Genomic DNA, 138,819 nt, shown 5'->3' on the forward strand with positions numbered 1-138,819 from the left:
TTGCAACATTGTTCTGGAACCACTGAGAAGGTTTCACTCTGCAACAACGCGATGCGAGGACTATTTTCTCGTTGTGACTGTACCACACAGCTTTGCGAGGCTAACTTGATTTTACTGTCATATTGCTAGCTGTACGTGAGAGCATATTTATTTTTAGATGACAATATTTACAAATGTGTGTAGATATATTTTGTACAGGGTTAATGTTGAGTAGAACAGTTGTACTGTGTTGTAGCTCCTATGGACAAGAAAAGGTCAGGCCATTACGCAGCCCTAAGTGCAGACCATCTCATGTGTCTCATATTTCTGTATGTGCTTCTTGTGCCAAAGTTTCTGTACAGTTTTGCGACTTCCTGTCTTGCATACGCCGCGCTTGTCCTGTTACTTTGTCAAGCAACAAACGGGTCTTTGTTTATTGCACGATGCTGATTTGTGATAAATATGCCTTGTAAAGAGCATAGATCATAAACAGTAAGAATGCGGATAAATATCAATAATGAGCAGTAAATAACTTAAACTGATGTAATATGTTGTTAGCATAACTTTGGGTACTGAGAAGCATAAGCCTCAGCAGTTCACTTCCTAGTTAGAAACAGCAATAAAGGCAGTGTGGCAACATCATCAGTTGCTCAACTGTGACAAAGAACCAGCAATGGAAATTGCAACATCCGAAATTATTTTGACCGAAAAGCCACATTGAAAAGCTAGCCATGAAGCTAGAGCTTAACAATGGGTGCACCACCGCTTCTTGAAACAGGATTTGGATTTGCTGAGTGGGGTGTTGGAGCTTCATTCGGGGACACACAAACACCTGAATTCATTGACAACAGCCATGCATACACACACAAAATGTAGGGGGTCTGTAAAATATTGGAGAGCATTAGGAGTATGGGGGGGTTGTGAAAATCCCTGATTTTTGGGCAGTTGACTACTATGTGCAACAACAAATGTCTGGTTGGTTGTGGGCCACTTAGGGGTTAGACCACTGAAGTAGGTACAGTTATCCAACTTGATGACAATAACCACATTATAAATGGTTCAAACCCTCAACAAATATGCATAAAAAACAGTGTCCCGAGGCTAAACAAACAAATAAAAAGCATAACAAACAACCTAACAGAGTAATGTCTAGGGTCTGACTATCTTCTGAAAGCACTGTCGCATGATGATTGATAATGCTGATAATCGTGCAAAATATCACAGTTACAATAAGTTTCGGAGCACAGGTACTAACTTATAACTCTACCCACAACTAACAGGTCACTGGACTTCCTTTGTACACATCCAAGGCAGTGGTGGAAGTGGGATCTTCCTAAAGCTTGTTGAACATAGTTGTGGCTTATATGCAGGGTTTGTACAGAAAACTTAGCAAAAATTTTAAGCATTCCAAAGTGCAAAATTCGAGAACGGTAGAAAAGTTATTTGGACCTTCGTTCGAGTTTTGAACTACTATGTAACAGCTGACACAGCTTGCCATTGACATCAAATACATAGCAGCATAAAGTGTTCAGATTTCTTCACCATGTATTGAACTTGGAAAGCAAAAAGCAGACAAAGGCTGTGACACAGAATGTGTGCATATTTTCTCTCACCACAAGTAAAGCTCCTGGTGATTTCACTATACGAGAACATCATTTGAAAAACATACACAACACTTACAGAAGAACTGTAGGAAAAGTGTGAGAACCCTAACTGTTGCCCAAAGTGTCTCTGCTTCTGAACTACCTATGTCATGCTTCCTACAGGCTGCTCCAAGGATCGGAGACGAGAGGAATTATGTACATTTTCACGCATGTCTAGACATTCCCAACACTATGGTTTCCCACTGACATTTAACCAGCTATGGAAGAACCAAGCTATGGAAGAACCCCCCCCCCCCCAGTTCCTGCTCTGCTGGGATACGTGCTTCGAGCATCGTAGATGACTTTTCAACGTTGGTTCGCCCATTGTTGTGACATTGATAGTCTTCTGATATATCGCCTAGTAGAGATTACTTGTGTGTTGCCGGACCCAGCAGCAATATTGTTTATGTTCTAGCCAGGCAGTCTGCAACTTGCACTTTCCACCCAGCATTTCCTTAGACCTGAATTTGAAGCATGAGACAGTTGAGGTTAAAGCATGTGCAACCCTCCACATATACGTAACCGAAAGTGGCATATAGAGCACAACAAACCGAAGAGAGAGCATTCCTCCCTGTGAAGCCTTTCCAACTCAGCATCACTTGCAGCGTGTTGAGTTAAATTATCTAGCCCTGTCCACATTTCCAAGGAATGCAAGGGGAGAATCTCCATTGAAAGGTGTTTCAAGGGCCCTTGAAAAGCTTCAACAATCACAGATAACTGCGGATTTAAAGGGCCTGTATGAACCCAGCTTCTATGAAACTTTGTTGATACCCAACATTTTACTGACCATGCGTCTTGTGTTTGCCTGAAATGTGAAAAGCGTCTTTTTAATATTATTTTTCACCCAATGTTCCCAGGCTTTACAGCCCCCGAAATAGAACCTGCTTTTGCTCCAGATTTCAAGAAGAACGCGAGGGTCTTGCCATACACCATTAGCAGTGAAACAAACGCTGAAGGTACACCGAGTACACGTGGTTAAACCCAGGCATTTATTGTGCAAATCAGTACAGCTGACAGTTTTTCAAGAAACCTTTTAAATGTGTTACATGTTGTGGGGCAGACTGGAATGGCACCCTTTCATGTGTGTTCTATACATGCTACAAACCTGTGGAAGAGAAACAAAGTAACGTAAGGGATAAAACATATACAAGATACATAGTAAATTAACCATTCTAGGCACCTTTCAACGCTGAACGAAAAGAAAAACACTCATCAATTCAAGTAAGGCGATTTTTTTTTGTCTCTACTCCCAATAACTCCTGCGATTAAATAAATTATCAGGTACAGAGCTGACAACTAAAGCACCAGCACAATTTGCCACAAATAACGTGTAACCATGCATTCCTATAATGGCACACTCTGGACATATCGGACAATGCATATGACTGCAGTAATGGTTTCTGACCCAGCAAGAACTTGCTCAGCTGCTGGCCTACTTGCAACAATCACTACGAAGGCAGTCTAACACGGATTGAGCTGTCATTTAGAGCAACCAAGCGTAATGTCACACTTCCCACCAACGAGCCCCCAGCGTGAGCGTGAAGTCACCATCTTGCTGAACCTGTGGCCTCTAGATAGTTTCGCTCTCGCTTCCAAGATGGCACGACTGTATAAAAAAAACAAAAAAACATACGCACGTGCTGGCACATGGAAATGTAATACACTCGTAATTGCAATAATAATTTTGACTGTGCTATATCAAGCACAAAAATTAAGCCAAAGAATTGTGTGTAAATAAATTCACTCCAGAATCCACAAGGGGACCCAATGTCGTAGCAAATGATCACAGAAGTGGCCGATGCTTTGCGAGTTTGGAAAACGGTCTTGTGAAAAACGTAAGCAGTGTCATCGTGAAGACATGCATGGTGTTCAGGGCTATAAGTGCCACACATCTAGAATGGCATTATGTGAGACGACTTGAGCATTTTGGACGACATGATGCGCACAGTCTTCTGCTCCATTCTTTCTTGCGAGAACACCTTCAGGAACAGAGGTGCTGGACGTGGTGTCGCTGGGCAATAGCCAGACGTAACGAGTCCTCGCCCTCGCGTCGCTTTCCAGCTCTTGTTTTAAAACTCGCTCGTTTGAGAACATAGCTTTATTCCTGTTCATTGAATCCTCCGTGTGCTACTAACGCTCCGTTTGATTAAAGAATGTAACCATTAATTATACAGGATAGTGCCCAGTTCATCCATTAAATAAGAACTGCTTATGCTTTTTCCAAGTGGGAAATAAGGACGAAAGGTATCTCATATTAAGAGGTATGCAACACTTTACAGCCTCACATTTCGAGGGCAGTTCACTTCTTGAGAAGCTGGTGTCGAAGCACGATGAATGGCACCGCAAAACCACTGCCGAAGAACAGGATGAACTTCAGTGTCAAGGCGTACCGGTTTCCAGTTTTAAAAGGCACATTCTGGAATGGAAACATTTGCACTTTTGATATACCAGAGCCTTGCTGTGCTAACACACTATCATGCAGATTAGGCTTCCACGATATAGCGTCTACGACACAAAACGAAACGTGAGTTTATACCTGACAGAGTTCACCTCTTAATGTAATTATGGTCTTGATTGTTAATGAGTTTCCATTTTACATAATATTGAGGTATCTAAACTATCTAGCCTTGTTCGAATGGAGAACACAGAGGTCATCTTACAGCGCCGGGAACTCCACCCTCATCGTGATGTTCATGGCCTGACCTTCTAACAGCTGAAGTGGTGAACTGTCTAGCATACACTGCCAACCTTCCGAGGCGGGTTAGAGACATTATTCCCCCTTGAGAAGCACCAAAGGTCGGATAAAACAGAAAACGGATATATCTTCCCGTGCAGTAAGGCTTGCCTTACGAGAGCACTCTCATACGTATGCGTACGGTGTCGCCACAAACAGAAAGCAAGAAGCAAGAATATCCTAACATGATGAAAGAATGAAATCACTGAAAGGTGCGCTTATTGCGTTTATTACTTCTACAAATGTTAGAAAATACGAATTTCGCAGCAATCTTCAACTGTATTAATACTAGTTAGCACTATATTGTACATAGACTTTGAAAAATACTTTTGACCAACGTCTTTTAACCGTCGCAATTGCCAGAAACATCAGCCACACCCGGCAAAGATGGCCGGCAAAAGTGTGGCGCTCAATTTTGGAGGGTCCTCAGTTTGGACTCCTTATAAAGAATTAAATTACGCAGTTGAAGCTGTTTTGATAAACAAAGATGTTGAGGCAGTTCCCGACTTTGTGGCAGCACTCAGGCGTCACAAGCCAGATTTCTCGTCTCTTCTGGAGAATCCGTCGAAAAGTGCTCTGCATAGAGAGGTAGTTTCTAAAGCGTCCAAGGACGGTATTGCAGTTGCAGGCAGGACCGCTCCGCATGTTCTGCCTCAAGCTGTTGTCGATGAGGCATTGATAATCAGCGATATGTTTGATCTTAATGAACTGGTGTCCCTCGAACTACTGCTCGCAGGCGAGCAACAGCAACCCTTGTTTCCTGATCTGACAAGGGGGCTCGTTGCTGTTCTCCTGTACTACGATGGTCGTAGAGCCCTCGTCAACGCCCTGCGAACCTTGGTCCAAGTCACAGAAGGAAGAACATGGACACTGGGGTTGAACACAGATATCGTAGCTACAGTAACCAAGTACACAGATGGCCTCAAAGAAGAAGACGGCGTATTCATGAAAGTGTTGGACGCCCTCGGGCGTTTAGATATTGCCAAAGAGCTCGATGTTCTTCAGAAAAATAGAGCACTTGGAGCCCTTCGTTACAGAAAGCAAGTCGTCGACATGATACAGGAAACGCACCAATCACTGGCGGAAATAATATTCTGCTGGGCATGCCAAAGGCCGCTTTCCAAAGAAGAAGCATTGAGAATCTTCAAACATTTAGCATCTTCTGGAAACACAGAAGGCAGTGGCACGCTCGACAGTGTTACTCTGACACTGTTGATGGCATCGCTCTATGTCATGGATGTGAGCATTCTTCAGTCGTGCGAAGATACGTCACCTGAAATTGCAAAGCTTCCTCTGGTGTGCAGTCCTGACCTTCTTGTTGCTCTACACAAGCAGCTTTCATCAGAGACAGTAGCGTGGCGTTTGGATGGCATGAAATCTGTCCTCATGTTTGCTTGGGCTCTGGTTCTTCGTACGTTCCTGCAGTTTCCCCTCATAAGCTTTGATCACGAGTTTGCTGCGTGCCTAGAGGAAGATGATAAGATCATGGACGCTGCAATTGAAGCCAAGGCATTCCAGATGTTACAAAACTTGGTGGTCAGCTCAGAAATGTTTCACAAAGAAGAGTTTTTTCTGAAGAGAGTTCATGGGCTGATAACAGATTTTATCATCATGATGCCTTTGAAAGTGAAAGAGCTGCGCAACCAAGGTGATGAAGCAGCACGGATTATAAATACCTACATTAAAGATGGGCTGACGCCGCCAACGGGCTACCCTCAACACTTTGAGCAGTTCCTCGGACTGATATCTGAAGTCTACTCGAAAGATCCACTTAAGCTGCAGCTGGCACAAGATTACTGGTGCCCAACCGAAGTTACTGCAGATGTTAGCCACATTACCAAGCCACCTCAGAGGCAGATCGCTCTGTTCAAGTTTCTGCGCCTCTCTGGAGACCTGCTCACGCCCACGCAGTTTGTTCCATACGTATCTATTCTACACAGCCTGTCTCAATCTCCGAAATGTGCACACTATTGCTTCAACCTGCTCAAGAACAATGGACTGGGCACGCAGCTGAATTTAGTTTCATGGGACCACTTTTTTTCATCCCTTCACTCCTATTACGATAGCTTACGACAAGAAAGTTCGGTGGGTCTCGAAGCACAACATCTGTACCGTCCGGCTGCGAAGACCATCTCGCCCTTGGAGATTCGCGGATTAATTGCTGTGCTGCAGCTGATCGAAACAGTTGTCCGTCATGATGAAGTTGCTAGGATGACCCTGTGCGAACATCCTCAGCACAGCGCGATAACGCTTCTAGTCAGCTTGGCTGCATGTGGTGTTCCTCCTGAGCTGAAATCTGCATTCTTGAACACACTATCAGCATTTGCTGTGTCTCCAGACGTGGCCTTCAGGGTGTGGCAGGTCCTGGAAGCTGCACAGCTTTTGCCACTACGGCAGGGTGTTACAGCTACGTATGCACCGGGTCTGCACACTGAACTAGAGGAAGTTGAATCACGCAACGAAGAGTACCCTGTAACACGCTCCATGCTGAAACTGATTTCGGCACTCGTTGATCATCCCTTGCCCTCTGGATTCAGCGCTAACTTGCTTCGTTCGGGTTTGGATCCCTATCTGGACTTTGTGCGCGAGTCGGTCTTCCTGAAGTTCCATCTTCGAGGGTACGCGCATGAGAATGAAAAGTGGGAAGTAGCACGGCTCTGTCTCGAGATAGTCGAGAAGCTTCTTAGCAAATACGGACCGGTTGCGGATGAGTCATCTGACCTTCAACCTCTGGAAAATGTCAGTGGTACCCAAGGAGCATTCAACATATTGGCACACTTGCTGCAGAGTGGAAGCTTTCTACAGCTGATATTGCTCGTTCTGGATGAAGGCACAAAGGAGCTAGAAGCACAAACCGTGTTTCGTGGGAAACATAGCTTTGAAGAGGCAACTCTCTTGTGCTTGCGTATCCTCCAACAGACACTTATGCAGCAGGATTATTTTTTGCAGCAAGTCCGAAACAGCAATGCTGCTCTCATCGTCACTTCATTGGATCAATTGCTGATGGCTGCGAATCCAAGCACTGGAAGGCCAGATTATGTCCTCGTAATATCTCAATATATCGTTCATAACGGAGCCATTCCGAAGCATGCATTAGCTGCTTCTAGGATTCTGCTGCTCTTGAGCCAGAATGGGAAGATGACAGAGCACTTGGCCACTGTCTATACCTTTGACAGGAAAACCGGCTTGGACTTGATACAGGGCTTTGCAGAAACGCTAGATGTTGAGGGGGACGCGGACCCACGGTCAGGGAGCGAACGGGACTGGACTCCGAGAGAAGTGAGAACGGCTGCGTGTCAGAGCGTCCTCCGAATGTTGTTGAACTGCCTGGAACACACCTCACCCAATGTTGGTCACTTTCTTCTCGGGTTTGACATTAAACATCCGATTTCAAAGACCACACTTCAAGAGCCTGGAGTGTTAGGGTCTCCGAGAACGTGCCTGCATGCTATACTGTCGTTTCTAGATCAGAGCATCGAAAGCAAGGGCCGTTACGGTCCGCCGTCAGCCATAGAACTTGGCTACAAGTTGGTGTACGTCCTGTGTGCTACGCCCATGACATCGGAGCCAGTCATGCGATACCTCCGCACGACCAGGGACTTCTTCTACGATCACCTGCAGCGACAACCCAGGAGCCTCACTGGCGACGAAAACACTGACACAAAAATTCTTCTCCAGCAGTCGTGGGTGCTACGGTGCGTCGCGCTGGAGCTACGCTTCACGGCGGCCCAGAACCAGAGGTCCCACGTCCAGCGCCTCGTGACCGTCCTCTTGGAAGACAATCCCGAAGTGTTGAGCTGTCCAGTCGAGAATGCTGGGGAATTAGGAAGCGGAAGCTTTCATTCTAGCCTTCCGAGTAGGTCCAGTGCCGTGCAGACGTTCGTGGGACCGGTCAGACGGAAGTTATTGAAGCTCCTGGACGTGATGGACTTTTCTCACAGGACCCCGTCGAAACCGGCCTGGGAATTCTTTGACGCCGCAGAGCTCGAAAAAGCCCTTCGTGAATGCGAGTACCAAGAACCCGGGGGACCACTTCTGCTGGACATTCCGTCTCTTTACCGCCGGCTCTCCGAAGAAGCGGCTTCTGCAAAGGGCCCCACAGTTTTTGGGCAGAAGTCACTAGTTGCGCAGGAGATCAAAAGCGTAATGCAGAATGTTCTGGAACGCAACCAGGCTCGCCAAGCCATGTTTGCCAAGAAACAGGCTTTCCTCGCGTGGAGACAGGTCACAGAGGTCTTGGTGACGACGTGTCCGCTCGATATCCTAGGAGGCGAAACAAAGGTTCAGGTTTTGCTCGAGCTGGCTCAAGAACTCTTGAGAAGGATTCTAGAGGAACGGTCTCTCGCAGAGGTTGTTGCTCCAACCTCTGGTGTACTTTTAATGCTCATGGCTGCACTGCACCACTCACTTCTCCTACTTCTTCCTGATTCATGTTCTACAGGCACATCGAATCTTTTGAGGATGCTTTCCGTTGCCTCGTATTCATCCTCTCTGCTTGCCATCTTAAAGAGCCTTCTAGAGTGTCTAATTCGAACTGGTAGCGGATTGCAGAGAGTTAGGTCAAATTATTACACGTCCCTGCTCAACCTGCTCAGACTGGTGCGAAATCCAACGGATTCTCGGAGCGACGTGGAAGGGGAGAGAGTCCTCCTCGACTCTAGGTCTGACACCGAGCGCCTGCGACAGAACCACATGGAGATGGTGTCCAGCTACGGGGAACAGTTGATGGAAGTGGTGTGCCGTGACGTATGCAGTGGCCATGAAGTGACTCAAATGTTGGCACTAGCAACTTTGGATGTGATCTTGTCTCTAGATGTGCGTCAGCACTGGCTTTCTTATCTGTCAAGGTAAGCTTCTCATCTTTGTCAGAGTAAGGCATTTTTGTAAGTTAATTTGCGCGATTTGTGTTGCACACCTTTTGGAGAACAGGCGTGTCTTTCAGTAGTAGCCGATGGCTTGGAGGGTAAAATTAAAAGGTCAATTTCTGCATTTTGGCCAGAGTTTTCCTTTCAGGCTTTTTAAGTTGGATACGTTTGTAATGGTTGGTCTTCACTCGTAGAAAGGGCTACCTCCGTCATCTCATAGACAGCATCATGAACAATGATGAGGAAATCAAGAACTTCCTCGCCAGAGGCTCCGGAGATGAAGCAGTTCGAAGCTTGTATGTTTTGGAGTCAAAGATGGCGCTCTTTGCCAGACTGGCCTCATCCAGAAAAGGAGCTCAGGCATTACTGGAAAATAGCCTAGTGGCAAATCTGGCTCGATGTGAGGCTATCGACTTCCATCCCAGTCGCCTCCAAGGAATACCAATGCATACACAAGCCATGCAGTGGCTGAAGCCTTCCGTAGGAAAGTGAGTGTGCTTCGGACTTGCTTTGAACTGTTTTAGGAAAAGGTTTGCCTTGCAGTTATAATAACGAAAACAGATGTATTACGTCACCGAAGACCAGATAAAAAATAGTATTAAAAGGCTCTTCTTTTTAGTTTTGTGCAAAGCGACTAGATTAAACTGCCACAGTATGCTATATATTTGTAACCAATTTCAGTAATATTCAACACATTTTATGATGTATGTTATGTGTTCCTATGGCCCACTATATTTATAGCTCGCTTTTTATGACTCAAGACCAAGTACAAATATTGTACAGAGTAACACTGTCCCAAAATTGTAACCTTGATGTGATATCGCCTGCCAAATCAAGGTGTCATTGCACATGGGTTGCAATACTAGGAAACTTTGTAAATCAAGGTGGTTCTCAACTTACGGTATTGCAGCATAGATCTTGGTCCTCAAAAACAAAAATGTTCTTGTGTTTCCTTCCCCAGAAGCCACCCAATACTTATTTTGAGATGTTTCTAGCGCATTTCTTATAGACACTCATCAGGAAGTCCTGCTTCTATTTACCTTGTTCCCATTCTATATGCAGGAGCTATCAGCAAACATTTGTACCAACCCTCCAACTTCTCTTAGCCGTAACGGCAGCCCTGGGCCCAAAGCACCGTGAGGCCCACATACAGATATGCCTCTTCATTGCCGCTCACGCAGAAGTATTTTCCTCGATCCTTCTGCCGCGACACCTACAAGACCTCGACATAGCAGCCTCGGAGGAACTTGCCCTTGTCACCAGCCTTCTCTCACAGTTATCTATGTTAGACGATAACGAAAACGACCCGGTACTCTTTGAGCAACGGGGACGTCTCCGCCTGCTTCAGAACCAGATGTTGGGCCTCCTGCCGTGGCTCACAGTGACGAGGTCGGGCGTAGACCTGCGAGAAAAAATCCTCCTCCTGCGAATCGCATCCGGGGTTTTGACCTTCTATTGCAATCTCTGCACGATATCCTCTTCCGCCGACCGAAAAAGCTGCCGCATCCTTTTTTCTCCTACGATATCTTACGACGCGCTGTACCGTCCAGCCGACGCAGGCCAGGTGTCCTCTAGCCCGCCTAGCCTGAGAATTTTAGTGCAGATTGCTCTCGCGTACACAGCGGATGTCCAGAGGTGTGTGTCTGCTCACACGGCCCTGATGCGTCGGATTGAAAACCTTGCCGATTTAGGGACGTCCGAGCTGGCCGAATTGCTTCCACCAGACGTTGACCAGAAAACGCTTACGTCGATGCCTTCCAGTCAACTGCGAGATGCAGCAAGAAAGCACATATTATCCGAAGCTTCCCTACGTCAAGAGGAGCTGACGTTCCTGATGAACCTTATTGAGCAAGCCTTGTTTTTGCTCTGGAGGCACCTCGAGTACTTCTTGCTGCAGTGTGTCCCGCAGGGGGCAACAACAATCCGGCAGGGGTTTGCGGTTGAAGAGCGCGGATTTCATTCTGGAGCGGGTGCGCAAAGTCGCGAGCCTGAAGCAAGCAAAGGTGCTGTGGTCAGCAGAGAAGAGGTGGAGGCATTGAAATCCGACGTTAGGGGTGTCTTGAATGAATCGTTCTTCCGCGAAGTTCAAGCAAAGGAGCAGTACATTCCGGGACGTGCGACATCGGCGGCGGACCCCAAGTTCTTTGAGGCCCTTGTCAGGAGGTTGAAGAGGTTGGCGACTCTGAATACTGTTTGAGGAGGAGGGTGAGTTTCGTCACTTCCAGCGCCAATAACTGTAGTAGCCACGACTACTAACTGAGGTCTCACACTTTGGTGACGACCTGTTTGTGTGATAGTCCTGAGAATGCAAACATTGCTCAGTGGATCGCACTCTCAGACTTAGCTTCACAAGTGACACCACTTTAAAACTAACCTGAGTATTTTTTAGCCCACACTTTGCACAGCCATGATCATGTTGAACTAGGGTTGCCACCTTTCGGAGTGAAAAATACCAGCTGAGGGAGAGGAGGTGGAATAGAGGGAAAGGAGGAGAGGCTCGTGAGAAAGGGAAAGTGAGTGAGGAACGTTCTAGCTGGCTCGACACAACCACCAACAGCTTTGTACAACCACTGCTCTTGTCCCCACCGAACACAAGACGTAAAGAATAACAATGATAATAATAATAACAATGAATAATCATAATAATGAATAACTAAGAAAACCACTGGTGACTGCGGCGTTGGGTCTTTGCTCCAGATTTATTCAAGCTGTAGTGGAATGTTGAAAGGAAAACCCCGTAAAAGCCCTTATGAAACGTCTTGAGCCACAAATACCAGCAAAAGGCTGTTGGTATCACCTTCCTACCAGCAACCGGCATAGCGCGCAAATAACCGGCCGTGCCGGTATAATACCGGCCTGGTGGCAACCCTATGTTCAACGCCTGCAGTGCTCGCAGTTTATAATATATGAAGTGTTATAATATCATGCCTGTCTCCTATGGAAGGCAAACCAGGCGTGTTACATGTTTCCTATTGATGCCTTATTGGTTCTGTGCTATGTATAGATGGCAGTGACAGGAGTCTGAAGGTGCAGGTTATCGGGAAATTGTGCCGCATGATTAAGGCCCTCTGTTTTCTGCAGCGGCAACTTCAAAATTCCGCGGCACAGGCTTGTAAATTCCACGGTTTTCCGCGGTGAGCACTCAACGGCTGCTTGAAACAGGAAACGCTTTATTTTCTTGGATAATGTGGGAACAAAAAATAGTTTAAAAAATTACAGATTGAAAGCACTGTTGTGGCTCAGCATTACATACATGATATCTTGTGTTCTCCTCTGATGCGGTCGGTCGCCTGCAATCATTTTATACCTGCTGAAAGATCTTTCAACATCTACAGAGTTTATAGGAGTGTTATAGGAAGGAGTTTACAATACATGCCCTGGGGAAGTTACATCTTCAGGACACCCTTTTTTTGTTTCTGGGCTGTAGGCGTTATTTAGGAGTCGTAACATTTTGAAGGCAACCTCCCAGACATCAAATCAAAATCCCCCACTGCAACAGCTGAACTGCACACGGGAGGGACGCCGCCCCTTCCTCAGGCGAAGTATGCACAATAAACTTGGGCTAACATTATCTTAAGCTAAGCTATAATCCGTCTGTGTTTGTCCTGCAGCTTGGACAATTTCGTAAAGCAGGCTTCACCTCATGCAGGGAAGCGTCAGGTGAAGCCCACACTCGGGAGGTGTCGTTCGTATTCGGCGAATAGTCAAATATCCGGAAACCCGAATATTGGGTATTCGATTCGCTAATCGAATTGAACGAATCGAACACTTCGAGTGATTGATATTCGATTCAAATTCGATAACTCGAATATCCGCACACAAGGAAACGAGGAATTCCTTGAAATTCTGTGCCAAATGAAGGATTCCGTGATAACCCCGAATTCCGCGAAATTTCGCGGAATCGCGGAAACCCGAGCGCCTTACGCACGATACATATCATGGAATGTTATTGTCGCTTTTCCGTAAAACTACGAACAAATCCTTGTGGATTCTGCATTAGAAATGCCAAAGTTGAGTGTAGTAGACGTAAGACATGGCATTATGTACAGGATACGTGAAAAATGGTGCAACAGGAAAGTTCGTGATTGTATTACCATTGAAGCAGATTCTTGTGAATCACACCAACACAGAAGAATATTAATTGCCCCCGCAGACTCTGGTGGTGCATGCCAAAAACGTTGTACGGCAAAAGCAACTGACGCTTCAGGATTTCAGTATAACCTTCTATTTTTTTTTACGGATCCCGTTTTGTATATTTAGTGGTAACAGCAGCCCACATGACACTTCGACCTTAGTGGATCTGCATCCATACCAGTGGAAAAACTGGGCCAGGGTCTCCTACGAATGAAAACAGAGCTGAAATCATGTTTGAAAAAGCATCATTACAGCAATTTACACAATAGTATCACATCTGCACAGCAAAGTTTGTGCCCGTACCCTGGCACAAGTCAGGATGAGAAGGAAAGCCAAGCCCAAGGCTCTGTCCCTCTGTTTATCAAAGTCTTTGTGGTTCGCAATGAACACAAGTCTAGCGTTGTCTATCCCTGTTTGTTCTGAATGATGCATACCCTAAACGTGAAATTCAAGCATCATGGCCACGCAATAGCTGTCCACATGTTCACAATGTGTATCACAGCATTCATGTTACTCAGGAAAGCAGACTATGCCATCATTGCCATGTTTTCCAAGTAACATGTTGACACATGCATTGTTGCTGCAGTCTAGCGAGATTACATATAAGAGTACATATGTGAGAGCTCTCGATGTAGTGGACATACAAATTGTGCACCACAAAATGATTTTATGGAAATTAATTGAATTTCTGCTTAGGCTTTATAGATAATGTGTGGTTCGTTAGATCATTGGCTGATTCAGGGTCGTACTCTTCTCTTTTTCAGGCTGTGGAAACGTGGAAGCTATCATTACACAACACAATTTTCACTTGTTGATATTTGTACTGCATCCTAATTTTTGTATAAAGTGCTGTCAAAGCTATGAAGCTTGTGCTACTTTCGCAAGATCTCGTGTGCTGTAGTCTTGTCTCATCACTTTTGACATTACCTACGAGCTTACCAGAAGTGAGGCAGCCAGAGAGGAATGAAAAGAAAGCAAATCTGAACAAATCTGAGTTTATTTTGATGACTGACTAGATTAACCACATAAGTGCCATAAAAATAGCTGATAATGCAGCTGATAATGCAGCAGATAAATTGCACAACTCCTATTATAGCAATAAAAACACATAATCAGCTCTTGTATGTGGTATCAAAACGAATCGCAACATCTCACTTTTGCTAATGTGTGGTATGGAAAGTAGTCTGTATCACATTGGATGATTAAAGAAAAGTTCCCAACTTGTCTTTAGATGCACCCTAAAAAGTTGTATGCTTTATAATTTTAAGCTGTCTGCTTTGCTGCTATGTTAGAGTTGATGTAAGGTTCATGTTAATACTTGTTCCAAGAATAATGAACATGCTCCATTTTTAGTCAATGACACCATGTTTGCTACATTCGTGCAGCATTGAAAAAAAGATTGGAATTGTATGATGTCTACTGACTGTAGTGTAACATCTGTGCCCTGGTTATGAATTATGTCTTCATAATGTGGTTAAGTATTCACGCCACAAAATGTGCAGGAATGAAACTAAACATTTGTACAATACAGAGTTAGCATCCTTGTATGCCCTTGCCTTAACAACACATCACATAACTGTGATTTATTTTTCTGTGTGAATATAAGCACTTTCCCATTTTGTATTTCCCACAAAATACTTAAAAAGCATCCATCATTTGAAACTGGCAAAAAAATGTCCAAAAAAGCAGAGTGGGAACCTGCACAGGAAATGAGTGAAGCTTAAGGTGGTCATGTGATCATGATACAGTAACGTACACACACAGTCAGACATTGCATTCTGAGCAGAAAAACATGTCTTTCGTTGGTTATCTTTTCGATCGTTTTTCACGTAAATCATCCGAGTACCACAACAGTGCATGACATCAAAAACAGAACTGTTACATCTGTCCAAATATAAATATTATTCTGGCCTGTAGATGTAGATGTAAATGTAAATGAAGAATGATCAGACATGCCAAAAAACATGGCATGGAAAAAAATAAAATAAAATAAAACATGGCACAAAATGAATTGGTGAAGATTCCAAGACCTGGGTTCCTAATATCGGGACTGATTATTTAATTCTGGGACCGATCTCTTTCTGGGAAACTACAGGCAGCACTAAGGCATGACACATGTGAACTACGTGCTAGTGCATGTGCAAAACTTTGAAATCAGGGCCCCAATCTTGCACTAGCACATGGCGAGCGTTATCGTCATTTTTAAAGTTGGCGTGTCCAGACGTCTCACGGTGACACGTGAAAACCGTTTTGGTAAGTCGGGGCTTGTTTATCTCAGTGATCTCAGCAAATAAGCATTTTCTTTTCTTTGTTTACAGAGATTCTGAAGGAAGTGGGGGGGGGGGGGGCACTTCATGTTTACCCTGCCTTGGGCGCAAACATGCCTCGCGACGGCTCTGTGCAGCGTGCACTGTATTTCATCACAAACAAGACAGTTCCATGGGATGTGCGTAATTGATGTGTTTCCATTTTGTGAAAACTGGTGCTGAAATTTATAAAATGCCAGAAGCAGCTTTTAGGGAGGCCTGCTAAGTAGACCGTAGACATTTAGGCGGTATACCCATTTCAAAAGTGGGCGCCAGTCTTTTGAAGACAACATAGGGTAAAAGCGGGTGGTTATGATTATTCCCACTGTGCAATGGAGGGTTTGCTACCTGGGATTGTTTGTCTGAACTCTTGCGCTCCAACATGCAGTGTTGGGCACAAAAGAGAGTTTTGTGGAATGTGTTGGTGGGGGGTGTATAGTCCATTCCCGTATCATGTGGGAAGGCACACGTATGCAAGACCGGAACATGCCTCAATCACAAGATGTGACCACCAGAGGTGCTTTCAATGTGTCGCAGAAGTACTGGAATAAATGCATGCAAACGCAGGGGCACTGAGGGAGAAAAGACATTGGCCGGCAAGTCCACATTTGCTGACAAATCAGTCCCTGAATTGGATGATCAGTTCTCGTACCAGCTCTATCTATATCTACAGCTAACTCACTCACGTGAAAGATTCATACTCAAATCTACTTTTCTGCGTGACTAGATGCCAGTAGTATAGCCAGAAAAGCATTTTGGGAGGGGATCTGTGGGAACTTTAGATGGGGAGGAGAGATTTCACCTGTGTGTTCCCTTTCCAAAATGCACTACCAAAGGTACAAATCTGTGTTGGAGTTTGCCTCCCCTCCCCTCCCCTCCTGGCTATGCCACAGCTTGATGTACAGCAATAATCATTCTATGTGCACACACCACGTACAACTGCGCAACACGTAGGGCACAGGACTTCATGCAGACTTGGCACTTCCAATGCAGTATTTTCGTTTCACATTTTATCGGGACACAAGAAGATAGTGGTGATTTACGTTAATTACACTTTGTGCTACAAATAAATGCGTAGTTTTAGTTAGAACTGTTTGCAATATGCTCAGGAAAGACTAATATGCTACTTTCTGAAGGTAATGCAGAGATTTGGCATGCATTTGTGTCTGGCTTGTGAGTAAGCGTTCTCACAAACTGAGCAAAATCTGGTTGTCGTTTTAGCCACCAAATGCCATTTTTCATAAATTAACAAACGCTAAGACTTACGGAGCAGCAGCACATTTTTCTAGAAGGCCAGTGTTCGCTGCACATTCTTTACACACAAACACTGCCCTTCTTTTGTGCACAAAGTCCTAAGCCCCAGTAACCAATAGGTGCATCAGCTCATAGGGTGCGAAAGATGAGGATTGCACGTGTAGGTGACATAGTTTGCTGCATAAATGATGTCTTCAATTATAAGTTTCCCTGCCTTTACATACTTCAAATAAGCAATAAGCAGTGTTTGAAGCAGAATTTGGCTTAAGCAACTGCAAGGAAAATAACTACGTGTCCAGACACGTATTGCTTCAGGCAAGGTATTTACGGATCAGCAGGTAGAAGGTCCTGTTTGGAATGACGACGGTGTGCTCCAACGTTTCGTTGGTCATAGGACTGGTGTCTTTGCCACTTTCCAGCCACTGCATGATAGCTGTCCGTTCGTATGTGTACCCATCTGCATTGCACCAGAAGTGAGATTAGTGAACTCGCCTCATTTTGCTCGTATATTGTGCATGTGTAGAATTTCTTCAACGTGTACTGCATGAAAGGGTACTGACGCACAATTTCTCTATATTTGAATGTTGTACAACGCACACAGCCTTGATGGCTACATATAAACAGCAAACTTTTGTCATGAATGAAATAGAAACAGCATTAATATATTTGGTACCTTCTTTCGTTATGGGGATGGGTGTTATAAATATGGTGCTCATTTAGGTATGGATACAAACACCTTTTTTGGGGAATTTGTTTATATTTATTTAGCAGAGACAACTTGCAAACGATAATCTCAATGCCCCAAATACTCCCATAAATTCTTTTGTTTCGCAAAAGATCCACCTTAGCGGACTTGACAACTAAGCACTGCAGCACTGCAAATACAACCAATTGATTCGAACCACTAAATGTCGCGCAAAAAGTGCTCCTGGGAAAAGTGAGAATTTTTTAACTGCAAAATAGATGCATGATCATTACCTGCAGCCACTACAGGATCCTTCATGAGCTCTTGAGTAATTGGGCAATAGAATTCCTCAGGAAGTGTTCCATCATCATCTGGAAGGCTGTAGTGTTGCCATAAAGGATTCTTGAGAGTGTGGATCTCTCGCAGTAATCTGTTCCGTTGGCCCAGAGCCTCTGCCGAAGTAAAACAGCATTCTTCGGAATGTGGCATACAACAGAGGAATGTGTGAAGCAGGGGTAGGGGAAGCAACGTTTGTAAACTGCGACGCACGCGACATTGCTGTAGCTACTCCATACTGCAATAGAGAGGACAGCAGGAAGGAAGAGGGAACAAGGGGAGGGGGGTTAGTATGAGTCCTGGGCCAACTTCAGGGGATACCGTGCAGACATTTGTCTGGAAAGTCTGCCGGAAAACCAAGGGGAAAACCTCGTACATTTCTGCGCTCTGGTTTCTCTTGATGTACTACCCAACAAGGTTCAATTCTACACCTTCCTGGAAGTGTGAAGTACGACTGAAGAGTCGCAGCTGATTGGAACAACTATAAACTTTCTAACTTCAGTCGAGCCTGTTTAAGACAATACTGACTGGAATGCGAAATCGGATAGTTATATCGGAGTACCATTTTGCATGAACTTTTGTGAAATCGCCGGTGAGGATCAGGTCAATGAACAACGAAGTAGAATGGTACAAGTAGAACACAGAGCTGAACATGCATATTTGCCGAGAGCACAAAAAGTAGTTTATGTATCTAGCTCTAAATTGGCACAGCTTTTCCGAGGCTTTTTAACCGCCAATGCCACGTGAGGCTCCGTACCTCTTAAGATCGATGACTTTGTCCATTGCTTGTCATCCAGTGTTGTAGTCAACATCATCGTTCTCACTATCAGAACTCCATTGTCCATTAGAATGCACCTCGTCCATGGGTAATTCATGGACATGTGTTTGAGTGGCGACACACAACTGTGGTACACATACTGACATATTGGGAGGCACCATACTTGGCAACATGTTTTTGCGCCGGTATAAAAGCTGTCAAGCATGTGCAACTTCAAGTCAAGCCACGTGCTTTTCCTCATTCGCTTCCTAGAACTGCAGACGCCATCGTAGCACGTAGCAACCCAGAAAAAAATTGAGGGTGAGAGAATGATGTGGAGGGGGAGCAACCTTCTCTACTTCTTGCGAGTGCCTACGAAGTGGTGCGCCCTGCAACACGCGCATCTAATCCAGTAACTTCCCCCGTGTCGAGGAAAGAGAAGGAAGGGGCTGAGAGAGCGCGCCCTGTAATTCGGTCTGTGGCAGTAAAATGTTTGGACGTTGGCCGCCCAGTCTGGTCAGTTTTCGGAGGAACAACACAGCCCTCGTCGCCGGACAGCCACCTATCGTAGCCGATGGATTGTCTTCGGCAGACCTGCGGTATCCTACGATCGGCAATCATCCGTCTCGTCACCATGTCAGAGGCGCTACAGGCCACTAGGGCTGTGCGAATAGCAAAATTTGCATTGCAAATAGTTTACGAATATTTCGCTTGCACTGCGAATCGAATCTGAATAATTTCTTCAGACGGCGAATCGAATTCAGATAATCAGAAAAGGCCCAATTCGAATAATTTCAAATACCTCGTGGTGAAATTTTTTTGTGCTCATTAGATGATGTTGTGCTCCAAACTTGCGCGCCTTTTCACCCAGCATAACATATGGTGAGAGAAGGTTCCCTCTGTGTTGTGTATGGTAGACTGCATTAGTGGGATCAACTGCATTGAGAGTTAGTCAACATGTTCCATGCAGCCTGCTTCGTGTGCATCTCTTCATTTCTGTGTCTACATTGTGCATTTCCTGCACTTTTTTTTAGAAACTGCACGTACGTATTTCCGTCTGTTGCTGAACATAACTCCGAAAGATGGGAGTACATTTATTGGAACATGCAGTGCCCAGGGTACAGTGTTGACCATGAGCTCACGGAAGTTGTAGACTTTAGTGACATAATATTGTTAACAGTGTAACGCGGGGTTCACCTAACACCCGAGTGTAATTAGGTGAAGCCGACTTGCAGAATGTAGCCACGCACCAAAAAAAAACAAAGGCGGTGACGTGAAGTGGGCTCCACCTAACTCTTGTATGTAGTGAGGCGAAGCCCACTTGCAGAATGACGCTAGCGATACCTCGCGTTAGTACTGTTCGAAAAATATTCGCAAATTTCGAATACTGAAAATAGGTTGCGAATAGCATTCGAATAGCATCGGATATTCGTTTCATATTCGAAATTTCGAATATTTGCACAGCTCTACAGGCCACCAGTGATGCAGCAGTGGGTGACATAGTGAACATCATTCATGACTGGAAGAAGAGTCTAAGGAGCCCAAGGCCCTCGCCACCGCCATTCAGGAGATAATTGATGACGAGGCCTTTGAACAGGAGTTCCTGGAAGCCTCAGGGTATCAAGACTATATCATCATTGCAGTTTTCAAAGCTCGCTGCTTCGTTGTGCAGAACCCTCCTCCTCTCTTCGCCTCTCTCACTGACTGCGCTGGCATACTCGAAGACTGACGGAGTTGCCCTGTTGCTGTTTCTGAGGTATGAGGCAGGCCTGATGAAAGAGAGTCTGGAGGGAGTACCAGAGAGGATTCAGACACTCCAAAGGACTGCTTCAAGTGTCAGCAAGAAGGATACATGGCAAGAGATTGCACTACTGAATCCGTACAACACATGGGACCTGATGGCAATCCTGTGGGGACCTGATATAATCCTCCTGCCCTGTTGATGGGTGAGGATTCGCTCGCCTAGCATGAGCATCAACAAGTACGACACTGTTCCCGTCGAAGCCAGTGATCCAGAGCCCCGTGTGCTGGTCACACCTTTTGGAGAGATAAGGCTGTGCTACATGCTCAAGAGCGGCAGCCTGCGACGTGCAAGGCACACCATGTCAACTGCTTTTCAGAAGTCTGTCATCAGGATCGCACTTGCTGGCAGAGGCTTGATGATGTGCGCCCAGACAGGGTATGTGAAAACGTCTGCACTGGTCTGCACTGCCGAATGTAACGACATGGAAGCAGACAACCAGACCCGATGACGCTCAAACGTTTACTGACAACAATACGAAAACACACACAACAATAGGGCGTGCTAACGGCGCTATATGCCCTTCTTCGTCTTTCCTCAACACCCTCTATGGAAATTGAACCCTTTTTTGGGGGACGGCAAAAACCAGGGCGGGTGAAGGGAAATCCATGATATAATCCCGGCACTTGTGCATGGTTTTAATGCGCTGCATCCTCACTTTTATGCTCCTAGAGGCTACGGCCCTTGGAACTGCATCCTCCCTTTGTTTCAATGCGTACCCTAGGGTATGCGTCACCCAGTGCGGCAGCTCCTTGCATCACCCCCCCTCCCCCAACACACACACACAATAGCTCCCTTTCCATACCAGTCGATACACGATAAATAACAATATACCGTAATTTCACACGTATTAGCCACGGCCTATGCACAATTTTTTTTTTTTCGGGGGACCTCTGCGGCTTATCTGATGACTCTCTTTCCGGGGTATTTTCCCCATATGTCGGTTTTAATGAAAGCATCAACAGTGTCTCTGGAACAGCACCGCTCTGCCAATGCACGAACAATGCATAACAGGGGAGCGTCCACGTTTGAGTAGACTGACCTTCCTGCTTCCTGCAATGCGGCTTTAACGAAGGGGGTGACAGTGATTCATGTCGTCTGGAAAACCACTGACCCGTCGATACAGAAAAAAACATGCAACAAGGGCACAATACGATCTTGGTAGAACACTAGAACTGACCCCCTTTGTTGTACACCATGCTGACCCCGGAATATGGACCACGAGGTTTATGGCCTTCTCTACGGTCTCCTTTGTCGGAGGACCTGCAGGAAGGGTTGAACGTGATATCCATTTTAATTGACTGATTTTATATCTGCACCACTGGTTTACCGCACAAATCAGTTGCGTCGTATTGCCCGCGGCTTATCTGCCAGAAAATTTCCAAAATGTTCCTAAAAACCGGTCATGCGGCTTATCTGCGGTGCAGCTTGTACGCGTGAAATTACGGTAATAACACACACAGTAAAAAAAGAAAAGAAAAAGATCAGGTGCGTGCAGAGGGCTCCTCATGTTGACTTTTGCGTCACCCCTTGCTGCAGAGGAGCGACCATACTGGTGCAGCACGTCACCCTCTTCCGTCGCGTCACACTGTGCGGACCACAACCCCCGCAACCCCCCTAGTGACGCCACTGATATAAACCGGCAATTTGATAGTAAACTCAGAGCCATCGTTACATTGAAGTTCGTAATAACCAGGCTCGACTATACTGTAAATGGTTTTGTAAACATTTTATGTTGATCTCTTATCTTGGTTTCCGAAATTCTTTATTTGCATCACAAATGTTGCTGTGTGGAATGTGTCTGAAGCTATACACGGCCTCCTTACCTATCTTGAGCGCAGTATTGAGGCTGTCGTGCGTGAGGTGTAGAAGCTCTTGCCCGTCAATGCACTGTTCCTGGAAAGCTGGCTTGTACTGGCTAAGCCCCACTTTATCGAGCCAATCGCAGACGTCACCCACAGACCATTTTCCAACGGCAGCCAAGCCATGCGCGGTTGGTGCTTGATGCCTTGTACCAGAACTTGGCCTTGAGCTTTCTGCCGATGATGGGGTTTCGTCCTCTGTCGTCCCTGGCTCTCCAAGACTCCAAATTAGAACTGTCCGGTCATTAGATCCCGTTGCCAGAATATTTCCATCACTCGAGAAGGCACAGCAAGGGATATAATTCCCTTGCTGTGATTCCAATTTCTGAAGAAGCTGCCCAGTAATCTGAAATATTGTACAGCATGTACATTAGAAAAAAAAGTATGTACACATCTGGTAAGGTCAAGAGTATTTAGCCACATCTTACAGCCTGATGGCACGTAATAAACATGATTCAGGAAGTAGTGACAAGTAATGTCTGACAAAAATATCCCTCAGGACATGAACGAGGATTTGGCAGAGCATTGTTCCTTTGCCAGATCTGCGAGATCCTGCAATATCGTCTGAAACCCTTGTACAGCAACGGGCAAACTTTCTGTAAGCTGCTTTTTATAAATTCAACACCACTTGGGCATTTCTTACAGCGCAATCCCGTTGTTACGAACTTGCTCAATTCAAACATCCGGATAATTCGAACTGACGCTTGAATCCCGTCAAAGCCGTATGTATTTGAATGGGGGAAAAACGTCTCCATGTACACACAAACATATGCGACGGTTTATTCAAACAAAATTGGCTGGCGGTCTGCCTACCGGTGCGGCGCTGGTATGCGTGATACTTGTGCAGGAGGAAAGAGGGGCAAACGAACGAATCGCCATAATGGTGTGCGCAAATGCCATTTAAGTTGTCTGCAAAGCAAGTAAGCCACGCTGTTTTAAGGGGATCAACCCGCTTCCTGTTGACTACACAGCCAACAAAAAGCCGTGGATGACGTCCGACATTTTCCCGCATTGGGTCCGTGTGATTCGCTTTAGCGGGGTTGTGTTCCGCTGTTCGTGTCGTGGCTGAAGTAATGCATGCAAACGAGAAAGACAGATTGTTTTCAGCCCCCCCGAGAGGTTTTGATGCTTGCCCGTAAATAAATATGTTGGAATACGAATGAGCTTCTTACGTTTCCGGCATCGCATGACAGCGAATATGCGGCAAGGCCTAGCAAGCAATGATGCGTCTCCAATGCAGTTACAGTAATATGTGCTGCGAGAGCACCAGGCCCTCAATCAGAACGGCTCCCTTTAGTTCCAACTCCACTTTATTCGAACCAATCTTTGGTCCCCATGGAGTTCGAATTAACAGGGATTGCACTGTATTTACATGGGAATGGGCGCTGCATGAGGAAATCCTTAAATAAGGGATATTTTGAGAACAGAGAAACTTACTGCATCCCATATAATGAGTCTGTGGTCTCCAGCCCTGCAGAACAGAAAAAAACTAAATCGTAACAGCACAAACAACACTGTTGTTGCAATTCTGAAAGTGGCCCGAATTCCTATTATCGCAAAGCTTTTCAGAGTCGCATCCGGAGACATCAGGTATTGCACCAGAATAACATGCTCACAACCTGTCCGTAGCAGCAGCAGCAGCAGCAGCGTTGCTTCCCCAACTTTACTGAGATCATGTTCTACGTTGTGTCGCATTATACATGTTGCCATCTGCTCCATATAGGGTTTATTCACATGACAGGGTTTATATAGGGTTTATATACAGGGTTTATATAGGGTTATGTAGGACATATAGGGTTTATTCATATCCACAGGAGAGCGCCACTGTCGTTAGCAGATTTGCTTCACTTGACCAAATCTTCCACCAACTACAGAACTGAAAATGGCACTAACAAAGATAGTACGTGCCAAGATTGCAATAATGCTGACATGCCACTTCATTTGTCATATTCTCTGCTCCTGATGTTGCATTCCTTCGCCTCATTGGAGGCCTTCATGGCCATTCTCTACAGGAAGCTTGTGCCTCTGGCGCTTGCGCTATGGTAGCCGTCGCAGTGCGACACATGCTGCTAAGGACAGGGTTTATACGGGAAAATAAAAGTAGTACCAATATTTGAGCGTCCAATTTTGCGTTAATTACGTTAGCACGATAATTATATCGGTAAATACAGCGTTATACGTGACAAAGGCAGGACAGTGGTTAAACTTACGATGATGCTATAGTGGTCCCATCAGGTGAAAAGCGACAACACATAACGTTGCCGGAGTGGCCCTCGAGTGAGAAACAATGGGTGATGACACAGTGCGTCCCAACTTGCACCTTCCACACTTTCACAAGGTCGTCATTCCCGCAGGAGGCGAGGATGTAAGTGCTGTGTAGGGTCCCTTGTGCAGCTGCCACAAAAAAAAAGAAAAAAAGAAGCTCATTTTTGTAGATAGATTTTTTAGTGAACAGAACAGTGTTTATTTTTTAAAGATTTTTTAGTGAATAGAACATTGGCGCTATAACTAAATTTGATGCTTAGATTGACGATAGCTTTTTAGCAATGTCGAGAGCAGTGTATGTCCATCCGTAACAGTTGTGGAGAGAAGAACGAAGAAGGTATAGTTTGGTTTTGGTGCATGGGAAGCAAGTGGTAACAATGGCCTTATGCAGGTACCCATTTAAATGCCTATGGCGCAATGCACCCAGATGCAGCCAATTTCCGATTCTGTTTTCGTTATCTTTTCTTTTTAAATATTGATGTAGATAAAAATGGTGTTTTAAGAAGTCCTCAGAATGTATGTATATGGAGCCATATCGGAATGATTTGAGAACATAGCAGAACAAGGAAAGCGAGCTGGTGTGAACTAGATGAAAACAAGCCTTCAAGTCTGGTTTTTTAGTCTGAGTCGTGTCGCTCCTGTGCTTTGTCCGGTGTCTTCATCGTTCCTCAGTCTGAAGGACATGCTTCCATGCATATTAATTTGCGGAGTTTGGAACTTAAATGCAACCTATCCGTGGCACTCACAGCTTGCTTCGTACTGGGGGCTGAAATCACAGCCCATGACTCCCAAGTCATGAGCCTCTGCCCTTGTGAACAGACACTTTCCATGACCATATCTTGCATCCCAGAGCTTGAGGTCTCCACCTGTCCCACCTGAGACTAGAAATGAGCTGTCGGGGGAAAAGCAGCATGCGGCCACCATAGCTACGTGCCCTTCCAGGCTCCTAACACATTGAAAAGTAGAGGTTAGGTTTCCAAAATATGCACTCGCCATTAAGAAAGAAGTAGCGGATCACCTTATGATTGATCTTGTGCTGAGGTCCCAAAGAACAAGTGTCTCATCATCCCCTCCCGTTGCTAGAAGGGCACCAGATAGTGAAAAGCAGCAAGCTCGTAACGCTGCAGCACTCTGGTGTTGCAGTTGCGTTACTTGTTCCCCTCTCTGCGTTGGAAATGTGTAGTGTTTCAGTTTTTGAGCTCATATAGTAGATGATTCATTTCCACAGTTTCCTAAGCGGTACTTAGTTGGGCAAGGTAAGGATAAATCTCTGTGGGCACCTACATCCTGCTTAAGGAATTCACCATGGAAAACATTTTGGTCTTTACCATTCATGTTGAAATCTACAGTTGCTAAGGTCTCCTACAATTCTGCATGAACTATCCAGGGAGTATCATCACGTGCTAGTGGCAGAATTTCATGAGAATTGATGGTGTGGTAAATTATAGATTGCAACATTTAGGTTAGGTTGTTAACTTATAAGATATTTGTGTGACTATCAGACAACAGTGCAATGTTCCGCTTCATTCGTTACCTGAGTGTTCCAAAGGATGGCAGTTCCGTCTATCGAACAGGATGCGAGGATACTTCCAAGGGGCGAGAATCGCACAGCATTCACACCGTACCTGTGCCCCAAAAGTGGGGAAAACTCTTCTTCAGCAAAGCGACCTATGGCATCAGAGCGCCAGAGTCTAACAGTTTTGTCGTTGGAACATGTTGCTAAAGTATCTTCGAAAAAATCGCAACCGGTAACATCACCAGCGTGAATGTCTAACGATTGCTTGATTTTCCATTCCTGTAACATATTCGCAACCGGACACTGTGGGCCAGTAGAGGGTAGAGGCAAGGCAACTGAATGTTGTGTCGTTGTGTTAGCTCGGTATGTTGACTGCCGCAGCTAGGCAACACATTTTATCCAATCGGGTACGACTGGTCGACTGGTACCGACTGGTACCGTTAGTTGAGAGGGACGGGATGTTTCGGTACGCCGAAATGCTGTGCCGAAAAATAACGTGGAAAACCTAAACATAACCCTGTAATTTCTCTTTCTTGGCTTGGACTGACCCGGTTTCGGTAATATCTCTGTGCGGAAAATTGCTAGGCTAAATAACACTGTACAATCAGAAGACCCACAATTGCTGATTTCAGTTTGCAGCTGTCGAGAGCTGAGCAGTAGACAGTAGACGAGACCATTTCTTTCTACCGTACACGCGCTTCCCAAGAGTGGGCTGTGTATCTCAGGGCCATAAAAATGCAGAATACAAAATACTGAGATAAATAAACTTTATTGTAATGAAGCGTCTTTTATCGCCAGATGGCGGTAACTCGCTTCCGCACCGCCCGTTCCAAAGTTCCGAAAAGAAAAGCCACATCCATCCATCCTTCCAGCAGATTTCGATTTCGGTTTCCGATTGTGCTGTCTTTAGCCTGATTATTAGCTGGGTCTGCCGCCTGCGCAAGCGTATAAACGACCCTCTGTTTACAAAGATGTGAGGTCACGATAAGACTCGTTCGAGGTTATATTTTAGGTGGGCAAGAAGCGGGAAAAACGCGTCCGCTGATAGGTCGAAAAGGCTGATAAGGTTGATAGGTGCGCACCAGCATGCTTTGCGCGGCGGCGAAACGTAATCGGTGACGCAGGAGTGCAGGTCGTCTATATGAATAATGTGTTTCTGCAGCAGCAAAGCGGGATAGTTATGAGCAGGCAGGCCTACTTTTTCTCAAAGAAGGTAAAAAGGGAAAACAAAATCATCCTGCAAATAATACATTAAATAAAGCTGTGTAGATCAAGCGACATCCACCAAATTCTGTAAGTTCACAACTGGATTTCCACAAGTGCAGTTGTTAAGCTGAAGGTATATTATGGTCCTGTTGTTCTAATATTCTCATTTATCCAGTCCATGTGTTCCGTGACACGAGTATACACCCCAGGAAAGTCTGCGTCTCCGCAGTGGACTCCGAAAGCAGTAACACCTACAACAGTGAACCGACTTTTCTCATCAGGCACCACCATGGGGCCTCCAGAGTCGCCCTGTAAAATGTGAGCAAACGCAAGAATAAGTAACCATACTTGCCATTGTAAAATGTAAGCGTGTCTTCCTTTCGGAGACTACATACCTTGCACGAGTCCTTCCCTAAGGCTGAAGCGCAAAGGACGGTTTTATCTACACTGACTAATCCTTCTAAAGCTTCCTCGCATTTCGTTTGCGAAAGGATAGGCAGCATCACTTCCTGTAGAGTGCTACTCATCTTGCCTTCTGCAAGAACACATATGCACTTTACGTAAGGAACGGTTTGACCATGCAACATAGTGGGACATGCACGTGCTCGCATATATTTGAAGCGCATACGGAACATACGATTCCGCTTGCTTCCGATTGCTTGATTACGACAAGCTTGAAGTATTCCAACACTGTCGAATATTACACTTTCTTCTACCTTTGAAATGGCGATTTGCCGTAGCACCATGTCTTAAAGGAGCAATGAGGTGACATTTAACGTGGCTCGAATTCCTGTTTCATTCGTCAAGCTGTCCACCAGGATCCACCGTGCAAAATATTTTCACTATGCGGTGTATTGTAACTGCGCAATTAAATTTAAAAAAGCAGTCGGACAAAGCAGCCGCGGGCGGTCGGCACGATCCTCGCGTGACGTAAGGAAGTATTGATGCGTTTTCTTCTTTTGTTTCTTCTCAGCTCTACATTACGAGTCACGTGCCCGGGGACCCCGTTACGTCACGACGTTCCCTCGTTCTCCGATACGCTCTTTTCACGAGTGGAAGATTTTTTAGGGGTGTGCGGAACTGAGGCCTCGCGCGCGCTCTGTAGGTCACATGCACTCGTCGTTCTTTCGCAGGAACCCATTTCATTCGTTCAAAACCACGCCGCAGCGAGAGAGAGAGGGAGAAAAAAAATGGGTGGGTGGTATCAGAGACGCCACCGCTTTGATTTCCGTGAAACGAAAACGAAACCGCATCGCAATCGGCTTATCTGCCTGTATGACAGCCTCGGGGACACCAGCCGCTCCTCAGTTGGGCTCAGTTTGGGCAGATGGGTAGGGTATGACGGGTACCTGTACCCGCGACAACCCGCTTGCTGGTTCCGCAGCACTCGGATACGGCTGCGGCTCCTGCGCTTGCCTCAATCTGGCGAGTTCCCTCCGTTTCCGGGACCGTTCAGTCGAGGTGGTTGGTGATGGTCGAGGTCCCTCGGCCTCCTCTCTTTTCCTTTTGGCATCTTCCCGCTCTTTGTGGGGCATAGTTACCCGTCGAGGGGGCGCCATAGCCGAAGAAGTCGGAAATTTTCGAATTTTTTAAAGTTATATCGACTATAACTTTTGATGGGCACACATTTGGGTATTTTTATTTACGCGCGCATTTAGAGGCCCACGAGTTATACCGAACGCGACCACTCCCATCTTAATCGGTAAATGCACTGATGAGCTATGAGCGAACAAATGCCGCGTAAGCGTCTTTTTTTTTTATCTCAAATTGCGACGCGCGTCACGCGGCACTAGCGCCATTTGGCTGCTTACGTGATATACCCTTGAGTAATGGCTTTTTTTTTCTCTACGCAAAGATACCTAAACGAATTGCACATGCCACGCAGGGTCAGAGCTGCAAGCGTCACAAAGGCGACATGTTTTCGTAGCTTGGGGTTTTAGCACCTGTACCCCTACTTACCGAAAAGAAAGACGTTTCACGTCAAAAAAAGGGGGGTCACCGCAGTGCTCCTTTAAACACGTTCTCAGCGTTCCCGGCAGGATATCAAGAGGGTCTAGGTTCGAATCCTGGCACTATACAGTCATTTGATTCTCAGAGAAAGTTTGAAAACTAATTAGTGTATTATGGAAATGTTGCTACCATATACGTGTTGCGGAAATTTAGATGGAAGTTGAATTATTCGTGTGGACAAAGTGTGCACACAAAAGTGTCACACGACGGGAATTTTGAAGGTACTGTTCTGACTCATCATTACATTTCAGTTATCTTTTTTGAATCCGTGTTCGCGCCGCGAATAACTTGGAGCTACGATAACGGCGTACGGGCGTGGACAGCAGAGAGAAGTGGGAGACAGGGAGGCTAGTATGCATCCTGGCCTGACTTCAGGGGGAAGTGTGCCGGAAAACCCAAGGAAAATCCCAGACAGTACCGCCGATGATAGGATTCCAATCCACCACCACCCAGCAGCCTTCAGCACGACCTTAGAATAACCACCAAGGAGCGGATGCTTTTGTGCACCCGGCCATTTTTCTGGTCATTTTTTTTTTTCAGTTATCATTTGCGCATTGCTGAACCACTCGCAGTTATTGTGCTCGTTAAATACGGTGACACCCAATATTCGATGGAAAAATTTATCGAATGACTGTTACACGTCAATGTTAACAACACTATAGGACGAGCGTGGCCGATATTTCGAACAGTTCGAAATATCGGTGGCTCCCGTCCTGAGGCTCTTCCGTTGACACTTCCTCACTGGTCCGCTAGATTTTCTACCTTTCTACGTTACACGCGAATGTTACAGATGTCCCGTTGCTCCTGGACTCACTGTCGCTTTGTGCTCCCCATCCTGCGATGACTGCTGTCTTTCCAGAAAGTTCTGCCCACTGGTCTTCGTCTTTTGGAAGACACACGAGGTTTATTCCTCTGCCCAAGGGGGCGTCTTGAGCAAGTACGAGGAGGCCTAGGTCGTGTTTCATGAGGTTCTCGTCATAGCCCTCGTGTACCAGGACCTGGCTCACCTCCAAGTCCGCATGCTCCGATTCAGTGTTCGTTTCCAAGTCATGCTCACCGAGACGAACTTTCATGACTGTCGGGTCGCGACTGCAAGGCGAACAAAGAACGTTAGAAGCAATCATTAACAGTGCCTTATCTGTTGGCGTCCGAAAGTTTAGATGTCAAATAGGTACGTGGTGAAACCAGGAGAGACAAACACAAAATTCGCACAAATTCAAGCACAAGGGAGAGCAACATGTAGTAGGACGGAAGTGGAATGCATGTAAGTACATGATTACTGTCAGTCTGTCACGAATTTCTTTCGCAAGTTTACGAATGTCTCCACTCAACGCTTATGAGCAGAAGGTTTTGTAGATGCCGAATTCCAACTATACGCACTAGAGCTTGGAATAACGCAACGTAATCCAGGGGAGCAAAATAATATTAGCGACGTACGTGTGACAGCACTTCTCACACGGAATCCTACTTACTTACAATGTAGGAAAATATAACAAACACGAGCAACAGGCTCATTATTTTCAAACTTATGAGCAACATCGACAACCACATCGCGCAACCGACATCGATGTCCATCCTGGTTGCACTGGTTAGAGTTATATCCTCCTTCAACAAGAGCACGCCTCCGGTGATGGACATGAGAACGTACCTGTGATAATGCCCAGCTCACTCTAACTTTTGTGGTAATTACGGAAGAGGACAATAGTATGATCTACAATAAGAAGAGGCACTTGTAGTCTTACGTCTTCCTCTCCTCGTCCCGCAAGCAATGTGCCGCTGTGAGCACGTGCCGTGGTGTGATTAGCGCTCCACCGCAGGCTGGCTCTGGAGCATTGCCCTTTGAAAGCGGAAGATACAGCAGCGCCTGTTCATAATAAACAACGCTGTGGACAATCCTTTCGGCAAACAGGAAGATTGCTTTGGACCTAAACGTATTGTACAAGATGGAGCTCTTGAAAAGTTCGGTAGTCAGATTTGGCCGTAAGCAAACTGCACTGGACGGGAACGTATCCAGTGGCGTAGCTGGGGGTGGGGTAACACCCCCGAAATTATACATTTGGTAGTGCATTTTGGAGAGCGAAACGAGGGTGACATCTTCCTCCCCCATGTAAAGTCCCCATAGAACCCCTCCTGAAATATTTTTCTGGCTACGCCACAGCGATCTAACGTGGTATTTTGAAACAATTGGATCTTTGGGTTTTCACGAAAGCTATTTTGACGGAAAAGAAGCCACGGGCACATGTATTTCAAACAAAGAGAGAATATCGTTCAAGATATCGAGCAATCTTGGATATTCGTTGACAACACTTTCAATTGATTTGTACGCGGCACGGAAGGGTCGGCTCTTGATATTCCATTGATAACCTCGCGAAAGCCTAGATGATGCTTTTCGGACTTCTGTGATAGTTCCTTGCGATAACGTGTCGTATAAGTCCGTAGACATATCAACAGAGCCTTCCATAACACTGTTCCCGACAGCTGGTATTATAGCAAGAGCATTTACATATCGAACTGTGCATTGATATTATCAATCTTGCACACACCACCAAGCTTACACACGGCTCCTGTTTCTAAAATATTTTGTATGTTTCGGAAGTTGACGTTCGCTAGTTTAACTAATTATGTAAAGCAATCTACTTAGAGGTGTACCATGACCATGAAACGGGCTAGTTGCTATCGGTTACAAATTGCCATGATGAATCGCAACAAAAGACGAGAACTGAAGTCCATCTGTGATAGGGACTACTCTTACAGAAACATTTTTGATGTATCACTTGAACAGGGTTGATAAGGTAAGTGACCTTGCGGAAAATAAAGCAAAAACAGGTTGGCGTGTGGGGGCGTGCGTGCGTGTTCAAGTGGTACGTCAAAAATGTTTCTGCAAGAGCAGTCCTTGTGGCAGTAGTTGGTGAGTAGCGCATTGCCTTGTGTTGGTCTTTAGTCATCGTCTTTTGTTCCACTTCATCATGACAATTTGTTACCTGGAGGTGCAGTTATACTTGAGGTAAGACAGACATACCATCCATGGCCAAGCTCCGACTTCGCTTTCCACTCCTCCCACAATGCGGTATTTTGATGAACCCTTTTCTCCGCACTCTGCTGAAGCAAGACATAAGAGACTTGTGGAAGAAACAAGGCGACTCCACTTAAGTGTGTCTAGAGAATCTTAAGCCTACCTTGGCTTGCTTGAACCGCGATATTGAGGACATCAAATGTAACCAGTACGCACCACGCAAGGATTGCTGGTTTAGCGATACTCCCCGAAACACTCTGTTTACGCAAGAAGGTGGACGAATTAACACTAGTACACACTCACATTTCTACGCGTATACTGTCTTCAACATACTTGCTTGTCTCGCAGAGTTTGTTACGACTTTAACCAGATTTATAAGAGCAAAGTAATTAATAACAAACACAAGCACACACACACATGCACAGTTAATTCTCTGTCTATTGGCTGCAGCGCTACACCTCACGACTACTGACTGGCACTAACGAAAGCTAAATGTCAATAAGCGTGGACGTACGTATCATAGATTATTATAACTTTTAAACGAATTAACAATAAATTTACGCAATTAGCAGCATTCTTTTGTAAGCGCCAAAAGCATACTTCATTCCTCACAATATGGAGGCGATATTGATCGGAACACTTACATGTTCCATGACCTCTTTTCAGCTGTACATCTGCTACCAAGCAGAACCAAAATCACAGGTTCGCGCCGTTGCATTCAAGCATCGTGATCTCCAAACAAATCCGAGCTCCGTGGCCGATTTCTGTATTGGTCTGAACACGAAGGCCGAGTATTGCTGCCACTCTGGGAGGTTCCAGGATGTAAGCAGTAAGTCGTAGGCATATAAACAATTTACGAACCCGCCTTAATCAAGCACGAGTCCCTCTGCGGTCACGTTGAATGGCTTCGCATTATTAATCCGATTAATCAGCTCTGGCGCTTCCTGGAAATCTCGTCGCGTCTGTTGGATGCCGTGTCTTATTAATGAAAAACGCCATGTATAACGTTATTGTGCCGATTCGGCTGTATTGTACTCTTGCAGAATCTCGTAACCGTGTAGATATTCATTAGTGATTGTGACTGTTACGATCACGGGAAAATATTGCTTGATTGGCAGCATCTGTAAGATACACGTCATGTTCCACTCAGCGCTCGGATCGGGCGGTAACGGCGCCTGCATAACTTCGCGTGAAGGTGCTGAAGAAGGAGCTGTACCTCGCTACCTTTCTGGTGTAACTGGATCCTCAAGGGACGCACCTGCTTTCTCTACTATAGCTACTCCGCGTGAGCAGTAGTGACAGCCCATGTGGATAAAGGAGCACTGAGGTAGCCACCATAATTTCGTTTTGCCTACAGCGTGTTTTCCGCAATAAATTGCAATAAGCTCCTGCGAAAGAACGGCGAGCGCAGTTGACCTGCAAGCGCACGGTATATGCCACTGTTCCGCAGACCTTTAAGAAACCCTCCACTCTTGCAAAGATTGTGTCGGAGAACAAGGGAAGGTGGAAGGTACGTACTGACGTCACCTCTCCCCCTGGCAGGGCCAATCATGTGACTCGTGACGTATAGACCGTGGCAGCGCGTGAGCTCAGAAAAAAGGAACAAATGGCGAGTTCGGGTGGTCATTTCATGGCAACTTCTTTATTTTTGCCAGATCTCGCAGGTTTGCGTGACGCTTTCCGAGCGCCAGGAATTTGCCAGCCAGCACTTTTTTGCCCGGCCTCGATACAACCGGGCAGCGGGACTCGGTGTCGTCACAACCGCACAGCGAGGGTGGCGAGGGCCTGCATCAACTGTTGATGCAAGGCTTGCATTAAACGGATTGCAACACTTTGATAGATGCCGTTCATTGGGTCATGAACGCATTGTATACTACAACAAACATAGAAAAGCTATGTATATACTACACGCCACAGTACTGAGGAAAAAAGAATGACTTTTGTACGTGTCGTAGTCGATGAAATACCAGCTCTTGAAGTAACTTCCGCGTCGGGCTCAGAAGTCAGAGGAGCGAAAGTCTCGGAAATTCCCATTGGTTCTCGAAAGCACGTGACCTCGCCCGCGGCCGCTTCCCTGGCGGGGACGCCTCTCGTCTCGTGATGTCAACGCCGGATGAGTCGGTGTTGGGGTCGATTTTCTACTTGACTATCACCTCTGTGCAGTAAAATCTGGAGCGAAGATTGAAATCGATGCGTATATAGCCGTCTCTTACATGTATCCGGTTAACTTGAGGCGATGTGTCATAACCCCTTTACTATTGTATTGATATACCGAACTGGAGCTTACTGAAACTGACCAGCGCAGTTCGATGATAAGCATATCAACTGTCTCCATCGATATCAACTGCAAAATAACTGCAAAATAAGCAGTTGACAATGTAAGGGTTATCACAGGATTTTTATTGAATGTTGTAACAGGACAGAAATGCATTTCCCTTTCATAGCATGCGTGAAGTGAAGTGCCAAAATGTCCGTGCTGGAACATGGATGTGTATGAAAGAGTTTCAGGACAGTCACACGAGGAAATGAAGGTAGTAAAACATTAGGGGCTTAGGGCGTACGCGCACGGGAGACAAACTTGATGAACACTTGAGATATTTCGACACATGGACTGAAATACAGGATTTTTACAGAAAAGGTACAACCTAACTCCATTTTTTTTCCCACGATTTTTCCACGAAACTTCTCAGCAGACACAGTGCACCGTAGACGCCAGCTTACTGGGGTCCTTGATGAACGGGCGTTATTTTTTTTATTTTTTTCTCTCTTACACTTATGCAGTGACGGGATTCGCAGTGCATATACCATGCCGCTCCTACAAAGACCAAGAAGAATGCGTTCTTCGTGGGTTCTTCAGACCCTAACCGGATCGATGCCAATCGCAATTCACGTGTCTCACACTGTGCCCCCCCCCCCCCCAAAAAAAAAGAAACTGTTTCTCTATGAAGCAGAAGTATAACATTAATTTCTAGTTTCAAGAAGTAGGACGTCATAGGGCACGCAATCTGCAGTGCGTCTGGCAACATTGCTCTCTGTGGGTAGGTTTCTGCCTCCTCACCACAGCTACTGCAAGACTTCGAACGTTGGGTGAATAGCGAGGACGCTCGCGCTGTTGCTAGGAGACGAGAGACGCCAACTGTCCATGACGTCATCTACTCCCGGAGAATCCGAAACTATGATGTTTTGCGGTTTCTTTCGAAAATTCGTGGAAGCCCGTAATATTCACTGACGGGATTTATATTTTGTTTACTGAGTCTTTGGGTGAGTTTGAATTATAATGCAAACTAAAACAAATATCCATTTTTTATGGTGCTTTGATTTTTTGTGGTGTTTAGGTTACTCTTGTGTGCAGTTGGTGGTCAGGTGAACACATGGATAGGACATTGTGATACTGTACATAATTGTTGAGAACAGAACCCATTTCGGTTCTTGCGAAGACCTCTTCAGTTATTGTATGGAGAACTTCTAATTAGAGTCGTTGGAAGGACGAGGCCGAAGAATCCATAAGGGTTCGGAAACGAGCCTATGGGTTCAATAGTTTTACGAAAGGGCATATTAACAGAGAGTGTCAGTAGACCTTTGATGACGTGGCTTCCGAAGTACCGTACCTACTGCACCCAATCAATGGGCCAGATTCTGTGTCATTTAGCTTGTCATTGTGTCCGATATGTACTACATCTTAACAGTGACGTTATCAGCGGTCTACTAACACTAACACACACACTAACACGCACACTAACACACAGACTAACACTCTGTAATATTCTGCGCCTTCTGCTGGTCGTATACTTGAACTTGAGGCACGTCATATCCCAGGTCAAGTGAAAGGTCAACAGTGAGTACAAAACGCTTCTTCGTCACTTATATTAACAAACACGAACTCGCTAAAAACCAACATGTGTACGATGCTACTTCAGAATGCCTAAATCTCATGTGTAAGCATTGATAAATTATAGAACTCGTGCTTTTACATTTTACAAGGCTTGTAACATTTGTGAACATTGACGTACCCTGAGAAAATGCAGCGATTAAATTGTATAGGAGGGTTGTGTGATGGGAAGCACCACGAGAGGGAACATGCCAAGGCAGAACATATTTACCGAGAGCCAGACCTGTCAATGAAATAGAAGCGATAGGGAGGAAGACGTAGAGCAAGTAGACGTCGCTAATAGATAACCATTGTGACCAAAGCAGGGGCGGATCAAGACCCTCATATTGGGGTGGGGGGTGGGGGTTTCTTTCTCCAAGCACCTAGTGATGGAGGGGAGAGAGGGAAACCTAATGTTAACTAATTTTTGGGGAGCGATCGCTTCCACCCTGGATTCGCCACTGAACCGAAGGTATAGACATTCGACCACGCCGCGGCAAACACGAGTGTAACTCCGTACCGCAGTTCATATTCCGTGTTGTAGTTACCCTGGGTGAAGGTTTACCATTACCAAAGTAGTCTCGCAGTCAATATGAAGCTGTACAAATGCATAACTTGTCGCTTTCTCTACACATGATTCGGCATTTCACAACGAAGTTTGAGAAAATCATGCTGATCATGTGCGGCAAGTCTTGCGTTCGGTTGCCACTAACGGACAGCATCCCCCTTGGAAGTAAGCCGTTGGGACACGCAGTATAAGTTCCCCCGTAAATTACTTTAAAAAGGTCGGGCTTTTGCAGAGTCTTAGTTTATCCTTTGGTTAATCCAGTCTAAATATTTGGCTACTCTAGTATACACCCCGGGGTATCCAGGCTCAGCACAGCGTCGGCCGAAGGAAGTGATGCCAATGATTGTAAAACGCTGCTGGCTGTCGAGAAGCATCAGTGGTCCTCCAGAGTCACCCTGCAATAGAAAAACAGTACTTGTGAGGATAGACGTGGCATAGGACTCAGAGCCCTGTTAGACACGTCGAAACGCCACTGACTAAATGCTGATGTACTATACACACACGTACGAAATCGTACGTTTTTGGACGAAATCTGATACGAGAAAACTTGTACGCCAGATTCATTTGGCCTTCTTCGCTTTCAAAGAACTGACAGAGCGTGTGTCTCTCCAGGAAGAGGAGGAACAAAATATCCGCAAGGCGGCGTGCCCCATTTATATCATATGTCGGGCCTTAGACGATCGTTCATACCTAACTTCCAAGGGACGGGACAGACCCGCATGCTCCACAAGGAAGTCCGCGTAGTAAAGTATGCTTCCAAGCAATGCTACAAACAATACATGAGTGCTTAGCAATCACGTATCTCTTGGCTTTGATGACATGTTGCATCTGTTTTAATGGTGCGTGTCCGTTGCCTGAAGCGTTCTTCAAGCACAGCTCTTACTAGAAGGGTTCTGCACACTCTGATGCTGAAGGAGGTGATGCCGCTACCAGAGCAGGTGATGATTTCTTTAACTTCTCAATATACATCTCAAGCAACACAGTCTACTGAAAGTTGTGGCTATCAGGTGTCTTATCAGTGCGGTATTTGATTTTGCAGACACACACACGAAGAAAAACAACCTTGATCTACCCCTCCATCCCTATGTACTCGCTCTTCCAGTACATTGTGCTGCTCATGGGATACAATATAACCTTACCATAAGTTAAGTCTACAATCGTAGACGGCAGTGCCAAGGCAAGAACTTACTCGGCATGCATCCTTGTCGCCTGCTAAACTTCCAGCACAGAGATAATTGTCAGTGAAAGTGATGCTTGTCCTCTTAAATGATTCTTTGCACGTGTCCAAGCTTTGTACTGGGATTCGAGTCTCCTGCAGAGAAGCACTCGACGGCCCTCCTGCGATGAACACATGTATAATCGTTTTTTTTAGTACTTCATACGCAGAAACGCGAAACTTCCTTGAAAAAGAGCAAAAGTTGCAAAAGAGCAAGTGTTATATACCGTAATATAATTCTCCCCATCCAGCGATGTTGGCCGACTTGTTAACGTATGTATCGTGCTGAAGACGGCCGTACGGTAAACAAATGAGGTTGATACCGTTGCCCAGAGGTACGGCCCGTTTCAGTACTAGAAGCGCGATGTCGTTGAGGTACGTCTTGGGGTTGAAGTCACGGTGACGAAGCACTTCCGCTACTCGAGCGTCCACGGGGTTAGCTCCATCATCCTCGCTTAGGTAATCATGCTCGCCCATCCGTGCGATGAAGGCGTCTGGACCTAGACTGAAATGTACACAATGAGGTTAATTTGTTGCCCTATTATTGTTTGTCATTATATTATTTGTTGTGCCAGACCGAAGCATCCCTCAAAGGAAGCACCACTTCCCGAGCTGTTGTTGTTTGTCTTCGCGTAGTGTTGTGGATTGGGGAGGGTGCAAGGCCAGGATCTTTTCTTTGTGATCTCCTCTAGTACTCTGTCTGGGTCGTCTGAGCGTTGTGGTGAAGGTGTCGTATCGTTGCCAAGTGACCTGCCTGCCGACGTGGCGGCATCCTATTAACAGGGAACTGTATAATCGTACTATCGTTTGAGGAAAACTTCAGAAAAACGCCCAGACAGCTAGTATTAGCCGTTGCTGTGCTTGAGAGCCCGGCGGACCGTGTGAAGTGGTCATCTTTCTTTTCATTCTCCTCTTTTTTTTCGTGTGTGTGGTGCGGACATTGTCCCTTTGACATATAATGATACTGAGCGGATGCGCTTGTTGGTGTGGCCGCATATTGACGCTGGGAGGTGTAATGCGTTGTGGGCCGACTTCATAGAATGTTGCGCCGACTGCTGCTTGAAAGGCCATGAAGAACGCGCACGGCACAGCCTTACCTTTGAATCACTGCAATGCGTGGATACTGTCGGCCACGCCGCCCGAGAAGGCGTCCCCCTGTTCGCCCGTCAGCATATTTTACCGCGGCAATTTCTATTTGTTGTTGTCATTGTCTGCAGTGAGTTCATGGGTACATGCACCGTGAGGGTGCCGCTACAAAGTGCTGAGAGACGGCTCAACATACCAGCCACGGATTCACTTTCTGAGCCTGTTGTCAGATGTTTTCCTGTCTTTCCGTTTTCAGTGCATTGTTTCCTTCAACGTGATCCTTTGCATGTTTCTGGTAAAATTGATTGTGTGATACACAAAAATTACGGAGCGATCTGAAAGCGTTTGCAAAGAAGATATGCTATCGACATATCTGGATCCAGAAGACACCGTCGGGTTTGTGCTCTCCGCAGCTCAGTACATTGCATTACATGGATATAGTAATGCTGACAACACTCGAAGACGGAACAGAAACGAAACTGCTGCGCTTCACGGCACGTGACGTTCAAACTGTTCCTTTCAAGCGACAGTCTGCTTCTTCTTTTGCCTAACGTAATATGTAACCTACAGAATAAAGTAGTGCAACGAAGTGTGAGCGCTATGCTACAACTCGATTTCTGCCGCTAATTTTGAAAACGCAATATTTGTGTCCACAGAGAAATGTAGCGCACGTGTTATAGAACATCGTGGAATTTGTTTTGAATGTTCGTGGCTAATCAATCGATGCACCCATGCAAGTACTACCGAGAACTTTATGAAAGGGGACACCGTAGTGGCGTGGCAGATAGTCTCGTCCGGTACTTACGGCGACGCCTTGTGTCTCATTTTGTGTGGAACTGGAAAGGGCGCTGCCGTATCTTCTGTTCGTCAACAACCGATAATGATGAGCGACGCTGTTATGGCCCGGTATCACAGGATGATAGGGCGGGGGAGCCAGAATCAGACAGAACAGCAAAACTCTCTCCATTTGCTTTCATGTGTCGCCACAGAGCGCCTCCACAAGTGATAGAGGAGGTTATATGCCACGCGCTCGCGTGTTCCCTTTCAAGCTCACGATAGTACAGTATCAGTTTTTGTTTCGAAGAGGAGCGAATGCATCAGGGGATGAATCGTAAAATCAATTACAAATCGCAAGGCAAATTCTCGGCCACCTAAATACCAATGACAGAGCCTGCTATTCGCTCCGAGATCGAACGGTGTCGGCGCGCTTCGGAGCATTGGGGAGCCGAACCGTACCACCGCGGCACAAGAGATCTTCCGGTGAATATACGCAAGAATTATACGAAAAAGAACCATCAACTCCGAACATCGGCCGGCGTGACGGTGAGGGTGTCGTCCCCTATAGGTCGATCTGGCAGCGAACAGAGAGAAAAAAAGAGAAAAGAGAAAGAAAGAGAAAGATGAACTTTCGGAGCGATTGCAGCTTCTAGTCTCTAGATTGCAACTACTTCCCATTTTAGTCCTTTGACTACTGTACATTTAGTGACGAAAGGGACTTATGGTTGTGGCAATGCATCAAGATACCAAAATGACTAAAATCACTCAGAGCAGTGCTGTCTCGACTTTGGCTGATTGAGCAATACCGCTTGTCAATATGACGTTACTCACGAGCGATTCCCGCTGAAAGTGCAGTGAGCAGCTGTGATGACATGCTTGGGTGTGATGAGGGCACCTCCACAAAGCGGGGACTTTGACCCTGTGCCGTGGACATCGATGAAGATTAGAGCCTAAGATTCGAGGAAGACAAAACAAGTGCTATTTTTTAATGATGTTTGATTACTTCGTCGTTAGTAATCGTAGGGACACTAAAGCTACGTTCCCACTACCGGCGGTGCGCTCTCAGAGCGGAGAACGGCGAACGGCGAGAGTGTCCACACCGAGGTTCGCCGTACTCTCCAGTAGAACTGACGAGGGCGAGAGAAGCGAGCCTTCCGCGCGCGCTACGAGGCAATCGTTTGTTTTCATCCACCACGGACCCTGTCTTCTTCGGTTTGATTGGTTGGCCATTGCCGTCCGGTGTCGTCAGTCGCACAGGGAGCGACTCTAAGCAGCTCCTACCTATTTTGCTGGCTATGAGCCGAGCCTTTTTGTCCCACACGGCCGCCTCAAGGTCGTAACCGCGGGGTGATTTTCTGTCTGACACCCGGTCTACCTAATCTATTCGAAACTCTGTTTGTTGTGTTGTGCTCTGCGTCATCCTTGGCCGCCTCAAGATCTTCACTGCGTAATGAACTGCTGCCTGGAACCTCATCTAACCTCATCCTCATCTAATCATCTACCTCATCCTCCTGCGTTAGTCGTGACGTTGCCCGCTACAAGCGTGACCGAACACGGCGAGCAGTTTCACCACCACCACCACCACCACCACCGCCACTGCTTGGACGCCGTGGTTCGCCACGCCGAAAGCGGGCAATGTCACGACTAAAACGCAGCTAAAAAAATAAATCAGATAAAGAAAAAACACGACGAGCAGTTTTCATCGTCACCACCACCAATGCTTGGACGGCGTAGGAAAGCGGGCCTCCGGTGATTTCTAGCGACCTTTCTGTCGTTACGGGCACCGTTGCGGGCGCTGGCCGGGTAGTGGGAGGGGGCAGTGCGTTCCTTTCGACGTGGGGCATCTTACATTAAAGTGCCACTACGGGATAAATCTCGTGTCTTCAGAGTCCTACCGAATTTGTGTCGTTGCAACCTATGTGTCTCACGCTTGTTTCTTTATGTGAAACCGAAGTGTCATAAAATTTATTTTCTAGTTTTGAGAAGTATGGCGTTACATAGTGCGGATCTGCTATGTGACTGGCAACATTGCACTTCGAATGTAGATTTCCATCTCCTCAGGTTGCTAGGAGACAGACACCAGAGCTTCCGGTGACGTCACTTACACCCTGGAGAATCCGAAACTATGTAGTTTTTGTGGGTTCTTTCGAAAATTTGTGAAAGAGCGTAACGTTCACTGAGGTCACTGATGTTTTGCGCGCTGGGTCTTTGAACGAGGTTGATTTATACTATACGAAATACAATAAATATGAATTTTTCAGACCGTAGTCGCAGTTTAAAGATAGAAAATAAATGGGTGTACTCACAATCCAGGGCCATGCACCGATGTTAGACTCCCGACCGCCAACGATTCGCACCAGGGGCGCATTACTTATGCCACAGTCTGCAACATGAATCATTCGTATAATCACGTCAACAACTGTAAAAAGCGAAATGCAAAAATGCAGACAGTAAGATAGCCTTACATGACAGACAACTAGAACGACAAAACTTACTGCTTTGTCCCCATTTCCCACTTGGTCTGTTCGACAGGGATACAGGTCTCTGCGATGGGGTCACTGCAGACGGGAATGGTTTCACGTGGGGTCTTCCTCCTCTGTTATATGGTGGTCTAGTAGTTCCGAAGCCACCGCCATTAAATCCGCGTGTTGGACGAAATCCTCCATTGCCGTATGGGTTCCGAGTGTGGCCGAAGCCATTATTGTTGCCGAAACCATTATTGTTGCCGAAACCATTATTGTTGCCGAAACCATTACCGTTGCCGAAGCCATTATTGTTCCCGAAGCCATTGTTGTGTCCAAACTGCCCAAGAAAAGAATTTTGCGCATAGAGGTAATTATGTGGCTCTTCTTTTCGCTACAGGTATAGTTGCAACTCATAGCATAAGTCATAACTCATAAACTCAGGCAAGAAGGCATGTGTCGATGTCCACACAGACACTTGGAAAGTGTTAATGACATTAGACCGTAGTATCATTCCCTAGTGACTGCTGTACGCCTTTCTGTTAAAGTAGTGTAAATACCAAAGACACTTGACATCGCCTATTTTTTTGCCTTCGTAATGCCTCTATAACAGAAACAGGCAAAATAAATTTTGTTGTGTCAAGTGACCTTCCTATTTTTTGTTCTTCTGTTCGGGGCCATCATGTTCATCAGTGATGGAGGTGTGCAACTGCGTTTGCCAGCGGGCATAGGTTATCAAGTCCGCGAGGCTGGTGCCTTATCATTATCTTCATCGCTCTGGTGAGATACTAGATTCGTGTCAGCCTCAGTGCTAATAGCGAATTCAGCTGGTCTTTTTCGTGCAGTGCAGTGTAGTGTACCAGTTTGGGTTCAGCCTACAAGGTGGTGGTAATGCTAATGAAAGAGCTCGCCGGCTTCACAGAAGTAGGCAACGTTACGACTAACGCTCCGGGGGAATGTACGTCCTGGGCCGACTTCTAAGGGAACTGTATACCGACATATGTCTGACAGCGTCTGAGAAATACCCAGGAAAACCCCCAGACAGCACAGCCGGTGGTGGTGGTGGTGGTGGTGATGATGGTGAAAGGGCTCGCCGTTGTCGGACTCACAGAAGTGGGCAACGTTATACGAGTTACGCCGTGGGGGAATGTGCGTCCTGGGCCGACTTCTAAGGCAACTGTGACGACATATGTCTGCACAGCCGGCACGAACGAAGAGCGAACAGAAGGACCAATGAAACGCGACGCACGTTGGATTGAGGCGGCCGTGTGGCATGCACGCTCGAGCCAGTGTCAGCCAACTTTTTCTGCACTACAACCACACTGCAACGATCAGCTGAATTCTTTATAAGTGTCATCTGAATGAATGGGCTCAATGCGGTTTGGCGCAAAGATTCATAACCATCTGTACCCCCGTAAATATAAAATGCCCCATTTACCTGAGGTCTGCCGAATCCTCCGTTGTTCCTGAATGGCCGTGTCTGTGGGAAGGGCGCTGTAGGGAAAGGATTATTCGGTTGTGCAATTCCTGGAAAGCCGCCTAGTCCTGGACGCTGTGGTCGACGGCCTGTCTCCGGACAGCAGACCAGAGACACACGGCGCGTGAACCCGCACAAGGAGCGACGTGCAAGGAACTCATCATCGAAGAGGAATCGACAGTCCTGGTATGGAATGCAGCGGCCAGTAACACCCAAGGGAGATCGACAGTATCCGTCTGAAGGCTCCGATGGGAACACTACTAAAATGTGGAATACACATGAAATAGTAGGTTAAATAAACGTCGCACAGAAAGTGCTGTTGTGATAGTTGATACCAATATAGTTTGAAAATAACCTGCTGAAAAAAAAAAAGAAAAAGAGAAACAGAAAGGATAGCATTGTCCTAACTACGAACGGAGCGCTATCTGTGTTCAGAGTGATGGAGAACGTCTCCGTATGAATAGATGCACCCTGAAGGATGTTGAACATGTGATCGTGTGCCAGAGCTGACAGCACTCCACACTGTCACTAAAGTACAACAGCAACGACAACAACAGATATATGCTGGTGATGACATGATGTGTTTCACCTTAGGAGTTGCAGTACTCTACACAATTACATGTGGGTTAATATGTGAGTGAAATGGGAATCAAATAGATGGAGCACCCACACATACACGCGCGCACACATGACAGGTGACGCACACACTGTAGGCACACACCAGAGAGGAGGTACAAAAGGCGCTATGCACATTATGTATGAGGCACAATGGCTGTAGACAACCACAGTTCAGTTTAGTCGTCACTGTAAAGTGCTCGCTGTGTGGCTCTCACGAAACGCGTGTTATACCTTTTATATCTGAAATATGCGGGACACCCACAAAGACAAAGTTGTGAAACCTTGCGAATCAGCATCTGCAGTGCTGTTCTATGCTTTAAGCGCCAAACAGCATGCAGCCGCCTCACCTCAGCGGTACTACCACACACTTTTATTATCTTATTAATCATTTTATTTACTTTGCAACGGAGCTATACAAATCGAACTGTACAAACTGTATTTACTGTACAGACCAAAACATGCAAGCGTACGTCACGTAATACCCTTACATGTGCTGCGTGTATTTTTGTCGTTGCGAGGAGTTGCTTCGACTCCAAGGCCGCGGCCGTTCACGTAAGCACGAACGGAACAGAACCTATTTCTGAATAATGGTGATTGTGTTGTTGTAGCACAAGAGCATTATGTCAAGCACTTTAGATGGTGGAGCCGTCGGATGGCGCTACGGATCATAATACATCAAGGCATAAGGAACGGAAATCAGCGGCTGGTATCTGAAAACGTTGGAATGGTACCAACTAAGGTAATATTAATTCGATCCGTAATGTCGTTTAATCAGTCGAAAACGCATATCTAATGCGATTCAATTGTTAACCATTGGTCACACGAACATACTAAGTTGTACCTGATTTTTAAGAGGTTCTTTTAATGTCGTTTACTTTTTTGCGTCTTAAGCAACCGGGACTATTGACATTTTGTGGGATAAATGAGATATGCTCTCACAAAATAAGAAAGCTAGGGTATAGCTGCTGCAGTTTTGTGGATTTGGATTTCACCATAAAAAAAAAAAAAAAAAAAAATGACACGAAACTGAACCATCGCTTTTCCTACGTTGTCGGTACAGCGCAGTTAATCGAATGCACATGACCACATTTACGCGGACATTAGCATACAAATGTGCACCTTTGTATATCATAGCTTTGTACACTATATTGTTCAGCACCGGCTGCCAATGTATACTGCACACTAGAGTTTACATTGGACGATGCTTATACCTACATTGGAGTTCATTACGTAGACAAATAGGTTATGCGTTATTTCTAGTGCAGCGGTCCAACCCTTTCACAACGCTTGTGAGAAAGCACTGTCATAGAAAAAAGTATAACTGTAAGCTGCAATGCAGGGTTCATCTCATCCTCCGGAGGGAGCCCCACTGCTATATGCATCCAGCCACAATGGCATGCGGGAAGTCCAGAAGCTGTTTTACACGGTTTACAGATTACCTGCTCTTTTAGTTGTGTCGTTCCGCACAGAGACAGAGAGGGAAAGAGATGTCAATGAAATATAATAAAGAGACGATGCCCCTCTCATTTCAACAAAGTTAGTCGAAAACTATGGCGTACCCTTTAAAGCGAACCGTTCTGACAGCAGCAATGCAACCGCAATACCTGGAAATACCTTCGTCTGTACAACGCTCGCCCTTCGACCTGACCCTTCAGCAGAAGTAACACCCAGAGTGAACACCGCCCATCCTTTCTAAAAGTAGCAGAGGAATCCCCTGACCCTGGTAGTTGACGCACAGGGAGCCGATAGCCTTGGACAAGGACCGACCTTGCGGGGAATTAACCTACCGGAGCAACTGACATCCACTCGACAGGGATTTCCCCCATTGTCACAGTGCTTCAACGATCTCTACGCAGAACCAGGCGCGCGCAAGTTCGACGGCCAGTCTGACACGAGGCTGCAAAACAGAAACCCGTGCCGTCGAACGCTTTCTTTACTTGTTGTTTTTCTGCTGTGCACTTCGAGGTAACTTTCAACGTTAAATGGCGTGGCTAAGCTACAGTTGTGAGAAGGATTTCAGACCCCAGTGGCTAAACTGCACGGCTACTTAAGAGCCGTATTGCTGTCACAGGTTACGCTACGCCTTGCTGCCCACATGTCACGCGTTGCTGAGCAAGACCACAGGAAGCGTCCGAATGTGTTTCCCAGTGCAAAAACGTCCCCTTCACATCTTGTGGAAAGTCTGCAATATGACTCTAGCTAATGGACTTTTTGTTCACGCGTAAAAAAAAAAAGAAAAAAGAAAAGAAGGTGATCAACGAAGGAAACGCATAAGTGTTCTTCGGTAATATCTTGTTGTCAACGCATCGTGTCCCAGGACAGATGCTAAGCATGAAAGACGACTTTCAACTCCGTAAGGATGCTATCTTTCAGCTGGTATAGAACTGCTTCATTTGTATTATGTGAGGGAATAACAAATAATAAAATTTGGGTGCCCCGCAGATAGCCACCTCGTCCAGGTTGATACGATGGCATAAACGCAGGGCAGCTTGTGGAAGAACTCACCATGTATACAAAGCCTGGGCCTGGCCAACGTAGAGGCACGTCTCGCGTGTGTATGTGGCTCCGCGTTGCCCAGACTCAGGCTTTATCGAAGGTGGAGCTCATCCGGATTGCTCTTTGTATAGGCGCGTAAGTATACGCAGAGAGAGAAGAGAAAAACATAGAAAACGAAAAAAAAAAGCTGTCATAAATCTCACGAATTAACTCTTTAATTAGGGAATTTCGCGCAAAAGCGAGATAGCAGAGTGGGAGCCACCCGTCGTTGGAAGCCATTCTATCTTTTAAAGATCCTGAAACAAGCCTGTGCCGTGAAATATTCCTCGCTGAATTTCGCTATGCAGATGAGCCGGAACCAAAACAGCGCGCCTTAGGTGATTGATTGATTGAATCAATCAATCAGTCACCTAAGGCGTCTTAGGTGAGATTTATGCTGCTCGCATAGCTTTTTTAGTACAAAAAATCTGTAAGGCTAAAACAAATGTATGTCCCTATATGTCCGGACCGATCATACTCTAATAGAAAATATTATTCCTTCGTTGGTTCTCACAGCCTTTATATATTTTTTGCAATGTGGGAGAAAATGTTCTGTGGTGTTACCTGAAGCGACGAGCATATATGCCTTGCGAGCGGCGTTTGCATGGTATGAAAAGGGCAAGACATGTGCGGTACCGAGTAATCTCAGAAAGGATATCCTATTAATCTCGCTAATGCTGTTAGGCAATCTCCGGGAAGCTTAATAGTTAGAACTGTGCATAGGAAGGAAACCGACCGGTATACTGTATACGCTTGTATTTTAGAACGGTTGGAAAGGATACCGATTTCGCGGATGCATGCAGTGTACGCCGTTTGAATCATGAGTGAATGTCTAGGTTCACTTGCCTGATTCACTCACTGAGCCAGAATCGCCGTAAAGGTCCCCATCACGTGGCCTGTGCCCCGGATAGCGCGGTCGGGGGAAGAACCCATTGAAGTTCCTGGGGTACCCTCTCCCAGAGCATGGGTAGCCGGGCCTCGCGCACGGCCGGTACAGGTATGGGGATTGTGGCACTGCAGGGTAAGGGATAGCGGGATGAGGGGATATCAAGCAAAAAAGCGGTCTTTTAGAAGCCATGCACTGCACAGGGTGGAACTTCACATGAACACGGTAACGTGTAAGGTCCTTCACAAGATTGACTGGGATTTCGGTAAATAAGAATATCTGCTGTACGTGCACGCGTAATTACGAGCACGCTTTTAAGGAACATGCTCGAACATGCAGTAGTCCACGAAAATATGCAGAACCATGAATGTCAAGTGGAACATGGACGTACAGTACGTCCTGCTCATTACGCCATGGGGATGAAGAGAAGTGGTCATGCTGTGGCAGCGATACGAATGAGGGCTTGCAGAGGATGTTTAGTGCGCTCAGTAAGCGTGAGGGTGAAAGGCGAATGCCTAAGAGAAATGCGAGATGGACCGGATAAAAAATGCTGAGGACACGGAGCAACACACGTAAATGTTAATTCACAATTTCATAAAAATACGTAGTATGTCGTTGCGCGCATGATGTTGCTTGACTTTATATCTTACTTTGTAACGACAGTTTCTGAACTGACAACGCTACTTGTTCGTGACATATTTGTAAATTTTTCCTCCGTGTGCATCCCGACACACTATTCATCGGATAGGCTTAATTATCTGATATGTGGAACTGTCCTTGACTGGGGGGTTGTTTGCAGTCTCTCCGTTCTGCGGAGCGTGTACTTTTTCGACTTGGACAATGGTTGGTTGGTTTCGAGAAGTTGTTTGTTGATTGGGTTTATTTAGAAATATTGCGGTTGTGAAGACTGGAGGAGCACGTGTTCGGAGTGTGACGTGTCACAAAAACCGCTTGACAGGAAAGAGTTTACGAGAAGATTGAGCAAAAGCCTCAGGTCGGGAAGCGCCGATATTTCGAATCAAAGCTGTTCTCCTACTGTGAGAAGCTGTGGGACTTCACCACGGAATATGGGCATCAGACCCTATAGTTGCGTTTAACTGAAGACTGAAAAGAAATTTGCTCCGTCAGCTCTCAAAATATTACTGCGCCGCAGATATAGGATGGCTGGACGCAGAGAGATAACGCTCCCTGCCTAAGCCAGATAATGTAATCTATCATACTCACGCTGCTTCTGTATTGGCTGTTAAGACTGGCCACATGAAACTACGCTGCAGCAGAAAGTGCGCTCCCCTGGCATGGTGGCGCTACAGTATTTCTCCTTGCATGCTATGGCGTCCCCGTATGGAGATGACGGACTAGATTTATTTTGCTTCTTAAAGAGGTTGCGACAGGTTATCTCAGACAAAGGTAAAATACGGTTCTTTGTACCGATGTGAACCTGCAGTGAAAATTTCACAGCGTAGAAGGTAATAGAAGCGGAGAAAATGGGCAGGGCGAATATCGAAACTCATGCAGCTCTGACATCACAGCTCTCGGAGCCGCCAGTGAGGCAGCGCACGAGAAGTCACGTGCTTGCGGCTGCCAATGAGAATGGACGCTGCACTGAGCTGTGTGACGTCTGCGCGTTGCTCGGCACTGTGTTCGGGGGCTTGTATCTCGCTAAGTACGACACGTAGAATAATAATTCTTTTCTTCCTCAGTATCCTGGCGTGCAGTACATTGTGTCCATGATGTAACGAACCACATCTATGAAAGTGTCCCAGCCCCTTTAAGTTGAACGCGACTATAGGAATTTAAATTCAGCGTTAGCGCCGCGAAGCAACTGTGGCTGTGGACGGCGTACAGCCGTGGTTAGAGTAAAGCAGGAAGGGGTGGGGGACAGGGGTTGGTATGCGTCCTGGGACGACTTCAAGGGGAGCTGTGCCGACATTCGTCTGGCAAGTCTGTTGGAAAACCCAGGGAAAACCTCAGACAGCACAGCTGGTGGTAAGATTCGAACCCACCACATCCCCGTCTTAATCACGACCTTGGCTGCCACCAACGAGCAGACGCTTTTACCCGCTCGTCCGTGCCGCTTCAGACCCAAGGTGGAAAGAGATGTCAATCTCGAACAAAGGAATAAAGAGCGGGTGGCTGGGTGCAGGTCAACCATGAAGCTGCAGCAGCGCCCGAAGATCCAGATCCGAAGCGGCCGCTGTGCTATACGCTGACGTTTGGAGAACCGAGACCATGGTAAGGCTACCAAAGACTTTGTCGCAAGGTCTAACCGACATAAGAAATGCCGACGACAAGAATCGACAATCCGAACGGACAAAGACGGCAGCCGAGCTGAACTGTAGCCACTATAAAACAGCGTCCATATTCTCACACCATGGCTACCCTGGGGGGCAACGACAGCGGGCAAACACAATACTGCCAGGTTCGCGTCTATGCCATACGCCTGGGTAGTCTCACAGTCTGGGTAATATCAAGGTCGTCTGCACATAACAACCAACTCAGTCTCCTACAAACAAACAAACAACTTAGAAGAACGTCACCTGGGTCGGCTGAAGATTGCTGAACATGTCCAAACACAAGCGACGAAAGTGGCCCGCTAGACAATCTCTACATCAAGATCTTGCTGAACACTAGTCCTTCATCATTTTCGAACCAACTTTCTGTTTAATGACCAACGTTTATCATCCCGATGACACGGCAACTTAGCGACGTGTTGGGGTATATACGTGCGAAAGTATATACATGACCTTTCATTCAGTTTCAATTTCTTTTTCAGTACCTGCCATTCCCAGTCACACTTTACGGTCATCGACTCGGTTCATAAGGTAACACATTCACTAAAACGACGCGCGTCTGTTTTCTGTTTCTCTTTCACAAAAAAATAGTGAGTGCGTGAGAGCAATCAGCACGCGAAGCATGCTCACCCATCCGGGTGATAGTGATCACGCATTTCCGACCCCTTCTAGGTTGCATATAATAGCTGCCCTTCAGGTAGGTGACCGCAGTTCTGAAGCTGATCGAGATGCTTCGTGTCTGTATGCCGCACTTTCTTTAGCGACTCAATTGTACATCATGCATGCTGCTGCATCACGCAATCGCACTGTTGTGCGTGGATAGTTACGATACGTCCTGCTGTGAAAGGTGAGTGCTCCCCAATCGGATGTTTTCGGAAGACCACCGTTCTATATATTTCTCTTTGCAGGTTTTGTGCCTCTGCGTTCATGCAGAACAATTCGCCTTTTTTTTCTACTATAGAAAAGGGACAAAAACTTTCTGCCAAAAGGCAGAAGGCGTAACCATAGGTTGCCAGGGGTCTTGCGCAGAAACACGTGTGTCGCCTGCGAACGCGTTCATTTTCCTGTTAAAGGAGCACTGAGGCGACACCCAATTTTATCTTGTTTTTGCTGCGGTGTGTTCTGCAACGAATAAAATGAGCTCCGGCGAAAGAACGACGGGCGAACGCGACCTGCAGCGAGCTCGCGAGGCCTCCTGTTCCGTTCATCTTGAAAAAATCCTCCACTCTTGGGAAGAGCGTATCGAAGAATGAAGGAACGTCGTGACGTGGCGATAGAGTAATGGGGAAGAGCAAAGGAGTTGTGCGGAGGCAATACCTCCTCCCAGCGTCGAAGTCCGGGAGGCGCCATGATCGATATTGTGTATCCGGCCACGACCTTTCCACACGTGAAGACCGGGCGCATTCGGCGCCCTGGTATCCAATCCTATCCAAGTCGTGCTTTCTTCCGCTGAGCTCCGTGTGCCATGCCGTGTGCGAAGTGTATGTTTTTTCTGCTTTCATCGTGTGCGCTTGTATTGCGTCTTATTCCGTAAGGAACGGGCATCATAAAGTTTAAACCTTGTGCTGCGTCATGCGAGAACGGCGCACGCAACTCGTAGGAGACACCGTTCGTAACACGCTAGGCCTACCGTATCTGTCAATGCGACTCAATTGTTGATGTGCCCCTCTTCGCTGGCTTGGTTTCTATAGCTATTACGAGAGTTCTATGGCGACTGCTTCCTCTGACATTTTCTTCTTTATTTCTCCCGCAGAGCAGGGAAAATATTTTGCATTGTGACTCATGATGGACAGCTTGACAGATGAGTCAGGTTTTCGAGCCATGTTAAAGCCATTTTACCTCATTGCTCCTTTAACGTCACTGTACTCTTTTGTGCTCATTTCTCAATATCTGGCACAGTGTAATGACTGCACGTTTAGTCGCGCCGATTGCATTCCTCATTCTCAGCCATCGCGTCTGCATCTCCCACAGCAATGGCGGCACACCTGCGAACTCTACACTTGCGCGAGTGCTCCGCAGCACACCGCCTACGACGTGAACGTGGACGACATCGCGCGAGACGCGCTGTGGAGGCAATGAGCGAGCGTGCCCTTCGATTTCTTCTCAGCCGAGGTGGTGCGATGCACGAAAGGGAGAAGTTGCACTGGCGAGAGCGAGATGGCCCTCTCGAATACCATCTCCCTCAAACTGACGCGACGCGGCTTCATCGAGGCTTCAAAACTGCGTTAAAGGAGCACAGAAAGCGCTTCAGTCACGACCATTTTTTCAAACCGAACCATTAACCTGGCTGCTAAAACGCACCATGCGAAGTGATTCACTCGACAGATGCATACATATCGCGGAATTCGATTTTGAAAGTCGCGACCGCGCGCAACGGTGGCAATGCCCGCGACTAGTCGCCGGAGTCGTTTTGACGTCATCGCGGTGCAACCCGCCAACTGGTTTGCTTGTTTCGAGAAGCGTTGTCTACTACACAGAGAGAGAACGGGGAGTAGCAACGAAAAATAAAGAAAAAAAAAGTGCGAAAAGCGCCGGCCCCGATTGGAGCGCGGTCTCTCTTGTAACCTCGATGACATCACAATCCTTCTCCTCGTTTCGGCCTGCAGAGCGAGTCGAGCGGGAACGCGCGCGTCGATGCTCGGAGGAGTTTTATTCCAAGAAAAATACTGCGTACAGATAATTTTTTTTGTGTTAGTTATCACGTCAAGTTACATCCTTTCGTAATTCACCAGAAACAGAAAATCTTTTGGATGGCTCTCTGGGCTCTTTTAAAGAAATGTTATAGCATTCAAAAGAGCGGAAACATTTCGGTCGTCGCACCTAAAGCATGCCTTCAGTTTTACGTCCCGTAACCGCCCCTCCCCTCCCCCTTCCCGATTACACAGGAGGCTGAAAACTATTCTAAAAGCGATAAGACCCCCGTGCAAGGGAAACACGAACACGAGACAAAAACGAGACGAAACAAGGACTGAGGGTTTTATCGTTTTTAGAACGGATCACCAGCCCGCCCGGATTTTTAAGCTTATTTCACTAAAACCTACATTCTCAAAATAGAAATTCACGCCTAACACTGAAAACAGTCTTGGGAAGTAACTTAGTTACAAGTAACTTGTTACAAAAATGTAACTATTGAACTATTGACTGTAACTAGTTACTGGTACGGGAAATGTAACTTTTAACTGTAACTGGGTACTTTTCTGGGTAACTAGTTAGAGTAACTAGTTGCTGGTTTTCGAAATCGTAGATTTTCCATTTCGGAGACACCTCGCATCACACTTCATTTGTCTTCTCTTTTCCTTTTTCTCTTTTTAATGACCTTTTGACCGCCTCTGCGGTTATGCTGTAGTTCCTTACTCTAAAAACAATAAGGACTGCCTAGGCTGCCACTGAAAAGAAGCATGTGTCATATGACCGCCTTGAGTTTCTACACGCGAAAGAAACAACAACAAAAACAAAACAAAACAAAACAAAAAACAGGACAGGGCAAATAAGAACTGTACAGGAGGCCGAGGTATTCGAGAGGTGGAAAGAAGGCAGCCGCAGCACCCTAGCTGCCATGAATGATTTACCAATTATAAGAAGAATATTTGTTAAATATAATACCGGCATTCCCTCCAGCGCCTCAGTTGAGTGGCGTTTCAGCGTGGACCAGGATATTTTCGCAATTAAAAGAGGCAAACTCAGTGATGCGAGCTTCGAGCAGCAGCTGCTCCTTAAGTACAATATGTACACATAATATGTGTAATAAAAGTAATTCTGCGATAAAAGTTGATACGTCGTCTTCATTACTAAATTTTCTGAAAGTAACTATACTTTGTAACTGTAACTAGTAACTGTAACTTAACTAGTTACTATTTTCGCGATGGAACTGTAGCTATAACTTAACTACTTTTTGGCTCGGGTAATTGTAACTATAACTAGTTACTTTTCAAAGTAACTTTTCCCAAGCCTGACTGAAAATGATATCGCTCTGTCTTCTGATTGTTGAAAACTGGAGACGTAGCACGCGTTTTTCACTGTCACTTCACACACGCAAAGTGTTACAAAAGAGAACCAACGATGAACACTTCTTCTTTAATGGACACTAGCTTTCATGTAGCAGACTACATTTCTGCAGATGAAGAAATGTAGTCTGCTACATGGAAGCTTCTCTTCTGTATTGCCTTTACCTGGATGCTCACTGATTCCCCTCATCTACATTCTACGCGAAGTGTTACAAAACTGGTGTCCTCATCAAATTAGGTGGTTTGCCTTGAGTTTCTTCCTCTTCTTGTTAAGTGTGCCTTGAGCTTGTTATGCGGTAAAGTTTTGATTTTAGACTGTAACGTACGAAAAACAAAACAACTCAAAAGCACTCGAAAAATGTAAAATACACCAAGTTCTTTTACTCGTCAACCACGAGTTAGCCGTCCTATAATAAGTTAGGAAACGTTATTTAACGAACATGGACATCATACACATGCAGATGCATCATGCTGTGACGCGACAGATATGAGAGACAAACATAACAAACGTCTACTTACGCAGCCTTTTCTCAACTTCTTCTGTTTCTTCATCTTCCGAAACACTGTCTTCACTACCCGTCGCGTTCCAAGCATCGTATGTGGCTGTTGTACTCGATACTTCAGTATCCTGTGCGTTAATAACACGAGACGGCAGTTGTACTAGCTGAAGTACGAGCAGCAGCTTGAAGCTGAAGGAGAGTCGCATTTTTGGAGATCTGCGTCAAGAACAGCGAATTGATTATAAGTAACTCTAGCGGATGCGAGCGTTGACGTCGCTGAGGAAGCAGGGATGGAGATATAGGCGTAACATCCTTCCAGGAACGTAGTGAGTAGAGGAATTGAGTTAACAGCTTTCTCTCGGGCACGTTGAAATGGTTTTGCAACCGGAGACGCGAAGGGAGGGTCACCGGCATCATTTTCATTGATGGTGAATTGTTCAAGGTTCTGTGAACGCAGCTTCACCTTTTTGCAGCTTCTTCCCTGATCCTTTTTTTTTTCTGATCACGCCTACTGCATCGCCCGTAAAGATATATGAAAATTTACTTTCCAATTTTTGGCGAACAGTACGCTGAGGACTTTTTGGTCATTAACAAACTGCTTCACATTGTATAACGGACTCTCCAAACACTTGAGTGTCTCCGAAAATATAACACGGGCAACTCGAGGTTCGAGTTGGTTCTGTGATGTACAGTTTACAATGTTTTTTCTTCTTCTTTAGGTCGCTCCTGTCAGTTCTAGAGGGTTTTTTTTGACACTATTTTTCATCAATTAACTCAACAACGTGCTTCTTCATTTGCACCTGTATTCGTCAAACCCTCACGACAAAATGCTTCATTGCCCAATTCGCAAGGTCTATACAAAACCCTGAAACCACATCTGAGGTCTGTGAATGTCCTCATGTAATTTACAAACGTGGTCGTTGAACTTGCTGTTTTAATTATGATTTTGGAAGGTATTGCAAAAATCAATGAAATTTCATTGTTTTTCGCTTTGTTTTCGTAATCTGCGCCTGTTCTCTCGGAACACTGCACAAGAAAATTCGAACATCGTTTAACAGCAGAACATTACAGACAATAGAACATACAACAGGACATAACAGCAACATACACACACAGGGCATAACAGACAATAGAAAAAGCCTCTGCGGTTACCTCCGTCACGCCTGTGTCCCTTTTAGACGGCAAATGCTCAGTGATTTATCCACCCCCACACCCCCTAACACCCTCCAAAATCTGGAGAATACCCCCTAAAATTTTTGTGTGATTGCGCAATATTTTGTCAGAAGCATGTAAATACGCCAACTTGCGGGGTCCCCCCCCCCCCCCCCCCCGAAGGACGAAAGTTTGGGTAAAGCACTGGCAACGCTGCTTTCTAATAACTGTATGCACAGAATGAGTCGCCAAACTTCACTCGTAGCTGAAACAACGAGTTGTTCGGAGCGCTTAGCCCGTGTCGCTCATGACCACAGTTGCTTCGCGGTGCTAACATAGAGTCCACAACCACCACCATCTTCTGCAGCAGAAGCATAACTGGTGTCGGAATTCGGCCTCATCCTCCCAGACTTCGCGGTGGAAGCGATTATCTAGCCACTCGATTTTTCCGTGCCGGACGAAAACGACTTTTTTTAAACGCTCACAGTAATGGTGATGATGACGATTTTTTTGCGTACCAGTAACTATGGCTGTATTGTATATTTTGTTGCCAACGCAGCTGATTTCTCCCAGAACACATCTTGGCCGCTTCAGTAACTGGCTACAAACTTTCGCGGTCACAAATTGTAACGCCGAATATGAAAAAGAAAGGAGCGTTCTTCCATGTCGACATATCTCACAGGGTGGGATCGTAGGACGCCTGTACATGTGCGCCCATCCGCTCACAATCGAACCTATGATACGGATTTATCGCGTATTACACCTTTTCGGCGGTTTCTTCGCAGCACCGGCGGCATGGTTGCGCAAAGAACACGTGGACGTCCTTGAGTGACCCAATCGGAAGCGTCGTGTGCGGTTGCGGCGAGCTCCGGCCTTGAATATAGCCTATTAACGAGAGCCAGTCCACTCGAAAATATTAGGCACCTCATTGGCGCCTACCAATAGCTGACCAAAGGGTACAGCGAGAAAACAACTCGATTTGTGATCTTATGATGCATGGTACACAAAGACGCATTCATGCCGCATGTAACGTTCTCCTTTGATAACTGACGCGGAAGTAACGGCTTAAAGTAAATGCTACTGTTGTCGTTTTACCTATTGCCATTCTGGCCAAGGTTAGGGGCTCAAACCTGGCTGATGACGCCAGCAACTTGGTGAGAGGTATACAGAATGCTTATCCAAGCAGTCCTCTTCGAGGGACGCTAAATGCGGTGCGCTGTGTGCTAAGATTTCGGCGCACGCTAAAGAACCCCAGTTAATGCATCAACCGACCACTGTAGCGTCAATCATGATCTCGGGGCGTTGAAGCAAGGTGTTATCATTTGTCACCATTCCGGCTTTCTCCCACGCAGCAAATTGTACTGAAAGTCGAGTGCAATAGGGGTGGACGGGTAGGTGCAAGGCCTTGAACAAACTGGTGAAACTAAAGAACACTGATAAGACACATACCGTCCACCCCTATTGCACCCGACTTTCAGTACATTGTGCTGCTTGGGCTGCGAGGTATCGTACACGACGTGATCCTGACGAGCGTTTGCTAGGTCACGTACGTCACGCGTCAATGTTTCGGCGGAACCCAAACGTTATCAGCATGCCACGAGGCGGCGGCGCTTATTTCAGATAACATTTGATGTTGCTCTATCTGCGGCGGTTCCCGATGTATTGCGCAGGTTTGTGAAGCTACTAGCTATACTAGTGCACGGATCTTCCGCGGGTGCCGGCCACTTGCAGTGAAGACACGTCCTGCTGACTTAATGGACATCTCCGACACCTGAATTAAGGAGACGAAGTAAGATCCACAAGTGCCATGTAGCCGTACAAGTAAGAGGGTTTACTTGAAACATGACGAGCGAACGCAATAGTGACGCGGGCTGACACGGGCAACATTGTGAACCCACATTACCCACGGGCACATTATAGATTTATCTGTTCATATTGTTTTACTCGCATATATTTATAGCTATGTTTTCCTATGTTAGCCTCTGTTTTCCTTTCTTTAGATATCATCGTTTCGTATACGTATTCTTTTAGACGCCTATGAGATCAGAATGGCCTTTATTTTTCTGTGCTGTCTGCTTTTTCATTTCGCGTTTTTGTAACTGTCTGCCCCGAACACACACAGTGTTTATCAGCTCCGACGTGAGATTTTTGACCTGCCATTCTCTGTGTAACAAAAACACCTCTCTTCGATGTTGTCAGTAGCCGTCAGACATTTCAAAAACACAAATTAAAATTGCGGAGAGAGGTGGCAAGGGAATCCTTGGGGAGCTTCATGACAGCTACCTCGCGCTAATGAGAACAACGTTGATAGCGGCAGGATTCGAATAACTCGTTGCCAATCTAAAACTCGACAGCAGAAAGATTTCTGCGAATGTGTAAAGCTACGTAATGAGAAATCTCTGTCATTGAAGTTCGGATAAGCGGGACCTCCTGTACTAGGTAGATAGCTCCTACGAAGCTTACGCCCGAATTCTCGTTAATTGTAACTCTAGCGGAGTCGTCGGTAACGCAATCGGGTGACGGATTTCCCGTGATTCAACTTCATTGAGCAACTTTTGCTACGGAAGGGAAGCCACGGATTCGTGCCCTACTTTACTGAAGGTGCCGACCGCACAGCTAGAGAGAGGAAATACAGAAAAACAGAACTATGTAAATCAACGAGCAATTTTAGAATATTGTTGATTGCTTATTTTGTTGCGTAACAATTTGCACAATCAGAGGGGCGGGAGATGTGTAATACAAAATCTATTATATGAAAAAAGAAAAAAAAAAGGAAAAAAGAAAGCAGTCACATTCCTTGTCGTTCAGTGCCTGTTCGTCGCGGCTTGTCTCAAAGCTGCGCTTATGGACTCAGACGACTTTAATTACGAAGTTTTCCAAACATTTGGCGCTATGTTTGCATATTGAGCTCGCTGGTGTATAGCATCACTATGTCATCCTTTTAATATACACTAAATATTAACTTAAACAAATTTTCACTCTCCCACGTGTCTGACTTTGGAATGATCGTCAAAAGCGATGCTACTAAACAGTTGCACGTACCACGTGTCCACAAAGCTTATTAAATATGCACACAAACAAGTCTCAATGAACTCTCTTTTTACTTCGTACTTGCGGGTATCCCTATCCACATCGGCGGCAGTCTATTTTGAGAGGTTCATTTGAATTCGTCGTAAGTGTCGCAGAGGACGAAGCGTGGATCTCTCTAAGCGTGTGTTTCCGTGAGCTCGGGTTGCGATGTGCGAACATACTCGTGTAGCGGAGGAACGCTTCCCGGCAGCGCTTTTTCCTGGGGAAGCTGACAACCTTGACTTCCCTCTGATCATATCGCCCTCTTACACCTTACCACATGGTTCTCGTACGTCACATATCAGACTGCCTTTACATTCAGATTCGAGGTTCTATGTTACTGCGACTATAAAGCTATTAGGTATCCCCCTTTGCAGACAAATTAGGTGGGCGATCCGATAAAGCTTTTCCCCCCCAAGTCAAAATAAAAGGGGGTTTGATAAATGACGAGTGTCGGAATTGTCAAAGTATTAAATAGAAAGAAAGGCCGATATGGCCTTTTTTCTGTTGCGCGTGAATGTAGTATAGACACGTTATCACTTGAGCTCCGCTCTTTGAGACATATTTTCTCTTGAACGAGAACTATCGTGCAAGAGACTGCACTTCTTCAGGTTGAGAAGAACACCTGAAGAAGTGCAGTCTCTTGCACGAAAGTTCTTGCTTAAACAAATCTTAGTTGCTCCAAACCGTTTTTCATGTTACGTGTGTGATTCCCTCTTCGCGCGCTCCTTCACAGTGTTTCGTTTTTTTTTTTTTTTTGTCCCCCTTTCCGACATATTTTCTCCTGAGAGACTGCTCTCGTCGGCCATTCATGAACTGTGAAAAATTGTTTCAATTCAGTCAACCAAATCAAATTTTCGAGCATTTTAAACTGCTAAAAATGCTTGAAGGCAGTAACGCTTCTAAGGGAGAGCGGCGCCAATGGCAAGCAGTGACATTGTGCTCATCTCGAAGCACCTGACAAACACGTCAGAGATCACAGTACTATATTATCAAACAACAAATACAGCTAAAGCTTTCAATTAACAATTTTACTCAATTAAAACATAAATCTAAACCGTAATTGTGAATGGTGACACTGGGCACCTTACTTTCACTGCCGCGGATTAGTCTGTGTTGTGATCCAAGTCAAATTTTTTCCAGTTTCCTCTCTCTCTACAACAACAACAACAACTTTATTGGGAGATGGTGAATGGGGAGTTTCATCGCTAGGGGCGATACTCTACCCCATTGCTGGTGGTAATGTGGGGAACGAAATAATGCGCCCCTTCACGATAAAGATAGAAGTCCTATGGTGTCCAAAAAACTACACTCTCTATAGCACGATTGCAGAGCCTACCTTGACTCATGCAGACTTTGATACTTATACGAACGTACTAGCTTTAGCTTGCCGAACGGATCGTAAGCATTGCGAACACCCTATTTCTTCGTCCCATTTCTGCGCCGCGAAGCGACTGTGACTGTAAGCTACGTACAGACGTCGTCATATGGAGAGAGGACAGCAGGAAGGAGTGGGGGGCTAGGATGTGTCCTGGGCCGACTTCGGAGGGAACTATGCTCAGATTCGTACGGGAAGTCTGTTGTTGAGCCCACAGGGAAAACATCAGACAGCACCGCCGGTGCGCAGATTCGAACCCGCGTCACCTCCCATTCTCGACGTGGAAGGTCCGACCCATTATTCCACGGGAGCTGGTTCCCATTTCTTCCTATCACAGAAGTGCGCCCGGGGCAAGAGCAGCCACGGAGATACACTTGCCGTATGCACTTTCTCGCGTGTACAAATACTTTTTGGATATGACAGCCACAAGACTTCATAAGCTTTCTGTGCTTGCTAAATACATATTCCAACTATGAAGTGAAATTTCTTTTTCTCGCGATTGACACATTCTTTGCTACAGCAAACTGGGTGAGCTGCTGATTGTATACAGAATACGACGTTGTCGCTGCCGCAGAGAGAAGTCCCCGTTTGAAATTTGTCCATTAGGCGCGTGGATCTTAAAAAACGGTTCGCAGGCGTTCCTCATGAAATGAAGCTGTAATGAAAAAAGTATGACCAACTCCATCAATAGGAGGTTCATCATTAGCGCTGTATATATTATATAGGCAAACAGAATATAGTGTCATGTGCGCGCGTCTTGAATGTGGCGGAGCCCCTCTGCACAATTGGCGGTATAGTATTCATATTCGGTCTCAGTGACGGTCATACGGACTGCTGCACATGCCCTTGCCTCGAGAGGGACGTTGTTTGACCAGCCGCGTGTATACAGTTGACCGTTCTCGGGAAATTTCGGCCGCTTCTCGGTACGATATGTGTGCGTAAGATCATCAATATTCAGCGTCAAGGGTGAAATTTATTTCTTTTTTTTTTTTTTGTTCGACCCTTCCACGCGTAGTATAGGAATGACAAATGTAATCTGCAATTACTTCTCAATTGATTGGAGTACTGATTAGATTAGATTAAATGGTGAATCCTGCAAAGCACAGGAGCCGGCAAGCCCCCCCCCCCCCCCCCCCCCAAAAAAAAAAAAAAAAAATAGTACGTCTAATAAGTTAGAGTCGCTGCAATGTCCACCAGGAACGTGATTAAAGCAGCTCTCGCACGATGTCAAAGATCCCACGGCCATTCTCCGAGGAGCTTCACTAAGTCTAGAGGATGGTGGTCCGGTCTTTTCAAGGCGGCTCTGAGGTCATTACGTTGGACACTGTATCTGGAGAAGTTAATCGGAAGTTAATTAATATGTGTTTAGTGTTCTCCACTTTGTCACACGTGAGGCAGTTCGGCGAGTTCACCTTTCCCACCTTGGACAATAGGGCACGGCTGAAAGGGGACGTCTAGTCGAAGGCGATACGCTGAGTACTGAGAAAATGCGGATGTCTATTGTATTGTACTATATCATGGGGAAACCCCCCATTTCATTCATAATTCCTAACTCATAGTCAAATTAAAATGCCTACGTTGTGGCAGAGAGCCTTTGAACAAAAAACGAGACACCCAACAGATACTGTTGTTTGAACCATTTGTTCTATTATTGTATAATGACGTCGTCCTACCCACTCATAGGGTCTTCCTCCAGTAATTTACCTGGTATTTCACGGTGCGTAAGCATACCACGCAGAAAGCATGGGGTACGACGACATTAGTTAGCCATTTATAGAACAGCGTAATTTCCTCTCGAACAGTTTCCATGTATCTGCGATAAATGCAGCTCAAGATACGCAGCGATGGCGTAGAACGACGAGCTAGCGCAGAAAACCATTACGCAATACCCCAACAGACCCTTCTTCAAGGTCGTATCGACTTGTCACTGTAGCTATTGTCTGGCGCGGGCACGGAAAGTGAAAATACTACCAGGCTCGCGCGAAACGGCACTTATCCCTCGACATATTAACGACGTGCATGCTGGTACTATAGGTTGAATCCTACAATTCCGAATGTTTCAGGAAAATGTATTACACTGCAATACGCAGTTAGGAACATTGCAGAAAAAGTTAGCTATGACGGGAAAGGTGCCGTCTACGTAGCCAGTACTGTACGCTCTGTTGCGCTCTTATTTATTAGCGGTTGAATAGCAGACTGGAGACACGGATCGAAGAGCATGTTAGGTGGAAATATATTGTTAGTGAAAGGAGAGTCAGAAATACGTCACTGTACGGTGTGTCTTGGCTGTGTCATGGCAGTGTTTATTTTTCCTGGGCGAGGTACGTATAAGTATTCCTTTCATGCACGAATAGAGCACAAATGTCAATCGCGGCGGGTCAATCGAGCAAGTAAAGAGTGAACTATATAAATACGTGTAGAGACGCTGTACTTTTCATAATGATCTTGAGAATTCGATTTATGGATGCGGAGTGGGATATGTGCGACACCCTTCTTGAAAAAAGGACATCTTCACCGACACAGAGCAATTTCAGTTCGGTTATGAAGGAAGTTACCCAGTTACAGGAATAATGTAATGGAAACTTTTCGCAGTGTGTAAGAGAGTGAGAAAGAAGATAAACAGTCCCAAATACCACTGACCGTGAAAAAAGAATAGAAACTGTGGGTATTCCGTTATTTGCTTGTCATAAATCCTCAGTAATTTTCTTCCCTACACCTTACCCCACCTGTATCACGAACTACATAACAGTGTTTCTCTGTAAGTGCGGCATTTCTGCAGCTCGCTTCTTACCATGCTCACAAAATATTTGGCAACAAGTGTACGGCATTTCTATACTTTTTTGTTCTCGAATATGGTTAATTACTCTCTGGATCTCCTGCCCGTAAGACGATATCATTAGCGTGTATGACCCACCATGCTTAAAATATATCTGCCTCAGCGTAATATAACTTCTAATTTTGATAAAAAGATATACGAGAAGCTACACTTTTTCACACCTTTAAAGGTGTGCGCTATGCACATTCAACCTGGTTGCGTAACATTGTATCTCCAGGATGATATTTTACAATTCGGAAAGCACTACAAAAGATCAAGTGTCAGTGCAAATCTTGCTTTCATTATGTCTTGGATATCGCAGATACGTTCTAATGCATATATGCATCGCTACCGATAATCGAGCACGTGCAAGTGTCTACAATACTGTTCACCAATGTTGAGACGTTGCAAGACTGAATTTTTGGAGGACAGACAACATTCTAGTAAAGAAAATTAGTGCTACACCGTGCTCCGTTATGATGTTACCAAAATTACACCGAAAAAGGCGTACGCCATGCACGTTATTACACCTTTAAAGGTGTGAAAACGGTTACAGTGTAGGAATTCCTTCCTGGGTCGAGTTTTGTGTAATTCCTTTTTCTTTCCCTTTCTTAATAACGCGTCCTGGAGTAGCCAGTCCCGAGTGACTCGAGACTAATATCTCAATTTTTTTCTTTTAAAATCAATCAATCATCAATCAATCCTTCCTGGGAGATGGAGTTCGAGGATCGCAACGAGGGGGTTGTGTACTCCATTGTGTTCGTGTGCTGTTATCATGTGGCATGGTACACGTGCGGGAGACCAATGCCCTAGCAATGGCAAAGAACAGCAAGCCTTGCTTCTGGGCTAACATTTCTTACTCCCTACAACAACAACAACGTCCTAGCGACAGAATGAGAGAACACAGGAACAAAAAAGAAAGAAACAGAAGGGATTTCCAGGTGGTAAAATGTGGGAACAAGAGCTAGACAAAACAGGCTAAAGAGTAGCTGTATCACCTAACCAGTAGTGGCACGTGGATAGTCCAACATCATTTAGCGGGATGTTTACGGCGAGATATTCTTCACACGTGCTGTTCGGTGTGAAGACATCATAGTTGAAAGTTGCGGTTGCTAGTCCGGTGCTGTTGTATTGCTCTCTGTTGACGCATGTGAGGATGCATGAAGGTTTCCATGTTGAATAGCATTACAAATTAAGAAAAACTATAACGAATATTAAATCGAGAAACCAAATCCGGTTGTCCCCCAGACAAGTCATGTGGCCTGCGGTATGTCTCAGTAGAAGATGGAACAAATCACAGAACACATCCTGCGTGGGTCCTGAGCGGCATTATGCAACGGAGGGTCGAGTGTGCGAGGGGGCTTCGCAACGCGTGGCGAAACTCCAGGTCGATGCTGAAAGTGCTCAAGCTCCCTTTTCCTGCTATCGCACATCGTGCTATCACGACTATGTCTTTATTCGCTGACCGCCACACTGCTGACATCAAAATCATGAAGTTCGACAGCTCACATTAATGCTGTCACACTTAAGTATTTGTCTGCACCATTTCCGTGCATTCTTTACGTCCTGTGTATTAGCATATCTCCGTTCCGCCAGGTAATTCCCATCTAAGGACCTTAGAAAGAAAAACATGAAAGAAGAAAAAAAATCGAGTATGTTGTTACATGACTATATGTTTTTCTTCTTCCGCTTAACAGCTATGACTCATTTTGGTAGAAGCGAAGGTGATTTCTGCTAGCCAAGGTTCCCAGACTTTTCTTCCGATTCTATTCCTCGCAAAGCTCCGCATGAATGGATCTGATACGGCTGTCTCTACCGGTAATTAGTAGAGGAAGAAAGCAACGACATGCGGGGCGAAACCTCTCCCAAGATTTATGCTCGCAGTAGGTCAAGGGACATAGTGATGCAGCCATATCATACGCGTGGAGACTTATATCAACATGCTTTTCTAAGCTTCGTTAATTATTGAGTATTTATGGACGAGGAACAAAACTTTGAACAATAAGTAGTCGCGTAGGTGCTCATATGTTTTTACCGAACGACGGCTTTAGTTCCGAAGAATATAATTTATTTCACTTTCCGGATTCCCTTACCCTATTCCTACAACCCTTTCCGCCGGTCCTAATGGCTTTGTAGTGCAGGAAGATAATGGATTGTAAGTCTCCACGACAACGCATCAAAGCTAAGAAAATGTGCGAGGAAATATTTGAAATATATTGTGCAGCGAGCGGAACAAAACACAACGAAATACCTAATACAATTGAATCGATTAATGCGATGCCCAGCGTTTACGCTCGCGAACAACCATATGTTCACTATTGCATCTCATTGACTTTCCATTGAAGCAATACGAAGAGAGGTGTGCTATAGTGAATGATCGTAAAACTTCATCATACTCTTTCTTGAATAACGTTTAAAATTCGTTGCAAGCTATATCGTTGTCGTGATTCGCCTCATGTCAAGGATTGCTTCAAAAAATTTCAAAGTGACACTTTCTCAGTCAAAATCTTCCCACGACAACATCACAAAACAATCATTACAAACAATCATTTTACGAACTGACACAAAAGAGATGACAGAGGCAGCTCACCTGCGCAGAGAGAGCGGGCCAAGTGTCCCCTTGACAGGACCGGCGATTTTAAAGTATCAAAGGTGACGAGGGAAAACCGAGAAACAGGTCGACTACCAGCAAACAACACCAGCACCGCTACTCGCCTCCAGCAGGGATGATGAAGACGGAGAGGGGGGGAGGACGTTTGGGGGAAAACCACTCGCACGGAAAACTTGGATGTCCGACGGAAATCTGCAACGTCCGGACTCTGGTGGGGTATCGGCGCAGCTGCCAAGTTGTGGTGTGCTTCTTTCTTTCTCATATTGGGAGAGATGGTAGGAGAGGGGCTGCGAGGATGGGTGTGTGTAGGACGGTAGATGGCGACGTCGCTTCGGTAGAGCAGAGTTTCTGTGGATGAAACACGTGCCCCTCGCGCGCAGCCCTGAACTTGAAAAGCGAGCCCTCGCGAAGGGCAGGATGGTAGTTAGGGCAGGACGAAAGGATGGTAAAGAAAGTGAAAATATAGCTTCAGTCGTCTGCCGTATGATCGAAGTGTTGGAAGCAATTTAAGTAAACTGAGAAATGCCAATGGTGAGCTTGGTTCAGCTCGGGCTGAGCTTTCGGACGTCCCTGGGAGTCTGCGCTTTTTCACGCATGATAACAGCGGCATATCGTGGTAGCGTTCATGGATGTCACAATGGGCAAAAATTGCAGAAATGAGTCTACATGACGAGTAGTCGAAAAAAATCAAACAAAAACAAACAAACAAACAAACAATTGGTATGCTCATAATGATACTATAGTAATGGGGAACAAAATTCATGCACATTGGGAGGTGCTAGATCATTGAGTAAGCTATAAGCATTACGACTTTTCTTGATTTTTTTTGCACTTGCAATGTAACGTAACTTCCCTCACAATTGGTGCTGCGTCCCAATTTGGACAAATTACTTTTCAAGGTTCAACACTTTGCTCATGCTTCGGGCAAATATAGGGCGTTTTTCGAAAGTAATTCTTTGGTAACGTCACCGCCTATTCGTAATAGCGACGTGTGATTAATTGTAATTAGGAAGATGTTTCCGCAAAATCGGTTTGGATAGCTATTAAATTCCTCTTACTCTGGTACCGGTTGAGGAAGATATTTCTGGAGAGCAGAGTACGGACTTAACTGTACTAATCAACAAAGCCTACAAGAGAAAATGAATTCAGATAATACTATCAAAAAGACTCAGCGTTGCACACAAAAATACATGTATACCTAGAGCTACAAGGACCGCGATTACCAAATTCACAACCGCGTACAGAAAATTAAGGGGTAGCTTTCTTGTGAGGAAAATGTGAAGAACGTGAATGTGATTTCATTGCTAACAAACAACGACAACTTTGTATTAATGATGATGACTGGCGAGTTTAATCGCCAGGGGCAATATACCCCGTTGCTGGCGGTAATGTGATGAAACAAGGAGTCACCTCACAGGGAGGACCGGAGTTCTACGTTGTCCAAAAAGTTTAGGAATGCTTTTAGGGCGAAGCGTTGGTGTACTGGACTTGGCCATAGACCGAGCTATATTGGCATAGTGAGAGGGCTGATTAAGTGAGACTGAAAGTGTGGTTCTTCCTCTTGTGAAAGGTTGGTAGCGCGGACAATGGGGAAGGATGTAATTTAGATCTTCCATATTACTGCAGCGACGGCATCTTGGAGAGTCAACTTGTTGCGGTAACGCCACTAAGCTGTAAAAGCCACGTTGAGGTGTGACAGAAACGCACTTCATCGATGGGTTATGTACCGTTATGTATTTCTCACACGACGAGAAGTTATACAAGACCTTTGTAGCTGTGCTGCCCATCCTGTCGTTACAGAGGGTGTCGCGGTTGGGGGAATACTTGGCCGACATAGCGATGCGATGAGCCGCTTTGACCTCAAAAAGGAATATATCGAATGCGACCTTGTCTTCGTTTTCGCCAGGTCGGAGCCTCCCCTTGCTTTGCATTTGATTGCGATATATTTACTGAAGGTTGGTAATCGTATAAAGGCGCTGAAACTTAGTACAACTGTTTGAACGGTGATTTACTTGAGCTGATACGGTCAAATATTTGAATCATAGCGACTGCAACAGGAGCATTTTCCTACGGTAAGCTTAGAAGTCAGTGGAGGTGGTGCTGGAACTGCTTACCGTAGTCGGACACGCTCAGTAGGGCGACGTCACGACTGTCGCTGGATGGAATGTGGGCATCCTGGGCAGACTTCATAGGGAACTGCGCCGATATTTGTCTTAAAGCGCCTGATGAAAACCCAGGGAAAACACCCAGACAGTACAACCGGCGTCCAGATTCGAACCTGGTCACCTCCCAGTGGCGTGGAATGCATTCATCGTATCCGCTAGGGTTAAATGTGGTGTGCCGTGTTAAAGGTACTGTAAAGCAGCACCGATCAAATGTCATTTAGTGTGGCTATTCGATAGTCCAAGCCACCAGGACAAAAACTGCGCAAGTTTCATTCCAATCGACTGTGCAATTAATTAGAAAATTACAATTAAAGATTACAGGCAACACTGTACTAGGTATTCGAAATGCATCCGTACTCCTGCCACATACGGCGGCAACCACATTGCATGCGTATAACACTGGGCCTGAGATAACAATCCACCACAATCCACCATAAAATCCACTGATCTCGATTGTAAAAGGCTGGATCGCGGATAGGGAGCGCGAGCGTGAAGAAACCGGCCGCCATCTTACGGTGCTCACAACAGTCGCCGCAGCGATCATGGCAACTTCTTGCAATTACGGTCGTACCAACCGTACTGGCAAGGTTACAGGGCCTAAATTTATACAGGTGAGTCACTCTTTATCGAGGAATAAATAGGCGTTCATTCTGTATATTTAGTTGACCATTATGAAGTGTTTTTTTGCCCAAAACGAGCACTGGATGCAGGTTGCTTGATCGCTCTTCCGACGTTCAATCGAGCACACTTGCATTTTATCCGGCGGCAAATACAGTTTGAGTGCATAATATGCTTGAAAGAACACGTTACACTACACAGGTAGTGTTGTCATCAATATATGTGCGAGCACTCGAGCGCTTTTTTGCATGCATTGCTAGCATGGTACACGGTGTTCTCTGCGGAAGCAAGTGCCACATTCATTTCTTTGAATTACCTTCGCGCACAAATTCGGTATTACGTCATAATGAGACCACGATTGTCACCTTTTTTCATGTATTGGTATTGTTTTGTGCCTTGGTTTGATTTGTGACAAAGAATCCTACGTAACGGTGGTGTGGCGCGACTTGAATAACGCCTTTGTCTGAGCTGTATCGTCAGCTTGTTACGATAGTAATAATTTGTAGCGTGTCGTGCTATTTGAAGCAGTTTTTAAGGGTGGTCTCTCAATACAGGTTTCGTCATGAGGGCTACCCAGTGAATAATCTGTGTAGTGTGATACGGCTGGGTGTACAGGTAAGTATCACGTTCCTCATCCACTGGTTTCTACTTTACAGGAAGGAACAACCTCAGTGCACGCACTGTGGTTAGCCTCTCTCAGTTTTGCATATTTTCTTACATGTTCACATCAGAAACACACCTTACACTTTAGGCTCCTTCACCCAACAATATAATAATTATAATTCTTTTTAGAAGAGTTCCCCATATTCTTTTTAGAATAGTTTTCTTTTTAATTTTTAGGAGATACAGGGATTGTAAACCATGTTTTAAACTGATGTTTTAACATTTGTCCAATGCATTTATTAAACAACATATTCATTTTTAACTGGTTGCACCCAAACCAATGTTCTGATGTATTATTTCCTTTGTTGTCGATGCACCATAAAAATTGGAATAATCATCATCAATGCAGGTTACTTCACAGCTGCCTTGACATACTCAAGAAATGGGTGCAGAACCTGCGTAATGCCCACAAACTTTGATTACCACAGCACCTCCAAAAAGTATGTGTCACATGGAATTTTTAACATGGGATTCACAGTATATAATACCTTGTATTAACTGTTGTAGATCTAAGCCGTCTCTACAGTACACTCTCAGAAATTAAAACCGTGAGAACCGTGATAATTGTTTCAGTTAATAGGCATGCACATATATGCTATAAGAAGAAAATTATTTCTTGAGAATGCACTTCTCTGGCTACTGGTGTTGTTTACATATACTGTTGATCACATTCATTTATCACATATTATATTCTTATATATATTATTATATTAACACATATTTGATCACATTAAATTCAAAATTCATCATATATAAGAAAATACCAGGAGGGAAGTTGCTATTCATTGCTCATTCTAACCTAAAATTGAGTGCTACAAATTTAGAGAGAGTACCTGTCCATTGTCATTCCTAAAATATATATTGTCATTGTAGCAAGGTCATAAAACAATAAATGTAGTCTTTTGTGACCTCCCTGGACGTTCATTGTATCCTGAAACGCATAAGTGCAAGAAATAACTTGAATAAACTTGATGTTGTATAAACTTGATATAAAATGTTGAATAATATAATGTATGATATAAAATGTTGAATAAACTTGAACTTGTATATTCTCTTTACTCACCATCAGTGACCTTCTTTACAAAAGCATATCGTGTTAGATTTTTTTTGTTTACGTTTCACAGACGGTGTACACGAGGGCCAAAATGACAAAATCACAACTGTTTCAAGCTCCAAATCGTCCTGCTGCAATTATCCTGTTGCAGACCATACGTGTGTAGTGCAAGAAGGCCCTTGCACATCAAAATGTAAGATGGGAGTCACAGTTAATGCAAAGTGGTTCCTATGAGAGACTTCGATGCTGAACAAAATTGTGCAAACTGCGGAAGGTGCCGTAGAAGATATTCAGAAAGCGTGTCTGGTCTCACAACGGTGCTACGGCGCTCTCTTTTAGATGACGATGATACTCATTGGTGTTTCAGATGTGCAGCTGCATTTTTTCGAACGTGCTCCACATAACAAGCATGACAAAGTCAGCACTGGGTAGCAGGCCCCGTTCCTAAGCAGCTTTGCTCACGCTGCAGTTGTATTCAGCAAAAGCATGTGAGTACTCGAGAAGGACATTCAGTTTGGCACAACCGCGCCTGCAAATAATCAGAACAAATGAAGGAAGAAACAAACAAACATAGAAGGGCTGTACTTCAAAAAGAGGTAAATCTTGTGTCTCAAGGAGGTGTTACCACTTTTAAGTAACTTAATTGATTAAGCTTACATCACTACCTCATTAACTGTCCTAACGAGCGTGTTCTAATTGCGTAAAGCAATTAAATCACGCTCACAAACGTATTTGGGCTGCTTCGGTGTGTCCATATTTGCGAGGCAAAGCACCGCAGTCGTTCACTAAAAGTCACTTTCTGCGGCGGTGCTTGATATAAATCATACGAAACCGATACACGGCTAAAACAACGGCTGTGATTCTACAGAACGATCTCTTTCTGCCATGCGAGTATATCCTTTCCCGGACCGTTCTTTATGGAACAATTTTTGTCCAGAACGCAGCACGGGATATTACATACATGGTGGTTGTTAATCTCACATCGTTTCTTGTTGAAATATTGGCTGGGAAACGTACTGTAGTACAATCCCCAGCGCTGCACTGCTGTGACGGTCTAGTTTCGGAATGCAAAACATAACGTAATTAAGAATCGAACGGCAGGACACCTGTGAAACACTGTTAGGATACATCAGTATACTGGCACCTTACAAAATTGTGTGATGACAAGCAACGATCAACGCCTGCAGCGCTATAAATACTCACAATCTCCGTTGCCTCCCATTGTTTTCTATGGGCGCACACTGCGCTTTAGGGCCTCCCAACATGGCGGCCCGAATGCACGCCTCTCCCCCGCGAGCCCCTCTCCCATGCGCCATCCAGCCTTTATACATAGAGATCAGTGATAAAATCCGCCCCTGCAATCCACACAACGATCCACATCTGAGGGTAAACGGATAAGCGAACTGAAATGAAATGCTGAGCCGTTGAAAAAAATGTGTCAGACGTTCAAGAAGCCAGACAGCGTCGGGTTCGTTCACAGAGGTTAGGTTCACAGAAAGAGTTTGGTCGCTCGAAAGTGGTCGCGAACAGAAGGAGCGCGCAGGCGCAGCAGAGAAGTAGGGGGAGGCTCCATCGCCAGCGTCCAGCGCTGGGTTACTTCGCAAAAAACGCTGTTAACAGGGGTTTCAGAATGCATAGGTAAACAGGGAAACTAATAATATGGTTACTAAAATAATGAAGTTCCGATGTAATAGTGTGTAATACCAATTTTCGGTGTTGCTCGCTGTGCAGGGGGCTGTTTGACACCAGGCGTCGCACCGCTCCACTACGCGCGTGCACAGAATTCTTACGGAAACGCAAGAATTCCGTGCACGCGCGCGACGATGTCAGAGTACGAAATCCTCAGGGCCGTAGAAATTCAGGTATCCCATACAGGGTCATGCATAAGGTATACTCTACCTGGTTACGGCTATAAACACGAGCAGTGCTTGGCATGTCTTGGTTTTCCATACAGTCTAATAGTGGTTTCCATGTGAATCACGACACTGCACTACATATGCAAATAAATCTCCAATACGCCATTCGCCCTGCTGAATACATACATTTCCTGAGACCTACACAGAATTCATTGTGGTTCTACACACGTTCGTACAAACACCCGAAGCATTGCCGTTCAGAGATTTATTTAATCGGTGAACATTCATGCCAATTGGATAATTCTCTCGTCTTGCCGAGTACACCCTTGGTTCTTTTAATAACTGAAACAGAACGTTCTCGATTAGGCACCGAAATTCATTTTAGGATAACACTTACTTTTGAGCCGCGTAAGCCGGACGCGAACGAGGCGGGGAACGCATACCGACTTCGTTAACACGTTCATACACGTCTCCGGGAGCAGCCATAGCCGCTGGTGGCTTCTTGGCAACAGATGCCAAAGTCAAGAAGGTAGTTGGCCCGAACAACCTGTGCGCGTAGATCTTGTCGAAGAGCCACTTTGCACCGCTGTTGTCCCCCGGAGCGGCGCACCAGCATAGCACTCCCATCTGTGTCGATTAAGGAAGTTTGGGCATGGGACTTGCACGGCACTCACGTTATTGCGCTACTGAACTTTGTTGTCTTCTGCTTCAGAACGACGAGAGTATCGTTACTGGAAGCAGTTTCAGAAGGAAACGAGACTTGGTCAAACAGGAACTTCCAAAGAATAACCAATTACTTTAGCCGGAGCATTTTGTTCAGAAGGCGCGTTTGCAAAAGACTATTTATAGCTAATAATTGATATTGTTCCGAAGGTTCCGCGACGGTCCGGGAGTTACACGATGAGTGCACAGGAACGAACACTCAAGATCGATATTCCTAAACGATCGTCGACTTAGCCCTCCGCTCGAGCTGCTCCTTGAGACCGGTTTTGTGATTAAAAATTGACGTTGACTTAGGCCACCGAATGGAGAAAATCCTTCGTGCATTCCTCGGGTACTACACGCTAGTATCGGTGTATCCTTAAAAGGACCCCTCAAGTAAATGGGCGATTCTACGCTCCACATTCCGGTGTCGGAGGCAGAAAGCAGAGTCGAGAGTAGTTAGAAAATGGCCCTGAGTGTTCGCTCGTCTACACCCAGGAGGGTTCCTTACCTCGCAAATGTAGAAGCAGCGAATGTAGGATCCTAGAATATTGAAAACCGGGCTTAGCACAACCGTCACGGTGCCGTAGATGATCCAATAGCACAGCCACTTTTGGACGCCAGGCATGTCCTTTTTGTCAAGGGCCCGAATGCTGTAATATATAAGTTCACCAAGATACCGCAAGATGGGTGACTCCAAAGGGTTCCTTACCTTCCGACGATGCCGTAGGCTGTGGTAAAGAACAGTGTAGCGTAGTAGCCAAAGACGTTCGTCAGGTACATTAGCACCACGGATGCGATTAAAACTGCGTGGAACAACCAAATTGAACCAACCAACTAACCAATTAGAATCATACAACGTCATTGTGATGTTACTAGAAAAATTGTTGCGCATGAGTGAAACTTCAAGGGATCTGGAGGAGTTGCGAGCATTGCTACGGCGTGCCAAAATTGCGTGCAAAGAAAAAAAGGACTGCGCATACTAAGAGCTTAAAGCGGTACATTCCAGTGCCGATGGCTATTTCCCACTCCTATGACGAACGAAAGGTGGCAAACGTACCATAGGCGAGGTACTCTCGCGGAATTTTCGCCTGGCGTTCGAACTTGTCCAATGTAGACCCGATTGGCCCCCGCTCTCGCAAAAACCTGCCCAGATGGTCGTGCATGGTGGTACCGGCTTCACTTTGTGCCATGCTTGTAGACGAGACCGACGAGCAGCTGATGGAAACGGGGGCAGCGTCAGGGTCTGCGACGGCCGCTGCTGGTGGATAGGGAACAGCGTCAAGACATACACGTCCGGTCACCGTAAATTTTAGAATAAACTGATTTGCTCGGGCCAACCCGCGCGGAGGTGCTGAACAGAAGTCACGTGCGCATCTCGTTCTTGTTGCTGACAATGCCCATGCCACTGCTATGGCGCGATGCCCACATACCAGAAGGATCTGGCTTATTGTTATATCAAGTAAACAATAGGAAGTCGCACCCGTTCAAGGAGGTTGCACTCATTTTAGAAGGGTCACCTTCGCGCTGTCAGAAAACAATCATAAGCCATAGCAAATCCACAATTCTAATACGTAAGGAAGGTTTTTGTGACATACACATATCCCGCGTTTTGTACTGTTCTTTGAAGATCACTGCTTGCGGCATTGTGCTGTTTTTTTGTGTGTGTGTCTTGTGTACTCCTGTGTGAAGGAGGGTTTTGAAGTTCGCAAAGTTTCAACACTTCCCGGTGGTGGTTGTGGTGGTGAAAGAGCTAGCCCTTATCGGCCTCACTCAGGCGGGTGACGTCACGACTAACGCTCTAGGGGGAATGTGCGTCCTGGGCCGACTTCTAAGCGAACTGTGCGAACATATGTCTGACAGCGTCAGAGGAAAGCTCTTCCTTCTCCTGAAGTGTGGCATATAGCCACTCTTGTGCAGGCCATTGGCCAATCTTCTCGGTGTGGCACAGAGCCAAAGCGGTACAGTTCCATCGCCCCCACCACCACACAGCCACGGGACAATAGGTCACGGTTCAATGGGCCTGGATGAAAGGATAAAGGGTGAGGGATGAGATTAAAAATTAAAAACGATGAGATGACGAGATGAATGATACACCTGCATTGATGCAGTGGTGGCGTCTACGGTGCGGCCGAAAGACAAAACAGTAGATTGTGATAATGGACCGGAAAAGGTTTGTAAGGGATTGATGAAAAATTGGCGGCGGATGGGTGCATATAATGAGCAACGGAGAAGAAAAGTGTTCCATCGTCTCATCACGCACACAATGCGGGCAACTAGGAGATGGTCGCGCACGTACTCGGAAAATGAAAGGAAGGAACCCCGCGATGGAACTTTGTGGAAAGTGTTTCAATGCGCCGAGAAGGAGAAAGTAGGGAATTCTAATTCGATCCTACGTGATAAAACTACTTATCTCTGTGGTCAGTTGCCGTTGGGCTATGCGCCACTCTTTTGAAGCAGAAGCAGGACAAGAAGACCTTGACGGGATAAGGACTCACTGGCTAAGGATAAGACTACTAAGGAGATCAAATCGCTTAAAAATTTAATACAAGGCCCGGGGGAAAAAGTCGAATAACCACAGTGTCTGTAAACCGTAACGCCGCCTTCGCAAGGGCTCGGTCATCTCATTCACAGTGACACCCACGTGTCACGAACCCATGATATGAGTTCCCGGATGTGAGCTGAAGATAAATCATAAGTGTGAAGTGTGATAAATCACAATAAGTGAAGAGATGGCGAGCCATGAGATTCCTATTCGGAAATCTTGTGTTCGCTGCTGTCGGGAAAATGCACGTGCTCCTTCCGGTGGTGGCGGTGCTAATGAAAGAGCTTGCCCGTGTCAGCCTCACAGAGGTGGGCAACGTCACGGCTAACGCCCTATAGGAGAATGAGCGTCCTGGGCCGACTTCTAAGGGCACTGCGCCGACACATATTTGACAGTATCGGCGAAAAACCCAGGAAAAACCCCAGACAGCACAGCCGGCACCAGGATTTGAACCCGGGTACCGCCCAGTCTCGACGTGACATGGCCAGCACGCTAACTTCTCAGTCACGCGGTACGTGCTCCTTCCTCTCGTCACTCTGCGTTTCCATATTAATCTCTCCGAGTGAACGAATAGAAAAAAAGAAAGAAAAGGCGGTGGTTCTCAACTGATGTTATTCGAGGGAACCCCTGATCGTGCAATCCAGGACCTCCCGGAACCTGCAACACTGGGGCAAATGTGTTAGAGGTGGGTCTTGCGAATTTGATGCCGTACAAAGAGCAAATTCTTATTGTGTCTTACTGATTCTTTAAATGTTTAATTATAATTTTTTATTATTGCTTGGTTTCACAACACCTCCCCGCAGATAACGTACTGTGGTTTGCCACCGATGCTTGTAAATCCGAAGTTGATGTGGGCGGGAGGGTCGCTCAGAGGTTTCTCAGAAGTAACCATGACTTTCCATTTACTATTAATGCTTTTGAAACACAAGACAAAAAGCAAAAGCGTGGTTCGGATTAACTGTCGGGTTCAGTTGCGAGATGAGCCAACCCATGCGGACCACAGCTGCTGGCTCTACTGTTTGCAACGACTGTCAGCCGCTGCAACCTTGTCCTGCGATCTCGATGTCAATTTCAATGTCAATGATCAAATGTCGAGCACTGTTCGATATAACAAGGCTCTACGAGAACGAACCCCGGTAGGCTCTCAAGTTACACTCTTGGGTGCTACACAGTATCCTGTTCGCGGACCCTCAGGACAAGGCTCGTGGAACGCCTGAGTTCCGCAGAACCCCGGTTGAGAAACACTGGTTTAAGGTCATAAATGTGATGGGCTATCAGTGCATAAGGATAATTCGTGTTAGTACGTCGCCAGACAGCTACGACAGTATGCCTCACGGTACAGCTATGACTCGCCCGTGGCAGCGTTTTCCCATAAACATAAAGATCAAATGGCCGTGCTCGGCTTTCCTGCATATTTCCTAGAGTGCAACAATCCTGCATCTACATTTTTTTTTTTTTTGTCGAGTGACCTGTGAAATCCCCAGGTCGGGGATAGGCGATCTCTCTGAGTGGCAAGGTCACTTTGCAGCACTGCCCGTGGTAGCATTTGTTTCGAGCCGTTCGACTCTTTCCGGTAAGGGGAATTCCTTGAAGATTCCGAACGGTCTATCGCTCATACTCATTACGCATGACGCGCGCATGACGCGACGTGTTCTACTACTGCATCAAACCTAAGTTGCATAGCGCACTGAAAGAGCACGGGGATACAACCAACAACGTAACGAACATCAAAAGTATCTCCCACGGTACACCACTGTCTAACGTTGACACGCCTCCGCAACGTGCCCTTCTCTAGGCAACATCCTACTTTAGGGATCTCGTTTCCGAATGTGTCAAAAGACGGTGGAATTAAGTTTGGGTTTGAATGTAAAAAATGGGATAGAAAGAGTGCAATATTTATGTTCCCTCATGAAGCTAGCATGCAGAATACTTGCCAAGATACATTATTTTCACATTGGCCTTGACCTTCATATGATGCGCATTTCAGACATAATTTAATGCACATAGGGCATATGTGGATTTAATAATTTTCGCGTCAAATTGTTTACGTAAGACTGTTTTTGTGCAATAACAGTATCTTGTTCGTTCGAAATATCCGCGAATCCCAACTTCAAACTTTTCCGTCTGCTTAATGTTGACTGATTGATCAGTTTTCCCTCTCGCCAAGTGGCGCAACTGCCATCATATTCGTAAGCGACCACTCGTTGAGTAGCTACCAGGTGGTAAGAAGATGAAACGAATGATATAATGTTTGCTCATGTTCCTGCTATGGCCAACGCCTCCAAGAAGAATAGACAACTTTCTGAGTACTGTTGGCATACAGCACCAGAGCTAAGGTCTCACAAGAATTAGAAGTTACCACATGTGTTGTTGCTTACCCCCTGCTTCCATTCTTCCAGCCACACGACGGTTCTTACAAAGTGTATGGCCATACGAAAAACGTTGTCTTTGGAAAAGTTAATTCCAAAAGTAACCGAGTTAGAGCTACAGTTAGTATTGCGACTAAAGTAGCTGAGTTACAAGTACGCTTATCCTTCACAAATAGTAACTAGTTAAGTTACATGCCAAGTAACTTAGTCACCTTACAGTTACTTTCCAAAGTGACAAAAAGGACTCTAGAAACTTTAGTTCTCAATTCTTCGCTAGTGCAATGTCAACTACTTGCGCAGGTTACACTTGAACGACAGCTGCTACCCGAAGTTTGTCTCTGTAAGACTTCCCCTCTTTATTCCAAAGTATCTCTAACAATGCCGAACAGTCGCTCAACTGTGGCACACCCGCAGACTTGTACAGTGCTGGACAAAAGTTTACAGAACACACTCTGGCGTATTCCATCCTCAATGACACGCTAGCAGCGAATGGGACCATACAGACATATAAACATGTGGCTAGGTAACCCAGTCACCTGTTTGCATGTCCGCACGGTACCATTTGCTGCTAGCACGTCATTCTGATGAATGAATTCCTCGTAGCGTGTTCCGTAGACTTTTGTCCAGCAGTGTGCACGTTACTCGAGGAAGGTAATTGATTGCCGTTACTATCACTCTGGTAGCAAAAGTAATTTTTTATCGTTACAAATTACTCGGCCAAAATTGTAATAAAGTATAACTGCTAGAAACGTAACGCTCTACTTTCGATAGGAAGTCATATGTCTAATTAAAATTCGTGAAATGACACATACCTTGACCCGCTTTGTGAGATTGGAACTCGTCGCCTTTGAACCGGATAGGAGATTTTTGTCATGTAAACACATCGTGCCTATAAACATTGTTTTCGTCACTTCGTCATATAAGCCATTTCCGAAAGGCTGAAGCCATGGCGATAAATCAGGAGAGTGAGTTGACATGGCAGTATCGAAGAGGAAGGGCACAACAACAACAACAATAAATGGAGAAGTGATGATGACATGGGATGTTTCTCCGTGGTAGCCACGGGACCCTACCCCACTTCACAGCGGTTATTATGAGGGGATTAATTATGATGAACGCGAAGCGATGACACGTTCAGAGTTCTGTTTAGAGCTCTTCGAGGAGCCCAGTGGCTTGCATGAAAGCAAAAAGACAGCGAAGAGCTGGGCACTGATGCGCAGGAGAGCTCTATGGGCCAAGTACTTTGGACAAGCTGAATGGTCTATGGTCGAGAAGCTCAAGTTGGCGTCGAAACTCCCGGCGTTCACTGGTGTACTGGTCGCAGTCCTCGATGATAGAGGAAGGACAATCGTAACTACGAACTCAGTGTTTTTAGCAACCTGTCTGTGTATCTCCTTCTATGGCGTTGACCCTTGAAGTCTTCACAATAGACCAGCGGCATGACGAAGCGAGTTAAGGTAGCCAAGGTAAGGAGTTAAGGTAAGGTTCGTTGGTGGTAGCCAAGGTCGTGCAGAAGACTGTGAGGTGGGAGGTGCAAATCCTACCACTGTCTGTCACCACTACACTTTGCTGTCTGAGGTTTTCCCTGGCTTTTCCAAAGACGTTCCAGACTAATGTCGTCACAGTTCCCCTGAAGTCGGTTCAGGACGCATACTGACCCCCCCTCCCGTCCCCCACTCCTTCCTGATGTTCTCTCTCTCCATCTGTTCACATCTGCACGGCACTCATAGCCACCGTTGGTTCGCGACGACAGCAGAAAGGCAGAAAAAGCAGGTGGGAAAGGCTGTGATGGAGCCTGTAGGTTGGTTTCGTCTATGATAAAGTTTAGTCGAACAGTAATCGAGTACTCGGTAATCGATTACCCAAAATTGTAATCAGATTATTTGCAAAATTTCTGACGCGGAAAACTAATCGATTACTCGCAAAATTACTCGAAAAAGTAATTGATTACTAGTAACACAATTATCTGTAACGCGTTACGTACAAGTCTGGCCGCACGGGATAAACTTCCTTCTTCCATATGGCACATAGTAACTCTGACTACATAAATATTTTTTTATCTTCAGAGTTCAATGGTTCCGTTTCGCATTGCACAACGCCAATATCAACTTTAATTTGAACCGTTTGGCTACAGTGTAAGCTTTGTATGTTTGTGCGAGGTTATACTTGGAACGTATCCTGGCATAGTGAGGTGTCACCACAGTCAAGTTGACGGTCTCCTCCGAATGCGGTGATAGCTGCACCGTTGTTACATACCCTTTCATTTGGAGCTACGGGCAGTTGTGTGAGCCAGGAATAAGAGGCAGCAACGGGTGGAGAAAGAAAATGCTAAACCTTCTCTAGGTATATTGTAAAAAAATTACGACTCTGAAAGTATACCGTAGCTAGTTAGTGAAAAATAGGTAAACAGATACAACTGACAGTTACTTTCTTAGGAAGAGTAATTAGTTACAACTACCATTTTCTTTTCCAGTAACTATGGCTACCGTAACTAGTTACTTCTAACTAAGTTACTGTCCAAGACTCGAAAAACTACGTTTATTACGCTTTTTCCGGTAGTACGAGTTCCTCGTGGGAGCCTACCCGTGTGAGATTACATCTGTAATGAGGCATTTACAGAAAAAAAAAATATTATGTAACTTTTCCCGGAACATGTCAAACACTGTAAACAATCAATAGCTTTGAAGTTCATCGCCTAAGTACCGCCACTATGCCAGTAGCATACACTGACCCCGGAATAATATTATTATTCCATCCTTTTGGGTGGCTCACATACTTACAGCGTCTAACATATTTAATGTGAGAAAATGGAGTGCTCTAGTGGATCGTACGCTATCGCTAGGGTCTCGGGTTTTCGTATTTATCCGAAAAATCCGTAAAACGTACTCCGGCAAAATTTTAAGCAATCCGGATTATTCCGAAAACCTCCACTTGTTGAAGGTTGCAGTATGCTGAAACTCGGCAGGCAGATGTTTTCCCTGATAACCGGGTTATTGTTCTTGAACTCCTTCTGCGCCCTGGGTTTCTTCTGACCTCGGATACCGGCCACACGGCAACATAATAATGATTTCCGTGACCTAGCATTTCTCTTCGGCGGTCATCTCGACCACTTGAGGGTTCACCGCCCGGGGTTTTCCTCAGTCTGTTTCCCGATTTCCTTGTCCTACACGTGACCTAAGCACTAAAATAACCATCGGACCGAGGTCATACGGCGTGGTGTTTTTGAAAGGGCAACTAGTTGCAGTGCTGACGACAAGATGGAACGCAAGCGAAAGCTGCCCTGCGACTACGTCACGGCGCACCCTGATTTCGAGAAGTGCACATCGTCCCGCGATCGCGATGCAGAAGTTGTCGTATGTAAGTACTACCGAACTCTAACAGCGTGCGTCACACGAAATATATGTTAAGTTTGTGCCTCTTTAGTGTTGAAGCAATAAATGTGACAACTGCGTTTTCGCTGCACAACTGTGAGTGCGTCATCAAGTTTTTTCTGAATTTGGGATATTAACTCAGCTGTAAACTCCGAAAAAAAACCCCCCTAAAATAACTCCGTTTTTTACAAACAATAAGCTCCGAACACAGGGAGGAAGAGGGGGAGTTGGTGAGAGTTCATGTCGCTACAATGCAGCACTCAGACGGGACGAAGGGCAGTTAAAACAAGGAGACAAACGTATCCCAAACGAAAAACATCCTCCGGTTACGCCCAGAACCCTAGCTATCGCCTTTGCGTACGTGAGAGATAGCGTTGTGGTTCTGCACAATGCGTGAAGCTCTGACTATAACGAGGCAGGGCAGCGCTTTCCTGCCTCGTTATGCTATACCAACAAGCCCCAAGGTTTGCTCTTCTCTCACTATGTTTTGCGCGTACGCAGAAGCACCAACGCTATCCCCTATCGTACGGAAAGGCGACAGCGTACGAGGCACTAAAACTCACTATTAACTACATTCCGTTCGGCAACCTGTGTAAGCTAAGGTGATTGTTTGTTGCCAGAAATGTTCACCTGCGGCAAAAACAAGTTGGCGGTATCGGTTGCACGGCGCCGGAGCAGCGCTTTTGGGGGCGACAACGGGCCATGGTCTTATGCTCGGAGCACGGTCTGCACGGTCCTAACAACGGAGCTTATGCTCGGCCTCGACCTGCAGGGCCCTGAGAGCGCCCTGAGCATGGAAGGCACGCTCGTCGGCGACAAGCAGGGTGACCCACCGTTTCCAGTGGTCACTTGCAAAAAGAATCGCCCAGGGGGCATCCCGGTAGTCTTCCAGTGCAAGAGCGACTCAGATTCTTTCTGGAATGTCAACCCTGATCTAATCGCCCACCACTTCCTAACAGCGACCCAGGAGAAAGTGCTCCACAATCATATCAATAAGCAGGGCACTCCCATCCTTCATGTCTTCTCCGAGCGTTCGGCGAGCAGACTGCTCAGCCTGAAGTCACTTGCGAATATCCCTGTCGAGCCCCGTATTCCGGCTTCGTATACGCGTACTACGAGCAGAATGTCGGTTGTCTCCCGCCGTTACAGCGGGGACCAGCTGTTGGAGTTCTTCGAAATCTGTGGTATCTCGCTGTTAAAAGAGAAGTGGCCTTCTCCCGTGATAGCGACGGATCTGCCACTGCAATCACAAAGTCCCGCGTCCTGTTGAGTTTCCAGCCAGGCCTCATGCTCCCTGCAGAGATTTACTTTGGGTTCACGTACTACCGCGTTTCGGAGTACATCGACCCGCCTGTTCAGGGCTTCAACTGCCAAAATCACGGTCACTATACAAGGGCCTGTCGTGTGCCACGAAGATGTAACGTGTGCCCTGGCCCACATGGCTATAAAGAGTGCACTGCTCGGCGCGAGCCGAAGTGTGCCAATTGTGCCGGACCACATACTGTGACCTTTCGGATGTGTAAAGTTTCTAAGGCTGCTGCTGCTGCACATCGGTGACGGGTCAGGAATGGGGAGGCCAGCTCTGCGCCGCCAGACAAGCGATCGTCCCCTGTTTCTGCCGAGCACTTCCCGAGCCTTCCGAGGGGTGTGCAGCCCCTACGCGAAACAAACTAAGCACACGGGTCTCACATGGCACAAGCGTCGGCTGTCAAATCAACCGCGCCATCACCTCCTACAGTACCTGGCCCTCGCAAATCTGATCTCGAGCGACCCCAAGTGTCTGGGACTTTTGTGGCAGGCTCCTCCCAGCTGCCCACGGGACAGGACACCCTCTTTGATTCCATCCTCCCCATGCTCTTCGCTGCGCTGCGCGTCATCGTTCACTAGCTTCCTGGGTCTGCTGGTCTGTCAACAGTTTAAGCTGTCCTTGCTCTGGAGCCACTGCTTAGCAGTTGCCTTCGTGCCCCTTCGACCGGCAATGAATAATGGCATGCAGCATTCGACGTCAGTGCGCTACAAAACCACGGCAATCTTCCAGTAGAATTCCAGAGGGCTACGGTCAAAGATATAGGATTTCCGCCAGTTTGCATGGCGTCATAAATTTCCTGTCATGTGTATCGCAGAATATGGACTGTCGCCTGACTTCCGTCTATTTACGTTACTCACCTTTCTGAGCTCCATGGTGCAGGAAGCCGCTCTGCCATTTTCAGTCCTTAGCCGAATCAGAAATCGAGATATCCTCTTTAGCCAAACCAGGAGCTTCCGCGTCTGCAAGGGAGTACCTTCGACTACGGAGACATACTCTGTCCTAGCCGAGGCACGCGAACCACCGGTCGACGTCCTGCGGGACCTTCTCGCACCGTACCTTACTCGGCACCGCCTTCACTCTTTCGGCACGTGGACGAAGACTACCCGGCCTCTGACTTCGGTCGTGCTATCGTTCGCCTAAAAGGGTCTGTCCCTGCACAATTCTCCCTGCCCTTGCACGCCCCGGCGATGTGGACACTTGCCAGACCCGAGGTCTGTGCCACTATTCCCGGCCTCCAGAGGAAGAACGATGTGCCTGTGGCAGTAGCCCGCCAGCTCGCGCTCGAGCATCTCAGTTCGGCCTATCCGCAGAGCCGTGCCATATATACTGATCAGTCGGTAGCGAATGGATCATTAGCGGCGGCCTTCTACGTCTCTCAGGAAAACCGTGACCTCGCCCTCCGACTTCGCTACAAAGTGTCCTCCACGGATGCGGAGGTGCTCGGTCTGCTCGCCACTCTGCAGCATATCGCTTGATGCGTGTGTCATCATCACAGACAGCAAGACGTCTTTGGCACTCCTGTCAGCATACCACCCCAGCGTCGTGAGTGATCTGCGTACCATTGTACTTCAGGAGTACGCCCACCTCTCCTCGGTCGGCCACCGTATCTGCCTTCAGTGGGTACCCGGGCATACAGGGCTACACGGAAACACCACTGGTGACGCGGCTGCGAGACGCGTCGCGCTTGATGCGGCCACGCCGGTACCCATACTGCCGCTCCCGGTGTCTGCGTGTTGCCTGCTAATACGGCGTTTCTGCAGCGACGGCACCCGTCAGTTTCTTGTAGACGCTACCCGATCTCATGCAATCCTGCAGTCCATCGATCCCCCACTGGAGTTTGTCATCGGCTGCCGCTGTACCCGCGAAGGAGGGTCTCTTCTACATCGTTTTCGGCTGAACGATGCCCTCACCTGATCTGATTACTCCTGTTCAAAATAGGGCCGTGTCCTATCTCCCATTTGCCCCAGCTGCGTCGTAGAAGACGATATCCCCCATCAGCTCCTCCACTGTCGGCATCACCTTCATCATCGTGCCGTCTGTCTCCGTCATCGTCTGTCTCCGTCATCGTCTGTCTCCGTGCGCGCGGGCTAGCCAGTGGAGTGTCACAAAGGCGGTGCTCCGCTTTCTACGTGATACGGGCCTCCTGTGCTCCCTGTGAGCCGGGTGTTTTTTTATTATATTTTATTCTTTCTTTGTTTAGGGAATAACAAGTCGGCATGCTGCATGGCTGACCTTTCCACTTTTATCTTTCCTTTTTTTCTGCCAATAAACCCCTGCTTCTTCTGCTTCGCATTGATCTCGCTTTCTTTTTCTGTGTTTTACGTCTTTCATACTATGAAAAGTAGCGGCAGCGGAGAAAGAGTCCGCCGCTCGCCATATTTGTAGCGGAAATACTTTTCCCGCTACCAATTTAAAATGTAGCGGGATGGCTACTCCGCTAGTGAAAAAAAGTAGCGAATGCGGTAGCGGCGCTATGTACAACACCGCATCTCACATTATGGTGATTTATCCAGTACCGGCCTCGGTGAATCAGTTGGTAGCGTGTTCGCTTACTGATTCGAAGACTGCGGGTTCCATCCCGGCCGAGGACGCCAGCAACTTCGTGGCAGCGTGCAGATCCCGACAAAAACTTACTGAACACCAGGGCAACGTTCTTTCTTGATCGGAGCGATACCCTTGCAGCGAACGAGAGCAGACGCACTGATCGCGAATTCCACTGGGATTTTTTGCCCCCAGCTGGATGGGGTTTCGTGCATTCTTCCGGTGGGGTCGCACGGGTTAGCTCTGTCAATGGAATGCCAGCATTCAAGGTACGATGCGCGTTCTATGCATAGCGCGTGATCAGCGTGCTTTCTCGGTTTTGCTCTGGTCACGTGGAGTTCAGCAAACTGCTTCGAAATTGCGCAATATAATTACACACAGCGGGACGCGCAGTGTTTACACTGTTCACGAGACGCACGACTACCTGCGCGACCTACGAGTAAATAGAAAAAGGAAAGGGAGCTCGAATACCACGGCCTCACTTATCGCGCGCATGCCTCCTCTTCTCATTCGCGTTCAGCAGAGGTAATCGCTAGGTCAAGAACAATTGCTCATCAGAGCAAATTTGGTGCCCCTGCTCTGCCAATGTAACATTCAACGCATGCCGCGATTCTGCCAATGAAACAGTTGTTTCCCCTTCCCATGGCAAAACTGGTTTTGCTCCAGCTCTGCCAATGGCATATGAGCCATATAGTGAATGATGAATTTTGTCGGGATCTGAGCTATAAGCTGTCACCCGCTCACTATGTCAAAATTGCTTGGTCCGTGGCCAAATCCCGCCCACCAATGCTCTGCCCTGTCTTTCGGCACCGTATAGGACTTCGATCCTCGCTGTGACGCGGCCCATTATTCCATTTCACCACATTACCGCAGGAAATGGGGTAGAGTATCGCCTCTGGCCGTGAAACTCCTCAGTCATCATCATTCGAGTAAAGTTGTTGTTGTGACGGGATCTGTACAAGTTGCTTAGATACGCCGTATTCCGCGAAGGACGTTAAATGCAGTGTGCCATGTGCTGAGATTTCAGTGCACGTTAAAGAATCCTCAACTGGGCAAAATTAACCTACAGGCCTACCACTGGGGTGGTCATAGTTGTCTCGCGACGTTAAAGTCACGGGTTATGATTTGATCAGTTGTAGTCATACATCTGTCATATAGATCTAAAGCGGAAATTTTCAGAGATACGCCGCAGCTTCTACAAATATCTACGAGTTACCACGTTATAAATGAGGGACACGCTGTAATAATAAGTCGTGTCATACCTTGCAAAATGAAAATGAGCATGAAAAATACTAGAAGTGGCTTTACCATCACGTTACACAATCGCAGTAGGGTCTACATATAGGGTGTTTCTTTTTATTAGCCTTTACAGAATTTTTATAAGAAAGCTCGAGAGTAGCATAGATGTCGCTTTCGCAGTTGAGGTCTACGGACATCCTCTGAAAGAGAGTATGTAACTACAAGATGACTACCCGGCGTCGGGAACATGGCGCCCCCACCGCCCGGCAGCAGCCGCAGTAGCCCCCTCCTGCACTGACGGTTGGGTCGCCGCAGGAGGGAGACCCCCACGTATAGCTGTGCGTGGCTTTCCCGTGTCTGGGGAAACGGGGATCCTGGCGGTTGAGTGGACTCGGAGGTTGGTTTGGACCCTTCGGGGCCCCTCCGGGAAAACAACACACCGCTTTGGCCCCTGCTTCCCATAGTCGGGTGGTCCTGGAAGGCCCGGCCAGGATTATTCAGCTAGTCGCCATCTCCCTTTTCATTACTTTCTCTTCCTTGGTCTCCTTCTTTCTCTCCTTTTCCTCTTTTCACCTTCTTTGGCGGCAAGGGTCAACCTTGGGCAGTCTTTCACTCTCCAGAAGCTGCACTTGGGTATAGTGTAGGCGTACCTGCTACTGCGTCAAACGCGGTCCCCTGGTTGGGCTCCGTGGTGGGCGGCAGGACCCTTGCATCGAATTGTATTGTCACCTTTATGGCTTCATCTTCCTTAAAACCCCGAGATCGGAATCGGAAACGGTTCCGCACCGAGTACCAGCAAATTGATCTAAATACGTCAACACCCGAACCATGGTTTGCAAAGTTTCTGGTTGTCCATTCGAATGACGACACAAAACCACTGTCAAAGGTATCTCCTTTTGTAATAGCGAAAGCACTTGAACAGCTGATAGGTAAAGAATACAATGCCAAGAAACTGGGCTCTGGAGATATCCAAGTCCACGTTGAAAAGCGAGAGCAAAGCAGTGCACTTCTTTCACTGACAAGCGTCAATGGGATATCTGTCACAGTAAGTTCACACCGGAGTCTCAACATTGTTAAAGGAGTAATTTCTGAGAGCGACCTTCTTGACTGTTCGGAATCGGAACTTCAAGAAGGCTTACAACAGCACGGTGTGGTAGCTGTAAAGCGAATAGTCATGCGTAGGGATGGGAAAGAAATCCCAACAAAGCACATAATCCTTTCTTTCAAGCTCCACAAGCTGCCAGACACAATCAAAGCCGGTTACCTCAGTTGCAATGTGAGGGCTTACATCCCAAATCCGAGTCGCTGTTACAAGTGCCAGCGGTTTGGCCACGGTTCTCAGGTATGCCGTGGGCAGCCCGTCTGTGCTAAGTGTTCCGGCAAAGACCATTCGTCAGAGTCGTGCAGCAATGACTTTCAGTGTGCCAATTGCAAGGGTAACCACCCTGTTTACTCCAGATCATGTCCTTGTTGGAAGGAGGAGAAACAGATCCTCAAGCTGAAAACTGAGCAAAATATTACATACAGTGCAGCAAAGGCACAATTGGTGTTCCAGAAGAAAGGAACCTTCTCTGATGTGGTGCGCAGGGGAGTGGCACCACTCAGAGTATCGGTGGAGACCCAGACCTCTGGGGCTCCCCTCCACACTCCCCAACACAAAGAGAGGGACACTGAGGGTTCTCCTCCAGTGGCCTCTCAGACGAACAGCCAGGGAGATGCAATGTTAACCTCAGAGGAGGTTGTTGCATCCCCTTCCGTTTGGGACGGGATTGCCATGGGCCTGTCTCAAAACACGAGTCAGAGCATGGATCTCGATGACGACGACTGCTGCTCTCAGAAGTCGTCTTCGAGTCTACCAAGTCTTTCCATGGGCAAGGAACAGAGAGGGAAAAAAGCTGGCCGAGGACGAGGAGGAAAAGCCAAGGAACAACAACAAAGGGTTCCTCCACCGAGAATACAAGCTCCTTAATCCCTCCGCATTCATGGACAGTTGTTCCACAAGGTCTTTACGCATTAGAGTAGTCGTTCAGTCGATATTCTTTTTCCTCTTCTGTGCATTTCTTATGGGTTCCCAGAGCATTATTCAGTGGAACTGCCGGGGTTTGCTGAAAAATCTTGATGATGTCCATGATTTGGCGGACAAACATCATGCCGTCTGTTTCTGTCTCCAAGAAACAAATTTGATTCCAGACACCCCTTTCCACCTCCGACGGTGGAACGTTTATCGTAAGGACCGAACAGACACGGCACGTGCTTCCGGAGGTGTGGCCATTCTCACGGCCAGAACACTTCCCACGAGGGACGTTCCACTTTCCACAAATCTTGAGGCCATTGCTGTACAGATCTGCACTGACCGTGTAGTGACGGTATGCTCTTTATACCTACCGCCATCAGTCAGGGTCGAACAGAGACAGCTTGAGGATCTTATTAATCAGCTCCCATCGCCTTTTCTACTACTGGGAGATTTCAATGCGCATCATTTGCTCTGGGGTTGTTCCAGAGTTGACACCCGAGGCAAAATGTTTGAGAAATTATTAGCATCCTTGCCAATCTGCCTGCTCAACGCAGGAAACGCTACTCATGTTAATGCTGCTTCGCAGTCCTTTTCAGCCATAGATATTTCGCTGTGCAGTCCATCTGTATTTCAGGACATTTCATGGACAGTGGACGAAAATCCCTATGGTAGCGATCACTTCCCTGTCCTTTTAGAGATCAATCGACCATCAGGTGCTATTAGAACCCGCCCACCTCGTTGGAAGATACAGTTAGCAGACTGGAACCTCTTTAAACAAGAAGCCACACTTTCTATAGAGTCCCTCCTTGGGCTGAACATTAATGACGCAAATAACTATGTAACAGACACTCTTGTAAAAGCAGCAACCAAGTCCATTCCACAGTCATCAGGTCAACTGCCCAGGCGTTGCAAGCCTTGGTGGTCAGAGGACTGTGGAAATACACGAAAAGAGCAGAACCGTGCTTGGGGCAAGTTCCGGCGGTATCCAACCCCAGCAAATCTACTGGTGTTTAAGAAAGCTCGAGCAAAAGCTAGGTGGACACGCCGACAAGCAAAGAGTGAATCGTGGAAGGGTTTTGTCTCCTCCTTGAATAGCAATACCCCAACTAAGGTTGTGTGGGATCGATTAAAGAAAATAAAGGGCAGTTACACAAGCTTCTCTATTCCTCTCTTGGAGAGGAATGGTACGGTGTGCCAAACTTTAGAAGAACAGGCAGATGTCTTGGGAGAACACTTCCAGAGCGTTTCTTCCTCCTCTCACTACACCAGGGATTTCTTAAAAGTCAAAGATGATGCTGAGAAATTCAAAATTACATATGGCACCAATGACAGACATGCTTTTAATAAACCATTTTGTTTGATGGAGCTGCTGCGTGCTCTGTCGTCCCCAAAACAAACAGCACCAGGGCCAGATCGAATCACGTACAGCATGTTGCAGCACTTATCAAAAACATCACTAGAAGGTCTTCTGCACTTTTTCAATTCAGTTTGGAATCAGGGTGAACTCCCATCTCGTTGGAAAGTGGCGACAGTCATTCCACTTTTGAAGCCAGGGAAAGATCCTTCCAACGCATGTAGCTACAGGCCTATAGCCCTTACAAGTTGTTTAGGCAAAACGTTCGAGCGCATGGTTAACTACCGCCTGATGTACTTCCTCGAAGAAAATGGATGTCTCGACAGGTATCAGTGCGGATTTAGAGCCGCCCACTCAACCACTGATCATCTGCTGCGGCTGGAAACTGTCATCAGGGAAGCGTTTGTCAGAAAACAGCATTGTATTTCCATATTTTTCGATATTCAAAAAGCGTACGATACAGCATGGCGATATGGTATCGTTCGCGACTTGTGCAATTTCGGTGTACGCGGTCGTATGCTCCGCTGCATCGCAAATTTTCTACAGGACAGAACTTTTAGAGTCCAGTTGGGCACATCACTCTCACGTTCTTTTATTCAGGAGAACGGTGTCCCACAGGGTTCCGTTCTGAGCGTGACACTCTTCATAGTCAAAATGAACTCTATTGTGCACGCTATTCCGCCATCCGTCATGTACTCACTATACGTTGACGATGTTCAGATATCTTGTTCGTCTACAAGCATTTCAAGATGTGAGAGACAACTCCAGCTCTGTGTGAACAAATTAGCAAAATGGTCATCTGAGAATGGGTTTAATTTTTCACCTGAGAAAACGGTTTGCGTACCCTTCTCAAGAGTAAGGGGTATGTTTCCTGAGCCAGAACTTAAAATGAATGGCCAAGATATTACGGTCAAATCTGAGCATAAATTCCTGGGTATACTTTTTGACCGCAAGCTCACTTTCAACCCTCACATAAGGAACCTAAAAAGTAAATGCGGGAAATCGCTGAACATTCTCAAAATCTTGTCACATAGATCCTGGGGTGCAGACCGTGAGGTTCTGCGTCGCATCTACACATCTTGCATCCGTTCCAAGCTTGACTATGGATCTGTCGTGTACGGCTCTGCACGAAAGTCCGTCTTGAGAGCTCTAGACCCTGTCCACCACCAGGGACTGCGACTTGTTTTGGGAGCGTTTCGCACATCGCCGGTCGAGAGTCTCTATGTGGAGTGCAACGAGTGGTCATTAGAAAGGCGGAGATTTTACCTTACCTCCACATATGCACTAAAAGTACGAAGTTATCCACAGTACCCAGCTTTCTCTTGTGTTACTCAGACACGCTGCAAACAGTTATTTCTTAACAAACCGTCATGTACACCTCCTTTCAGCTTGCGAATCCTGCAGGAAATTGAAACACACGGTTTTTCAGAGTACGATTCTACGCCTGTAGGAACTAGTGGGAGGATTGCTCCGTGGCAACCACCGCCCGAACACAATACATCTTTATTGCAGTACAAGAAACACGAAACCCCCACGGCCGTACTCCTGCAAGAGTTTCTGTCTATAAAAGAAGGTTTTGGGGACCATATCGCATTTTACACAGATGGTTCCAGAACGGACACCGGTGTCTCATGTGCAATGGTTACAGACACATCTTGTAGATCGCATCGATTGCCAAACACAACTTCCATTTTCACCGCAGAAGTCTACGGCGTAATCTTGGCACTTAATCATATACTACGACTTTCCATCAAGTCATCAGTTGTGTATACTGATTCACTTAGTTGCCTGCAGGCTATATGTAGCCTGCAACCACCAAAAAACCTCCTCGTTCTTCGAGCAAAACACCTGTCTAGCCGCATAATAAACTCAGGTCTTTCCTTGACACTTTGCTGGGTGCCCAGCCACGTCGGGATACCCGGTAACGAGCTCGCGGACACAGCGGCTACCAACGCACTCTCAGGTGACATAACCCCCTTTGACGTACCAGCACAGGATCTGAGGTCTGCCTTGCGTAGAGCAATTAACTTAAAATGGCAACATGACTGGGACACACAGACAAATAATAAATTACATTTGATCAAGTGCAATGTAGGTAAGCCTGCAGGAGTTTTCAAAGAGAGGCTTTATGAAGTAGTCATGTCTCGTTTGCGTATCGGCCACACATTTCTCACACACGGATTTTTAATTCTCCAGAGGGACCCTCCTCAGTGTGTGCACTGTGCTGAGCAGTTGTCTATTCTTCACATTCTCATCAGCTGCCCTCTGCAGGAACATCATCGCCAAACTCATTTTTCTGAGTTCTACCGGTATAGAATTCCTCTTCACCCAGCCCTTTTGCTGGGCGATGAGCCGCTTGTAAGTTTTAGCCGAGTTTACAAGTTTTTTAGGGACACTGGGTACCTAAGAGATATCTGAAGTCACATATATTTTTTATGTTTATATCAGTTTTAAATTGATCGTTATCTTTTAACTGGTAAAGAGATCATATATCACAGTATTGGCGCATTATAGCCTTAGTTGCTCATGCGCCAAAAAAACCCCAATCATCACCAATCATCATCAACAAGATGACTAATTACCTGAAATTTATTAATTAACTCTTTAATTAGGGAATTTCGGGCAACTGCGACGTAACAGAACGGGAGACAATCCTCCTTGAAATCCACTCTATTCTTTTTTTAAATCAAGAAACGAGCGCGTTCCGTGAAATATCCATCGCTTAATTTCGGTACGCAAATGAGCCGAAACCTCAAAAGCTCACCGGAGCGCCGACAGAGGCTTATCTGTTCCGGAAAGCGGTTTATCTGGCCAGCTGAGCCGGCACCTACTCCGCTTTATCGCTCCAAATCACACGTGGCTCTCTGACATTAAACGAGCGCAGTACTTACTGCCCAAGCAGCAAAATGTACTGAAAGTCGAGTGCAATAGGGGTGGACGGGTAGGTGGAAGACCTTGAACAGACTCTTGAAACTAAGGGACATCGATAACACACATACCGTCCACCCCTATTGCACTCGACTTTCAGTACATTGTGCTGCTTGGGTGCGTTCCCAGTCAGCGCGGTTTCGGCTCATTATTTCAACCCACGTGCATGTTTCAGAACTTCAACGTGAAATGGCTTGCGATTAGGATAGTTTCTCAATCTGCTATATCGCTTTTGCCCGAAATCCCCTAATGAAAAGGAACTTTTTTTTTTACTTTGGTGTTAGCGCCGCGAAGCAACTGTGGCCATGAGCGGCGTACAGACGTGGACAGATGTAGAGAGGACAACAGGAAGGAGTGGGCGTCCTGGGCCGACTTCAAGGGGAACTGTGCCGACATTCGTCTGGAAAAGTCTTCGGAAAACCCAGGGAAAACCTCAGACAGCACAGTCGGTGACAGGATTCGAACCCGTGTCAGCTCCCAGTCTCGACCCGGAAAGCGATCATCCTAACCACTATGCCACGAGAGCTGGTGAAAAGGAACTAACTGAAATGGAGCTAAATGAAATGGAGCTGGCAGAAGCGGCTGCCACCCTGCTCCAAGTCATTTCCCTATTCTTGTATCTTTTTTTTTTTTTTTTGCAGTTATTTAATACTACTACAGCTTAGGCAATAGTTAGGTTGTAGTTGCACACTTTCTTCGAAAGGATGTCCGCCTGGCCGTAGAGCTCAACTGCAAAAACGACATCGATGCTGCTCTCATAGTTTTTTTTCCCAATTCTTTTCTTCCTCTGTCACATCACATCACATCATAGTTTTTAATACAAATTCTGTAAAGGCTAAAAAAAGAAAATACACACACACACACACCATGCGTAGTCGAACCAGTGTCATCATTCATAAGATATTGTTGCGGTAGATAAAGAGGAGGCTATTGGGTCGGGCACGTACACGTGCGCTGGTGCGAGCAGTCTGACGACGAGGAGTCTGCTGGTGTCTGACGGGTTTGGACAGATCGGACTTCGAACACTCCCTGCGAGCTTGTAACAGTATTTTTCTGTACAAATAAAGTTATTTACAATTATTCACATTATGATAATTCGTGGCTTTACCTCGCGAGACAGCAATGATCACGGGTGACGCCAGAGTGGTGGGCCTGGGGATTACCTACTTTTGCCCGCCGTGGGGCTCGTCAACGTGCTTCAAAATGATGGAAGATGAAAGTCACTGAAAAGGTTAGCCAGCTGTAGGACTCGAACCCACATCTTCTGGAGTCCTACGGCTGGCTAATCTTTTCAGTGACTGTCATCTTTCATCTTTAATTTCTTGGGCAACTTGAGGCCTTGTATGTGATTATCCCTCCTATGTTGTTCCAGCATCAGAACATCCAGTTCTCTCATGTGCTTCAAAAGCTCAGCACACGGCATCACCGTATTTAAAGGTCGCTCGCCGAAGACGGCGCGTCTAAGCAACTTGTACCATGTCACCATGTTGTTGACGTCCTCTGCCGTGATCGAACCCGCAACCTTTGGACTTGCTCGTTTTACTCTCTCAGACTACCACGTGGCAAACCTGAAATTAATTAAAATATCTCCGTATCTGGAAATATTTCGATCTCTCGTGTTCTGCCATTAATGTTTATTTCCTCAATATGTGCCACTAAAATGCTGTCTTGGCGCTGTATATGTCGATTTCCAGTGGTGTACATTGGTGTCTTTGCCACGCAGAATGGAGGGATGATTTTAGTCACAAGTCACATAGACACACATAATGTGAAAGAACTGATGTTTTGTTAGCACATTATGTGTCTTCTCGCGTCATTCCTCTGTGTAGGCGTTCACTCCATTTAACGGCGCATCGTCACGTGAAGGAATGTCCTGTGAAACGTTCCCTGTGAAGAGAACAATATACCGGAAATGCGACTCTTTATTTGGCAAAGCAGAAACGTTGTGGCATCGAAATGGAATCGAGGCGTATATGCGAAGGTCATCCAATGCGGTCACTCAAGTGCGTTCTTGAGCCAGTCAAGAAAGCTGGTCACTCGAGTGTAAATGCCCGGGAATCCCGGTGTTGCGCAGTCTTTGCCTGAAAAGAAACAAATTCGTTGCACAAACTTTCCGACACTTTACTTCTACTGTATACTTTTTTTATCTGTATAATCTGGTTTTTTGACAGAACTGAGACAGGCGTGACATACTGCCCAAGCGCTGTGTCAAGTAAAATAAGACTGACTTGTTGGTGATATGTAATGGTAAAACTAATAAGTCTGCTCTCATTTTCATGAAAGCACACTGTACCCCTCCTCGCAATTTACCTTGTACTATATTTTTAAGCAGCGCAGCGGGACGCACTTATAGGTGAATGATGAGACGAGGGACGCGTTTCTTCGGGCACGGTCATTACATCCGACGATGATGCGGGTGATGATTGCGTGGAAGATGGATATGTAGAATGAAGCTGATGTTCGATGCTCTGCCGTACTAGTGCAGATACTGTCTCAGCCCGGCACTCAGGGAAGGACGGCGAAGCTGAGGGTGTCGCGTAGTCGTGTATGATGCGGGGAATGCGTTCATTCAGGCCTTCGTCGTTGTTGCAAACCACGCCTTGGCAGGTACGTACGTAAAGCATTGTGCAAAGCAGCATGTAAAACATACAGGTCGTTTTTTTTTTTTAATCCTTCACAGAATTTTTATAAAAAAGATGCGAGACATAGATGGTCGTTTTTGCAGTTGACTTATTCGGCCAGGCGGTCATCCTCTCGAAGAGACTATATATGCAATTACAATTTGAATAATTACCTAAAATCTAATCATCAATTAAATATTTAATTAGGGGAATTGCAGGGAGAAGCGAGATAGCAGAATGGGAGACAATGTCCGGTGGAAGCCATTCTATCTTTTAAAAATCCTAAAAATTCGTGAAATATACATCGCCGAATTTCGCTATGCAAATGAGCCGAAACCAAAGCACTGCGCCTCAGGTCCGGAAAGCGGTAAAAATAGATAATTGGCGGAGGTTACTCGCGCCTTCGCATGGCTCAAGCCTTCGTGGTTCGCGAGGTATCGCCATTCATGCTCACTCAATTGTGCTACATATTGGCTGCCGCAAAAACATTTTTATTTCTTTTTTTTATTTCGACTTATCGACTTCGGTTTCTAGGTATTGCATCGAAGCGCGGGCGTTATCTATTTGCATCAAAATGCGACGGGAACTGGACTTACCCGATGAAACGACGCCGACAATGTAGAAGCGTCTGTCATGGGGAAGGACAAATGGGCCTCCGGAATCACCCTGCAATGAAACATAACTCTGAAATGAGAACCTCGTGCTGCGCTTGCATTGGGTGCGTTAAGTAAGCGCTCCTCTTTTGGCGCACTCGAACCGGGGGTATGCCACACCCGGAGCGGCAACTAAACAGCGAAATGTAACTTTGGAGCGCTGCACTGCTCGCTCACTGATGCCGCTTCCTGTTGTCTGCTCATGCAGTGCGCTGACGGAGGACACGCTGGCTTAGTTTGAAGCTATAGAAAAGTTGGAAGAGACGACTACGGTTGTGGCGATTTCTCCTTATAACAGCAAATGAAATGGAAAATATGGGAATTTGTAACAGTGGTCATAGGAGCTGTTTACTATGGAGACGGCTGCATGGCGCGAATAACCGCCGATATCCGTGTGGAAGTTGCCGACTAATAAAAAAGCATAAAACAGTTATAAAAATATATTACAGTTTACTGAAATCGGAGCATTGGGTGACGTAGAAGGTCCGCATTCTGCTTCCGAGCCCACACTTGATAGGTCGTCCTGCCGGCGCTCACTCTACGCTCAACAAGAAGTACTACGTCAGGGAAAATCTCAAAGAATCGGGCGCTTGTCGTCTGCTTTCATGCACCGAAATGAAACGGAAGCTCGATAAATGGCACGAAGTCTCACACTCTCCGGTGCGCGAGGGGCGCTGATGTCGCGTTCAGTGAGTGATGGAGTCTGAAACATTCGCGCTCAGGGGCGCCCACTGAACGCATCCATTGTTGTTTCGTTACACCGTGGAAACAAGACATCTGAAGTTGGCCGAAGTCGTTGTTGTGATTTTCTGCTAAACTGTAACGGATACTTCCATGGCGAAAGAGCGGCTCCGCTACGACTAGGACGATGGCACGGATTTACACCGTAGCTACATGGCTGCTTGCAAAAGGAAATGTTCAGAACCACGTTGGGGGAAGTCTGCATATGTCTTGTTATATTCATATATCTGAAGTGACAGTGCAGGTTGCACAGGAAGACAATTGTTGTAGTGTGCACGGCCGACGCACCTCGAAGTTTCAAAAATTTTACAAGCCCGCTAAACTGGTGTCACAGAACTAATCAGGCAGAATGAAGAAAATACTGCTGTCCACGATACACGACTGCTAACATCATTCTGTTGGTTTCATTTGCGTATAGCGCTTCGTCGTTTCTTCTCGTCTTTACCACTCCTCCTCAGTATTCGTGCATGTCGTAACGGAGCAGGGAACGGAACACGGAAAGGAGAGGACGGCGGCAACTGTGATCGTACCACGGACCCTTGGTGTGTTGCTCATGCTCTTCTTAATAAGCGTTTCTACGTTTGCCTCCAGCCTTCATTCCTGGTCTCTCTCTCGGTGCCTTAACATTTGATGGAGGTACGGTTGGGCTTTTCACCGTCACATCACCTAACCTAATGTGCGCGACCCTTCACTCACCCTCACGACGCTGCCCCCAGCAGTACACACCCTCACTCACCCTCACACCTTGCTTTAAAGCGTTGCCTTCACAAGCTTTCCACTAATGAGTCATGACCTGAAACCAATCAAGCCGCTACAGCCCTTCACCCTCCTATGCCTTCAATTGATAGCAGGCCCATAACCCATCAAGGCCTCACGAGCACGTCACCCTCACATGTCTTCAACTCATAACGGGTCTCACAACCCTTCAGGTTGCTCCACACAAGAGAATATTGAGTTCTCACCAATGTCGGTAGATTCAACTTGAAAAAAAAAAAAAAAAAAGATGACGTTGATGTACTTAGGAAGCTGATCGACGATGAGCTTAAAATTGAAAATTTTTCCACCGGGTACAGGCTTGAGGACGACTTCCGACGTCCGAGAGCTTGTCAAACCGTTCCATTTATTTTTCGTGGCTATTCGTTCCTGGACCTAACATCGTTTTTATTTCTCATTTTTTACGTTGCTGTTAACCCTTCGGGTCCTCAGAAGCCCTTCATTGCAGGCCTCACAACCCCTCAAAGCTTCATGAGCCCTTCACCTTCGTGGCCGTCCCTTTAAACTGCAACATGCCGCTGGTTGCACGACTGGGCACCAAATCAATGATTCAAATTACATTTCTCACTTACATTTGCACTGCCTTCACCTCATTGCCCCTCGTGTCATGTAGAAGTACAGGGTGTGTGCAGAAAAACATGACCCGCATTTAGGCACATAGCTTGTTGCCTACCTAACTAACGAACTTCCGGTGGCGCACGATGGCGCATTTATGCGTGCGAAATCTGTAGAAAAATTGTGGAAGCCATACCCAGCTTAAAAAATAAACGGAACAACGAAAACGTCGGCTTCCGTGCATGTCCGTGCATCAGAATAGGGCAACATGGTGGACAACAGGGTGTATGTGAAAGGGCAACATGGTGCACGTAGGAGAGTTGTGTTCAAGTACCGCTAGGGGAGCTATCTGTGCATAAATCGAAACGATGTCCCACATGGATGCTCATCGGCAGTGCCCCTAGCGGTGCCTGCACATAACTCTCATGAGACCAAAATACACTACCATGCAGTGTCATGACCGCCCTATTCTAATGCATGGAAGCCCATGTTTTCGCGCTTTGTTTATTTTTTTACATTGAGTATGGCTTCCAGGATTTTTTTGTAGCTTTCGCACGCATAAATACGCCGTCGTGCGCCACCGGAAGTTCCTCGGCTAAGTAGACAACGAGTTACATGTAAAAATGCGGGTCATGTTTTTCTGCACACACCCTGTATATGTGCAACACACCCTCCTTGTCTGCCAACGGTACGGAGGTCACCGGTCCAGGGGGGGAGGGGGGGGGTGATGTAGGGGGAAAGGTGCGGTCAGCCTGCTCTCAAGTGGCGGCTCGGTGCACCCAGGGGAGGGAAAAGAGGGAAGGGTGAAAGTGGGAGTGGAGAGATGATGGTGGCACAGGAGAGGGAGAGGTGTGCTAGCCCTTTTGCTCTGGGATTTGGGTAGTGCAAGAGGACTACCCACCACAGAAAACACGCGAGCATCCCTCAGTAGTCTTCATTGGGATGCTCCCTGTACCACGGTAACCGCCAGGATTATTGGCGAAGTTACCCCGCACCGGTCCAGCCTCCGTAAGGGTACTGTGACGTTACACGTAAGGTTTGTCTAAGCAGTGTGGCGACACGTTGCACGTGCCGCAGGGTAAGGACTGCGGATAATTTGGACCACCTGGGGTTCTTTTGACGTGCGCCGGAAATCTCTAACACACGGTGCTGGAAGCAACGTTTACTTCCCCCACATTGCTACCGCGCTCGGCCGGGATCGAACCCGTGATTTTGAGCTCAGCAAGCCAGCACGTTACCGACTGAGCTACCGAGCCCCTGAGCTACCGAGCCTCCGGTGCATTTCGCTCATCTGGGCTGCAGAGTCACTAAATAGGGGTACAGAATATCGCATTCTTTTTCCGCGCCGGAGCAGCCGTTCGGTGTCCGCCATTTGACCGATCGTGTCACGTGGTTTCTCCTTCCAAGAACGCGTCATCCATGTTGAGTCCCCCCCCCCCCCCCCCATCCAAAACTGGTTTCCTCGGTTGCGATCTGACTTGACTGCGCCCTGTTCTACGGCGGAGAAGCGGGAGATTGGCGTCCCGTTGCTAGGCGACGCAGCCGTGCCGGACCCAAGATGGTGGGCTCGATCGCCAGCGTAGCTCAGTGTCTCTACTCGGCCCCCTATTTAGTGACTCTACTCTGGGCTACCGAGAGCTTTCCCTCCCGGTGCTACTTGTCCCTCCTGAGCACGCTGAAGTCTACGCTGGTACGATTCGTTCGGGAAGATAAACTCTTGGGCACTCTCTGATACCTCCTACATGACTGCCCGCACAGCGACTAGAAGAGGAGCTGTCATTTTCAGTATTTCTCCACAATTTTCTGTCTCTGTTTCTTCTTCATCCTTTTTGTTTGTTTATCTTTACTTTAGGGAATAGCAAGCCTCCATCGTGGCTAACCTTGCTTACTATAGCAACCGAAACGCACAATACACTTGCGCCCAGTCTAGACAGTCAGCTCCTTCGCAACAAAGGCGATTCTGCATGTACAAAGGCGCCAGTGTATTCTATGTTTCTGTTGCTAGGAAACATGTCCTCTGTCTGTCTGTGTAGTGCTTGCGTTATTCCTAATGTTACTAAACCAACATGCTATCCATCTCGTTGCATCTTGGCTATCAGCTGAAACCCTGGACCCTGTTTCTGCTCGAAGCAGCAAAGCTCTTCAAATTTCCCACGTTCTCCGAGGAAGGTAGCAGGGGAGGCAAACATTGCTTCCGGAACCGTGTGTCGGAGATTGCCGGCGCACGCCGGAAGAACCCCAGGTGATCCAAATTATCCGCAGTCCTACCCTGCAGCACGTGCAGTATGTCGCCACACTAGGCTGACACACCTTACGTGCAAATCTACCCCCAAATTATTATGTCAATGTCCTCCACATTAAGCCATATTATTCTCCACACACAGCATAAGGCTATGTGAACATCCCTGCCCGTGTGTGTGTGTGTGGGAGGGGGGGAGGGGAGGGCTGGTACGAAAGAGGGAAAGGAAACTACGTCCGCAACTGTGATCGTGGCACAGGTACTCGCTGTTGTCGTTGTTGCTCGTAATAAACGTTTCTGCATTCGTTTCCAACCTTCATCCCTGATCTCTCTCGGCGCCTTAACAATATTGTCCGAGAGACGCACTTCAAGCAAACGGTGCGCGAGGCTCTGCTGTGTCTCGATGATTTCTAAACAAGTTTCCCGCGATTGTATTACAAGTAAACCCACTGGACACGTACCTACGATATGGAATACAGTGTGGCGTTGCGTTTGCGTAAGATTACGATCACATTAGCATCCAAGTACTCCATGGAATACAAAAAGGGGAGAGAAAAGACAACATGAAGTATGGTCTCACCTGGCAAGTGTCCTTCTTGCCAAGGCCGTCGCCTGCACAGAGCTGTGTCTTAACTATAGGAACATGGCGTTCATAAGCTTTGCGACACTTATCCTCTTCCCAGATGGGCACTTGAGCCTCGCGAAGGACGTCACTGCCGCTGCCCTCTGCCAAACAGGGAGAATGGAAAGTAATGAGTGAAAGAAAGCCAATACGTAATTAGTCTCGTGATATTCCGAAGAGAAGGCTGTCTCTTAGTATAACGTTGCGAGCAACTTTAGTCTCAACTTTTCGTCCGTCATCCAGTAACATCCAAGGTAGAAGTAGTAGCCGAATGGAATGATGGGAGTATTATATCGCTCGTGCGATTAATTTGAGGTACGAAAGCACTAGATACCATTCGGCTGCTACTTTTCCTCCAATGTACATACTCTTTTTACGCCCAGGTGTTCGATATGCGCTCCTCAAACTGACACGAAAGCAACCTGATGTAAACTGAATCACATCCTAACCTAGTCAAACTAACCTACTAACTAGTCAAACTAAGTCAAAACTAACATACACCGATAGCGCGTCACGAAGGAGCCAATCATACTGCTTACGTCACTTTCGCTTTATGCCATCGTTAAACCCCAGATTCTTTTTTCTCTCCACTTCTGATATTGCCTTCTGGATTCAAGACCACGAATTAGGTGACGGGGAACCTACCTCAGTGAATTGGTTGTGCATATAAATTGCAAAATCAAATACAACTTCATTTAAATAATGATGAATGGGGAGTTTCATGGCCTGGGGCGATACCCTACCCCATTGCTGGCAGTAACGTGATGAAATGGAATATTAAGTCGCCTCACAGTGAGGACTCGAGTCCTACGGTGTCTAAAAATTGTGATAGTGGACAAGAGAGAAACTGATGTGGGTTCGATCCCTACAGCTGGCTAACCTCTTCAGTGACTTTCATCTTTCATTGTGATAGTGGGTTTAGGGCGGAGCGTTGGTGTGCTGCATTTGACCATGGACCAAGCAATTTTGACATAGCTGGAGGGCGAGAGTCCAGCTGATTTAGGGACACTTAAGTGTGGATCTGGAAGTGCGGACAATTAAAAATGGATGTGCACTGGATCTTCCGGATCACCGCAGTGATGGCATCCAGGGGAGTCGTCAAGTGGCGAGCGATGACGCCACTGAGCTGTAAAAGCCACATTGAGTCGAATCCGATGAACTAATATTGCAGCGTCTCGGCGTGAGGTGTTTCGTGGCGTCCGGAAAGCGAGCGTTGGATCAACTCTTGCAAGCACAGATGGGGCAGAATGTCAGCCGTGAATTTGCGGGAAGCCAGGGGAGCCACAAGACGTCTAGAAATTGAACGACGGTCTCCTCTCAGCAGCAGTACAATACTCGTTCATCTCCTAGACGAGAGGGCTGCTTCTGCTGCGCTATCAGCCGGTTCCCCGCGACTCCACAATGGGCTCTAGCCCACTGGATAACTATAGCCTGTATCCTGCTTCGTACACATGCTGGTACGCCATTAGTCATGTAAATGCCTACTGTTGCGTTGGTGCCTATTTTGGCATTTGAAAAACTGTCTGAACTGGCTTTTCGGCAGCAAAATGTATAAACGCTTGTGGAAGGCGTCACTTTATGTGACTATACGCCGCGCCGTTTTGAACTCGTTTATTGCTTAAAAGGGTGTGTTCCGCAAATTCCCTGCCATTATCCCCCCTTGTTATTTGCAGAAACTTTTGCAAATAACAAGGTTGGGGTGTGGTCTGAAGATCAGTCAGTGATTCCTTTTTTCTCATTATTTGTTTCTTCACACATAATGAAAAATCATATGCTCTTCCCACAAGTTTATCCGTCCTCCGCTATGCCCACGTCGCAACACATCAGCTGTCTACTCGTATATCGGGTCACGCTCTTTATAAAGCTGTTCGTGTAATTTCTGACGCCCGAGAGCTTGTGGAGAATGTGTCGAGGGGTCCGGAACAGGATAGACCTAGGATGAAACTGCGCTATACGTTGAGACATCTCTGCCTAATACAGTCGACCCGCGTTTATCCGGACTTCATTTATCCGGATCCTGCGCTATCCGGAAGAAAGAGCGTGGGGACGGATTTCTCCCCACGTATTTCGCCCTCGTTTATCCGGACTTCAGCTTCCGGACTCGGACGAGAATTCCAGGGAACAGAAATGACTAATACCCAACAATCGGCTTCAGTTATCCGGTCATTGTCCAGGAATGACACTTGGCCCACACCTAGTCAAACCAGGTTGAGAACCTTGGTCGTGGCCTTCTTTTTACTGACACAAAGACTGTGTTGCTGGGAAGAATTTTCTCCCTTTCCAACATTTCACGTTACACAAAAGTAATCCACTGAGCAGTCTGGTGATTTCAGACTCAGAAGGTCCACAACGAGGACCCCTGCGCTGCAATCATAGATGATGATATCATCAGTGTCGTCGCTTCCGATAGTTTTCAAGAAGAATCTGATGATGGAAGCGTGGATGCACTAGCTGTGACGGTAGAATATGAGCGGGCGGCACTGAGAACAGCGCTATTATTTTTCGAGCAACAGAACATTATTTTGCAAGTCAATGCCATTCGCAGAGGTTTGCAAGAACTGGATGCGTGGATTTGAATGAAACAGATGATAATGGATAGTTTTTTGTGTAATGGTCATTAAAGATGTCCTTTTAGGATCACTCTGGAATTTCACGTTTCACTTATCCGGTTCCCCCGTTATCCGGACATTTTCACACAAACGAAGCCGTCCGGATAAACGCCGGTCGACTGTAAAAGCACTGGGTACTGATCTGTGGAGACAGTGGAGTGATAAGAGGTGGGACAGGAACGACACCTACAACAATCTGCCTTCCAACGTTCATCAAGTTGCGGTTTGCTCCACCTAGTTCTGTGGACGTGGAGCTGGCGCTGAGCGACGCGCGGCTGAGCATCACGTTCACTAGTATAGAAATGGTACTCGTGCGTTACTGTTGCAGCGACTTGAAGCACGGCTCTCTCTCTCTTTTTTTGCTGAGCACTGGCGCAACGATTTGTAGCCTCCCATAGACTTTGATATGGAAATAACTTCGTGCTTTCCCTCGTGGATGAAACGGGTCGCCTGGCGTGAAAAGCATTGTACCTGAGGTTTTCTAATTCTTTAGACAAGGTGCCATCTAACGAGCCATTTACTTCGGAAAGCCCTGATAAGAATAGGGCTGCCGTATTTTAAGAGCTGATTTTGTCATACATGTGGCATCACATGATCAGAAAAGACATGATAATGGTGACAATTGAGAGAAGAAAAAAATGGGGACGTCGGTCGCGACGAAGTCGGACTGGCTGAAAATTCACACACACCGAAGAAACGGGGAAGGAAAAAGCAGTAGTACTAGTAGTACAGTAGTAGAAGAAAACAAGACTGCCTTCTTTGTTTTCCGTACTCGCGGAGCCCAGAACACAAGAAAATATAGTGACTATGATTCCTATAAGTCCGGTCTTAGTGCCTTAATCGCGATTTTTTCTCCCTGTCATAGACGCCTAAAAATCAACACTTTTCTTGCCTAAATATCCGGGCTTTTGTCATCACTGGGGTTAGACGTGTTGGTAAAGTAAAGTGCGACGGTTCTAAGACACCCGTGAGGAATCGACTCCAATTATGATGTCATCAAGGAAGTAAACTGCACTAAAAGGTTCATTGTTTTTGCTCATGGCCATCTGAGCTCGGAGCTAATTATCACACCTGCATACATTTAACATGACTCAGAAACAGGAATGCATTGATGGAGTAGTACCAAATTTTGTAGCTCCCCATCCGACGATAAATCCGTGGTAGCCAGAAATGTCCTTCCCTTCCAGGTGTCCGAAAGGTAAACACAAGGGCCTCACGTACTCATTGAAGGTGACGGGCGTTGCCAGTGTAAGAACAGCGACGTCGCCGCTGAAACGTCGAGGGTCGTAGCTGGGGTGCCTGGCGATGGACGCCACGTCTACATCGACGGGTGCCGTGTTGTCGTCGAGCGTAGACAGATCATGGTCACCAAGACGGACACTCACGTAACGAGGATGTATCCTGAGCAGTGGAGATGGTTCAGTGACAGGTGACCCTCATTTACACTACTGGGAGTGGCCTGCGTTGACTTACGATCTTGCTTTGGCACCCACGGTGACACAGTGTGCAGCTGTGACCACGTGGCGTTCGGAGACAAGTGCACCGCCGCAGCTGACCTTGTGGTCGCCGTCTGTCTTCAGGTATATGGCAGCCTGCGTCCGTAAGTTTCATTGGCCTTCTCCGTTTTCACTATTCCAGAGTACACATGACGTGTGCGCTGATTTGAAAAGTACCAATTTGTCTAAAACATTTATGCCTGGAATAATAATGGTGTACACACCAAACGCGTTGTCGTAGTTTTCAAACGTCCGCCCACCTGATTTATCCAGGACCCTCACACCCCCCTACCACACTCCCAAAATCTGGGTGACACTGTCCTAAACTTTTGTGAGCATAAAGATACATGGGAGTATCCTGCATGTTGTGGCGTCATACCCCCTTGCTGACACTCCCCCAGGGACGAAATTCTGGGTAAACTGCTGCGTCCGCTTGTCATTGTACGAGCGTAATCGTGTGCAGTGCTAGAGATCACTTAAAATGACGCACAAAGTTTGTTGCGTTTGACGGCCACCAGATGCATGCCAATAACAGCGATCGTGCTTTGAAATATACTTCCTTTGAGGTTACGGTTTAGGCACCAGATGCACCGTGGTTTCTTTCATGCATTGCCTCATATTCTGGGTCAGACACTTCAGGAATTTGCTGAAGCAGGTATAGCGGTAAAAGTTAGAGTGTAACTTGTAACTCACCGAGGATTACAGCATGGGCGTACCGAGAGGTGGGCAAGGGGGGGGGGAGGGGCGTGGCCCCTCCCTGGAACCCCAAGGTCGCTTGTGGAAATAGTACACTCTTTAGTCATAGGTCGTAATGATTATTCTCAGACGTCATAATAGGAACCTCTGAATACCCACACAGCGCGCAACGTCCGGCTCCAGAAAAAGGTGTGGTAGGGGGTAGGGGTTCGCACTCTTGCCCTCCCCCCCTGGAAGCGCCTTGCCGCCCCCACTCTTGGTAAAAATCCTGGGAACACCCATGGATTACAGTAAACAGAAACACAACAAAGTTTTACGTTCCTGATGTGTTTGTTGTGTTTCTTGGCTGTAGAACTGTGAAGAGCAAATGGCTGTAAAAAACAAATGTGACTTTTGGAAGTAGTCTGCTACCGAGGCTATGATGTGCCAGCCTCGGTCGCAGATTGCTTCCAAAAGTCACATTTGTCCTTTATAAGGAAGCAATAGTACCTGTATATATAATGCATGAATGAACGCAACAACGAAGCTGATGCTGTCCTTGAAGTTATGCAAACAACGCCGTGGTACTGAACAAGAACACCTCAGAAGAGCAGACGGCAGAAAATTTTCGTAGAAGCTTGTTTCTTACGCGCATCTGTGGCACGAGCTCTATACACTAAGTATGGAGCGCTACCAGTCTGTACTCACCAAGTGGTACGTGTTCGATACACCATCACAATCGCACATTGCTATGCAAGTCACAGTAACTAGCAGTTACTTCCAGCTTACCATCCACGGCCATGAGCCAGGATCAGCCACCTTCCCACCTACGACCTTGGATATGCTCACGTTGCTCAAGCCACAACCTGCAATAGCGTCATAAACTTCAGCTCATTGTCGCGTAGCAGGATCCAACTCATGTTGCTTGTTGTTCAAAAGTGTTGCAAAATGCTGACAAAAGCGTTTTTTTTCTTAAGTCTCGCGTCACGACGTTACAACTATCCTAGTAAAACAAAGTAGAACATTTGCGAATAACGCCATTTACAATCGCATGTATGCAGCGGTCGCAGGGAGTAAAGCTGCTATGTACGCATGCCCAAAACGGGCAGGGGTGCTTGGAGTAGGATTCACGGCGTTCTGTCGAAATGTGACGCACACCTAGTCATGGACTGTAAAGTAACACAGTTCCTATGGTGGTCAAAATAAATGTAGCGTTCTATTATAGTCATGCCGCGAATGATACCGTTTCAAAAACGTCCCAAATGGCAATGTTATGAATTTAAAGTAGTAGCGCGAAAGTGCATGCAATCCTAAAAGAACTCTGTATTTTTTGTCGTGTGCCCTCCACTCCTGCGGGTGGATGGAGCGTCTTCAAGCAAGTGGTAGCTAAGCATGACTTTTATCCAAACTTTGTACATTGAATTCATTGAATATGGTCAATGTCCCTCATCAGTACACGCTAAGAGAACGCAGAATGTGTAGCATTTTTCAACAGCAAGCTCATAAGTCTGCCCGACATGACATACTGCACTAAATTGCGTCTATGGCGCACTCTTACGCTGAATGACATGGAATCTGCGGAAACTAAACTCCGACACCTTACAGAAACATTTCGAAACTATCGTTCCTGGATTAGTAGACGTATGTCTCTGCAAGGAATTCATGACACCTAATATAGTATGTGTTCACCTACCAGCAGGCAGATTACTGGGGTATCCAGGAGGTGGCTTATGGTTACCAAGGGGTGTAATGCTGGCACCAGAGCCTCCCGATCCCCTGGAGCCAACAACAGGCTTTTCAGTTGTTGCCTTTGGTTCGGAATCGGTAGGAACATCGCCCACGGGTGGCGTAGGTGTCACTAGGTGGTCGAACGGCTTGTCTTCTTGCGATGCTAGCGGACAACATAACTTTGGTTGCAAGCGTCGATAGCCACATATGTATTGGCGTAACGTGGAGGGATCCTCTATGCTGCTTAGTGTTGCACATTTGTGACGTAGTACACAGGAACCAGGTTCATCCGACGGCGTCTTGCAGCCTGTAATAGCACATAGCGTATGCGTGACGTACAACACCAGGGGCGCGAGCTCTCGATAAAATTTAGTACGTCCCACTTAGTGAGCGGTGCGAAAAAAAATCTGCCTTATAAAACAGCGTTCGCTCTATAGTCTATTCGAGCATGAAGCCCGCTGTATACTTACTGGTTGCTGGTTGCTTCGGTGCGCTGCTCGCAACGAGGGCAAGCAAGCTCAGAAACACAGTTTTTTGTGCCATCTATAACACAGAGCAGAAAATTAGCGGAATGCTGTTTATGCTCGCCGCTTAATAACCAACACAGTTCCTGCATACGTTACGGGAGCTTGTCATTTGAGATCTCGCATGTAAATCGCATGTATACAGACTTTTAGCATCGAGCTTACAAGCCATATATCTGGCAACCGCCTAAGGACACCCCAGCTGTCAGCCAAGTGAAACTGTTTGATCACCCACCTTATTGTAAGATGTACAACTACGCGAAAGCGTAACACATTGCTTGCCTGTGTATCACACTGTGTATCGCTTTTCGGAACAAACTTTCAACCTTCCAGTGAGCCTGCAGTACCTGACCACTCACGGAAAGCATCAGGGTGGTGCCAACGCCTGTCTGTTGCTTAATACAAGTGTACAAATATTGACACAGCGCCGTAGCAAAAATCAGCGCGTTGCCTGTTGTTCACATCATGCAGTCACACAACAGATTTCTTATAGAGGTTTTCCCTGGGTTTTCCAAAGACTTTTCAGACGCGGTACAGTTCCCCCGGAAGTCTGCCCAGGACGCATACTAGCCCCCCTGTCCCCCACTGCTTCCTACTGTCCTCTCTCCATCTGTCCACGTCTGTACGCCGCTCATAGCAACAGTTGCTTCGCGGCGCTAACACGGAATTAAAAAAAAAATTTCTTACACAGGTTCTTCAGTGAATGATGTGCACTTCGTTTGCCACTACATTAAGTCACATCGCATACATATCATACATACTATGTTTTCTAAATCACACCTTCGATAAACCAGGCGAAACCGGTCGTCATGGGGCTTACCTTTCGAAGGAATGCTTCACGAATTCCTTCACAGTAAGATGTACGGCACACACGGATTCGCAACAGAGGCAACGTCGTTGCTTCGTCCCAGCTTTACGCACTTCATTTACACACAATCAGTTCCTACGACTTGTCGTATACTTGTACAGGGAGACCTTGTGCACGTCGCGAGCTCTTTCCTTTCCTCCTTTCCTTTCCTTTTGTCATGCAACGCCTTCACAACTTCATTTCTGTTTCATGTTTTTGACCCTAGAAAGGCTGCACGTATTTTTGATGTTGTCGATCGCCTCCTCTAATGCTTCAGAGTTGTCGGGAGAGAGGAAGAAAACCGGTCGCCCCTTTCACTTGGGTTACGCACGTGCGCGACTACAGCGAAGTCGTCGAAACGGTTGTTTATTCTATGATGCAAGGACGGTTGCCCGTCTGGGCATAATATCTGCGTTTCCTCAAGGGAGGTACTTTGATATTGGTTCCTGCGAGGGAAAGCTCATAATGCATGGTAGTTTCGCTTTCGAGCGTGCACCGCGAGAGCCAGGTCCGTGTTGAGATGACCGGAAGAGTAGCACAGCATAGAGCGGTACCAACTGAGACGATATGATGTCACCATAGCGGAGGTGTAGGGCAGAGCAGGTGTAGGACCAGAAAATGTATCCTCAGTTGCGAGGAGTCATGTAGGTAGAGCCCTGTGTGACAATACGAACTGGCCTTAGCACTTATGGGCATGGGCGTACCGAGAGGGGGGTCGAGCCCCCCCCCATCCCCCACCCTTTTGGAAATTAATCATGGGAACGCACATGCTTATGGGGGAGACATATTTTATATGTCAATTGCGCATTTCTAAGATTTAAGAAACCTGACATCTCCCTTCTAGTACAACATAAATTCGAACAGCTCAATGAATATTTTGGGGCACATACGGAACTAAAACTTGTAAAGACGGGCCAAGGTTAGCCACCAGACTGTCATGGTTTCTCCTGATGATGATTATGATAATGGTGGATAGAAGAAAAAATGGGGAGGTGAATCACGACTAAATCGGACTGGCTACCCCGCTACACCTACGTAGAGCAAAAAAAGAATAAAAGAAAAGAATAAAAAGGAACAGGAAAAGGGGAGTGGTGGTAAGAAGAAGAGTTCTGTCGGTGAAAGAAAACGAAAAGCCACAGTCACGCGGAGGGTCGAACACTGTGTGAGTCACAACATAGTGTCACGGTTGTTGATCACAATCAACCCAATAGTCCCGTATAGTTCTAATGTATAGAAATCACGTGTGTTGTTTCTCCTACTTGTACAAGGTTCCACCGTTTGAGTGATAGAGCTTCAATTGTCACTGCATCATCCTGTTGCAGTGAATTACATTTTAAAAAGACGCATGAAATCACCCATCGTGGACAGAGCCTCTCTCAGCAAGCGTGAAAAAATATGCAAAGCGCAGACACAGAGAAATTGCCTTCTGCAACGGGCGCAGTGACTGGCTAGGAGAGCTATTAACAAGAACATCCTTTTAACATTCTGTTGGGTAGCCAGTCGCGTTGGGATATCGGGCAACGCACCGACAGACAAAGCTGCCTGAGCTGCCATTTCGAAAGGAATAACCAGTTTTGAATCCCTATCAGGACCTTAGATCGGTTCCGAGGAGAACAGTTAACGAATAATGGCACGAACACTATGGAACACACATCTCGAATAAGCTCGTTCTAACTAAAAAAGACATAGGGAGCCACGCATGCAGGTTTGAAGGTCTGACAAACCTTGGTAGTACGATATCATTTAGCCTTGGACAGACTTACATTTCACCTAGTAGGTTTTTATTGCGCGGGGAGGAGCCACCGCAATGCTCACTCTGGGGGAAACGTCAGTCTGTACTACACGCCTTCATTACCTGCCCCTCACATGAAGCTATTCATCGACGTTACTTACATGACTGTCGTCTGCCCTCCCTTATTGTCTGCCTTATTGCTGAGTGATGGCCCCTCTTACCTTTTTTAGGATATATAATCTTTTAGAGGATGCGATACTTGCATCGCCTTACAACTCTGGTTAGTGGTGTTGGTACGTACGTGCTTCTGTTAAACAACAACAATAAATAAAGGAGAAGTGATGATGACATGGGGTGTTTCATCGTGATAGCCACAGGACCCTACCCCACCTCAAAAAGGTTAATATCAGAGAGGTAGATCTCTTCGTCATACGGTTTTCTTTGAGAAGTTGGGCAGACAACGTACCATCTTATGCGCATGGACCCACAAACGGATGGTATACGTATCTTATGACTACAGAGCCCGGATTTTTAGGCACGAAAAAACCTTGTTATAGGCGCCTATAAAAGGCCCTAAAAATACCGATTTAGGCACTAAAAGTGGCATTATAGGCACTAGAAATCGGCAATTTTTTGTTATCTGTAGCATTGAAAGTGCAAAATCGAAGTGAATAAATCAGTTCCATCCGCAAGGAGTTACCGGAGGAGTTATACCGTAAATAGGAGTTGCGACTTTTTGCTGCACGAAATGCAAGTCGTTCCTGTCCATCCAGCTTGTCCATCCTTGTCCATCCTTGTCCATCCTGCTACGGTCACAAGGCTTCTCTAGCCATTGTCACCGTTCCACGACACTTTTCAGAAGGACTTGTCGCGGCCAGAAAACTGGCGATATGCGTGATGGCCTTCGAGCACCGAAACGCGCAAATTTCTTGGCCCTCGAATTTTTTAAGCTCCACTCTCTAGATTTCGTTATCGGCATGCCATAAGACTCGCAGCAGTCTGCTCATACTGGACGGGGCATCACTTTCGTTCGTGTGACTTATTGGTACTCACTGCACGTGAGAAGGGCAGCTTCCCCAGGTTGCCAAACTGTAGGGATTGTACCTCTACCTTCTCACGTCACATCACCTCCCCAACACTTTACCGTGTGTCAAATTCGTTGAAAAAAAAAAAAAAGGAGGAAACAGAAGGAAACTAAAAACTAGAGATGGGACAAATCCAGAATTTTGCGAATCCGAATCCGAATCCAAGGAAGGTTCTGCGAATCCACGAATTTTACGAATCTCGAATCTTTCGAATCGTTTCTTTAAAAAGAGTTTAAAAAGCCAAGAAAAAAAAACTCCTACTGAAAAGTGTTTTGAAGCAGAATATGATACCTTTGTTTAATGAAAAAAAAACAAACATCAGTTTCGGGAGAAAATATATTCGTATATTTAACATATTGTTCATCGAGTACAAGAAATACATAAATTCTGGAGTCTGAATTATTTCCACAAAGCTAAAGCAACAATCAAAAACAAAACCATATTACTTTTAAACTTGTCATGTAACAGTTCCTGCTTAAACTCTTTTAGTCCAGAGCCATGTAAACAAAGAAACAAGAAAACATCCGTCGGTCAATGAGGCTTCCGGCGGACTCCGGAGGCGCCAATTTGAAAAAGAAACGAACAAACGTGGTCGGTGGATTCGAAAAATTCGATTTGCAGTCTTCTGCACTGGGATTCGGAATCCCGAATCTCGACTCCCTGCCTATAGGATTCGCGAATTCAACGATTCGCGTATTCGGTTGTTACACCCCTAATAAAAACATGATGGTTCCTGGTTGCGTGGGCGGAAATAATGGTCCCCGCGGGGTTCCGGGCGCCCAAAAATAGAGCAGTCGTTGTGGAGAGCCGATGAAACGGATCCTAGTGGACCGAATGCTATCATTCGCCCTCCTGATTTGTTAAAATTGGGAGACATAGGCTTTTTAAATTAACATTGATGTTAATGAACTATAAAAGCGATTACATTCGCTGCACCGGTTGTATTGAGTGCATTCCGTCAGTTCCTTCTGGTACCCTCTCTCTCTCTCTTTTATTCAGTGGAGTACAGACAACCCGATTTCTTGCAGATATGTCGGAAAAATGGTACCCGCGTTATTTTATAGCAGGACGGATTAGAGAGGAGGAAGCAAAAGGCACGCGTTACCTTCTCCTGGCTCTGACCTCACGCTCGCTGTACGTGGGGGTCGTTGGATGTGGAGCCACAAAAATATTTAGTGGCTCTAGTTGGATGTAGTTCCCAATTCAACCTGGATGCTAGTGAATTCCTATTGCTGGTCAGACAGGTTTTACGGTTGTCATACTTTCTATGTCGATGAACCGTATCTTCAGCAGAAGCGGAGTTGTAAAGGCAATGAAACAATGAATGAGAGGGCGAGAACTTTTATTATCCATAAACATCGACACGGAAATGATGTAGGGGACAACTGTATAACAACTGTAAAACTGGTGCCTCCTTTTTTTACATTCAAGCTCAAACTTAAATTCAAAACTCGTGTCTGACCAACAGTAGAAAAATACTAGCATCTAGCGAACGATATCGCTAGTGAAATAGTGCATCGATGATGTCGCTTTTATGTTACTTATTGAATGTCGTGCAGCTATTATTATCTATTAACACATGGCAAAGGAAGACCTATGTCTCCTTTTTCAACAAATGGGGAGAGCGAATGGTAACACTCGGTCGACTGTGATGTGTTTCATCAGTTATCCGTAACCACGCCCCTGTATTTTTGGGCGCGCAGGAGCCTGCGGGACCATTTTTCTGTCCACACAACCAAGGACATTTTTTTTCTACACCCGGCTTTCTCATACGTACTTGTGTACCCAACGACGCGACAGTTTGTGCGGCACGGCATTACTTTTAGCAGCTATCGATTCAGGCGTGGTGTGACTGAAGCAAGGTGACGAATGAAAGCGTACGAATAGCCCTAGAAAACCGAGCGGACTCACACAACTAGTTCCTATGGCTGCCGCCAGAATTGTCCGTGGCGAGGCGGACGCTTTGCACGAAGCGTATAGGGGCATCGCGGTCGCTCGTGTTCCGGTTCCGTCGTCTGCTAACCCATGTTAACTGCGACGTATGTGCTCGCTGTGCGGATGAGCCGACACCTGGTATAGTTTGGCATCCCGCTGCTCAGTTGTATTGAGGAAATGTGGCACCCTTAGTGACGAACGTGTTACTAGCTTATTTACATGTGGGCGAGGCAAGACACAGGCTAGTTATCCACTGGGTTCCAGCTCATTCTGAAGTCGTGGGGAATGAACACTCCGACAGCGCTGCAGAAGCAGCTCTCTCATCTAGGAGGCGAGAGGAGACCGTCGTTCCGTGCTTCGGCGTCTATATAGTGGCACCCCTGGCTTCCTGAGAATGGACCTTTTTCACACTCGCGTCTTACCCTAGCGGCTGTCCCACGAAACACGACCGGCGCACGCCAAAGCATAGCCGGCGCCATCTATTAAATATGTAGGGAACCTTCTTCGGCGCCGTCAGGGTCACAGAGCATGCGCAGAAGCGTTGTGAAAAAAGGTCCATTGACAAGTGACATTCTGCCCTCACTTGTGCTTGCAAGAGTTGATCCAATGCTCGCTTTCCGGATGCCACGAAATAACTCTCGTCAAGACGCTGCATGAATTCATCGAATGCGACTCAATGTGGCTTCTACAGCTCAATGTCTTACCGCCTGCGACAAGTTGACTCTCCTATACATGCTGTCACTGCGGTGGTCTGAAAGGTATAGAGCACATTCCGCGTCTCTAAATCTCACTATGTCAAATGGACCTTTTCAATATATTCGCGTCGCCCCTGGCGGCGGAATGTCGAACGTCGTGTCTTTCCCCCCAATAATGGTGACGCTGGCACGTACGTTGCGTGGGAAAGTAGCAAGACAAGACTGGAAGAAGAATGCGGAAAGAGTGAAAGCGCATTGTACTCATTACCAGACCTCAAACGTCCGCGTAGCCTTGAAACCGATTATCTCCCCACAATGAACATGACAGTCGCCCGCAGGTGGGTCCATGGCGATGTTTTCCGCTCAAAGATGGCGGACTCAAGGGCTGGGCATGCGCATACGCGTTGTCCGAAATGGTCCATTGGTTGGTCCCTGGCCAAATCCAGCCCACCAACGCTCTTCCCTCAAAGCACTTCTACAGTTTTTGGACACCGTAGGACTTGGGTCCTCACAGTGAGCCGACTCATTACTGTAACATTACCGCCAGAAATGGGGTAGAGTATCGCCCCCGGCGATGAAACTCCCCACTCATCATCATTCAAATAAAGTTGTTGTTGTTGTTGAGGAAATGAGGATGCGAATTCGTCATAAGTGAAACGAAAGGTTTGGCGAGGACACGCGAGAAATGGCATAGTCGAAATGAGTTCTTCATAGCACGCATTGCGGTTTTTCTGATAAATTGTACGTGCAAGACGACGGAGCTGCGGAGTAGGGGCATATCTTCGAGAACCGTTCCTGAAGATACGACGACAGAAAAATAGGCGATGTCAAGTTGCCGGTGATGAGTAGATGAAAGAGTGATATTGAACGGTAGGAGCAACTTATTTATTTACACATGGTAAGAAGATGAACGAAAGTATCGTTACCATGTGTAAATAAATAAGTTGCTCCTACCGTTCAATATCACTCTTAGAGCCGTTCCTTGTTTAAATATATCATCCACATAACTGACATGGTATAGCATGATTCGACGATGTATATCACAGAAATATGCCTTTACGAAGAAAGCAATTTCTGAGATTGCAACTTTTGTGAAACATTTGCAAACCGGAAACACGCTCTGTTTGTTTGTGTTTGTTTGTTTGTAAGAAAAAAAACAAGGAGAAATTGAACTCGTCTCCCGACTTGTTCTGCTACTCCTAACAAAAATTATCACCCCACCCCACCCCCCAAAACTACTTCCCAGGTCCTCTACTCTCAAGTTCGCTATTCACTGTTCAGAAGTCCACTATCCACATGTTCACTACAAGTCCACAATTAAACACTATTCACAATTAAACGCTCGGAAACGGAAACGGAAACACGCTCTGTCGTGCTACATCGCAATTGATTTTGTTGCCCGAGCATAAGGTGTGCGCACGTTGCTGGAGGGCTCAGTAGGTTCCCTATCATGCAGGAAATGATGAGCATTCCCACACACACACTGGCTTAACGAAAAAGAAGGAAACAATTTAATATGACGTTTCGATACCTATTCCGGCATCGTCATCCGATGAAACAAGACGGCACGTCATCTGAGTCCACTTATCCGAGTCCGAGACACTTAGACGAGTAGGTTGGTCATGACCTTGTAGCATTCAGGGAGAGGCCCCTTGTGACTATTACATGCATTATCTTCGCAGTGGATCTGCCAAGATTCCAAAAATTTTCTTACTCCCTTTTGTGCTCACGTGTCAAGGTTGTTGCATTGCGTACGTTGAAAGAATGACCAGGGCGCATTGCTTAATGCAGTTGCTCATTGCATGAGCACGGACGGCGTTAGGATGCTGCGATCTTCAGGCGCCAGCAGTGCGCCCGAGGGGTTCGATGTTGAACCGAACATACCGTTCGTTATCGTTATCTTTTTTAAGTTGGCGGTCTCCATGGGCGCCGTTAAGTGGGGTGGGGTCAAGCACCCCCCTCTGGCTCACCCCGTTTCTTTCATGACTTTGCTTAAATTTGGAATAAATGGGTTAAATTCCTAAGTTAAATAATAAATAAAAGTTTCGGCTGTCGGGCTCTGTAACTTGTGGTAATTCAACGAACAGCAACATCTTCCCGTGGCATAGTGGTTAGGATGATTGCTTTCCACGCCGAGGCTGTTAAGTAAAGTATGGAATGAAGTGACATCCTCGAATTTTAAAACAATGAACGTGTCGTCAACGCAGCGCTTATAAAATTTAACAGGGGCATTGCGTTGTCAGAATTAAAAACTTTCTCCTCAATGTATTCCATGACTAAAGTAGCCGTCGAGACTGAAACCGAAGCTGTGTACCCATCGGGCAGCCTTGTGTTTGTTCGTACACTTGGTTGTCAAACTTAAAATAGGTTTTCGTCAAACAAAACGAAAGTAGAGATGTTATCTCAGCCACGGACGGGTAGGGTGTTATCTGAAAAGAGACGATTGTTAGCCACGTCAATACGGACGGGTAGATTTGTAAAGAGCGAGACAACATCAAAGTATACTGTATAGCGAGCCGTCGAGGACTGTAGCTGGTCGTTCCCTTTCAACAGTTGGAGGAAGGAAGCAGACGGAGACAAGTTGAGGATGGATAGGGCTGTGTTATTTCATACTGTATTCGAGAACAGACAGATACTAAACAGTGTGCCCCAGTGGCTGCTTAACAACAACTACTACATGAATGACGATGAGGCATAGACGCTTGCAGGTAATCAGACATTCTTTCCCCTTCTCTGTGAAAGGCATAGCTTGGCTGAGTGAATATCTCCGTCCACATTGCCTAAGATGACACAATGGTGGTGATGGTGGGCTTTGACAACTCGCCGCCGCCCTGGGTTGACCTCGGACCGGCAAGCAGTGCAGCGTTGGTTGACGGAAAAGGTCGATCACGTTTCTGACTTGAAGACGCTCCGAAAGCAGAGCCGGTGCTCTTGCACTTGTGAGCGTGAAAGATGAAATCCGCCTGCTCGGAAGTGTGGCTGTCTGGGAGGCTGACGAGGCCGTAGGTTTCTCTGTAGCTGAAGGACAGCACTTTGTTCTACCACGCACGGCTGATCTTCAACCCTTTCGTCTGTAGCCGGGAACAGAAAGCCTGGAGGCGAAATGCTACGACAGGCGAACAACAAAACAGAGCAATCATCCACAGATCCGGCACACAACATCCGAGTAACCCGACAATGCCACAATTCAGTCAGGATTTTGTAGTTTCAACGAACAAAATTTTGTCGCGCATTTCGATCACAGTAGATCTTAGCCCCTTTCTGCGATTCGAGCATATTGGCTTCGGCGATCTCCCTCGTGTCGTGTCGTGTTGCCGACAGAACGTTCGTGTGGCTGGCTGGTTTTTTGCGACACAGAACACTTTCTGTTCGCACGCACGAAGGGGTCACGTCAAAAGTTGTCTTGACTCGTGGGGTACCACAAGGCAGCTTCTTAAGTCCCATCCATTTTAACCTTGTAACGGCGGGCCTGAAGTCCCGATGCCGATGACGTCCGCATTTGGACTGTTGGAAAATCGAGTCAAGCAATACTGCACCGTCTTCAGCTTTCCCAGGATAACATTTTGCGGCATCTAACAGAGGCAGGCATGGATATATAGTCGTATTGCCAACTGTAGGATGGGACAAGCGAAAGGTTCCCCATATCACACTTCATGGATATATCAACCGAGAGAACAGCAGCGTGGGCTTTTACTCGGAAGCATATGCATTAGTACCAGCTCTTCCTTTTGGCATTACGCCTCTTAGGCAAGTAACACATAATAGATTCCTGGGTGTCATTATTAGACTCCCACTTATCCTGGAAGAAACATATCGATCACCTGGACACAAAGGCACACCGGTCGATTTCTGCCATTCGTCACTTTGCTCGGACCAAGTGGGTAATGAATGAGAGGTCTCTTCTGGCCATCCACAAAGCTCTAGCCTGAGGGACTCTGTTATATAGCCTCCCTGTCTTGCTCGGAATTTCACAGACGGAAGAACGACGACTGCGGTGTATTCTAGCACGGAGCTTAAAGGTGTGTCTCGGCGTCGCGAGAGCTGCGGAAACGCGGATATGGTAATGGCAAAAGCCCGCGAAATACCCATTGAAGTTTTACGGCAGAGGGAGACTATTCGCCACTACTTGTGCCTCAGAGCTCACCACCGTCGCCATCCACTAATAGCAAAAGTTTGTCGCCGGAAGCAAAGCAATGCATACAAGTATTTCATGGAAGTGAAACCTAAGGTTCCTACGTTTTCAGCAAAATCAGCGGTACCCACGACGCTTCCGCTGTTGCTTCTCATTGTTAGTTCCTGGTCTTAATGTCAAAATAAACTAAGTGCCTGCATGAGTTCTCAAAACAGCTGCTCTGGTTAGAGCAACTATACTTTTTCCGCATCTATCTTAATGTTTGCTTTCCGCATCAAGTCAGCTTTTACAGCTGACTCATTGATGTAAACTGAAACAAAATGATAGAATTTGCATTTTCATGTGCACAGGGAATCAGTTCTGCTAGAGCAAACTATTATTAGTTTTCAACTACGTCCACATGCATAGTGCGCAGCGTTCTCGAGCTGGTCTCTGAACGAAGGACACTGCTTCTCAGACAAAAAGACACATGCCAACAGGCCTGTGCCAACTAAGCACCCTTTTGGAAATTGTTCACTGATCATTTTCCAAGTTTTGCGTTTGCATGCCAATTGGGTATTTGAGCACTTGAAAGGAAGTACTCAAAATACAGTTCAATGCACACAAATTGAAATGTACTTGAAGTAAGGTACAAGTACTGAGAAATGCATTTAAAGCAGTACTTGAATACTTGGTACTTCAAGTACTTGCCATCACTGCTCCAGGCCCGGAAGTCATTTTAGGTGTAATCCACGTTGCTGACACGTCTGTAAGCGACAACACCCGACAGGAGATTCGCTTCGACATCCCTCTGATCAGCGTACTCGGCCTAAGGTCGCAGAACAAGCTGGTGAAGGTGTGATTGATTGATTGATTTTAAAAGAAAAAAATGAAGGTGAAGGTGCTGGTGAAGGTGTACTTCGCACGCGGGCCATTGCCTTCTTTAGGGTCCACGTAGGACTTACGAATTTTCCCATTACCCCCTACAAGCCGAAACCAATCCAATGCCACAATAAATGTGGCCGCTGGACCACATGAGCGCGGTATGTTCCCGAACGCAAGTACTTTTGCAATGTGCGAGAGACCATGAAACCAACAACATCAACTAGATAATGATGATGACATGGGGTGTCTTACAGCGGCGGTGCGGTGCCGTGCCGTACCCCATGAAACCAAGACCTGTACGCAACAGTCCCTTACGTGTGTCACCTCCGGAGAAGAACATTCAGTTCTTGACAAAACTTGCGCCATCCCTCATAGAGAAACAGCGGCGCATCGACCACCTTGAGAAAGAGTTACCCGTAAGGACAGTGCGCAAGGAGGCACAGCTACAGCGCAGTACACCTGCCCAGAAAAAAGGCACGGGCAACGTCGTCAGTTGTCCCACAGCTCAGGGCGAACCAATGGTCCAACCCAAGCCAATCCAGCACAACCTACCGACAGAGGCCAACCGAGGCCAAGCCTATGACCTACGAGAATGCATGGTTTGCAAGACCAATCTTCAGATCGCATGATAATGCAAGTACGCTAGAGGAATTTCCAACCGGAGGGAAGTGGTGGGCAGTACTTGAAGTACCAAGTACTCAGGTACTCTTTTATGTACATTTATGAGTACTTCTTCATTCCAATTCTGTACTTTCTACTTTATCTTAAGTACTTTTGTGTAGTACTTTTTCATCAAGTAGTCAAATACCCAGCTCGAGAAAAATGGAAAATGGAAACTCTGCATGCCGGGTGCCCTATTGCTCTTGTGGAAGGGATGAGAAAGTGATGATGATGGAAAGGTGTCCTATTAGAGTTCGTCCATTAGTCCAGTGCTGGAAAGGAACTTAGCAACAACTCGTAGGCCTTGCATCTGATGTGAGGGGTCCGACCATCACCCAAAAATTTTAGCTAAGTCGAACTGGCGTTGATCGACGCGTTGCAGAGCAGTTTCCATAAGGACGCGCTCGCGATCGTACTGTCCGCAGACCAGGGGGATGTGATGGTGGTCACCGCGCACACCACACATGGAACAGAGGCTGGATGCGCCGACACCGAGGAGATGTTTGAAAGCCGGTGTAAGAGCTACATTAAGTCTCGTGCGGTGGAAGACTGTGGTAAAGGAACGTGGCTTTTGGAGGGGTAGAGTAAGGGACAATGTGGGGTCAACGGAGTAAAGCAGTGGGTGGTGATGTCATGTTGCCATTGAGAGTGCATCTTGGAGCTATGCTTGAGATGAAGTAACGGCGATCCCCCCCGAGACAAGATGACGGGGACATACCGGGTGTACTGTTGCGCGCCTGCGGCTGTTCGATCTGGGCCCACGTTTCCACTGATATCCACATGACCCGGGGTCCACTGAAAGACGATAGAGTGGCCTTGTGCGCCTGCTTACTTATATACTTGCAGAATTTCAATGACCACAGGGCTGAGGGAGCAGTGAAGTCCGATAGTTTATTTGAAATATACTGCCGGTCTACCATTGCAGACCTGGGCAGAAAAGTGCACACTAAATACGGTGGAACAAATAAAACACTTGGTCACAGTCATTAACAGTTATTAGCAGAGCCATTAACACTTTCTAACATTTATCAATTTCTATTTATCAATTATCACAATTTCTAACATCATTAACATTTTTCTAAACTTGTCGTGAACAAGGACAGTTTGTTAATTCTAGTTATGCTCGCTGGTAACTCATTCCGCTCTCGTACAACTCTCGTAGTTGCCACACACTGCAGCGCAGTTCTGGAATCCATAAAAAGGACCCAGGACCGAACGGGGCTGTCAGTAATTTTCCGCAGGGCGAAAAGAATAGCGTAAAGCTCAGCGCATGTTGACGATGTTTTATGCGAGAGATTATTGCCGTCCGAAATGACTCGGGGGGAATGACAAAGGCGGACGACGAACTTCCCCACGTGGTTGAGCCGTCCGTGAATACTGCTGTGGAAGTATCATAATACGAGCTCATCATATCTAGAGTAGAGTGAGCTGCTTCGTCACGCATGCTGCAACGTCGCCTTTCTTCCTTGTTAGCCCAGGCACCGACAGGAAGATGCCGGGTGCCGGAAAAGTCCAAGGAGGAGTGCTGGGAGCTGTGGGTGTGACCACAGTACACAGTGACCAGTGGGTGTGTGAGACACATTGATGTACGCTGCAGTGCTTGTGTCTCCGGAGCTTCATAGCTAGCGGGTGCCGCCGATGGTGAGCTAGAAGGCGGAGGTACTGCTGACACGTCTCCCGTAGCGAAGAACTTCAAGCAGGGCTTCCTTCGCCTCAGCAATGACAATATGGCTCTCTGCCGCTCGAGGGACTCCCAGGCACACTCGGAGACTTCGCGCCAGGGGGCACAGAAGCTTATGGACTGAAGAAGGTGGGAGACCATTAAACACAGGCAAGCTGTATGCAAGTGACCCGCGAACCAAAGCCCGGTGGACGGCCAAAAGCGACGTCGTGGCACTGCCGCACTTCATGCCTGCTACATGCCTGATCACCGTAATCCACCGGTGAACCTTGGCTTCAAAGCTCGCTATGTGCTTCACCCAAGACCGCCTGGCGTCTACCGTGACCCCGAGGAAACGATGAAAAGATACACGCCTCAGCTGTACACCAGCAACTGAAAGAGGGAAGGGACGCATGTTCCTTCTCGTAAACGGGAGTACCACGGACGTTTCAGTGGAGATGTCCATGAAGGCCGTTGCGAGGTAGTGCTCAATATCGTTCAAAGCGTGTTGCAGGCGCCGCTGAATGGACGGACGGGATTTTCCGCTGGTCCAAATGCAATATGTCATCCGCGTAGATCGAAATAGACAGTTTCTTTGCAATGCAGCTCGTAAGACCCACCGTGGCCGCGTTAAACAGAAATGGACTTAACACGCTCCCCTGTGGGACTCCATGAGTCATCGAGACATGCTCCGTATCCCCCTGACGGGTACGAAGAAATAGTCGCCTGCCATGGAGGACGTCCTTAATCCATGAGAGTGCTCTGGAGGGTAGGCCGGCTTGGGTGAGGGGATGCAGAACGAAGGCGTAGCTCACAGTGTCGTAAGCGCGTTTAACATCAAGAAATGCAGCCACCACTGTCTTCTTACGCGCCTTTGCTTCTTCCATCGACGTAATGAAGTCAAAAACAGAGTCCATGGGAGAGACCTGTGCTGGCGGAATCCTGTCACTTCCTGCGGGAAAATGGAGTGCCTCTCGAGCCACCACTCTATTCTTAGGAGGATCATGCGTTCGAACAACTTGCTAAGGCAGCTAGTCAAGCTCACTGGCCTGAAAGAAGAGAGCTGTGAGGGCGATTTTCCCGGCTTCGGTAGTGGAACAACTCGCGCTTGCGTCCAACTGTCAGGTACTTTCACGGTTCTCCAGGACGTATTAAATACATCGAGTAGGCACTTCTGACATCGCTCATGCAGGTTACAGATAGCCCGATAAGTGATATTGTCCGTGCCTGGGGAGGATCGTGACAGGAGGAGTGCGTTCTTTAACTCAGAGAGCGAAAAGTTACTATTCATGTCCGGATCAGTCATGGCTGGACTAGCTTCAATCTGTTCCGTCAAATAGGCCATATGGCACACGAAAGCCGATCAACATGCTGCCACGGAATGCGTGCCAATGGTCTGACAGAAAGCCAGAGCCACTTCATCCTCTGGCTTAGAAGAGAACAACGCTAGAGCACCTAGCGGGTTGCAGTGTGGTGTCGGCTCTCTTAAACTTCTTGCCACCCGCCATACTTTCGCAGGGCTATCGAAAGGCGACAACATTTCGTAGAACCGTCTCCAACGTTTTCGGCCAACACACGCCAGTTCCATAGTTTCTAACTTGCTCATACGGCGGGCCTCTACCACATCCTCCAACAGTCCAGTGTGACGCGTTTTGCGCTCAGCTCGCCAACGGCATATCTTATCTCTATATGCTATAAAACGTTTTGTCGTGGCAGCATCCTTTGCGGTGTTGTTCCCGGGAGGATTTTTTTCCTAAGAACCCAAGCAGCAGCATGTACTGAACGTCGAGTGCAATAGGGGTGAACGGGTAGGTGGAAGGCCTTGAACAGACTTGTGAAACTAAAGAACATTGATAAGACACATACCGTCCACCCCTATTGCACCTGACTTTCAGTACATTGTGCTGCTTGGGAATCTCTGGAAGGTTGAAAGTGACAAGGAAACCGGCCTCGACCTTCACCTCAGCTCCCTGCAGACGCGGCGCACGTTTGTGTGTGTCGTCCTGTCTTCGTCCCATCGTTAGTCGAGCTTGTGGAAGTGTGGATCTGTGCCAACGCGTCCGAAGTATAGTGTGTTCATGCGTTTGAAATTGCCTGTGAAAAGTGTGGTTCACTGTTCTAGCTGAGCACACCTGTCTCGTTTGCGTTGCCAAAAGTGTGAAAGTAGAGTCTATGCGTGTACGTAGCTCTACGGGCTAAAATTTATTTATTTTATTTTTACTTGCATAATACTGCCGGCCATCAGTTGATGACCAATTCAGAGAGAGCACAATGAGCAACACAGGGGACACAGCATCAATTTGGCTCAGACAGAGCCTAACATAACGAAAATAGTACACGAAAACAAGTGATCGCCTAATTTAACATGCTTAGTTGGTCAATAACTGCCTTAGAAAAAGTTTCGGAGCCAGGAACGCTCGTAAGGTGTGGTGGTAGCTTGTTCCATTCGCGAGTAGTGCGGGGAAATTGAACAACTGCTTCCTGCAACGAAACTCACTGATGAGGTTAGCGTGTTTCTACCTCGTGGTACGACTCTCGTTGAATTTAAGATAGTCGTCGAATTTAAGACCGCTTTTACCATGTACAATATTATGAAATGACCACCATGTACCATGTACAATACTATGAAGATGATCTGTGGTGAAGTGCGGGACTCACCTGTGGAACCATTAAGGGCGTCATCAATATCGAAATGCCCAAGCTTTGTAGCTAATAAAAGGCATCGTGCTTTGATATATGCAATATTGTTCCGTGCGGAGCATTTCCGTCTCCATCATCCGGCGCTAGATCATACTAACATATCTGTAAGATAAATGTACACTTGTAAACCGATGTCTGTTGTTTCAGTGCCCCACGTGAGACGTACGTATTCACGGAAAAGCCTAGCGGTATAGTTGCCAAGCTACTGCGTACGCCGCAAAAACGAAATTTTAAGGAGGGCCATTTCACTGATCCTGTAAAATGTAAATTTCAGCCTGTAGATTAAAAAATGTATTATACTTATGAATTGGGCTGTATCACCACAAATGAACGTCCAGGTACTGAGGTATCACTTAGGGAGGGACTCAGAATGAGAATACTGTGGTTGAGCAGCAGCAAAACCGTTCGCAAAGTGCTTGAGTGAAAGCGATTCACTAAAGCTCCCTAATATCACGTGCTTACCATACATGGCCAAAATCCAGGTTCGATGTGGCGTAGGGATAACGGATGACACGTAGGTTTACCCTTCGCGCGCTAAAGTGACGACTAATTAAAGGTTGGTTAACCTTGCGAAACTGGCCTGATGTTTAACCCCGACGACATATTTACCGCTCAATATCATTGCCTCGCAAGTATGACATGTCTTGCATGTCCGTAGGCCGTGTTTCAACCGTATTTCGAAAGACCGAGAAAGCCGCGCATGGTTCTGCTATGACCATAAGCTTACTTTTATGTTCAATGACAACTATTATTTCCTACTTGTGAGTAACAACTGCTAACGTCGATGAAATTCGACGGTCTCCAGCTATGCTTTGGAGGTCACATGAAAGAGGAGCGGCTCCCACTCGGTTGCTTTTCTTCACTAATTGGTACCTTGCGGTGAAACAATGGGCATCGGTGAAACAACGCGGTCACGATTCTGCAGTAAGCGATAAGTCGCCGGAAGCAATTTGCAAAGGAAAAATTGGAGTGGAATTGTAAATGCTGTTTAGGAGTTGATCGAGTTTCATGGTGACGGTACGAATGCACGGTAGGTGAACCAATGCAAATGGCTTCGAGCAAAATCACACTGCATTGCTCACAAGTCACAACACGAATACGGCCTTTACGAAACTGATGGTCTAAACATCTTGTTTTTTTTTTAATTCCGTGTTTGCACCGCGAAACAACTGTGACTATGAGCGTACATATGTGGACAGATGGAGAGAGGACAGCAGGAAGGAGTGGGGGAGGGGGGGGGGTAAACGTCTTGTGATGCCGACCAGCCGAGCAACATGTGAAAGCGTTGCACGCGGAATCGCGCAGCTGGAGCCGCGGACAGTATATGGTACTAGTGACTTGATGTACTGGGAGTTAGGCTCACAGATGGGTTCTTCTGGGCAAATTAAGGTATGTCTTGAACTGAGGGATTGTGGACACCATCTGGTGACAAGGTTACTGCCGGATAGTCGCGTTAGTAGGAGCCGATGTGGATTTGCCTTGATATATGTTCTTGCACGTGGTTTCATGAGGGTGTCCTTGAAGGCCTCAAACGATTTTTTTGAGCGTTCAAGAAGGCGAGTTAAAAGGCGCTAAGAGCAAATAGGTATTCACTCCAGATACATAAATCCACCCTTATTGACATAGTTTTCATGATAGTATAACATGAACGAACGAACTCAAACGACTGTTACATATACATGTCACCTAGAAAGGATGCTTCGATGTAGTGCCTGCACGAGTAATGCAGGTACCCTGAATTAACTTCGTATCTTAGACCACTCGTCCCTATTTCAGCGCCCTGTCAAAAACCAAGATCAATGACAATTTTCTTGGAAGAAAATGCTGAAAATGATCTAAGGGGGGTATGAAGATTTATTAAAGAAAAAGGGGAAGGAAAGGGATCTAGGATTTATAATCCAATATATTGTTCAACGTATATCAATATTAGCATTTGTTTTCACCAAGGTTATACAAGGGAGGGTGCGACGTTCCTTGGCGGTTCGTACAACGCCTTCAGCGATACTGACATTTGAAACGCAACATAGCGTCGCGATGAAGTACACTCATTCTCCCGACCCAACCGGATGCACAGATTAAGAAAGCCACGTTAAGAATGTTCAACACTGAAGATATTCCCAAATAGGCGAAGTCTCCAAGAAATGGCCTCCTTCCGCGCTTTGTCATACTCCTGAACACGTCGGCCGATTGGCGTAGAAGAACCATAAGGGCATAAAGTAACCTGATATTCTCGTGAGTGTGACAGTGAGGTTCCTGCACAGACGCAATTGATTGATTACAATAGCTCCTTGAAGGGAATGTCCATTCTCTTCGTGCTCTCTGTCCTCACAGCTGCGTTCGTGATGTCCAAGCAGTTCCAATCAGAGTGTCGAACCGCAAAAAATACGGGTTCGGGTTCGTGTTGATTTTGTTCCGGTTCGGCCTCGCCGAAAACCGGTTCGCAGCCCCGAACCGGCTCGCGAACCGGTTCAACGCTTCCATTTTATATCTCCCATAAAATTGCTTTTATCAGGAAGTGCGTTGCTAATAGCTTACTGCTGTTGTCTGCATTGACGTTTTTAGTGGTCAAGTACTCCCTCTCGCGAGAGAAAGGAGAAATGGATGAACACTTGCAAATAGCGTCCACGCTGATGAAGCAGTGTAGCCCTGTTATGGCGATTTCGGGTGATGCATTTGGGGCACTTTTTTTGCCCCAAATCCGAAAGTAGTAGCGATGAAAGTCAATTGACACCGATAATGCGAATGCCAAAGGGGAAGATGTGACCTGCTTCTCGCGAGCTATGCTTGTGATCAGGCGAAAGTGCTCTTCGACGCCAACGACGCTGCCGGAAGTTCACGAACACGACGAACGCACAATGCGTAGCGAGCGCAGCGACCCTCGTAGAAGAGCGGTAGAGCGTCCGACAAATTCAGGTGATGGCTGCCCCAGAGCGACTCCCATCTAGAGCGTGCACTGGACCTGGGCTCTCTCGCTCGGATTACCCAGGTGCATCACCCGGAATCGCCATTACTTTCTGTTCCCAAAATCTCTCTTCACACGCACAGTGCCAGCAAAATAGACTTAAAGGAACAACAACAACTACTACTACACGAATGACGATGGGATGAGGTGGTTCACCGCAACAACTGCGGTACTATACCTCAGGGCATGTGGGTTAACATATAAGTTTGATGACGATGAAAAAGATTAGGCATACACACTCGCACGCACACATGACACACGCAAAAGAGATATCACACACGCGGGTGCGTCGTAAGTAATGGGGATAGTAGTTCATGGGGCCGGCTACCGGAGATGTAGTGCTGTGAAGATCACATCTCCGCATTCATGGCAAAAGCTCTGAGGTCAGAGGAGTTCAAGCAAGCTAGTAGACGTCAAGAACAGATAGAAGGAGTGCAGACGTTGACGGTGCTGCACAGGGTTAGAGCAAGGACCCGAGATTTCTGCAAGGCTGACCGGCTTGTTGTTGATGTACGGGTCAGTTGGGACTGGAGCATTGCTTTCTGCGCACTGTATAGAGGGCAGTCGACAAGGACGTGTTGAATGCTTGCCACCATGCCGCAGTTGGGACACGAGCTGGTTGAAGCATACCCTAGTCTGTGTAGGAACTGCGGGGTGAAGGCCACATTGAGGCGAAGTCGATGCAGAAGGGAGGAGAGACAGCGGGGCAAGCGGCCTGGGGGATCTGCCTGTAATGTCCCGGCTATATTGTTGGAACACCATTGGTTGGTTCATCGCCGACAAGAATGTCGTCCTGTCACCACGGGTCAATATATTCGGGACATTCGGGATCACCGCATGGCATTGTCTGGCAGCAGCAGCCACTCTGTCAGCCTCTTCAGTTCCGCTTAGTTCATAGTGACGTGGTATCCACTGAAAAGTGATGGAGTCACCTACATCGCACAGACGCCGAACGTCGCTGAGGATGTCCGTGACAATTGGAGCTAATGTACCTCGTGCCCCCATGCTCTCTATGCTCTGCAGGGCTGCCCTGGAGTCCGTGTATACCACCCACATTCGCGGAGCCTCGTGCAGAGCATACCGCAGGAACAACAAGATGCCGTAAAGCTCCGCGGACATAGAGGAAGTGCAGTGTGCCAGGCGATACCCGTGAGACACCTGGACCGATGGAATAACGAAGGCGGCCGATGAACTTACAGGTGTAGAGGACCCGTCGGTGTAGACGGCAGTGTGCTCAGCGTATTCGTGTCAAATGACATTTGGCGAAGGACTGACGGTGGCACTTGCTTTTTTTAACGTTGAGTCCCGGAATGTCGGGGGATATCTTGGGCAGTGAGAGAGACCACTGGGGGACGAAGGCACTGTTGGCTTTACTACAAACGAGGGAAATTTAGGCTTTGCTTCTGCAATGGTTTTGTAGTGGTTGCTCTGCTTGCACCAATAAAGTTTTGCTACCAATGGGTGGCGGCGGTGATGAGCTGTAAGGCGTAAATAGTGACGTACAGTCTCCCTCGTCCTGACGACTTCAATTGGTATTTCACGAGCTTCGGCTATGACCATCCGCGTTTCTGCGGCTCTGGGGACGCCAAGAGAGAACCTAGGGCTGCGTGAAAGGAAGCTCCGAAGCCGCTGAACTTCTGACTCAGAAATGCCGTGGAGAAGCCTACTTAAACCACTTAAAGGAAGCTTGGCAGCATTTTACATAGACGACGGTACTTGCAGGCATGCATTTGCAGCGCGAATCAATGTGAAACCGTACTGAAGCATGTCGAAAAAATCACTGGCGATTGAGCAGTAAATGCGAGAGAAATGCGTTAGCATTAACCGCCTTTTCTGGTCCATACTTGACTTCCGGTTTAAACACAACTTCTGGTTGTCTACTTTCAGTCTAAACCCGACTTCCGGTTGTCCACATCCCGTCTGTACTTGACTTCCGGTATGCATTTCCGATCCAACTCGACTACCGGTTCTCCACTTCCGGTCTAACCTGACTTCCGGTGGTCCACCTCCAGGTAATGTTTGATTCCTGGTTTGACACTTTCAATTACTGTATATAAGTTCACTTAATTAACCTTTAATTAGCCTCGATTACTTTCAATTACCCAATAATTACCCTTTCGTTACCTTAGGCAACCGCAGCTAGAGAGAGAGAGAGAGAAATACATGATGACGATGATATGAGGATGACTTCCGCTCCCATGGTCCCAAAATGAGTCTGAGGTCAAGGGGTCGGCTGTCAATCCGCGCAAAGTTTGCCAACAAGTGACGCTCCGTCCTATAAGAGGCACATGCGATGATCACATGGTCCGCGGTCGCTGGCACAGCACACTCCGGGCACAAGGGGCTACTGGCACACCCTATCTGGTAACGGAAGTACGGCGTAAAGGCAACATTCAGCCGTAAGCGATGTAGGAATGACGCGCAGTAAAGATGTCGGTAAGCGACACGAGAATGTTGGGTCTACAATTCCCAGTATGGTACTGACAGGGACATCCCGATGCCATTGTTCGACGGAGGAGGAGGCAGCCCAGTCATGAAGAAGGGACCGTCTGTCCCCCCCCCTCAGCTAGGTTACATGAGGTAATCTTGAATTCCTATAATTACCTTTAATTACGTTTAGTTGCCTTAATTGCTCTCAATTCTCCTTTAATTGACATTTATTACCTTTTAATACATTTCATTACCTCCGGAATAAACTTCGGTATTTAATTTCATTTAATCTTTCTCTTAATTACATATATCTTACATTCATTATGTTTACACTCAACTTTCTTGTTTAATTGCCTTTCATTAATTTAGTTTAATTACCTTACTCTTAATCACCTTCGACTAGTTCTATTTCAAATCATTTGCCTCCATTTACATTTTGCTGATATGTATAATATGTGTAATATTTACTTATTTACTTCTTATATCGCATTTGGGTGACCACTTCTACCGCTGTCTCGGTGAGGCTTCACCATATCTCTCTCTCTTTCTCTCACACAGCTTTTTCCATTTTATTACTCCTAATGCTAATGCATTAATAAGACTTCCACCCTTGCTCTGTCCGAGCTCACTGCAGTTAATCCACAACACAACGGCAATGTGTCACAACAGAACTGCACTGCCAGTAAGCAGAACTACATTTACTTTCGAAACCACGACCAATCAAACAGGCACCGTTCTGCGTACGCTCCTTCGCTCCACTTCTCATGTTTCTGACTTGTTTAATTTTTACTGCTCACGTGTAAAGGGAAATGTTGGGCGCTTGCTCACATATCCGTCCTATAGGGCTACACAACTAGCCTACTCATTCGTCCGCGTGGCGCCTCCTCTCTGAAGAGCAGATGCCGCAGCGCGTGCGTAGGGCGCTAGCCGCGGCGCTCACAAGGACAACTGCGCTTCAACGTGTTAAAAGTCGCTGAAAGCATACTTACTATACGCCGTCGTTTGACTGCTAGGCGAAAATTTGCGAAATGCGTGATGTGGAGACCAATGTATCCTTGTTCGGGGATTGAGAGGCACTTGAACCCTTATGCTAAGTTCTTTTACGTCTGAACCGTTTTGTTGCGAACCGGTTACCGCTATTATTTTTCTCGGTTCTGCTCCGGTTCAGGTTCAACAATGTCATAAAAATTGCGGATCGGGTTCGGTTCTGGCAAAAATAACGGTTCGGGTACGGTTTTCGGTTCGACACCCTGGTTCTAATAGTCAAATTCTTTTTCACACGCGTCTTCCCCTAGGTTCTTTTGATAGTATTACGGCGTGCGTGGCTAGAAGTGTTTGACACTACGGCGACGATGTCGTCTTGCTTGACAAACCGACAAATATGCGGCGCACCCAAGAGTGGTTTCGGGTTCTGGGAGGTATCTGGGTTGTACATACTATAGGATTAGGACTTACGGCTTTTCAAAAATTGGCGAGTGTGTTTAAAAGTGAATTAATGCGTGGAAGTGAAAGAAGTCCATATACAAAATCTAAAGATAAGAATTATAAGATTGTGCGGTTTAGAACCTTTTTATATGCATTTGAATAGCGCCATCTCAAGCACTTCTACAGTAGGAGAAACATGGCCGTGCTAAGCCTAACGGATTCGGACGTTGTCATCTTGGGAAAGGTATAGGCGTTGGCTTAGGTTAGTTTAGCGTTTTTTAGTAAGGTTAGATCAGGCGAGGTTACACAGAAGGGCAAATTAGAATGGCGCAAGCGAGCTGGTGTATACTTCAGAAAGAGGTAACGCTTCCTTGAGTTTGAGGAACATACAATACGAAGAGGACAACACAAGACTCAGTTACGCCTATTGGGGGCCCAGACTCAAGGGAATCTCATTCTCAAAGTTTATTTTATGAAAAGCAGTATGCCTTAATAATGCTGCACAAAACTGACACAACTGACAATTAAGAATTAAAAAGTGATTCACAAAGGATACAAACGTTAGTATTACAAATGACAACGTGCGGGTAACATTTCATATAAGAAAGCGACCTCTGTGACGAAGGAGAGAAGCACCGACAAAATCTGGAATCAAAAATCGGAAAGCGTTGCGATTTTCAGCGACAGCCGTTACTGGCTTTTGCTGACGCTGACGAAACGGTTCGCATTGACGCTAAATGTCGCAACCGTTTTCGTGACGGTCTGCTAATTTGTTTGTAAAATGTTTGTGATATGTTTGCAGGAAGGTTATTAATTAATGTTATCAGGAAGGGAACTCCGAAGCATGGAAGCAGGGACGTCGGAAGTCCCTCACAGCAAAGGGAGGGGGGAGCGAGAGACGAGCCCTAACCTAATCCAACCAAACTTAACCTAGAGAAGCCATTGATGTGCTTATTACATTGGTGCCGAAATCATTCGCGTCCGCGGGCCGCATTGAGCCATGGAGGAACTATACGCGGGCCGTATACCACGGCTTTGGGGTAGCCTGTTTCTAATATAGACGACACGTCACGAACTTAAAACTACATAAAACGTGTTACATAGCGTTGCTCAATCACAGGGTCAGCAACAGCAATCCTTTTCATCTACTGTGTCATGAGGAAACTTGGCACCTCTTGTTTTTAACTATTGCGTCAACATCGTGTGAAAGTGAATGCGCAATTGCAATCTTACGGACAGCGTTGAGCTGTTCGTTTGTTAGTTGTGGGCGTAACTTTAACTCATTCAGGTTCATCACACAAACCCCTGCTCGCAGACGTATGTTGACACAGTTGTCTGGCGAAGTAAAGCCACGAATTATTATTAAACGTATGGTTGTACCGAACATGAACAGGCTTGTCCGCCACAACCGTATCTTCTGATATATCTTTCGTCCAACGTGAAAATAAAACGAAGCCGCACCAACTTCAGCGAACTAGCTTGCTCTTACTGGTGCGTCGCACAGCAGGTCAATCAGATCCATTTGCTAGTCATCAGGAACGCTGTCGACAACTGCGGAAATAGCGAGCAAAACAGCTCCGTTTCAAATCTCCTGCACTCGAAGAATCTTTGCTCGAATTCACTCGGGAGATCACCAAGCCTGCGACTGAACCGGTCCGTGTCTAGTGGTACTGAAGGCAAATCGGCCATGTAGGTTTTGCTCAGAAATTTGGTAGGAACGTACTAATAACATCAATCAAGTAAAAATCAGACGCAGGGACAGGTTTAGAGTCATCTTGTCGAGCGCTAGGCGGACGAGTGACAACGAATAAGAGTAAGAAATATGGTCGGTGAAGAAATTGTGGGGTACTAAAGTATCGGTATCGGTAACGATACGTAGATCGCGTTACCATATATCTGTAACGGAAATACTTTTCCGATGCCGATTTAAACAAGTATCGCGATCCGTTATGTAACAACACTGGTTAGAGAGTCATTGGTTGTTACAGGTCAGTGGCAACAGTCTTCTATTACTAATTAAGGCAAGATAAACTGCACGAGTACAGAACCTAATGATACTGCCACCACCGTTCACAAAGCTTGGGCCGAATATTTCTTATTTACTTTTTGCTGAGTGGCCACGCGAGCCGCACGGCAGCCCGAGACGGGTCGCCACTTCGGCGCCCCTGGCTTATTCGAAACGACTCGTCCATGCAATCCGGTGACTGTGGAGGCCGTAACACATATGGGAAGGCCAACTCGCGCTCTCGATTACCTTGAGGCGAAAACGAAATTGTCGTTTGAGCAGCACGAGCAGAAATATTGGTTGATTGTTTCATTAAGTGCGACAAGACAAATAGAAGTAGGCGAGCGGTGGCGTGTTCCTTTATTTTTGATTTTTGCTTTCGTCAACAGCGTGATGGCGTCGTCTGAAAAGGGCGTCATTATTACTGCACTAAGAAGGCTCTCTGAGTGCTCTGGCCATGGCTCAGGCAAAGACAGCAGTATCCCTTTCTAGTCTCGGATGTTTCCCTGCGTTCAAGTCGATGGGGCTTTGCTGGAGCGAAATCTGCGCGTTCTCCTGTGCCGTCTAAGCAAGGCTACTGAATGGCGTGTCGTTACTCTTTGCGCAGCAGGTCCGCACATACAGTACCGCATAGCGTAATTGGGTGGATAGTACCTATGCGGATGAATTTCGCCTTCTACCTTTTAATCGAATGTTCATTTTCATTCTGCGCGATAACAGAGCTGGAAGCGAGCCTGTCTCGGAGGACACGTATACAGATGAAAAATGAGGTGGCGGCACCTTCAGAGCGAAAGTTCAGGGTGGGTGGCGTCGGGCAGGTCCCCCGGAACTACTTAGGGGCGGGGGCGCCCATCTTCCGGCCCCCATCTTCCGGCGCTCCTGCAAGGACGTACACAGGAAGGAGACGTACACAGGACAACAACGTCTCTTCGTATACGTATTTTCCTTGTCTCCAGAGTTCCTTTCCATCATGTACAACCAGCTAGAGCACTGCGAAGGACCGGGCCAGACCGCGGGCTGAAATCGGGCCTCGTCGAAATCGGAAGTCGTTTTGACTGCGGGCTCGGGTTCAGTCCGAGCGTTCTCGGTCCTCAGTCAGGCCGAGCTTTTGAGCCAGTCTTTCGCAGTATTTAATCATCAACATACGTTTTGAAAACAAAGCAAGCCTGTACCTGGGTGCTTCCTCCGTCTTTCTGCTAAAACGCTACAACCTAGGCGTCGAGTTATTCTCGACTTCGCCATTTTATGGATCTCGCCCTCGCTGCGGTGTGCACAGTGGACAGGAGCGCAAGACTCGACGCCCACGTGTTGCCGCAAGTACAAACCGCTTCAAAAGCTGCACATGTGCGTTCGAAATATGTGTTGTTTACACTGTTTGTGTCCGCCACATTGCAACTGCGAGCCGGGCAAGCCTCGTGGCATCGGGTACGGGTCGGGCCGGGCAGGTAAATTCAGGCTGTGTAGTGCTCTACAACCAGCTAACCTGCATAATATCCCTCCTTCAAGGTTATTAATACCCCTGTCACACGGGAACTTTCGGTCCGCATTAAGCCAATGCTCATCGAACTCAATGCGGATCCGGCGCTGCTACACGGACACGTTCGCGCAGGATCGAACTGAGATCCTGCTTAACCCGATCCAGTTCGTCAAGCGGGATTGAGATTCTCGAGACGGCTTGAAGACCGCTATTTGCAGCCTCGAACTCAGCGAATTTGTAGTAGTAAACAAAAACATACATTACTTTGCAAATGTTCCTGTACAAGTCCATGGTATTTAACGATGACGGTTTTAGTCTAGGTATGACGGGCGACTGCGTTTTCGAATTTGTTTAATCTCGACCACTCTCGACACCGCTCCCCCACGTAAAGGCTTAGTAAACATCCCAATGCGGAAGAGGATGCGGTTATTCTCGACTTTCTAGGAACGTCTTTGTCAATAGACTTCTCCCTGTTTGTAAACAAATGACGTCATACTGTTCGACAGCGCCACCAATTTGGTAGAGTTGAACTACGCTCCAAGCTACTGGGGCGAACAAGGTCGCGTCCGAAAGCCACGGTCTTGAGGGGATTACGATGGTCCCTGAAAGGGAAGCGACCTTCGGTCCTACTTTTCTTTCAATAGGAGGTAGCGAACAAGTGCCCATTCGTGGAACCCAGCCTTCCCCTTCCGATTCGTTTCGGTTTCAGTCTGTCTACCAACGTGATGATGGCGCTTCTCGGGTAGAGGCGTATTCCAGCGTACTGCCTTGGGGCTGTTAACGCCGCCTGTCGACAAGCCAAGCTTTCAATACGCATCGAGTTTGACCGTGTAGCAGCATCGCGCACAGAACTTGAGAAACCCGATGCGGTGGGATTCAATCCGCATTGAAGGTGCCGCGTGACAGGGGTATAGGTGCGATCATTTGCGAGTTCTTGACTTCGCAGAACAGCGTATCGCAGCAGTAGCAGACGAATTCTCACTTTTTATGTCCACGTAGCGAAGGAGGGAGAGGATGCAATAAGGAGGTCTTCTGTACCTAGGTGGCGTTGCCATTGCCCCCTGTTCACTTTCTAGTCACTCACGTACCGCAAAACACCAACTAATCCTCATGATCCTCTTTTCTTTCCCGCTCAATACTAACCTCTCTTCGGGAAAGAAGGATAGTATGTAATCTCTGGCGTATTCCGTCGAGTGCATGAGGGCATGATCGAGGCTCCGGATCTGTGTAAACGGCATTCGCGGAGGGAACAATCATTCACTCACCAAGTCGAGCTCCGGCAAATCGGTCGGCATAGGCGGATAAACATAGGCTTGGCAGGTTGCGAGTGCCGGAACCTTGCCGGCGCGCAATGAACGTAGACATGTAGAGCAACGAAACGTGGTCAGGTCGGCGTCGCGTAGGATCTCTCTAGACCCTAGTTCCCACTTGTTGTCGCCCGACGCGAATGGTGACTTCGAGGGGCGTCGGCAGAGATCATGTTTTTCGTGTTCTCACTACGGAGAGGTTACCGCTACGTCTCGCGTTTGACGAGACTATTCGGAAATATTCTTTCGATCTGCTCTCCTTTTAGTGTGTTCTGTGGTTCTCGCATGTAGTCTTCCCTCGTTTCGACACTTTTGCAGCTCGTAACGTTCAAGTTTTAATTATCGTAATAGTACAAGCGTCAGGGAATCAATGTAATGCGAAAAACGCAGTTTTGTGGCGTCGGTGTCCGTGTGGCGTCAGACTTCTCACCCTTGTTTGTTTACTTATCGCGGCGGCGGTACAGTAGGGAGGTTTAGAATGTCTGGAAGGATTGGAAGAGATTAAGCAGATTGGAAGGTCTTTACAATAATGGCTCGAAAATATGGTACGCCAAGCCCCTGACGCCTTTGAAATGGCTGAGAGCACGTTGCTGATTTTGGACTTGAAAGCGTCCTTTTTGTTTCCTTTGTTTCCTTGGAACGCTTCCAATGCGCTAGAACTCCCTAAATCTGCGCTTCCTTTTGATTCCCGTGCCTCGCACGCAGCTGCTGCTCTGCAGCGCTGCAGCGCTTTTCCTTCCCACACCTACGCGCGAACCTGTCACCCTCTGTTTTCCTCCTCCCTGACGCGAAGAGGCAAGGGGGTTTTTGTTCCACAGACTCAGCGATCTCCTGAAACCTTCCAGATCGCAGCTGCCGCTGTAAACGAGCGCAACTACGTAGAGATCGTGCGGGAACACGTATTGGGGTAGAGGGGGATAACTCAAAGCAGTCAAACACACCATGAATGCGAGCGCTTCACAGAAGGTGCCACCCGTGACACGAGCTTCAGCGCCGCGGTGTTAAGAACGAGAACTATTGGTGTGAGAGGATTGTAATCGGGTGGTTCCTTTGTCGAACTCCTCACCTGCCATTCACTACTAGACCGCGGGTTTATATGCACTAAAAATCCGTGTAATATGCATGCAATTATGCAACGAAAACTGTTAAAACATGCAGTGAAATACGCGCTATGAACGCGTTTTTATTTTCGCGTGACTGCGACACCTCCTCAGGCTACTAGCTCCTGGACGCGAATAAGAAATGGTTAGGAAATGGAAGAAAAATGGTTTGAAAGGAGAGCGTCGTTTTCATGCCGGATCACATTTGTGATTTCAAAGACGTGGCAGACGATAATGGGTCTGTAATATGAGGGCCACTACATTCCTCACCTTCAGGAATTTTAGTTCCGTTATCTCCTTCCAGTATTAGCAGAGGAATAAACCCTGTTGCAAAGAGCGTTGTCTTAACCTTTATTTATCTTGTGGATGCTACATTGTAAATGTACTTAGCACAGATTTTTTAAAGTTCCGTATGAGCGCCGCGAAGCAACTGTGGCTATGAGCGGCGTACAGACGTGGACAGATGGAGAGAGTACAGCAGGAAGGAGTGGGCGACAGAGGGGTTAGTATGCGTCTTGGGCCGACTTCAGGGGGGGTTGTGCCGACATTCTTCTGGAAAGTCCTCAGAAAACCCAGGGAAACCCCAGACAGCACAGCCGGTGACAGGATTCGAACCCGTGTCACCTCCCAGTCTCTGCGTGGAAAGCGGCCACCCTAACCACTATGCCACGGGAGCTGGTGGCACAAAAATTACGTCCATGTGCTTGTCCAACTCGGTTGGCACTCGTACGTTCAAGGTATTCAAGGTCTTCAGCCTTTGAATGATTCGTTCCACACGAATACATACCCTGGCCACTCAGTACGTCCCGGTCATTTCTGCTTCTGTGAACTGTTGTCCCTGCGAAAAGGGAGGCATCACGAGCACAGCATTTGCACCTGCTATTTTGGTTCGAACTCCAGGCGAGGATCACGTCGCCGCTTTCAAGGTTTTGAAAGGAAACCTCTGTACAAAGTGTACGATCATCTGCAGACCAAATAGGAAACAACTTGCAGTAAATTTTTCACATGGTCGTGTTACAATTTATCAATTGTTGCATCCTCATACCTTATTCACTGCAGTGGCACAAGCAAGATACTCTTTTGTGAGCTGCCTCTTGATGAACCCTCTCTTTTCTTTTCTTTTTGGAATAGCAAGCCGATTTTCGTCTTGTTGACCCTTCCTTTCTTTTTTTTCTCAATAAACATATCCCGCACGACGTACCGACTGGTCTACCGACACGGCCTGATCTAACCGACTAAGGTGCGCCAAGCTAACATAACCCCAACGCCTACACTTTATCCAAGATCAGAACATCCAAATCTATTAGGCTTAGCATGGCCGTGTTTCTTCTGCTGCAGAAGTGCTTCAGATGGTGTTGTTCAAATGCACATAAAAAACCTTCTATAGACCACACAATTGTTATTTTTGTGAATTCGGTATATGGCCTTCTCAACGCATCTTCTTCAGTTCAACGCATTATTTTAAACTGAAACGCATTCGGTAATTTTTCATAGCCCTAAGTCCGTCTTCGTAACTACATCCCATTGCACTTGTACCATTATTGCCCGTAAGTCTTAAATTTGGGTCAACAACATCATGTCATTACCGGAGAACGGTTAGTCTGACCGATCGTCCTCAAGTGAACGTTATGAAAGAACATCCTGGTGCTTGTGTCCAGCCTTGTACTTCACGGTGAAGTCGAGTTCTTGAAAGCATAATGCTAAAAAGCGTGATGCCGGATGCAGGGCATCAGGCGACAGCTTGTGAAGGAAAGATACCAGTGGTGTCGTCTGCTATGGGAGTCATGCCTTTTCCTGCTCCTCTAACAGTGTGGAATATCCTGCAGCTCAGCCAGAAGATATTCCACAGCAGACGACATGACCAATGGTGTCGTCTGCTATGCTTCTGCTTTAACACTCGATATCTCGGCGCCGTGCGAATGCTCAACATAGGACGCAGCAGAATTTAAGTCCTGTCAGCAGCTTTTTACTATTCCTTCCACAACATGTCTGTAGAACATTCTGCGGGGACGTCCCGCGTGCGAGTACACGGTTACAGTTACGGTTACAGCACCATGGATTAATTGAGATGGCACCCGGATTAAATTAAATGGCATTTGGATTTTTTCAGATGCCTCCCGGATTAAATTGAATGGCGCTCGGATTATTTCAGATTGCAC

At 46.7% G+C, this 138,819-nt stretch overlaps 7 protein-coding genes and 1 long non-coding RNA gene across 10 annotated transcripts in view; 3 read left to right on the forward strand and 5 right to left on the reverse strand.

The window, feature by feature from the left end:
* Positions 1-624, forward strand: part of LOC135384042 (biogenesis of lysosome-related organelles complex 1 subunit 6-like) — a 2,425-nt gene extending 1,801 nt beyond the window's left edge. The window contains exon 5 of the mRNA XM_064613292.1: positions 1-624. This exon is cut by the window's left edge and continues 132 nt beyond it. The gene's annotated coding sequence lies outside the window, so the exon portion shown is untranslated.
* A 4,109-nt stretch (positions 625-4,733) lies between these two features.
* LOC135386120 (nuclear pore complex protein Nup205-like) lies at positions 4,734-14,475 on the forward strand. The gene is made up of 4 exons (XM_064615872.1): positions 4,734-9,203; positions 9,416-9,709; positions 10,284-11,426; positions 14,120-14,475. The coding sequence occupies exons 1-3, from the start codon at positions 4,744-4,746 to the stop codon at positions 11,416-11,418; spliced, it is 5,889 nt and encodes a 1,962-aa protein (XP_064471942.1). The 5' UTR covers positions 4,734-4,743; the 3' UTR covers positions 11,419-11,426; positions 14,120-14,475.
* On the reverse strand, positions 14,337-26,799 carry LOC135386122 (WD repeat, SAM and U-box domain-containing protein 1-like). The gene is made up of 8 exons (XM_064615876.1): positions 26,156-26,799; positions 25,640-25,785; positions 25,368-25,567; positions 24,567-24,750; positions 23,794-23,827; positions 22,321-22,702; positions 17,894-18,052; positions 14,337-17,372 (listed from the first exon to the last, which is right to left on the reverse strand). The coding sequence occupies exons 1-8, from the start codon at positions 26,423-26,425 to the stop codon at positions 17,227-17,229; spliced, it is 1,521 nt and encodes a 506-aa protein (XP_064471946.1). The 5' UTR covers positions 26,426-26,799; the 3' UTR covers positions 14,337-17,226.
* Positions 26,800-26,890: 91 nt separating this feature from the next.
* On the reverse strand, positions 26,891-33,182 carry LOC135386124 (proclotting enzyme-like). Of its 2 annotated transcripts, none has more exons than XM_064615878.1 (7): positions 33,011-33,182; positions 32,530-32,623; positions 32,373-32,452; positions 31,096-31,217; positions 30,168-30,442; positions 27,739-27,878; positions 26,891-27,652 (listed from the first exon to the last, which is right to left on the reverse strand). In XM_064615878.1, the coding sequence occupies exons 1-7, from the start codon at positions 33,017-33,019 to the stop codon at positions 27,482-27,484; spliced, it is 891 nt and encodes a 296-aa protein (XP_064471948.1). In that variant the 5' UTR covers positions 33,020-33,182; the 3' UTR covers positions 26,891-27,481. The 2 variants fall into 2 exon arrangements, with proteins under 2 accessions (XP_064471948.1, XP_064471949.1); XM_064615879.1 differs by having other exon boundaries at positions 32,373-32,449; positions 33,011-33,181.
* A 1,563-nt stretch (positions 33,183-34,745) lies between these two features.
* Positions 34,746-65,892, reverse strand: LOC135386121 (transmembrane protease serine 12-like). 2 transcript variants are annotated; one of them, XM_064615873.1, is made up of 10 exons: positions 65,659-65,892; positions 54,674-54,870; positions 47,820-47,987; positions 43,782-44,080; positions 42,377-42,683; positions 42,188-42,264; positions 40,713-40,831; positions 38,246-38,523; positions 37,992-38,140; positions 34,746-37,197 (listed from the first exon to the last, which is right to left on the reverse strand). In XM_064615873.1, the coding sequence occupies exons 2-10, from the start codon at positions 54,858-54,860 to the stop codon at positions 37,039-37,041; spliced, it is 1,743 nt and encodes a 580-aa protein (XP_064471943.1). In that variant the 5' UTR covers positions 54,861-54,870; positions 65,659-65,892; the 3' UTR covers positions 34,746-37,038. The 2 variants fall into 2 exon arrangements, with proteins under 2 accessions (XP_064471943.1, XP_064471944.1); XM_064615874.1 differs by lacking the exon at positions 47,820-47,987.
* A 2,452-nt stretch (positions 65,893-68,344) lies between these two features.
* LOC135386126 (uncharacterized) lies at positions 68,345-69,772 on the forward strand. The gene is made up of 3 exons (XR_010420603.1): positions 68,345-68,455; positions 69,017-69,077; positions 69,475-69,772. It is a non-coding gene; the product is annotated as an uncharacterized LOC135386126 (long non-coding RNA).
* Positions 69,773-72,285: 2,513 nt separating this feature from the next.
* LOC135386125 (receptor expression-enhancing protein 5-like) lies at positions 72,286-74,106 on the reverse strand. The gene is made up of 5 exons (XM_064615880.1): positions 73,798-74,106; positions 73,450-73,543; positions 73,249-73,390; positions 72,433-72,662; positions 72,286-72,377 (listed from the first exon to the last, which is right to left on the reverse strand). The coding sequence occupies exons 1-5, from the start codon at positions 73,928-73,930 to the stop codon at positions 72,371-72,373; spliced, it is 606 nt and encodes a 201-aa protein (XP_064471950.1). The 5' UTR covers positions 73,931-74,106; the 3' UTR covers positions 72,286-72,370.
* Positions 74,107-94,316: 20,210 nt separating this feature from the next.
* LOC135386123 (venom protease-like) lies at positions 94,317-108,747 on the reverse strand. The gene is made up of 9 exons (XM_064615877.1): positions 108,465-108,747; positions 107,591-107,663; positions 107,086-107,427; positions 106,182-106,258; positions 104,695-104,813; positions 104,345-104,622; positions 100,571-100,716; positions 95,625-95,694; positions 94,317-94,488 (listed from the first exon to the last, which is right to left on the reverse strand). The coding sequence occupies exons 2-9, from the start codon at positions 107,661-107,663 to the stop codon at positions 94,403-94,405; spliced, it is 1,191 nt and encodes a 396-aa protein (XP_064471947.1). The 5' UTR covers positions 108,465-108,747; the 3' UTR covers positions 94,317-94,402.
* Between the last annotated feature and the right edge of the window lie 30,072 nt (positions 108,748-138,819).

The sequence above is a fragment of the Ornithodoros turicata genome, chromosome 2 (genome assembly GCF_037126465.1).
Source record: "Ornithodoros turicata isolate Travis chromosome 2, ASM3712646v1, whole genome shotgun sequence".
Classification (NCBI taxonomy): domain Eukaryota; kingdom Metazoa; phylum Arthropoda; class Arachnida; order Ixodida; family Argasidae; genus Ornithodoros; species Ornithodoros turicata.

Excerpts from the sequence above, each read along its gene's own strand:
- LOC135386120 (XM_064615872.1), top strand. The coding sequence starts at position 4,744 with ATGGCCGGCAAAAGTGTGGCGCTCAATTTTGGAGGGTCCTCAGTTTGG. Across the intron at positions 9,204-9,415 it reads TGGCTTTCTTATCTGTCAAG|AAAGGGCTACCTCCGTCATC; the intron begins GTAAGCTTCTCA and ends CTTCACTCGTAG. Across the intron at positions 9,710-10,283 it reads CTGAAGCCTTCCGTAGGAAA|GAGCTATCAGCAAACATTTG; the intron begins GTGAGTGTGCTT and ends TTCTATATGCAG.
- LOC135386122 (XM_064615876.1), bottom strand. The coding sequence starts at position 26,425 with ATGTTACAGGAATGGAAAATCAAGCAATCGTTAGACATTCACGCTGGT. Across the intron at positions 25,786-26,155 it reads CCATCCTTTGGAACACTCAG|AGAGGGGAACAAGTAACGCA; the intron begins GTAACGAATGAA and ends TTTCCAACGCAG. Across the intron at positions 24,751-25,367 it reads CCCCCAGTACGAAGCAAGCT|CTGCACAAGGGACCCTACAC; the intron begins GTGAGTGCCACG and ends TTTTTGTGGCAG.
- LOC135386124 (XM_064615878.1), bottom strand. Across the intron at positions 27,879-30,167 it reads ATGGGGAGCACAAAGCGACA|AAGGCAAGATGAGTAGCACT; the intron begins GTGAGTCCAGGA and ends GTGTTCTTGCAG. Across the intron at positions 27,653-27,738 it reads TAGGGAAGGACTCGTGCAAG|GGCGACTCTGGAGGCCCCAT; the intron begins GTATGTAGTCTC and ends CACATTTTACAG.
- LOC135386121 (XM_064615873.1), bottom strand. The coding sequence starts at position 54,860 with ATGCGACTCTCCTTCAGCTTCAAGCTGCTGCTCGTACTTCAGCTAGTA. Across the intron at positions 42,265-42,376 it reads TGGGAAATGGGGACAAAGCA|ACTGTGGCATAAGTAATGCG; the intron begins GTAAGTTTTGTC and ends TTCATGTTGCAG. Across the intron at positions 38,524-40,712 it reads ACTTTCAGCGGGAATCGCTC|TCTAGGTCCAGACGCCTTCA; the intron begins GTGAGTAACGTC and ends TGTACATTTCAG.
- LOC135386125 (XM_064615880.1), bottom strand. The coding sequence starts at position 73,930 with ATGGCACAAAGTGAAGCCGGTACCACCATGCACGACCATCTGGGCAGG. Across the intron at positions 73,544-73,797 it reads GCGAGAGTACCTCGCCTATG|TTTTAATCGCATCCGTGGTG; the intron begins GTACGTTTGCCA and ends TGTTCCACGCAG. Across the intron at positions 73,391-73,449 it reads GCCTACGGCATCGTCGGAAG|CATTCGGGCCCTTGACAAAA; the intron begins GTAAGGAACCCT and ends TATATATTACAG.
- LOC135386123 (XM_064615877.1), bottom strand. The coding sequence starts at position 107,663 with ATGGCACAAAAAACTGTGTTTCTGAGCTTGCTTGCCCTCGTTGCGAGC. Across the intron at positions 100,717-104,344 it reads ATGGGGAGCTACAAAATTTG|AGGGCAGCGGCAGTGACGTC; the intron begins GTACTACTCCAT and ends CCTGTTTGGCAG. Across the intron at positions 95,695-100,570 it reads GCAAGAAGGACACTTGCCAG|GGTGATTCCGGAGGCCCATT; the intron begins GTGAGACCATAC and ends GTTTCATTGCAG.